Source organism: Euleptes europaea, chromosome 1, assembly GCF_029931775.1.
Source record: "Euleptes europaea isolate rEulEur1 chromosome 1, rEulEur1.hap1, whole genome shotgun sequence".
In the NCBI taxonomy this organism is placed as follows: domain Eukaryota; kingdom Metazoa; phylum Chordata; class Lepidosauria; order Squamata; family Sphaerodactylidae; genus Euleptes; species Euleptes europaea.
The window spans coordinates 147,689,903-147,834,081 of NC_079312.1; the positions used below are offsets into that span (position 1 = coordinate 147,689,903).

Consider the following 144,179-nt stretch of genomic DNA (forward strand, 5'->3'; position numbering starts at 1 on the left):
AAGACCCCTAGTAATCCCGCCTGCCACTCTGCGATGGTGCGGGTCAGCTCCAGCATCGTTGACAGATGGCCCTGGAGGCGATGACCTTGCTGGTCATTGTCTCCATCCACTGATCAGCCCAGTCAGTTGTCTCCCACCACTAGTGTTGGGTCTCCAGGTGCTCCCTCTTGATGGCAGCCCACATAGAGGAGAAGGTGGGGTATAGGCTGTGTGGGCCGGGGGCCACGAGCCCAACACCTGGGGGTGGCAGTGCCTCCCCCTCCTCCCCGGGGGGCTTGGGGCCCATCCTTCAGGGCTCCAGAGGTGGCTCAGGGCGAGTGGGTGGCCGCCCTCGCCAGCCGCCACCGCCGACCTCCTCCTCTGATGAGCTCCTAGAGGTCACAGGTGTCACCTGGCAGCCACCATCCACCCCAGGAGACCCCGGGATGGCCAGAGACTCGAGCACGGGTCATCCGGCCTCAGCTTGCTGCTCCTCGGGGGCCAGGTCACAGAGACGCTGGATGACGGGCAGCAAGGGTCATGGGCACCACTGCCACCGCACCTGCGGAGGCCACCCATCACCACCACTCCCTTCTTGGCACCGCACTCCCCTCTTGACCCCCAGCCCCTGGGCCCCACCTGAGCACCTCGTCCCAGTCCGGCATCTCTTGAAGGGAAGGGAGAGGTCTGGGGAAATCTCCATCAGCTCCTCCTGGGCGGTGGCCAGCCCCTCCGGGGGCCACAGTCTGGAATCCCACCCATTCTGGGCGGCTCCTTGCAGGAACAGGATCCTTGCCAGGATCCTGACCACTAGTCCACACTTCCTTAGTGGCCGGGCCCTGGCTAGCATGGCTGGCCTGGGAGTCAGTGCTGGCCAGGCTTCCAGGCGATGGGGGGTGGTGGCCCTCACATCATCCTGGAATTCATGCACTGCAAGGGAGGCATTGAGAGGGATGCGGGGGAGGCAGGCTGGGGTGGCCCCGCACCCCTCACTCACCATGCAGAACCTTGACACCTCTCCCCTCCACCACTGTAGCCAGGATCAGAGGGCACAAGTCGCTCTTGGGCCCCTCCAGCCCTGTGGCCAGGGCATGCTTGAAGGTGTGCCCCTGTGTCACCAGACTCTGCACCCGTTTGTTGGCTGTGCCAAGTGAGTCATTCCACCGCTTCAGACACTAGGGGCCAGTCCTGGTCGCCTGACCCAGGGTGGAAACCCTCTTGGCCGCCTTGTCCCAGAACTTGTGCCATTGCGCCTGTGTCACCATGCACCTATCCAGAGGGATGATGAGCAAGACAATTTCCGTCATGATCCCAAACAGGAGAACCTTCTCAGCATTGATCCAGTTGGGCTGCTGGGAGGGGGTGCGTCCAGCCTTGCTGGCCTCTGCCATGTTCTGTGGATGCCTTGGGATCAGTGAGGGAGTCCGGTCTGGGAGAGCGGGAGATAAGGGCTGCTAAGCAGCCTGCGTGACCTTGGTGCCTTTCAGCTGTGGAGCGCAGGGGAGATGGCTGGGGCCCAACTCCATTGTCTGGGCCTGCATTCCAGGGCGCCACATCTTGGCAGGAGAGCCTGCCCACGGCAGAGTGCTCGGAGGCAGTGTCCATGGGGCCAGGTGGAAGCCGCCAGGAGCCCCCTTCCAGACCCGCCCATGTCTCCTCTTCCCTGCCCCGACCCTGGCCTGCCCATGAGTGGTCCACCTGCTGTCAGTTCTGTACTTGTGGGTGGCTCTCTGGCAGTGTGACCATCATCGGGGCTGCAGGTACAGGGAGCACATCAGCACCCTCCGGCTCTCAGACAGCAACTGCCTGGACTGCTTCGGCCAGGACAGGGCAGCCATCAAGATGATCTGAAGGAGGTGGCCCCCACTCTCCAGGGGCCTCTTCACGGGCCACAGGCCATCCATGTCCTGCAGAAAGTGCGGCTGTCCCTGTGATTCCTGGCCACCAGCAATTTCCAGGGGGTGCTCGACGACATCCTGGAGGTATCCCCCTCCTCATCATGCCACTGACTCCATGCTTTCCTGGACATCATGGTCGCCAGCATTGGTCACCACGTCTAGTTCCCCACCATGGAGGCATGACTGGCCCCCATTCAAGTGGGCTTCCAGACCCTCACCAGCTTCCCCAATGTCATCGACGCAGCTGACTGCACCCACATTGCCCTCCTGACCCCCCACGAGGACCCCCACCTCTACTAGAGCTGCCAGTGCCTCTACAGCATCCATGTCAAGGCTGCCTGCAACCACCAAGGGCTCTTCACCGACTTGGTGGTCAAGTTCCCGGCATGCATGATGGCCAAATCTTTGATGCCTCTGGCCTGTGCTTCCTCCTGGAGAACTGGCTGGAGGGCAAAGGCTGGCTTCTCAGTGAGTGAGACCGAGGGATAGCCACCCTGGTCCCCCTCACCCCAGATGCTGGACCTCATCTCTCCTCCTCCTTCTCTTGCAGGCAACCGTGGATACCCACTGAGGCCCTACCTACTGACACCCTACCTGGAGGATGAGCCAGCCGATCAAGCCCTCTACAACCGCACACACTACAAGATGTACATGATCATCGAGCGGGCCTTCAGGCAGCTGAAGAGCCGATTCTGCTGCCTCCACCACATGGGGGGCCGTCAGGTGATGCAGCCAGAGTGGGTGGCCAAGCTGTTTGCCGTGTGCGCCATGCTCCACAACATTGCCATCCGGCAGGGGCTCCTTCTTCTTCCACCTGACCCTGCAGAGGGGCCCTGGCAGCCAGGGGCCCCCGCAGCCTAGGAAGAGGGGGCCAACTGGGCTGAGACCCCACTGCCCTCTTCTCAAAGAAATGAGCAGGCGACCCATGTGAATCACTCCTTTAGTAGACTCTGCCAGGTTAAGCAGGAGGTGAGAGGTAATGGGCAGGATGGGAAGTCGGGGGGGAGCAGAGAGTCTGGCCAGTGCCTGGAATTGCTGCATTGTGCCTCCTGGCCAGACTTGGCAGATGGCTGCCTGACGGGGTGACCCTCACTTGGTCAGGGCAGCTGCTGTCAGCCGGGGGCAACACGCGGAGGCAAGTGGGAACAAGCTCCACATACAGCTGCCTTCCAGTTAGCGGTGCAGTCGGAGGGTGCGGGTCTATGGCTGCCTCCCTGAGACATCAGACTCTTTGGCAGCATTGGGGGGGCGGGAGCGCCAACCCGGCCCATGGAGATCTCTGCAATGACAAAAGAGGGTGTGCCCCCCCCCGGCCACCACTGGCCACTTCTGCGCCTCTCGGACACTGGCGCGACCCTTGCACGGGCACCCCTGTGCCTTCCCCCTCCGCCACCTGCCGCTGCCTACCAAACTCCACTTTCACTGGCGTCCAGGCCTCTTGTACCAGTGGTAGGCCCTGCGGGCCTCTTAACCACTTTCGGCTCCCAACCTCAGGAATGTGCTGTTAATCTTTAATGTTGTTATTACTTGGCTAGTTCTTAAAATTCACTAACCATTATTTAATCAATACTAAGCTAAGGGCAGCTTTATGTTTGCCCATGTGCTAGAGTTGCTGATTTGGATGGTTTGGGGGAAAGGAGGGAGGTCAGCAGAGATGTGAGGCCATAGACTCTACCTTTCAAAGCTGCCTTTTCCCCCAGGGAAAATGATCTCTGTAATGATCAGCTGCAATTCTGAGAGAACTCCAGGCCCCACCTTGAGTTTAATAACCCTACCATGTGCAAATAAATTAGCACATACAAACAGGAAATTGCTTCACTCTCACATATAGCCTAGGACTAGGATTGCCAGGTCCCCCCTCCCAATCGGCAGGAGGTTTTAGGGGGCAGGGCTGGGGCAGCCTGCCCGCACGCATGTGATGATGATCATGAGAGGGAGGGCATTTTGGCCATCTTCTGGGCATGGAGTAGGGGCTGCTGGGGGTGTGCGGGGGAGGTAGTTGTGAATTTCCTGAACTGTGCAGGGGGTTGGACTAGATGACCCTGGCGGTCCCTTCCAACTCTATGATTCTATGATGTCACTTCCTGTTTTACTTTTGGAAGCACCGCATCACCCCTAATTTGGGGTTTGTGTCAGAGGCTGCCTGACAACAGATTCAGAATCTGACGAAGACCAGATCCAGGGGAAGAGTCCTCCTTTCCCACCCACACTGACAGAGAAAACAGCTGATGGTGATGTATTGCCAAGACAAACCTTGAAGTCACTGGCTAAAGAGCAGCCTAAGGAAAACCAGACTCAGGCAGACCCGGGAACATCGAGGAAGCTGCCAAGGGAGCCGGGAGACCATGAGGAACAGATGACTCCTGGGACTCGTCGGAGGAAAATGGGCCGGGTCCTGGCAGAACAACGCCAGCGTTTGGCCAGGCTGGAGCAACAAAGAAGGAACCGGGACAGCAATGAAGATAGTGATTGAGTCTTTACAGAAGCTGCCTCCCCCAGACAGCTGCAAGTATTTAGGATGGCTGAGTCAGCAGAAGCTGTGGAAGCAACGCATTGCTAACCCGCGACACTCCACACTGGCTGACTGTGTTTTGACTCCGACTGTTTCTCAACCTTGAATGCTTCTGGACTCCCTGCCTGACCTTGGACCGGCTCGACCTCGCCTCTGCCTCTTGCTCTGATGGATTGCCTTTCACCCTGACTGAACTTTGGACTGTTACTGGACTGTGTCTACTACACCCATTCCCAATTAGTACAGCTGCCAGCTGTAGAAGCCTTGGCTTCAGAAACCCCAGCCTGTTGCCCCGCTGCAGGCCTCTTCATAGCACCGTGCTGCTACAGCAGCGCCCCGCCCTGATGGGCCAGCACAGTTTGAGTGTTAAATCAGCTGCGGCAATGCAGTGCTTCCAGAAGTAAAACTGGAAGTAACGTCATTGCATGCACGCACATGTGGCCGCCACTCTGGAGCAGCTGGGTGGATTGGCAAGCAATTGCCCGCCAAAACCACCCACCTTGCCTCCCTACCTAAGACAGCTGGCCTCCTTGCATGGATCAGATAAATTTCACAGCCCATTGACATTTGGATTGTCTTGGATTTTCACAGACCTGTTTGTTCAGACCAGCACTGCAGAATTACAACCAGAAGGCAGAATTCTCGGAATCCCTTTCTTCTAATAAATGGTATTGGCATTTCAATTCCATGCCTGCATTGATCGTGCACAACAGGAGATACTTGAACAGTCCGTGTGTGTTTAAGATGGTTGCCCCCCCCCTGTAGTGCTATCTTTACAAATTGCAGGGCTCCCTTGGGCTGTTAAACAAAGACTGGTGTCTCTTTTTAAAGGTCTTCTTTGTCACTAGATGCAATGCAATCTCTGTCATGTGTCATTACGAAGCAGTTGTCACAGAGAGTGTGTGAGAGAAACAGCAAGATCATTTCTTGCAGCTATGAAGGAAGAAAGTTTCACAATTCCTCCCCCACAAGAGTTTTCCCTTCCCATCCCCACTTTACATAAGACTTGCTCATCGTTTACAGAAGTGGCAAGATAATTATGACCAGGCCTCTTGAGAAAAGCATTGGGCCAAGTTCAGAGACAGTCTTTTCTGCACAAATAATAAACTAAACTGCAATGCTACTTTTTGTCTAGCTATAAGGCAATGTCCCCTGAATAAATAGCTAATTCAAAACGTAGATGTTGATGATGTTATTTTTAACATACCTTCCAACATTTCAATATAGTGTATGGTTTAATGCAGCACTAGCAATACACATGTTGTTTTAAAGAGTGAGGCAGTAAAAGAAGAATTGTCTTAAGCTTATAAAAAGAGCTCTGCTGGATCAGACCAGTGGTCCTTCTATTCCAGCCAGCATCCTGTTTCCCATAGTGTACTACCAGATATCTTGGTAGGCCTACAGGCAGGACATGGAGGCGAAAACCTCTCCTACTATTGGCCTGAATGCCAGCAATTGGTATTTAGAAGTTCACTGCTTCTGAACATGGAGGTTTTACTCTATTATGAACATTATGTGGCCACATGGTAATTGCAGGGGGTTTGTGGCAAGGAAGGGACAATAACAATTGGGAGATAAGGAAGCCAGAAGGATAGCCTGTGCAGGATGGGATAACCTCTGACTGGCCTCCTCTGAACATCACTGTGGCAGGAGACTGTCAGAGCAGAGCTGAGCTTCTTCCACTTTATAGCTGATCCTTGCTGCAGGGGTTCAGCATTGATGATAATGCTCAGCTCTGATCACCTCCAAAGCAGTTTAGGGACATCTAATCTGGTGTTATATAAGCAGGAAGGATAAAACTGTTTGGCAGCCTGTGAGGGTTGCCAATAGGTCTGGAGAAACACATCTTGTCCCTTTAACAGAGTCCTAATGTGTGGCAGTGGACAGCTGAAGCTCTTCATGGCATGGAAGTAGATAACATGAATACCATCCCATTAAGCCTCTATTAAAGGGGTACAACATTTTTATCTTCAGTCAGCAACCCAAAGCACAACATAGGCCTCCCTCAAGAATCCCTGTGGTTAATTTTATTTCCTTCACTCCCTAAAGGCCAAATGAGACACTGCAAAAGCATCTAACCCCATGGATCTCCCATATTACTAAGATGGGCAGGGGGAAACTTCCACATGATCAGGGCTGCCAACTCCAGCTTGGGAAATTTCTGTAGATTTGGGGGCAGTGCCTGGGAAGGGCAGAGTTTTTGGACAGGGGAGCTCAGTGGGGATGTCATCAGTCCACCCTCCACAGAATTCATCTGTCTAGTCTGGAGTTCAGTCAAAATTCCAGATCTCCAGCCTCAGTAATGAGACTGGTAACACTACCAAATATGAGTGAATGCTGTCAGGGGTCCCCACCCACTCACATGCTAACGACCCCTCCTAGCATTTTTTAATCCCCCCCCCGGAGGACCTTTAAAAGCAGCTCCATCGTGGAAAACAGCCTGAAGGGGGGAGATTTTCAAGTGAGAATCAATGACGCATGAGAGCAGTTATGCACCCCATTACCCATACTCCTCAGCAAGGCAGTGATGCAATCCAAAGCAGACTTTGGGGCAAAAGTGGAGGGCACCAACCATCCTGGTTCAGCAGGGGTGGGGAGTGCAGGCTGTTGTTAGAGATGAATAAGTTCCACCCAGATTTATTCTTCCACTTCCCCAGTTAATTCTGGAAATTGTAGTTCCCAGAATGCCTCACATCAATAAAAAAGCCCCACCCCCCGCCAGACCATTAAGTTTGGACCATTAAGACCTAACTGTACTACTCCACCTATAAAGGTTTTTTAAAAAGGTAAAAGTCCCCTGTGCAAGCACCGTCCTGGTCATTCCTGACCCATGGGGTGGCGTCACATCCAGACGTTTACTAGGCAGACTTTGTATATGGGGTGGTTTGCCAGTGCCTTCCCCGGTCATCTTCCCTTTACCCCCAGCAAGCTGGGCACTCATTTCACTGACCTCGGAAGGATGGAAGGCTGAGTCAACCTTGAGCCGGCTACCTGAAACTGACTTCCGTTGTGATCGAACTCAGGTTGTGAGCAGAGCTTGGACTGCAGTACTGCAGCTTAACACTCTGCACCACGGGGCTCCCTGCAGTCTAAAATAATTCAATTCAGAATTCTACCATCTCAATCTAAGAATTTTCTAACAGTTACAGCAGTTCCTCAGTGGAACAGGCTTCCTCGGGAGGTGGTAAGTGCTACTTCCCTGGAGGTTTTTACGAAGAGGTTAGATGGCCATCTGTCAGCAATGCTGATACTATGACCTTAAGCAGATGATGAGAAGGAACGCATCTTGGTCATCTTCTGGGCATGTAGTGGGGGTCACTGGGGGTGTGGGGGAAAGGCAGTTGTAAATTTCCTGCATTGTGCAGGGTGTTGGACTAGATGACCCTGGTGGTCCCTTCCAACTCTATGATTCTGTGATTCTACCATCTTATTCTGCATAATGTGTCTTGCCAGTAAATATCTGAAATTTGCTGGGTCAGATCTTGGGGGGATCTGGTGGGGGCAAGCACCCCAGATGCAAGGAGGGGTCGCCAGCTTGGGCATGGAGAAGAGGAGTGCTGCTGCCACCACACTATGGCACGGGCACAGCTTCCCGCCTGCAGCCTGGCTGATGCGCGCACCCCTACACACCATGTAGCCGCCCGCCCTTCCTCATTGCCCACGCCATGCCTACAGCAACTGTGCATGAGACCAGGGGGTGGCTGAGCACATAGTGGTGTTGCAGCGACCACTCCCTGGGGCTACCAGTGTCTGGCACGTGTATGTGGCACACCCCATCCCTCCCTTTCCCCCTGGCCTGAGCGCTCCTACCCCCAGCTCCGTGCCTGGAAATTTGTCTCAAAGAAATGCTAGCCTGTTTCACTTTTGGGTGTGATTTTCCTTGGTAACTGATTCTCACTAAAGTTGTGGATCAGTTTTACTTTGAACAGGGCAGGGCGGAGCTCTATGTTTGGGTTAAGTCTTAGTGTGATATTTAAGTGTTCGTGGTTTGTGTATTTAATCTTTACATTTTACAAAGTGATTATTCTAAACATCTTTCTGTGACATGTATCTGCTTATGGACTTATATTGGGGGTGGGCATTTATATCTCAGCATTGGGTGAATTGCAGAAGTTATGTAAAAAAGAGTGTTTTGTATGACATTTTCACTGGGATCTACAAGAAATCGTGCCTGCTACTGCCAACAGCTGTCTTTTTTTCTTTCTGGGATTGTGTCCAACTCATATATCCTGCTCCCAACTCTTAAGTTTAATTTCCTAAACCAATTTATCCCCTCCCTCGCTCAAGCACATACAAAAAAAGAAAACAGTTGCAAAAGCAAGAAGTTGTGGTACCTGAATGCAGCAGTTGTTGAAAGGTTAATTAGATTAAACAGATACTATTTAATTATATTTATTTACCAAACTAGGACTTTGTGAAATGGTGTGAATTTGCATTAAATAGTGAGAAAGGATTTAACACTGTATGGAATTAAGTCTGAACACTGCAGCCTTTTGAACTAATAGACTATCATAATTATGTCTCACAGCCTTCTTCCAGTGAAGGGGTTTTCTTCCTAATCATTAGCATTTTAAACATTCGTTAAGCCATTTCAAGTATTCCGTTAGGTGCAAAACCAAAGTATGGCTTCAATATGTGGTTCAAGGTCAAAAATAAGATAAATGCATGAGTGCCTTTACGCTTCAAAACAATAAATATGGTTTTCAAGAACTGCTATTGATGGTTGCTTGGAATGTTATCTAGTAGCAATCCTTTGAATGCCAACCACATTCACAACAAAGTTCCTATCACTTGCCATTCAAGCAAAATACACCATACAGTACATTGCCCCCAAAATATGAACAGTACTGTGACAGGAGAATACTACCATACATTTATAGTTATGCATAATTAGCCAACAGAGAGCAATGAGAAAACCAGCATTTACAACGCTGTTTCCTATCAGTGCTCCTATAAAGGAATACAGATGCCTTACACCATAAAAATATCTAGGTTTCTCAAGCATCTAGGGCTTGGCTTAGGGAGAAAGACTGACAGGCAACAGCTAAGAGTATCCTGTATTGATCCTGTAACATCCAGGCGTTCCAGGGAGCATGGCATTGAAGGAAGCTTTCAGGTGACACAAATGAACACCAAGCCCCTACAACACCAAGCATTAAAGTTGCCACACATTCCTAATTTTATAAGGAAGCTAAATATTTTTCCTTTTATGTTTTGGTGGTCAAAACTCCACAGATATCTGCACATTTACTTATTTCAAGCCACATTTTATAAACACTTCCCCATACCCACCACCATTGCTATGGAGCTGTACTGTCAGAAATACAACTCCACACTTCAGAAGCCTGAATCAAGCACTAGAAAAGAGTTAGAAGAGATGTTATGAGTAAAAGCAATGGGAATTCCCTCCCTTCCATCCCATGAGTTACTCAAAACCATAAGCCTTTCTGACCCCTCTCCTATGTAATCCCCCCCAAAGGCCACACACACACACTAAAACTTTACAATCAAGAAACCCCCCGTCCAACATGAAATACTTACCCAGAGACTCAAGGTTATCACATGGCTATCCCTATGGGACTACATGCAAGGTCGCTATTCAGATATATAAGCTTGTGTGTGAGAATGACTTTGTGCAAACGTAGAAATGGGGCAAATGCACAAGATGCTTTTTTGTACAAGAGAGAAACCAGAAGAGAAGAATTAAAAAACACCCACCAGAGATATTGTCGAAGGCTTTCACGGTCAGAGTTCATTGGTTCTCGTAGGTTATCACAGCCCGGATAACCTAAGAGAACCAACCCACCAGAGAGTTTGTACGTGGAGGTGACTGGGAAGCACATGAGAACTGGTGCGTGTCCGAGTGTTTTTCGTGGAGAATGATTGCTCGCTTGTACATGAGAGTGGTAGGGTGGGCAAGAATAGCAGGGTGTGACTGGAGCGGCAGTTTGTGCACCCAGAAATTGGAAGGGGGCAAAGGAGGGTGGGAGGCAGTCATAAGGGATTATAGGTACACATTTGAAAAATGGCTTTTGCTTGCAACACTTGGCTTTTTTTCAGTCATTCCAAGAAAGGACTTTTGTTTTATTTTTCTTGTGTTTGAACAAGGGCTTCTGCACTGCCGCAGCTGAGATCTGTCCAGGTGGCTGGACTCTTCTCCAGTGGTCATATGTGAGCCAATAAACACAGGGGCAGGTAGCAGCTTCATTCATCTCTCGGGGACAGGAACCTCCTCAGACGTATCTGCAGGCCAGACCCCAAAGTGGCCAGCACGCCTGGTACTCCCTGGCTGCGCTGGGCTCCCGGGAGCTCTTCTCTCTGCCCTGTCTCAGCAGGGCAGACCCCAAAGTGGCCGGCATGCCCCATCCTCCCTGGCTGCGCTCTTCTCTCCGCCCTGCCTCTGCACAGGCAGGACACAGACATCCTGGCTGGACAGGCTGCTAGTGTGCCTTTCCTTGCTCCTGAGTGGGCCCTTGGGAGTCAGGCCGTCTCCTGCTTGCACTCCTTAGAGACTCAGACTCTGGCATGCATAGGGCTGCCAACCTCTGGGTACTAGCTGGAGATCTCCTGCTATTACAACTGATCTCCAGCTGACAGAGATCAGTTCACCTGGAGAAAATGGCAGCGTTGGCAATTGGACTCTATGGCATTGAAGTCCCTCCCCTCTCCAAACCCTGCCTTCCTCAGGCTCCGCCCCCAAAACCTCCTGCCAGTGGTGAAGAGGGACCTCGCAACCCTAGGCACGCAGCTTGTACCAAGAACTTTTTCTGATCACAATCCAGTTACATTTGAATGGAACAATAAACAAGCATTTAGATGGCGATTAAATGATAAACTTTTAAAGGACAATAAGATTCAAAAAGAACTACAGGACTTAATTAAAGATTTTTTTGAAATTAATCTTAATGGGGAAACTTCGCTAAATACAGTTTGGGATGCATTCAAAGCTGTTCTAAGAGGATTCATGATACAGAAACATACGGCGTGGAAGAAAACCCAACTACAACTTACCAATAATATACTCTGGGATTTACAAAATCTGGAGCAAAAACTTGTTATGGCTCTATATGAATAAGAGAAAAATGACATACAAATGAAGATTTCTGTATCTAAACACCAACTAAACTTGATAATAATGGAGGAAATGAACAAAAACTTAAAATTTGCTAAACAAAAATACTTTGAACATGCTAACAAACCTGGAAAGTTTTTAGCAACCCAACTGAAAGATTCATTTCAAAAGAAGATTATAACGAAAATCCAATCCGCTAAAGGACCAGTTTATACAACTACGGATATACAAAAAGAATTTGTTTCATTCTATACTAAGTTATATCAGAAAGAAAATATTTCAAAAAAGAAAATAGACAAGTTTTTAAATTCAATATAGATGAATGTCCTTTCAACAACCCAACAAGAATGGATAGATGCTCCAGTTACAAAGGAGGACCTACAAGAAGCAATAATGAAACAAAAAATGGATAAGACACCTGGACCAGATGGAATTACTGCACTATTTTATAAAACATTCAGTGACAAATTAGTGAACTTTTTTGTATTACTTTGTAATACAATTTTGGATAAGGGAGTATCCCCAGAGACTTGGTCACATGCATTTATATCGTTGATACCTAAGGAAGGGATCCAGAAAAAACATCAAACTATAGACCTATTTCGCTGTTAAATGTGGACTATAAGATCTATGCTTCGGTCTTATCGAATAGGATGAAGCATTTTATTGAGGACCTTATACATGAAGACCAAGCAGGTTTTGTTTCAGGAAGGCAAATTAAAGATAATATAAGAGTTTTATTAGATTCATTGGAATATTATGATTAGAATATTCAACAAACGGTGGCATTTGTATTTCTGGACGCAGAGAAAGCTTTCGATATGGTCTCCTGGGATTTTATGAAAAAGATATTGGAAAAATTAAATTTTGGAGACCGCTTCTTGAGAGGCATATCGGCCATATACACATCCCAACAGGCAAAAATTTTGGTGAATGAATCGATGTCTGATAATTGTTCAATCAAGAAAGGAACCAGACAAGGATGTCCCCTGTCTCCATTATTATTTTGTTGGTGTTGGAATCACTATGTTTTAAGCTAAGGAGTATGGAGGACATTCGCAGATTAAAAATTAAAAAAACATGAATTCAAATTGAGAGCATTCGCGGATGACCTTCTGTTAATTTTGGAGAACCCAACACAATCAATGAAGATATTGCTGGAAACTTTGGACGATTTTGGAAGTATATCGGGGTTTAAAGTTAATCAAGAAAAAACAAAGACAATATTTAAGAATCTACTAGAAACAGAACATCAGGAATTTATATCATATACAGGTTGGGAGAAGGCTAATAAGGTCAAATATTTGGGAATCTGGATCTCTGCAAAGAACAAAGAATCGATAACTAATAACTATCTTAAATTATGGGACAAAATAAAAACGGACATGATCATTTGGTCAAATAAAAAGCTGTCACTTTTGGGACGTATATCAACAGTCCAAATGAATATTTTACCAAGGATGCTTTTCTTATTCCAAAATTTGCCTATAATATCACATGTTAAATATTTTGATACTTGGAGGAAAGATATATTAAATTTCATCTGGCAAGGGGAAAAGCCAAGGATTGCTTACAAACATTTGGTGGACTCTAAAGTTAGAGGAGGTTTAGCATTACCTAATTTTCAACTTTATGCTGAAGCGGCCGCTTTAGTATGGCTAAAGGACTGGATGAACTTATCTAACTCGCGTTTGTTAGATCTTGAAGGTTTTAACAATATAAGTGGATGGCATGGATATTTGTGGTATGGTAAAATCAAGATACAAGCATCATTTCGTAACCATATAATCAGGTCCTCCTTATTTCATATATGGATGAGATATAAACATATTCTTGAACCAGTAACACCGATGTGGATATCACCTCAAGAAATGTTGACATTACACCCACTTAAGACTGGAAAAATTTATTACCTACCAAGAGTTAATTAACTGGGAAGGGGAAAAAAAGCTCACTAAAAGACTTTCAGTTACTTAAAGACGATTTACAATGGCTTCAATATCATCAAATTAAATCAGTATTTACACAAGATATGAAGAATGGATTTTCTAAAGAAAAATCGCCTTTTCACAGGATGTTATTAGATAATAACACTCAACTGATCTCTAAAATGTATAATCTTCTTTTAACAATATATTGTGAGCAGGAAATAATTAAACCAACAATGATTAACTGGGCTCAAACTGTGGGACATGATATTGCCTTAAACAAATGGGAAAGATTATGGTCGAAAGACCTGAAAGGAATAAATGCGCAGTCAATTCGAGAAAATATATATAAAATGATGTATAGATGGCATTTAACACCTAAGAAGATTGCAAGGATTTATAAAGTGACATCCCCTAAATGTTGGAAATGTAATAAAGAAATTGGTTCTTTTTATCATATGTGGTGGACCTGTGATAAAGCTAAGGAGTTTTGGGATATGATTTATAATGAAGTAAGACTGATAGTACAAAAAAATATACCCAAGACACCAGAAATGATGCTACTAAGCATGATACCTGATGACTTGTTAACACAAAGGACTTTTCTGATTTATGCTACAACAGCGGCAAGACTGCTCTTCGCAGCGAAATGGAAAGGGGCAGAAATCCCAGGGGAAAAAGACTGGATTTTGAAAATGTTTGAACTGGTGGAAATGGCAAAACTTACAGCCATTCTAAATCAAAAAGACATTGCACGATTTACGGGGGAATGGGAGGCTTGGATGAAATATTGTGACTATGAATTAGGACTGGGGAAAATGGAAGACTACCTTTTAATCTGATCTAAATGATACTATTAATATCAAGAACTATAATTAATTATATTATTAGACTATGTTATATGAAATTTAACTGAGTTATAAGAATAATTAAGATCAGACCAATCACGACGGGTTAGAATACTTTATTAAGAGGCGGACGGAGGTGATGGGGAAGTCGAAGAATTTTCCGTTATTTGGTAGTTTATAACGTTTATAAGAAATTACAACAACATCTAGTTAGGATTTAGAATTACATGTTACTATTATTGTTGTTTGTTAATATGGAAAATTTGTATTATAAAATCCAATAAAAAATTTTTTTAAAAAAAAGCAACCCTAGGCACGCAGCTGCTGCATATTCCTGGCCTACCTGCAGAGCAGCTTTCCCTGCAGCACGATGGGCCAAGCGAGGAGCAGCTGCAGGTCCAGACCTTGCAAGGGAAGAACTGCTTAGCCAATAGCGGCGACCCAGTAGCAAAGACAAGTGAGATGATGGCCACCCTAGTCTGTGTGCCGCCCAGGGCAACCGCTTCTCCCCACCCCCCACTAGAACTGGCCCTGAAAAGCACATCACATCTGCAAAGTAACAAGAACCAATGTTTATCCCAGCGGCCCAATGATTACATCACAGTGCCTCCTTAGGAGGATATTATGGCCATTATGAGATATGTAATGTTACTTGATTTTGTTTTGTAATTAATGTTGATATACCTGTTTATTACTGGTAGATTTTAATATTGTGGCAATTTAGAAACATAAAGAGTTGGACGGGACCTCCAGGATCATCTTGTCCAACCCCCTGCACAATGTAGGAATTTCACAACTGCCTCCCCCCTCCCCCAGTGACCCCTGCTCTATGCCCAGAGGATTTAGATTTTTATCCATATTGTTTAATTTTTTAATTATAAGCAGCCCCCCCCCCAAAAAAAACAAGTAATGATCGGGAATACAGGATGAATGAATGGATAGTTTACTAGAAGGATAAAAATGTTGAAACAACTTGAGAATTGCTCATTGTAAATGCTTCTGGTTACAGAAGAGGAACTAATGGAAGCTGATTTCTATCCCCAACATTTTTGGGGGGGGGGGTTAGCAATCAAGAGAAGAGAGTAGAATCAGTTCATTTTCTTCCTCTAATGACACGTTCCCCCTTCCCACTTCATCTTGTCAAAACAGTATCTACCTCCTCCCCAGAAATACACACCCATTGTTCTGACGCATCTAGAACATTTTCTGCTATTATTAAAGGTTCTTCCAAAAATATCCTGATCTCCTAACATAACAATATGACCAGAAGTACACAGCGTAAAAGATTTTCACATAATTTATTCGACAAAGCAACTTTCAGTTTACTGCTCATAGAAAACTTTGCTGCAAAGCCACATTAAGGACAATGCCAGCGTGGGCTTAGCCACAGATGCTAGTTCAGGAAGGTGCAAGCACCACCATACATAACACAGTTTCACACATAACACAGTGGGAAATGCTTGTTACTGATTCACGTGCATATGGAAGAGAACCACAATCTCTCTGGCATATATACCTTCTCCCTAGTCAGGGAACACGTTTGCCATCTCGGGACTTTGCCTGACCCTCCCCCCCCCCCCCCGAGAATGCATAGCCGCATGCTCTCCCGGATAGCCAGAGGAGAGCCACGCCCCCACCAAGCCTCCACAGCCCGGCAGATTGACCCCGAATTTACCCAAAGGGTTGGGGAGGAAAGACGCTGCCATCGGAACAGGGCCCCCAGCAGCAGGCAAAGTCACATGGGAGTGGCCAGCGGAAAGGCTGAAGACCAATAGAGCTTCTGGGTGTTGCTTGGCCAACACCAGCCCAATTTGCCGATCTAGAGCCTCAGAGGGCAGCAGACCCAATGCGCAGCAAAATCCGAGGCATCAGGAGGCAACCCCGCCCCAGAACAGCCCAACATTGCCTGAGCAATGCGGGGGAAAGTCCTACCCACGTGCGGAGTAGGGCCAACCACTGGGGGCCCTATATGCCTTTTTGGGAGAGGGCGAAGCTAGAGAATCATGGGCCAAGTGAGGGTTGGAGCAACCCCTATAAAAGCAGAGCAAGGCAGAGGCCAAGGAGGACAAGGTAGAGGGTGCAAGTGTAAGCTCTAGCCCTGCGGCAAACCCATAAACAGATTTCAGCAGACGGCAAATCCACGGAAGCAGATTTATTGGTTAGAATCGACAGGTTTCAGAAGCCATATTCAAAAGGACACTAGTAAGGGGCAAAGGCAAGGTACATAGCATATATGGAAGAGCAAAAGGAGATAACTGGTAACCCAGGCAACCCCCCTCCCAGAGGCAGGAAGGAGTACTTGGCGATTTCCACAGTATGGGAATATATGAAGACTAAACACGGGGCATAGACTGGCCTTGGACAGAATAGCACAACAGCACCTGGAAGCAGCACAATCGCACTACCGCATACCATCCTCATGGCCTGCTCCTGACAGCAAGTGACATAGTCTGTAGCACCCAAATGCTAGGAGCGGTGGGAGACCCTGTCGCTTCTCACTCTCCATTTCTGTAAGCGGCCTTGTAAGCGGACTCTTGCTGGAGGGGTGTGAAGGCACAGACCCGCTGTTAGTAGGGATCGCCATTAGGGTTGCCAGGTCCCTCTTTGCCACCGGAGGGAGGTTTTTGGGGCAGAGCCTGAGAAGGGTAGAGTTTGAGGAGGGGAGGGACTTCAATGCCATAGAGTCCAATTGCCAAAGTGGCCATTTTCTCCAGGTGAACTGATCTCTATCGGGTGAAGATCAGTTGTAATAGCAGGAGATCTCTAGCTAGTACCTGGAGGTTGGCAACCCTAGACGACATGGCGGAACCTCACACACCTATATAATCTAGCTGGTGGAAACATGCATTTTGTCTCATGTGCACGTGGGTTTGGGTTCAAACCATGGGCAATAAATGTTAGTCTATAAAATTTGCAAGGGAATAAAAGAATCATGTACATATAAACCTCTTTCCACTTTTGGAGGGGGGAAATATATAATTGTAGGGGTTTTCATTTCCCAACAGATTACTTGTGCTACAATAGTGGTGACCACCTGTTTTGGGGAGGACTAGTTAGGACTCCTGCTGTTGACACAGGGGTAACAAAATTCTGTATTCTTGAGGGCCACTCTATACTCCAGGTGCTGGCATGTATTTGCCACATCTATTGATTATCCACATAATTTTAACAAAGTTGCCATCATTTATCAACCTGTTATAGAACACAGGTATGTTTACATTTTACCAAACTTTATATACCAAGAATTGCCAGTGTAGTGGTTAAAATTGGAGGACTCATCTGGTGAACCGGGTTCGATTCCCCACTCCTCCACATGCAGGCTGCTGGGTGACCTTGGGCCAGTCACAGTTCTCTCAGGACTCTCTCAGCCCACATGGCGCGAGGCAATGGCAAACCACCTCCAATCATCTCTTGCCTTGAAAACCCTAAGGGGTTGCCTTAAGTCAGCTGTGAGTTGATGGCACGCACACACACACATACTGTACAATATTTCTATTTCTTACAATTTAAACAAAATTATTTTCATTATGAGGCTGTGGGCAAACTTTATGCCATTCAGATTTGTGGGGCTTGGCAGGAGAAGTGATAAAGCTGCCCCTGGCTGACTCTAGCCCATGAGCTGCCAGTTGGCCCTTCCTGCTCTGACAAATGAACATGCTGATAGCATTGCCCCTCTGAGTAATCCAGTCAAGAGAAAGAGAAGTGAGCCACTATTACCCTCCAGAGGCCTCTACACTCCCAGGGCCTACGCAGCCGGAGGCATAAGCAAACTGGCCATTAAAGTTACCAGGAAATTCCTGTGAAGCAGCAGTCCAGGAGGGCTGCGTATCCTTGAGCTGCCCTCCCCAGCTCCATTCCCCCTTCATCTATGGGGCACTTGGTGGCAGCTCTCACTATGCCACCTGTTGCTACCACACCCCTGAAACTGTCACATCTCTTGTGTCTCCATGTGATGTCCCCCACACATAGGCCAAAATGAATGACTGGTGCTTGTTGGACAATAACTTTATATTCCATTCCTACCTAGAGCATCCCTTACAATGCAGACCTGCCCAGTAAATTAATCAACTCCTTAATCAACAGATTAATTTAATCTCTATCCTAAAAATCTGTTTCCCACCACTGGCAGAAAAGGTGTGAATTTTAAGTATATAAGGACTTGCCACCCTGAATTTTAGGCTCAGTCTCATCCCAGGACCAGCCCTTCACCATTGTGATGCAAGACAAGATTCAGTTCACCTTCCCTCAGGACTGTTCTTGACCATGTTCTAATCTAGGCAATGTATGGACCCCTCTCTCTTCTGTGCTGCATTTGCTCTCAGCCCAGCTCTCCCGTATTCTCTTGCTCGTTCAATGAGCTCATTTGGAGCCCCACTGTAGTGATCGCTCCTCTCTCTGCTGGCTATTTACTCTGGCTCCCTTTCTCCTTTTGCGCCGGGGCTTTGCAGCTTCTCTCAACCTCCTTTTCCTGCTAGCCTCACTTGGCTAACATTTGAAATACTATTTTTATTTCATTTATTTTTTATTCTTCATATTTCTAACCCGCTCTCCCTGACCACAGGGAGGTATAGCCTCTTCTTTCATTTTCATCTTAAACATGATCTCTCTCTCTCTCTCTCTCTCTCTCTCTCTCTCTCTCTCAGGTGTGCCAACCCTTTGCCTCATCCTGTCTCATCATCTGCTTCTCTTGGAAACACCCCACACATGCCCACAGGTGGGCTCCACTCGGGCTAGTGATGGGTAGACATACCTAGCTAAAAAGAGACCACTCACCACTAGGAATTGTTAAATTGACATACACTGGATTATTTAATTGTTTTTTTCACAGCATTTCTCCTAACTATTTATTGCATTGCATTTTGAAACTGGTTTCCTTTTCCTTGTCAGTCTATTCTTGCATTCATAAAGATCAAATTCAGTTCAATTAAAAGTTGCCTCTCTCCCACTCACCCTTTCCCAAAATAACACCCCAAGATTGCTCCTGTGTATACAGAGACTCAGGATCCCATACCAAGGTTAGGAGTTGCATGTGTGATGGCCTAAAATCCCTTGAATCAGTGTATTTTCTTACACTTTTCCCTACTCCTAATCAGCCAGAGTGCCTTCTCCTACTCCAAACCAATCTGTGGTGTGACAGCTGATGGGACACATGGAAGGGGTTACCAGGACTGACTCAGGTTTGCTGGCAGCATTGCCTGGAATGGCAATATATTTCTTGGCTTTTTTATTACTGAATTGGCAACCAGCCCAGATACTGACAAACTGGCCAGTTGGCAACTCTAGCTCCATGTGTTGGGTGTAACCATGGATCATGTTGAGCAGGAACCAGATGGGAATTTTGGACTGTAGAATTTTACAAGGGAGCAAAAAGGCCATCAATTCACACTGTGCCTATCCATTGAGAAAGCCAAGCATTGCAAAATTGTGACTTGGTAGCTGTAATGTGAATGCCATCCACGTTGCCCCTACCCAGTTCATTGCCCTATCTGTAAACTCTTTTGCATGGCACATGGACCTGTAGAGGTTGGGCTGTGATTTACACTGTTCAGAACTCCAGAACCTGCAGTTACTGGTTCCACCCTGGGAGGAGTTCCAGGAAACAAAGGCCAAGACTGAAGAGGATGGGTTGTGTGTGTCTCTCTTTATGAGGATAGAGCCCTGAATCTCAGTTCTGATGCAGAGTAAGGCCTGTCCAGCTTTTTCCAGCAAACCAAAAAAGGAAAAAAAGATGCCAGGTAACAAGTGACAGCTTTATTGTCTTCTACAAGCCCCTACACGTTTCACTATGTAAGCTTCATCAGAGGGATCAAAGTTCCTTTGTGCTGACCCTCTCCACAGCAACTGAGTTGTATACTCACTGTAGGTGTAGCTAAACCTCTGGGAAGGGGTCACCATGCTAGTCTTGACACCTGGGACTTACAGTTTGGTGAAGATGCTGAGACATCTGTTTATGTACAGAAGAAGAGCCTTGCTGGATCAAACCTGTAGTCCATCTAGTCCAGCAACCTGTTTCACACTGCAGCCAATCACTTGCCCTGAAGGGCTAACAAATGGCATAGTGGCTAAGACCTTCCCCTGATATTGCCTTTTTGCACTGGGTTTCAGAGGTTTACTGCTTCTGAATATGGAGGCTCCCTTTAGTCACCATGGCAAGTAGCCATGGATGAACCCTCCATGATGAACCTGTCTAATCTTTCAGATAGCCCATAACCCTTTTTATGAAACTACCGTTCCCTTGGTTCTATGGGGAGAAGAAATTAATATTAAACCTGTTTTAAGGCTGCAATTTAGGAATGTTTTGCCTCTTCCTTCTAAATATTATTGAATGTTCCATCCTGTTGATTGTACTGACTCACTCTACGTAATCTGCCTTGGGTCCCAGTGAGAAAGGTGGACTATAAATAATGTAAATAAACAAACATGGCTTGCTGTAATCTGGAGAACCAGGTTCAGTTCCCTGCTCCTCCACATAAAGCCTGCTGGGTGACCTTGGGCCAATCACTGTTCTCTCAGCCCATGGCAATGGCAAACCACTGTAATGCCTGTAATCATTATTATTATTTGAATAATAATAATGTGTTCAGTCTGCCTAATTGCTCTTATGGAAATGCTAGGCCTAAAGTATAAGAGCTGGTTTGAAACACTATGTATTCATGTGGACACACATGAGGGCTTTGGGAAGGTGGCACCCGGGAGTCATGAGTCAGTAAATCAGGCTCTCTGTGTCTGGTACAGCCTTCCACCAATACACGGCCCAGAATTACCTACTGCTTAAGGAATGTTAAGTTTCGGTTCCCCGTCCCAGATCATGTAGCCACCTAAATCCCCGCCTCAACTTCCACCGATAGGCCTATGCTAATCCAAAGGTGTCCATCATTGGGTCTTTGTGTGTCTATGGTCTGTATTACGTATATTGTAACACCCCGGACCAGAGGTTATAAAAGTTGCTGTAATCCTTTGTTCTGGTGTGCGAATTGCCCTACTTGTTTTGGGGCAATCACATCCGACTGCATTATTTTGGCCACAATAAACAGATCGTTAATCTTCCAACCTCCGACTGTGTTATTTATCATTGGCTACTAAATAATACAGCAGCACTTCACCACCTCCGAATATCTCTTGCCTTGAAAACCCTAGAGTCGCCATCAGTCATCTGTGACTTGACCAGCACACATACCCCACCCCAGCAGGATGGGGTGAATCCATAAGGTGAATATTCTCCTAGCCCATACACCCAGCAGCCTCTGAAGAGCATTACTACATACCTAGTTTCCCCTCCTCCTCTCCCCTCTTAATCCTCTTCCATGATCATTCCTCCTTGCATGTTTTGAGAGCAGGAGTAATAGATCAGATCAATGTGGGCCCCTCTGGGTGAATTTCCTGATCACTCACAAGTGAAAATCACTCACAAAAGCCTGATTGCTGCCTTTTGATGCTTATTTGCCTCCTGTGATTTTATACATTAGGCCTTATGTTCAAACTTAGTAATGTTCCTAATAACATTTGCATAGCTAAAGATCTCCAGGCACTAACTATGGTAGCCGGACTGGCCTTTCTCTCCTACCCCTTTCTAGCTTCCCTGTTTCTTGTTGGTTGCTCCCGTTTATCATTGGATTTCTTTTCTTGATGCGGGCTTTGGGGGGAAATGCCTCCATTGCTGCAGACTTCTTCGTTTGCTTCAGGTAAACAAGAGAAATCAGTTCCCTTTTGTGTCCTGAGAGGACTGGTGGTGCAAGGCTCTTAATAAATAGTCTGCCCAAACACTCTGCCCTCTGCCTCCTCAACACAAGTCTCCATTATCACAATTTTTCTTTTCATCTTGTTTTCCACTCTCTCTGACCTTGCAGTTTCTCACTATTACTGCTGATTTGAGGCCAAGAGCATTAAATAAGATATATTTCAGCAATAACAGATTCCATATAAAAAACAAAAATCCTGGCAAGAAGATACTGAAAAGATAAGGGCAAAGAGAGAACGTTTCTGTCTCGGCAATAATAACCTTGTCAATCTTTTTGTTTGAAGCTCAACAGATGGCAAAAATCCCTTCTGGTCAGAGCTCTAATAGCAAGATTTTATTAAAGTCATATCTGCAAGAACTTTCTGTATGTATATATGTGAGTGTATATGTTTGCAGCTTTTTTTTAAAAAAAAATAGGGACTTGTGAATGCCAGATTGGAGTAGAAGCAAAGGGTTTATTACAGATGGCTTGAATTTGGTGGTGCATATCCTACTTTTGTCCCCAGACCTCATTCCACTGATGGATGAGCTGCAGAGATTAAAAAGATATTGTTGAGGCAATTATAAGGGGGGGGGGAAAGCTGTGCTATCAAAAGGAAAGCCCCCAGGCTTGTGGGATTCCAGGGTTTAATTTGTCAGGATTCAGCAGGGTTTGTAGCACGTGTCATGGATCAGTCCTGGGAAATATGATGCAGTACTAAAGAAGGAAGTGCCTCTCTGAGTATGTGCAGAGTAATCTTCATTCTACAAGAAAGAGGAGTCTTCAGATCCTCAGCTCAGAACGCTATCAGTGGAGGCTTGGGGCACAATGCTCACTGGAGCCAGTGTGGTGTACTAGCTAGAATATTAGACTAGGATCTGAGTGACTCAGGTTCGAATCCCCACACTGCTATAGAAGCTCACTGGGTGACCTTGAACCATTCATTCTTTCAGCCTGCCGCACAGGGTTGTTGTAAGGATAGAAACAGAATGAAGGGAGAATGAAATTGTAAGTCATGTTGGGTCCCCATTGAGGAGAAAAATGGGATAGAAGTATCTAAATAAATAAAATAAGTCCTATGTTCAAATTCCCTGGAGCCAGGGAAGATGTTAGAAGACGAGCTGTAGTTCTGTGGTAGAACATGACCTCTGCATCCCTGGCATCTCAGAGGCTGTAGGCCTTACCTACAGGGTCATCCCTGACAAACTGCACTTAGAGGAGAAAGCATCCCTCCTTTAAAACACACTGAAATCTTACCTTGCAGAGCAGGCACAGAGTAGGCTTGGATATGAATACTTTCTGTCTCTATCCTTTTGAGCCATTGAGGTGGATATAGCTGGGGCCCTATTTTAAACAGAAGCAGCAAGGGGCACTAGATCCTGCACAAACACACACAAACTGGCTTCATGTCAGCATGTGTCTTCCAGTCCAGATTTAACAATTTACTTTGTGCTTTCTATCAAAGAGCCAGCTTGGAGAAAATTAAATACTTCATACTGTGAGATAAACTGGGGGAGGGTGCAGTCCTTAAATGTCTTCATATGCATGCATGCTCGGTTTTTATAAAAAAATATATACCCATCCCCAACTGATATGTGTAGTGGTGGAATGGTACAAAATTGGGTCCCCCTCCCTATGGCTTTTCTGATGACAGAGATCTGATCAGTCATGATTCAGCCTGCTGAGGCCTCCTCGGAAGAGAAGGGCCTTGAAACGGAGGCCTCCTCAGAAGAAGGGGACTGTGAAGCAGCAGACAGCATAAGAGAGGAACCCCAGCTGGCAGAGCAGGCACAGACCGTTGAATGTTCCCCATGCCTACAATCAACCAGGACAGGGGACTCACCTGTGTCAAACAGCAGTCCTCCACAACCACTGGAGCAGCGGTGCTTAAAATGCAGAATATTCCTACTTGAGTGTAGGAGTGTTGGTTACAAGCACCACTAAGATCACTGCCAGCTGGCAGGATAATGAGCTCACTCCAGCAAAAAGTGGAGTCAGGCTGATGAGGGGACTTGTGTGATCTCCTCATGCTAACTGCAACTATACCTGTTTCTGAGCTCTGTGTGCCTATGACCCTGACTATTCTCTTGGACTACATTTACTACTTGAAACCAAACTCTACAGGTAGCCTGGCTTTGAATTTGGATCACTCTTGACCCTGCTTCAGGCCTTGACATGATCTTTCTTTTGCTATTAGACTATGTTAAATGATGCACTCATTTATTATTTAGTGCATTTTTATCCTACTTTTCCTCCAATGAGCTTGAGGGGCATACAGGGTTCTCCCCCTCCCTTCATTTTATTCCTGACAACCTTGGGAGGTAGTTTATGCTTAGAGTCAGTTACTAGCCCAAGGTCATAAGAACATAAGAAAGGCCCTGCTGGATCAGACCAAGGCCCATCAAGTCCAGCAGTCTGTTCACACAGTGGCCGACCAGGTGCCTCCAGGAAGCCACAAACAAGACGACTGCAGCAGCACCATCCTGCCTGTGTTCCACCGCACCCAAAATAACAGGCATGCTCCTCTGATACTAGAGAGAATAGGTGTGCAGCATGACTAGTATCCATTCTAACTAATGGCCATGAATATCCCTCTCCTCCATGAATATGTCCACTCCCCTCTTAAAGCCCTCCAAGCTGGCAGCCATCACCACACCCTGGGGCAGGGAGTTCCACAGTCAAACTATGCATTGTGTGAAAAAATACTTCCTTTTATCTGTTTTGAATCTCTCACCCTCCAGCTTTAGCAGATGACCTGTGTTCTAGTATTATGGGAGAGGGAGAAAAACTTCTTCCTGTCCACTCTCTCCAAACCATGCATAATTTTATAGACCTCTATCATGTCTCCCCTCAGCCGCCTTCTTTCCAAGCTAAACAGCCCGAAGCGTCTTAACTTATAGGTTAGCTAGTTAAGTTCTACAGCACGTGGTGCTTTTAAACTGCATCTTCCTGGTCGTGCTTCAACACTATCTGCCACATCACACTGTTTCATGCACCATAAAGTAGTAGGTAAAAGGTAAAGGTAGCACTGGGTCATTACTGACCCATGGGGAGATGTCACATGATGTTTACAAGGCAGACTTTGATTACGGGGTGGTTTGCCATTACCTTCCCCAGTCATCTACACTTTACCCCCAACCAGTAGTACTATGCCCAATAAAAATACTACACAAAGATTAAACAAAGAAAGCACCACTCCAGAGACCATCCCTAACCCTTTATAAGTGACTGATAGTTCCACACAAAATCAGTTTGAAACAATCACGTTTTCCACCCATTGCGGCATCTGGTGCCTGATTGGTTACTCTGTGGAGACAACCTCAGTGATTGGTTAGGGTGAGTTCAGAGAGTACTGCATTCAAGCGGGGTCTCTTTGTGTCAGGAATGATGTTGAAGCTCCTGCTCTTGCTTGAAGTCTCTGGATTTATGTCATGTACTGGGGTTTGCAGACTGCAGCATACACACAGAGAAGTTCTGCGATCAGGCCGGTTAGGGAGAGATGGGGTAGGATTGTCTCTCATCAGAAGTAACTGGTGAGTCCAATTTCAAGCTGAGATAGGAAAATTTCATACAGTATGGCTATTCAGAGTTGCAGGAGAATTGTGGGGCTAATGAACCCTTAAGCTGAGGCTTCCACTTCACTGCCAGCCTCTCACTTTTATAGGATGTGATATCGATAGATCCACCTCTATCGAATGTCCTAGATGTCAATCATCAAGTCTCCTCTGGGTATGTTTAAGGAATTAAGCTGCACATTTTGCAGAGTAGAAATAATATAGGAGTCCACCAGCACCTTACAATTTCTGGTTTTTTGCTGCAATTCAGTAACATGGCTACCCCCCTGAAATTACTTTCAGGCATGGTCCAGCTCCTAACCCGGCATCAGGTCTGTGGCTGCGATAGAATGTAACTTTGGTTACATTACATCAAATTTTTCTGTATACCTATCATAGAATCAGAATTGGAAGGGACCATCAGGGTAATCTAGTCCAACCCCCTGCACAATGCAGGAAATTCACAACTACCTCCCCCACACATCCCAGTGACCCCTATTCCATGCCCAGAAGGTGGCCAATATGCCCTCCCTCTCATGAACTGCTGTCCTCAGTCGTCTGCCCGCCCTCAGCCCAGCCCAGGACTTCTCAACTCATCAACACCTACCTCCTTGCAGTAGCCGGCCCGCTAAGCAACCCCAGCTGGGGAGCTGGGGAAAGACGCCGGCGTGGGAGGCTGCTGGGCGCACCTCTGGAATGCGTCCCGAGCAATGCCTGCCGCAACCACAGGCCTGAGCCCCGGCAAGGCTGGGGAGGCCCACAAGGGCTTCAGGGGCAGCGGCAGCAGTGGCAAGAGGTGGATGGAAGGCCTGGCCATGGTGGGCTCCCGGCCAGTTGTAAGGGCCGGCGTGGGGGCGGAGAAGTTGGCCAAAGCAGGTGCGGGGGCAGAGCAGCCAGTCGGAGTAGCATCCGGGCGGCACAGCGCCTGCCTTGCCGACCCTGCCCAGACTGCAGCACAGCTGACAGGTGGCAGAGCAAGGGTGGGGCTGCGGCGTGCGCTCCGGCTAAGAAACAGAAGGTTGGTCAAAGTGAGGTAGGAGCTGGAGGGCTCAGATGCCCTATATAACTTGGGGGATAAGCCAGGGAAGCGGGGTGAGCCAATTGGAGGGCAGGAGTGGGATGGTCGCTGGGGGGGATAAAAGGCTGGGCTGAGCAGAGGTCAAGGAGGAGAGGTGTTAGCAGATGCTGGCTCTGCAGTGTGGCAAGATAGGAGTATGATGTATTGTGGTCCAAACTTTATTTTGGGGCATACAGGTTTTAAATTGTCCTCAATATTTGAGGTTGGATTCAGGAACAAGGAAATGCAAATAAGGAACTGAGAACTAGGGACCAACTGGGAACCAACTTCAGCCTCCTGGCAAAGATCCACGTGGAAGCAGCCTGATGGGTTTACTCAGAAACCCACTGTGTGCAATGAGGCTTACTTCCAAGTAAGTTTGCATAGGATTTCACCTTTAAGAAATCACATGGCTTGAGGCATATTAATATTTGCATATTTGCATCTAGGCTAGGGAGAACTATAGCTTTGAAAGAACACTTTATTGCTGGTGCTGATTACTTACTGCAACTGGGCAGGAAAGATTACCAGCTGGTATTGTTTTTGATCAGAAAATGGGTTTCAGACAGCCCCTATCCCCAGGCACATTTCCTGGTTACTGAAGGATGACTAATCTATGGCATATTTTCAATGCACCCTTGCATTCAAGCTGAAAGGATCTTCTCTATCAACAGTGTACAGCAAAGACAATACCAGTAACCCATAGAGGATTTTAGGTAACTGACCAATGAATCCTAATCACACATTCAACTGGGAAATCTCATTCAACATTTAGAAACAACTCATTTAATAAGCCTACTACCTTGTTTTGTATTTCCCAGAGGAACTTCATCTAGAGTGACCTACCTGAGCGAGAATGTGCGCCTGGACTCTTCCTAGCAGTTGTATCAGTGCTCCCTGGATTCCACTTTTAGAGAAAGCATCCCTGGAGCAATGGGGCAAAGAGGCAGATATCCAGTACTGCTTGCAGAAGACTCTTAGGCTCTGGCTAGGGCTGTCGATTCGGTTCCATCCGAACTGAAAAACAGCTGAATTTCCCCCATCTGGCGGGTTTTAGTTCGGATGGAACCGAACTCAAAAAAAGGCGGGAAAATGACACGCCGAATTTGGCAAGGTCTGGCAATGTTCGGATAAATTCGGCAGGTTCGGGAAGGAGATGGGGAGGGATCCAAAGGGGCCCAGGAGCAACGGCGTAAACCTCCCCTTACCGGCAGGGTTTTCCTTCTCGGCAGGCTCGGCAGCAGGGAAGGAGGAGGCAGCCCTCAAAGAAGCCCAGTCCAGCAGGCAGAACCCAGATGATGCCGGAGGGTGGGGCCAACGGCAGGAAGAGAGTCCAGGAGAAGCCGAGGCCGGAACACAGCCAAGCGGCAGGGAGTGGAGCGATTGCGGCGTCGCAATCAGCCTTAAAGGCAACCTCCCCGCCGCCCAGCTGACAAGCGGGCGGGCGCGTCCAGGACGGGGGCGTGACGGCGCCCCGGCCCATTGCCCCGGCAACAGTCCCGCCGCCCAGCTGGCAGGGAGTCCCGGGAAGGGAGGGTCTTTAAACTGCTCCATGCAGTTTAAATTTTTTTTGGAATTTATGGGTATGGGAGTTGGTTTTAAGACAGCTATTGAAAGTGTATATTCTCATCAAACAGTTAGATTGTTAATTAATGGTATATTGTCACCGCAGATAGAAATTCAGAAGGGAACCAGGCAAGGATGCCCGCTTTCACCTTTATTGTTTATTTTAGTTTTAGAAGTTTTACTTAAGAAGATAAGACAGAATGATAATTTAGTAGGTGTTAGATTTTGGAGAAATCATTATAAGATTAAAGCGTATGCAGATGATTTGGTATGTTTTTTGACTAACCCTAATAGTCAAATGGAAAACTGGAATAGTATTGTGAAGGTATATGGAAAGCTTGCAGGATTTAAAACAAATAAAAATAAAACTAAAATATGGTTAAAAATATGACTCTCACAGCAACATGAATTATCAAAAAAACCAGGTTTCACTATTGAATCTAAAATAAAATATTTAGGAATTTGGTTAACTTCAAATAATCTTAACTTATTTCAAAATAACTACACTAAAATCTGGCAACAAATCGTTACGGATTATAAGAATTGGGAAAGATTACCGTTATCATTATGGGGAAGAATTTCAGTAGTAAAAATGATGGTATTACCTAAGATGCTTTATTTATTTCAAAATCTACCAATTCTAAAAGGAGCAAAAAATTTTAAAACTTGGAAAAGAAATTTTGAATTTTTTATGGGGGAAAGATAGTCTAGGATAGCATATAATAATTTAATAGAATTAGCAGAAACAGGGGGCCTGGGTCTGCCAGATTTGAGAATGTACTATGAAGCATCCTGTTTTGTATGGTTAAAAAACTGGATTCTATTAGAGAATCCCAGATTACTTGAATTTAATTTACGATTTGGTTGGCATGCATATTTATGGTATGAAAAACATAAAGTAAATAAAAACTTTAATTATTATATTGTTAGAGCTAGTTTATTTCAAGTCTGGAAAAGATATAAGAAATCTTTGGAAGTTAGAACTCCTGGATGGATAAATTCAGTAGAAGCATTTATGAAGAGAGGTAAACAGCTTAATTTAGATATAGGTAATTATAGACAGATTACAGAGTGCAGTGAAGGGGAGTGGTCCCTTAAACTTAGAGAAGAGCTTAACATTAATGATTGGTTTATGTATTATAAATTAAAGGATATATTTAACAAAGATAAATTAGTGGGATTTAACAGAAATAAATCTAAGTTGGAATTAGTATTAAATAAAGGAAATAAAGGTATGATAGCGAGGATATATAAACTGTTAATAGAAATAAATTTAGAACAAGAAAGGATAAAACCAGTGATGGTAAAGTGGATGAGGGACTTAGGTTACAATATCAATTTGGAGGTATGGGAGAGGCTTTGGAAAAAAGAATTTAAATTTACAATCACTAATGAAATAAGAGAGAATTTATACAAGATGTTTTATAGATGGTATATTACACCAGTGATGATAAGTAAAATGAAATCAGGAATGACGGATTTATGTTGGAAATGTGAAATGGAAAAAGGAACATTTATGCATGCCTGGTGGGTATGTAAAAAGATTAAACAATTTTGGAGAAAAGTATTGAAAGAGACTTGTAATTTGATTAACACTAAAGTAAAAATGCAACCTGGTTTTTGTTTATTGGGAATTCCAAAGGAAAATATGAATAAAAGTGATAGAGTCATATGTCAATATAGTTTTGCTGCAGCAAGAATGACGATAGCTAAATTTAAAGACTGGAGAGAGAAACTATGGATATATATGCGGATGGCCAAACTAACAGATTCCCTTCATGGGAAGGATTTGGAAGAATTTAAAACAACATGGTCAAAGGCCTTTGCATATTGGGATAAAATGGCGAAAATGAATTTTACTAATATAGTGAATGAGTTATAGATATAATTTAGAAAAATAAACTGTTGAAAATATGTTTAATTTTAAACTGCTTAGACACTTCTCCGGAAGTCAACCACAATGGTGATGGGACACATGTTAGGTGGGTGGTGGGTTTTTATGATACCTTGATTATTCTATTATATAATGAAGTCTTATTATGTATATTGATGGTATCAGTTTGTATTTTTCTTTTTTGTTTTGTTTTATGTTATTAAAAAAAGGTCTAACATCCGGGCACTCCCAGCCTTAAAACTGAAAAGCTCCGAGTCCCATCTGCAACATTCGATTGCCAGTAAAGCCTCTCCCCCACAATGCTTGCTTGCTTTCCCCTCCAGTCAGCTCTGCACAAGTCTTCTCAACCCCGACCTCCTCGACGCCTCACCAGCCGTTCGCCCACGGTCAGTAATTAAACTTGGGTCTAATTTCTGCGCACCACGTTTGAGGTGCTCACTGATTACTCACGGCTTCTGTTTTCTGCTGAGTCAACTCCACCAGTAGAGTTTCTTAAAAATTGTAGAAGTTTGGTATTGCTATTTGCGTGCTCGGCTTTTAAAAAAAATTATAAAGGGAAAACAAAAGAGCAGGAAGGGGGGAAATGGCAGTGTCCTGGCCAGCTTGGTAGGAAATCCCGACCTTCCCTCAGCTTCACCTGGCACCCGTCAGCAGCCTGCAGGAGCCCAGGACTCAAGGACCCCCCCAATTATGATGGGGGGGGGTACTCAGAAAATAATTCTGAGTCCCTGGGACCCTGCCAGACGGCTCGGGACCCTCCAACAGAAGGAAGGCTGCGAGCAGCTAGAATCACCCGGGCAGCCCGTTGGCCATTGCTCAGCCTCCATCCCTTCCTTATTCTTTCTTTTGCACTAATATTAGTTTGTTTTGTTCTATGCTGTCAATGCTTTTTATTTTCTCCTTTTTTCTCAGCTATCTCACTTCATCGCTATACTGATCATTTGCAAATATTATTTACTAGTCTTTTATTAAAACATTATTAATTCCAATTGATAGTAGACTGGCTAATCAACTAATGTAACTAATCTCATTAACTTATTAAATAAATCTTGTTTACCCAATACATTATACTTTCTGGTTTTTATACTGTTTTAAAATATACATAAACTATACATTTACTGTCGAAAGCTTTCACGGTCAGAGTTCATCGGTTCTTGCAGGTTATCCCGGTTGTGTGACCGTGGTCTTGGTATTTTCTTTCCTGATGTTTCGTCCACAGCTGTGGCAGGCATCTTCAGAGGAGTAACACTGAAGGACACTGTCCTTCAGTGTTACTCCTCTGAAGATGCCTGCCACAGCTGTGGGCGAAATGTCAGGAAAGAAGATACCAAGACCACAGTCACACAACCCAGATAACCTGCAAGAACCGATATACATTTACTGTTTTAGTATTTCTAATGTTCTAAAGTTATACATATAGTACATTTAGTCCTATTATTAACTGTAATAATTTGATGCTGACTTTAAGATGAAAAAGTATCTTAACCTATCTAAAGGCAATTGCCAAGAATTATTTTAATGACAATTGGTTCAGTGGACTCACCCCAAGCAACCACAGAGAAAGTTCCAGAACTGACTGAATCTGATTCTAAGACCCATCCACAACTGTCTGCAAATCCTAAGACTACAAAAAAGCAAAAGCTAGCTGCAGAAAAACAAACATCTGAGTCAGATTTACAAATGGAAGAATTAAAATAATTTATCAAGAAATCCGAAGACAGAATTCAGGCAAGCCTTTTGAGAATTGAAAAAAAGATAGACAAAAATACTAAAGACATTAAAGACTTACAACAGAAACACAAGGCCATTGAAAACAAACTGGCCGAACAAAGAGAAACTCTTATGGTGCATGATCGTAAATACAAGGAGTCCAAAGAATGTTTTGATCTCCAAGCCATTATAAATTGAGAAAATAATCTAAAATTTAGAGGTCTACAAGAACCATTCGGGAGCCCTGATTTAGAGGGTGAACTGCAAGCAAGCCCTTCTTCAAAGCCACTACAAGTTTCAATAAGATCTACTACAGATAGAGAAGATTTATAGAATAAACTCATCTTATGTAAGAAGAAAAGTTCCTAGAGACGTATTAGTGAAATTTACCCAGCAAAAAACTAGAGATGAAATATTAGAAAGAGACAACCCACTCATCTACAAAGAGTCTGCGATTCAAGTTTTCTCTAATTTGCCAGCAAGTGTAATTCAAAAAAGAAATCAGTTTGATGAATTAAGAGCACTCCTTCATACGAAACAAATCTGGATTGCTCCATATGCGTTAAAATCTCTTTACCCTTAGGAAAAAGAATCGTCAGAGATAAAGAAGAGGCTGACAAACTGATTGAAGAACTTCTCACCCAGTCACCTCCACCTTCATCCAGAAAACCTGCAGATACAAGGCACACAACTGAGGAGCACCAACAGCTTCATGAATAATTTCAATTGAGTAAACTACAGAAAAGACAAAGATTATGTGAGTCAGTTCAACAACTTACACAACTGGAACCTTCAACTCCCAGACAGGAACAATAAGAAATAAAAAATCTAATAGGCACAATCAAGCAAGTACTTTCTCTAGTTTCTCCAGAAGATCGATCAAGATCACAAACAACACCAGACCCAACCTTTAGCAATAGATCTCCAAGAACAAGAAGACAAAGACTTCAAATTGGACAAAGCTATGACATTAGAATAAGATGGAGCAACTCAAGATAACCTTGATTAATATTAACGGTTTGAATTCCCCGGTCAAAAGGGGAAAAAACTTTTCATAAACTTGCAACACTAGCATCAGATGTGATTTGTCTACAAGAAACTCACATTAAACAAAATTTTGAAACACTACTAAATTGTAAAAAGTTGGGCTCATTTTATTCGTCAACTTCAAAAAAGAGGAGTTGCCACTTATGTCAAAGGCAACAAACTAGCGGTTTTAGACTCTTTAAAAGACAAAAAGGGAAGGTTTTTAATTCTCTTAACACAAGGAACAGATGGCACTAAACTAATGATTGTGAACATATATGCCTCCAACAATGCGAAGGAAAAGTTCTATAAAAACCATTTTTGATATTTTACAAGATTTTCACCAAGGAGAGATTGTTATCTTGGGTGATATGAACAGAGTAATGGATGTTAAACAGGACAAATCCAAAACTTCAAATGGAGGCAAAGTCCCTAAGATTGTCTTCCAATTCCTTGATGACTGGAACTTAATTGATGTTTGGAGTTATAAGCACCCCAAAGAAAAAGACTTTACCTTCTACTCTATCAGACACAATTCTTACTCAAGGATTGACAGGTGCTGGATCTCTAAATCGCTTATCAATAAAGTAGAATACGCAAATATTATTCCTGGCTCTTTTGCAGATCATAAACCATTACAGATTGGATTATATTCTGGAAAAAGGGGGTTTAGAAGATGGCGACTTAACGATAATCTATTATAGCATAAAGAAATTTTATCTCAATGTCAACAAGAACTAAAAGAATTTTTTGAGCTAAACACTACCCTGGGAATGCCAGCAGACACAATTTGGGAGGCCAGCAAAGCTTATATATGTGGAAGATTTATTGCTATATCTTCAAAAATAAAGGACAGAGAGACTCTAACTATATGAAGATCTTCATACTTTGGAGGAACAGCACAAGAATACACATGATAAGAAGATACTACTGAAAATTCAAGAGTTAAGACATCAAATTGATGCCCTGGAAACAGGAAATGCAGAAGAAATTAAAATTTGTTACAAGTATTTTGAGTACACTAATAAACCAGGAAGACTATTAGCAAATATCTTAAAAAAGGAATCGATGAAGGAACAATATTGGCTGTCCACAAAAAGAACCAACTTTCTAATAAAGAAAAAGATATACAGGAAGTTTTTTCAACTTTTTATTTTTTATTATATAAAAAATAATGACACACCTCAAACCAATATAGACTCATTTACAGACCAAGCAAAAATACCTAACTTTATAGAGGAAGACCGGAAAATTTTGAACCAGAGAATAACTATTCAAGAATTGACACCATTAAGAAATTAAAATTGGACAAAGCCCCCGGTCCTGATTGACTAACCACCAAATACCACAGAAGCTTTGAGCAACAGTTGGTACCCCACTTTCAACAAGTTCTGAATGACTTTGTAATGGATGGCAAAATCCTGAGATCCTGGGAAGAGGTTCATATAACTTTGATACTGAAGGACAATCATTTAGACCAATTTCATTATTAAATGTGGACTACAAGATTCTAGTATCTATTTTAACAGAAAGACTAAAGAGATGCATACCTAAACTAATCCATCCAGATTAAACTGGCCTTCTGCCAAAGAGACACATGAAAGATAATGTTAGTGTGAGAGATCCCCTCTCTCTGAGTTTACTTCTCCAAATCAAATGTTCAGACGTTGATAAAGAAACAAAGGATTTATTGAAGACATCAGGAGATGAGACAGGCACAGGTAGCAAGTTGCAAGTGAGGGGCTAACCGGGTTTACAGAATATATTGACTCCAGGGCACTGGGGCACTGGGGTTCACACTTATTGTTATGGGAAGTTACAAGCTTGGCATAATACAAAACATCAGACGAGTCCCAGGAAGTCTGGTGAAGCTATCACACTTCCAAGGCCGCATCGGCCTGAGGGAGTACTGACAGGAAGAACAGCGGGGGGGAAGATACTTGGGGCAATCAGGCCTGGCGCCTGAGACCAGAAGGTGTGAACTGCTTTTACGAGTTCACTGATAGCAGGTGATGGGAAGCAGAGACACATAAACAGAGACCCTCACATTCTGCCCCCCTTAAGGCCCCCCTCCGGGGTCCTCGAGAGGGCGAGGCTTATCGGGATAAGCGAGGTGGAATTCTCGGACCAAGCGAGGGGCCGCCATGTGGGGTGCGGCCACCCACTCGTCGTGAGCGGACCCAAGGTTTTTCCAACGAACAAAGTAAAACAGTTTCCCCTTCTTCCATTTGGAATCTAAGACCTTGGATATTTCCAGATGGGTATCCCCTCCTACCACAGTAGGAATCTCACGATCGGGAGGGGGGTGGAACTGGGGAGCTGCCACATAAGGTTTGAGGAGACTAATATGAAATACAGGATGGACTCCCTTGAGGGTCTTTGGGAGTTTCAGTTCCACGGTAACCTCATTGATCACTCTGGTAATGGGGAAAGGTCCCACATAACGGTCGCTCAGTTTTTTGCAGGGACGAAGAGAGCGGAGGTTTTTGGTGGACAGATACACTTGCTCCCCCACCTTTAGCTCCCATCCCGGAGACTGGTGTTTGTCTGCCTGTTCCTTGTACTTGCTTTTTGCCTTCTCAAGATTTTTGAGCAGCCATGGCCAGGTAGATTTAACTGCCTGAATCCACTCCTGAAGATCAGGGGTGGTTTGGAGCTCTGGCGTGACGGGGGCGGAACCGAAAGGACCGAATTCCGTCCCGTATATTACTTGGAAGGGACTAAAGCCGGTAGAGGAATGAGGCGCATTGTTGTACGCATATTCGGCGAATGGCAGCAGGTCGACCCAGTCATCCTGGTGGAAATTTACATAGCAACGCAAATAACATTCTACCACCGCGTTTACTCGTTCCGTTTGACCATCCGTTTGGGGGTGATAGGCGGAAGACAAACCCTGTTCCTCCACCCCCATGAGCTTTAGGAATGCTCGCCAGAATTTGGCAACAAACTGGACCCCCCGGTCGGAGAGGACCTTCCTCGGTACCGAGTGTAGCCTGAGGACATGCGTAACAAATAGTTTAGCCAAACCCTGGGCTGAAGGAAGACCTGCACATGGAACAAAATGGACCTGTTTGGAAAAAAGGTCCGTGATTACCCAGAGAACCGTTTTTCCCCGACTAGGAGGTAGGTCGGTGATAAAATCCATGGCTATGACTTCCCAGGGGCGGGAGGGGTTCTCCAGCGGTTTGAGAAGCCCTGGGGGTTTTCCCATCCGTTTCTTAGCTGTGGCGCAAGTGGGGCAGCTGCGCACATACAGCTCCACATCGGCTCTCATACCGGGCCACCAGAACTGCCTCCGTACCAGGTGAAGTGTTTTAATGAAACCAAAATGACCCGCCAATCTGGCACCATGTACAAGTCCCAATACCTCTTTGCGAAGAGAGGATGGGACATACAGTTTTCCCCCTTGCATCCACCAAGTGTTGGTTCGTTCCAGGCCAGTAGGGAGGAGATGGTGCTCCTCCTCCTGTAAGGAAGCGTCCCGGAGCCGCTGTTGGAAGGCTTCCGGGATACCTTTGAGCGTAGGGGGGGTCTCTGGTCGATGGGCTTGGGACCGGGTAGTGACGGCTAAGCTGGGGACCTCCCCACGCTGCTCGGGAGTGAACAGGGAGTCGACAGGGCGATCGAAATCGTTGCGATACTGGGGAAGTCGTGACAGAGCGTCGGCTAGGGCATTTTCCTTGCCCGGGACATGTTTGAGAGTGAACCGGAATTTGGCGAAAAATTGGGCCCACCGAATTTGTTTGGCGTTGAGCTTTCTAGCTCCCTTGAGAGCCTCGAGATTCTTGTGATCGGTACACACTTCAAACGGCAGTTCGGCACCTTCTAAGAAGTGTCTCCATATGGTGAGGGCATGTTTGACCGCCGCCGCCTCCTTCTCCCAAATAGCCCAGTTGATTTCGGACTGGGAAAACTTTTTGGAGAAGTAGGCGCATGGTCTCAACCGCCCCCCTTCATCCCTCTGCAATAGGGCCCCACCCATGGCCACATCCGAGGCATCCACCTGCACCACGAAAGGCTTGGTGCAATCCGGGTGAGCCAAAACGGGTTCGGATGAAAAAAGTAGCTTTAAACATTCAAAAGCCTGCTGGCACTGGGGGGACCATTGCAAACGGGCTGAGGGAAGCGCGGCGCTAGCCCCCTTGTCCTTGGTACGCAACAGGGCAGTGAGAGGAAGCGCAACTTGGGCAAAGTTGGGAATGAAGTTTCGGTAAAAGTTAGCGAATCCCAAAAACTGCTGAAGCTGGCGGCGGGTAGTGGGGGGTTCCCAATCTCGCACCGCCTGGACCTTTGCGGGGTCCATTTCTAAACCTTGGTGGGAAATCACGTACCCAAGAAATGTAATGGAAGGTTGGTGGAACTCACATTTGGATACCTTAGCATACAGTTTGTGCTCCCGCAGCCGCTGGAGCACTTCTCGCACTAGGCGCACATGATCTTCCATGGTTTCAGAGTAAATAAGGATGTCATCGAGAAATACCACCACCCCCCGAAACAGCAAATCATGTAAAACCTCATTAATCAATTGCATAAACACACTGGGAGCCCCCGAAAGTCCGAACGGCATGACTAGGTATTCAAACATTCCAAAACAGCTGGAAAAGGCCGTTTTGGGTTCGTCTCCTGCTTTAATGCGAATGCGGTGGTATGCTTCCACCAAGTCCAGTTTGGTGAAGATTCGGCCCTCCTTTAATTGTGCTAGAAGGTCGGGAATAAGAGGGAGAGGGTAAGCGTTAGACTGGGTGACCGCGTTTAGCCTACGAAAGTCAATACACAGTCTGAGATCTCCCGTTTTTTTCTTCACAAAGAAGGCTGGGGCCGAATAAGGAGCTTTGGAAGGGCGTATGAAACCCCTCGCCAAGTTGGCATCCAGATAGTCCCGTAACACCGCCTTCTCACTAGGGCTCATGGGATAGACCTTCCCTTTAGACAGCTTGCCTTCCCCCACAATTTCGATGGCACAGTCCGTCTCTCTGTGGGGAGGTAGTTCGTCACATTCTCTAACATCAAAGACATCTGCAAACTGCGAGTATTCTGTGGGCAGTTGAGGAGGAACGGAGGTTGGGGTGGGGGACCCTACCAATGCGGCGGCCGGAGTCCTGAGTACCCGTTCCTTGTCATGCAACCCACAGGGGCTTTCGGGAAACGAGAGCACCCGTTTAACCCAGTCGATGGAGGGGTTGTGTCCCCGTAGCCAGTTCATCCCTAACACCACTGGGGTTACAATAGGGGCGATGGTAAAATACAAGCGTTCCCAATGTTCTCCCACAGACATAATCACGGCTGCAGTTCGGTGGGTCACTGGGCCCCGTTTAAAATCGCTCCCGTCCATTTGGGAAAAGCGGAGGGGTCCCGGAAGCCGCTTGCGCCGGACTCCCAGTTTCTTGGCGGCTTCCTCACTAATCATAGTGCGGGCACACCCCGAGTCAACCAAAGCGGGGAATTCTAAACTGGGACCCCCTTTGGGTAGGGACAGGTGAACACGCACATACACATTGTCCTCTTGGGCGCTTACCATCGGTGGAGCTCCTTGCACAACGACAGGGGCGGTCTGCTGCGGAGCCCCCTCTACAGCAGACCGACGGCGTTTTTTGCCGGCTGTTCCCACTCTTCCTCCTCGCTGGAAGAGGGGGACGGAGTGGTGGCGTTCGGGGATCCGTCCGAATCAAAAGTAGTATTTGTAATCCGGGACCCCGTTGGGCCTGTAGAGGTGGAGATCACATCCTGGGGGCGCGCATGGAGAGCGGAGGGTGCGCCGGAACGCCGGCCCGGTGGTCCGCTCCTGCGGCGGGGCTGGTCCTCAGCGGCCGCCTTCTGCGGTTCGGTCGGGGCTTGGCGAGGGGGGTTGGGACGACCCGAACGAGAGGGGCATTGCGACGCAAAGTGTCCCTTTCCCCCGCAGGTCAGGCAGACACCGGTCTCAAAACGCTTGCGGCGTTCAGCGGCCGAGGGACCCCCGCTCCCTCCCGGTCGGAAGTCTCGGCCCCGGTCACTCCGGGGTCTCGGGTCTCGTCCAACGCGTTGTTTGGACAAGGTCAGGAGTTGTTTGCGATTCTCGATGTCGGCAGCGTGGCGAACCCAACCTTCCACATCCGGGGGGTTCCCTTGCATAAAAGCCCAATGTTGGAGGTCCGGGTTGAGGCCCTCCTTGAAACACTGTACTAAAGTGGCCTCACTCCAGTCCAGGATTCGGCTGGCCAGTGACTGGAACTCGCTTGCATACTGCGCCACCGACTTGGTCCCTTGGCGCAGTTGCATCAGGGAGGCTTTAGCCCGCTCACCCAGAGTCGGGTCCTCAAAGCGGTTTCGGAGTGCTACCATAAACTCGTCCAGGGTTCGCAGCACCGGCGAGCGGAGTTCATACTGCAACACCATCCAGGCGGCCGCCTCCCCTTGCAGTAAGGAAGCCACGTACTGCACCCGGGACTCCTCGGAAGTGAAGGTTCGGCCTTGTTCTCGCATAAAAATGTCCACTTGGACCATGAAAAAGGTCAACTGGTCTCCTGAACCGTCATACGTGACTTTCAGGTCCCGACGGGACGGGAGGCTAGGAGGCGCGGGAGGGGCTGCCGGTGTTCCGTCCGGGGGGTTGCCGGCAGGCGGTTGCACTTTCAGCGCGTCCAGGGCCGCTGCCATCTCACCCATCACAAGCCGCATGGACTCCATCTGCTCCTGCATGGCTTGGCGATCCTCCAGCCACTGCCTGCGTTCCTCTTCCATCAGGGCCTCCTTGCGCGCCGGGTCCCCCTCAAGTCCCGTGCTGGGGAAGGCCAAACGGCGATCCTTCGCCGCGGTTCGGGAGAGAGACCAACCCTTGGGGGAGTCCAGCCAATTGTTAAAAAGTCCTCGGGGACGTCCGTCCCGGCCTTGGTCGGGGATGGGATCCCTAGGCTTCTTTGGCTTGGCACCCTCCTCCTTGGGGTCCGGTTTCTCCGGTACCACCGGTCCGTCCGGTGCGTCAGGGGTAGTAGGGGTGTTTTCCTCGTCGCCTGACATTCTGTCCCAAAAGGTACAGCAGCAGTTCGAGAGGCAAAGACTTGCAACTTAATGTGAGAGATCCCCTCTCTCTGAGTTTACTTCTCCAAATCAAATGTTCAGACGTTGATAAAGAAACAAAGGATTTATTGAAGACATCAGGAGATGAGACAGGCACAGGTAGCAAGTTGCAAGTGAGGGGCTAACCGGGTTTACAGAATATATTGACTCCAGGGCACTGGGGCACTGGGGTTCACACTTATTGTTATGGGAAGTTACAAGCTTGGCATAATACAAAACATCAGACGAGTCCCAGGAAGTCTGGTGAAGCTATCACACTTCCAAGGCCGCATCGGCCTGAGGGAGTACTGACAGGAAGAACAGCGGGGGGGAAGATACTTGGGGCAATCAGGCCTGGCGCCTGAGACCAGAAGGTGTGAACTGCTTTTACGAGTTCACTGATAGCAGGTGATGGGAAGCAGAGACACATAAACAGAGACCCTCACAGTTAGACTGATATTAAACACTATTAACTATATTAAAACAACACAAAAGCAAGTGGCCCTTTTGTTTTTAGATGCTGAGAAGGCATTTGACAATCTTTCTTGGAATTTTCTCCTGAAAACATTAGAAAAAAACCAACTGTGGCCAAAAGTTTATTACAGTAATTGAAGGAATTTATTTGAGGCAAAATGCAAGACTATTAATCAATAGAAGCCTCACTGACAGCTTTTAAATTGAGAAAGGCACAAGACAAATATGTTCCTTATCCCCACTGCTATTTAATCTTGCTATGGAGGTAGTAGCTAATAAGATCAGATCAGATCTTTCTATTGTTGGCTTGAAGTATGAGGACCAAGAATACAAGATTCAGAGCTACGCGGATGACGTGGTTTTAATATGTTAACATCCACGGAATTCTCTACAAAGTATCAAGTCGCAAATTGAGTGTTTCAGTTATTATTCTGGTTACAAGCTTAACAAACAAAAAACCAAACTAATGTTGTACAATGTGCAAAATGAAGAGAAGGAAGAACTTGTGGCCACTCTACAATGCTCCCTTGCTAAAAGAAATGTGAAATATCTTGGAATTTACATACCAACTGAACTACTATATGACATGAACTATAAACCCTTACGGGATAGAATTGAAAAGGACTTGGACAGATGGAACAGACTTCAGATTTTGTGGCTGGGCAGGATTGCAACTATTAAAATGAACAAACTACCTAAGATTAAAAAAAAATATTTCAGACACTTCCTATACATCTTAAAGACTCCACTATTAAACAATGGCAACGACTAATTAACAAATTTGTATGGATAGGTAAAAAACCAAGAATTAGATTCAAAGTTTTACAAGATGAGAAAAAAAGGTGGACTGGGTCTACCAAATCTGAAATTGTATTACCAAGCTGCTTCTTTAGTATGGATTTTAGACTGGATTGTCCAACCTGAAGACAGAAAGATCCACTTAGAAAAAGCTTTCATTGTCATCTATGGAAAAAAGAGATAAAGACAACAGAAACCACCGCTGTTCACGATTTTAATATGTTTAATCATTTTCTTAAAGTCTGGGGCTCACTAAAATCAAATCTCAGTCCTTACCCACCAACCCACCAACAATAATGTCACCAACAGAAGCATGCATGGACTTTTCTACCAGAAAAAAATGATTATATAACTTACCGAGATCTGATACTACAAAACAGAAAAGTGAAGACACTTCAGGAGTTACAAAATGAAAACAAAAACGTCTCTTGGTTTCTGCACCAGCAAATTGTGCACAGAATGAAGAATAATTGTTTTGTTGGAGGAAATCCACGAGAACCAACAGAATTTGAACTGATAATAACTAAACCACAAGACCACTGGCTGACAAAATTCTACCACCTTCTTTTGGCATATGATACGGAGATGGAACAAGTTAAAATATGTATGATTAAATTGATGCAAAACTTTGGAGAAATGATACCGATGAAACAATGTGAACTGCTATGGACTAAAGAAATAAAATTTACATCTTCCCAATCCATTAGAGAAAAGTGGTAATAGATGTTTTACAGATGGTATCTATCTCCAAAAGATCTTCAAAAAATGTATAAAGCAAATCAAGCTAACAGTTGGAAATGTTCAGATACAGCAGGAGCTTTTTTCCATCAACAGTAGACCTGAACAAAAAGCCAAAAAAGTATTGGCGGAAAATTCACAGAGAAATGCAGACAATATTGCAAGTCAATTTCGAATTAGAACCCAAATATATGTTATTGGGCATAACCCCCCCCCCCAAGTGAATTCTACTAATATAGAACTTTATCAATATGGAACTTCGGCTGCCAGAATCGTCTACGCAAGATATTGGAAATCCAATATAATACCAGCTGCTACAGAATGGAGCAGTAAACTCTTTGATTTTGCATTAATGGTTAGACTAACCCACTTATTAAAAATGAACCCAATAGATGAATTTATGACAAAATGACAACCTCTATACGACTATTACTCACATGCCATGAATATTTATTAAAAATAAGTTTAGAGAATTAACTTACTAATCACTTAGCGAGTAGGGAGGTCGTTTGGAATTTCCTCCGTTGTGCACGGGGTTGGACTAGATGACCCTGGTGGTCCCTTCCAACTCTATGATTCTATGAGTGTCTATAACAATGGTTATATGCTTAAGACGATTGATGCTAGATTTGATGATAGTTTAGACTGTAATGCTTGGAAGCAGAATTAGATTTGATTTTTTCCCTTCCTTCCCCTTATTTCCCTTCTTATTTTCTGTATTCCCTTATAAAAATAATAAAAAATTTTTTTTAAAAAAAACGGAGATCACAGCCAGCAAGTTCATCTTTTTTGAAGAAGCAAATGTGAATATAACCCGCTGAAGCGGGGTCAGTAACAGATCACACCAGCTCTGGCAGAAGCATTTTGCCTGGGTCCAACTTTAGTATTCCCTTTTGTAAAGTCAAACTTGTAAATCCTCCAGCTTTGATAAAGCTATATTCTTTGCAATTAGAGTTGCTCCATTGGCTCTGAATGCCATGTTAGGTGTTGCTCTGTGCCCTTGAAATCTGTGTTGTGACAGGCATCCTCTTGGAGAGAGATTCTGCTGCATTTGTAGTATTTAAGGACTGCAAAATGCAAGTCAAGATTTGTTACTTACTCATCCAACCCTGGTAAATTAGGTCAAGCTGAGTTTTTGTGCAAATTCCTCTATGTAAAGCAGTACAAATTAAAGCTGAAAAGAAATACCTTCTGTGCTATTTAGCAAGTGTGATAGGAGACAAAGAAAAGAGCAAGAGTCCAGTAGCACCTTAAAGACTAACAAAAATATAGGAGACAAAAGAAACAATGTGGATCTTCCTAATGGCTAAACCTTACCTTTGCATAAAATATGCTCCTGAACTTGCAAGGATAATGCATATACTGCTCACAAGGTGGTGCTAGAAAACAGTTTCTGCTTCCTCAAAAAATTGTCTTGCTTGATGACATCATTTTTTATTCTAGTAAGCCACTTTGGAGGGTGGCCTTGTGGTACTCACAATCTTTGGCATAAAGGAGCTAGGCAGCCCCCTGCTTGCCTTCACCATCTGTTAGTGTTTGCCCTCAGATCATGAAGATTGCTTTTAGTCAAGTTTTCTTACAGCCAATCATTAATTTTTTAATATAATTTTTCATGAATTTTTCTATGTAACAAGTAAGCTATTGCCTGTCATTATATTTTGTGGCAATGAATTCCAAGTAAATTATATGTGATGTGAAATAGCACTACCACAGTTTATCCTGAACCCACTGCTGTTTACCCAGTGGCAGATAACAGTGTTGCTTACCTGTAAGTGTTGTTCGAGTGGTCCTCTTTTCAGGCACACATGGGAACTATGCATGGACAGGCCAGCCATGGAGACATTTAGAAAGCTTCGCTTTTAGCCCAGCAACAAGGATTGCTCCCCCTCCCCTCTGGCAACGGTCCTTCCCGCCCTTTCAGACACATGATGGAGGGGCAGGGAGCATCATTCCCTCAGTTCTCCCTCTGCCGCCGCGGTACCCAGACCCACCAGGCAGTGAGTCAGCCCACAACGGGGAAGGAGGGAGGGATGTGTGCCAGCAAAGAGGCCCACTCAATGAACAACAGTTACAAAAGCAATACTGTTTTCATCTTCGTGGCCTCTTTGGAGTCCCACATGGGAGATTAGCACGCTCACTTACTGTGAAGGTGGGTGTGGAAGCTCAACACCGCTTTCCCCACAGCAGCATCCGCTCCAGCACTGACGTCCAAGAGGTAGTGCTGGATGAACGTTGAAGGCGTGGACCACGTTGCAGCACAGCAGATGTCCTGCAGATCCACATGGGAGGCAAAGGCAGCCAAAGAGGCATGAGCCCTGGTTGAGTGCGCATGGATTGGAAGCGGACACGGCTTTCCCACTTCAGGATAGGCCCCCTTAATGGCTGAAACCACCCACCGGGACAATGTCTGATTGGAGACACTCTTACCCTTTTTGGGCCCCGCAAAACGCACAAATAAAGACACATCCTGCTAAACTGACGTGTGCAATCTAAATAAAACAATAGCGCCCTCCTGACATCCAGCATATGTAGGGACCTATCTACCTGAGATTGCGGGTCAGGATAAAACACAGGCAAAACAATATCCTGGGACATATGAAAATTGGACACAATTTTGGGCAAGTGATCTAAGCCGGGCCTCAGGACCACTTTGTCTTTGTGAAATTTAGTAAAAGGGACATCATGGCATAGAGCCCTCAAATCCCCACCCCTACGGCCGAGGTAATGGCCACGAGGAAGGCAGTCTTATAGGATAGAAGGTCCAAGGGACAGGAAGCCATTGACTCAAATTGGGCCAGAACCAAGGATAGATGTCATTGAGCCACAGAGGGCTTCACCAGAGGATACATATTATTCAAACCCTTAAGGAATCTTGCATTGCGCGTGTGAGAATAGAGAACCCAAGTCAAGGCCCACATGGAACGCTGAGATGGCCACCAGGTGGACCTTAATGGATGTATTAGAAAGGCCCTCATCCTTGAGGGACAAAAGGTAATCAAAAACCCTGGCCAATTGTAAGCCAGTGGTTGCCAATTCCAGGACTGCATTACCTGGAGACACGTGTCCCCGCCACTCTAGACGGAAGTCAAGCCCAGACGCCATGGACAGACTCCCGTACTAGCGAGAAGGAAGAACCAGAGGGAATCCATTTTCTCTGACCCAGTCTCCGACAAGCTGTCATTTTGCAAGAGATGACCTGACACGTACGCAGTCATTCCCCTCCCACCCCTCCATCTGCATGATTAACGAACCGTCGGAAGCCTCCCTGATATCAGCAGCGATCAAATCGCCCCTCTGGCATTGCGAAAGGATGCTCCCAGACACAGTTGTTCTCTCCTTTTGTCTCCTGTCAAATAAACCCATCAACAATCGTCTCCTGACCCTCCCGGAATTACGCAAGCCATAGGTTTTAGCTTACCTGTCTCAATTGCCCCCCTGACACACCTTAGCAGCCAACCATTAAGGTTTCATTCACCTTTTGTGAATGAATGGGAACCACGAGGGGATAATCCCATTCTCCCCACCCCAAAAAGAGTATAACTGAGGTTGCTCTCAGCCATAAGCAGCTTCTCCCCCCCACCACTTGCTGCCACTCTGCCGGTTTGAGTGGAGCAATGCTCTGCCACGCTTTCCCTCCCGCCTTGCTGGTCAAGCCCCGGGAGCCGCCATCCCCATTTTTCTCTTACTTTTAGCTGCATGGAACCTCGGATGTCCCCTCTACAGGATCAGGTGAAGTCACCCCCCTTCAAAGGGAAAACTGCCACATTGGCGAATGTCTCTACTCTACCACCTTTTATTCTCTAGGCTCTGTGTGTTTTGTAAGAATCTGCTTTGTTCGTGTGTGAACATATAATCAAGTAAACACCTTTTTAACCAAATCCACTGCCTCTGCCTTATTTTTGAGGGTCACGCTACGGACAGTGGTAGACACAGGCTTAGATCCTACAGTTATGCCCATTGCCGGTTATTGATTTGCTAATTCCCCCATATAAGTATTCATAATCGAGCATTTTGGAACAGGTATCAAGGGCGATGCCATTAGCAGTCGCCCATTGAGAAAAAACAAGTCCACTTGGCATTCTAAGGCCTCTAGTGGAGGGTTTCCTAGAGGACAACAGGACCTCAGACTGCTGTAGGATGAGCCAGGCAATCAGGTGTAGGGAGGGCACATCGTGATGACGAACGCTGCCCATCGACAGAAGGTCCTTGTGCCGAGGGAAGTGTAGGAACCGACCCTTCTTCCACAGAAGTGGGAACCATGGGCATTTTGGCCAACAGAATGATGACAGCCTGCTCCTGGTGTATCTTTGCTACTGTCCTTCCCAGCAGGGGGAATAAAGGAAAAGTGTACATGAGACCGTTCCCCAAATGGATCTGGAATGCGTCCCCTATGGACCCTGGATCTCCTGCTGCCCTGGAACAGAAGGTGGGGCATTTGTTGTTGAGGGACGTGGTGAATAGATCTATGCTTGGAGTGCCCCATTGGGCAAAGACGGGCGAGATACATGTGCTGTATCGACCACTCGTGGTGCGGGGCAGCACCCTGACTGAGGACATCTGCATCTACATTGGAGACTCCCGCAATGTGCATGGCAGAAAGGGACACATAGTGGGCAATGGCCCATTTCCATACTGCACAGACTTTTTGCAAAGGGCCGTGGAGCCAGTGTCCCCCTGCTTGCACAGGTAATACTTTATGGCAGTGTTGTCAGTGGCCACCATGATGCTGGAGCCAGCAAGAAGTTTTGAAAAAGGAGCAATAGCGGATCTCACTGCTTTGTGCTCCAATACATTAATATGCATCTTTGATTCTGCTGTAGACCATCTCCCTTTTACAGATAGTTCTTGGCAGTGTGCCCCCCAACCCCCAAAGGAGGCATCAGCAAACAGTTGAAAATCATGCGATGAAACCCCAAAGTGCATGCCCTTTAAAAGGTTGGCAAAGTCCAGCCACCAGTGTAGGGACTTGGTGACTCTCCGGGGAATGGACAACTTGCGCCATTGTGGATCCACATTGATCTTGAAATTGTGAATAAGCCAATTTTGCAAGGTTCTCATGAAGAGTCTGCCCAAAGGCACCACAGCTGTAGTGGAGGCCATAAGTCCTAGGAGCTTTTGCACCTTCACCACAGGTTGGTACCTGGAACTGATCAATTGAGAAACCAGGCAAACAATGGAATTAACTCTAGATTGGAGCAAGAAGGCCTTGCTCACCTTAGAATCCAAAATAGAACCTATAAACTCAATAGATGGAGAGGACACCAAGCTGGACTTAGCAAGGCCTAGCTTTTGTAGAGTGTTAAGCACCAAGGCAACTTGGGTGGTCAATGCCTGGCAGGAATCTATTAAGAGCCAATCATCTAGATAAGGGTAGATAGTACACCCCTGCAAGGTCAGATAGGCCACAATCTCTGATACCACTTTAGAGAAGACCCATGGTGCTGTGGAAAGGCCAAGGGGCAACACTGTGTATTGATAGTGTTCCCTGTTACAGAAGAACCTGAGATATTTCCTACAATGAGGGGGTATGGAAATATGAAAATAAGTATCCTTGAGTTCAAGGACTGCGAATCACAGGTTTGGCTGAAGGAGAAGAAGGATCTCTGGTATGGACAGCATCCGAAAGGAGTGGGCCCTTATAAAGTTGTTCAGAACCCTTAGATCCATGATGGTCTCTTTCCTCCATCCTTCTTGTCCACCAAGAAGTAACAGGAATAAAATCCCTGGTGGACCTCATCAGGAGGTAATCGAATGATGGCCCCCTTCTCAAGGAGGGAGCGTACTCCATCACACAACTGAGGGGGGTCAAGTCCTCGAGGGAGGAGAACCACACGGAGGAACAGTGTAAAACTCCAAGAAATAACCGTTTTTAATGATAGAAAGAACCCAACCGTCAACAGAAATGCAACAGCAATCAGCAAAGAACAACTTTAACCTCTCAAAAAAGGTCACATTGGCAGGCACAGCAAGTTAATCAGAGGATTTTTTGGAATAGGAGGAATAGTCAAGGGATCTGCTGCCCTTCTTGCCGCCTCTTCTTGGGCTGGTAATGCTTGGACTGTTGTTGAGGATAATAGGGCTTGGATGAGCTCTGTTGAGAGTAACCATAAGGCTGAAACCTGTAAGGCCTAGCTTGGTAACTTTGCTGCCTATAAGGGAGCCTCTGTTTGAAGGAGGTGGGAGGATTGGGCTAAGTAATGCCAATGGTCTTAGCAGTAATTCTGTCTTTCTTGATGGTGTCAAGCCACTGGTCTGTATTTTTATTGAAAAAGGCTTTGCCATCAAAAGGCATATCCTCTACTGATTCCTTAGCATCACCAGAGAGGTTCGATGAGTGCAGCCATGGATGCCGGCGAAGGACAATACTGGCAGCCACTGTTCTACTGGCTAGAAAAAACACAAGACCTATGCTGACAAGAACTGAGTAGATAAGAACAGCACGTGGCTCAATCACAATAAATACAACTAGAAAAATGTATGGTACAAAAACATTTGTTCATGTTCATATAATAACCAAAAAAATAGTAAACATCAAACCAAATACACCAAAGCAATATTTCAAAAGGAATTCAAGTTCATTCCCAGTTCATAGGAGAGTCCAATGTAAAGTTCATAAACCAAAAAGAGTCAAACCCGACTTCCATGAAGAAAAACTCCTATGAAACCCAACTTTCCCACGATGGCCGTGCTTCAGACCGACCGTCTCTCCGGGGAGAATGCAAGGAAGGCTCCAATAATAAATCAAAAGACGACACTTCTAGATAAGTGGTCGTTTCGCCTGATTGGCTTCTTCAGTTGTACTTAATATCCATAAATTCTTCAGTTATACTTAATGTCCATAAATCATATTTTTTCACGGGGCATGTAGCCTCTAAGGATACATTAAAAGATGCATTTGTTATGAAATTACATTATTAGTGAAACTTAATAAATGTACACATTTACATATAACAATCTTACCCCATATGGGGTAAGAAAATATTTTTTTGAAGGATTGTTATATGTAAATGTGTACATTTATTAAGTTTCACTAATAATGTAATTTCATAACAAATGCATCTTTTAATGTATCCTTAGAGGCTACATGCCCCGTGAAAAAATATGATTTATGGACATTAAGTATAACTGAAGAATTTATGGATATTAAGTACAACTGAAGAAGCCAATCAGGCGAAACGACCACTTATCTAGAAGTGTCGTCTTTTGATTTATTATTGGAGCCTTCCTTGCATTCTCCCCGGAGAGACGGTCGGTCTGAAGCACGGCCATCGTGGGAAAGTTGGGTTTCATAGGAGTTTTTCTTCATGGAAGTCGGGTTTGACTCTTTTTGGTTTATGAACTTTACATTGGACTCTCCTATGAACTGGGAATGAACTTGAATTCCTTTTGAAATATTGCTTTGGTGTATTTGGTTTGATGTTTACTATTTTTTTGGTTATTACATGAACATGAACAAATGTTTTTGTACCATACATTTTTCTAGTTGTATTTATTGTGATTGAGCCACGTGCTGTTGTTCTTATCTACTGTTCTACTGGCAGCATCAGCAATGTGTAGTGCCAACAAGATCTGGTATTTGCCCAGTCTAGAACCCTCCGTCAAGAGGAACTTCCCCTCCTGAGATTTGTCAGGGGGCAAAAAGGACAGTAGGTTAGCCACCCTGTCCCATAAGAACATCTGGTACCTCCCCATTAGGGAAGAGAAATTAGAGACGCTTAGGCCTAGGGCCCCCGCTCACTAGCATGGCAAACCAAACCCTCCTGGCCCAATAAGGGGCTATAAGGATGCAATGTGGACAGTCCACCTTTATTTTCACTAGGACCCTGCTCAACAGGGGGAATGGGGGAAACATGTATAGAAACATCCCTCTCTAACTGATCTGGAATGTGTAGCCCAGGGAGTGCCTCCCAATGGCTGCCCTGGAGCAATACCAAGGACATTAGGCATTGTATTGAGTGGTGAATACATCGATGCCCGGTGTGCCCCAGACCTTGAAAACACTTGCAAGATAGATGTGAGTGATAGACCATTCATGTTTGGTTTCAAACTGTCTGCTAAGTGTATCCACTATTATATTGTCTTGCCCTGCCATATGGATGGCAGTCAAATCCATGCCGTGTAATATCGCCCACTGCCCTATCTTTGTGGCCTCTACACAGAGAGCAATGGACCCCGTGCGTCCTTGTTTTGTTATGTGGAACTTGGCAGCCATATTATCCGTAGCCACTTGCACTGACTTCCCCTTGACCAGAGCTGCGAAAGAAACAAGAGCATATCTGACTGCTCTGAGTTCTAATAAATTGACATGCTTTTTTGCCTCAAGGGGAGTTCATAAGTCCTGCACATGTAAACCCTCACAATGTGCCCCCCACCCAGTGAGAGAGGCATCAGTACCCAAGGAAACCTGGGGAAGCAGAATTTGAAATGGGATTCTTTTTGAGAGATCTGCCTCAGAAGCCCACCAGTCCAATAACCTGACCACTGATCTGGGGACAGACAGCACATGTTCTGGGAGTCCACATTCAAAGTACATTTGTGTAAAAACCAATTTTGCAGTGGTCTCGTGAATAATCTTGCCCAGCTAATCACTGCTGTTGTGGATGACATCAACCCCAGAAGTTTCTGGATGGAACAGGATGATTGGAACCTATTATGGTAGAATTTAGAGACCATGTTTTGGATAGAACGGATACGTTGAAGGGGTACATATGCCCTGGCATCCACTGCATTCAAAACTGCCCCAATGAATTTGATATTTTGAGTAGGTTCTAACTTAGACTTTTCATAGTTGATAACAAAGCCTAGTGACTTCAGTGTCTGGATGGCATGATCGACCTGGCTATGTAGTGTGTGGGCAGAGTAACTTACAAATAACCATTCATCCAAGTACAGCCTATCAATGTCAGGTGGGCAACTGCTGCTGCCACACATTTCGAAAACACACAAGGTACCATGGCCAACCCAAAAGGGACATTAAATTGGTAATGATGTTCCCTACAAACCTCAAGAACTTCTTATGTTCCCTGCGAATGGTGATGTGGAAATATGCGTCTTTAAAATCAACAACTGCAAACTACATCCAGAAGGGGAATGACCTCATTCAGCGAGAGCATTCGAAACTTCCTGATATTAAGGTATTTATTAAGACCATAATAGGCTGTGTGCCTCCCTTTCTTATTTATAAGAAAATAGCGGGAGTAGTACCTGTTGTTTATATCCTCAGGGGGAACCTGGGCAATAGCACCCTTGTCCAGTAGTTTTTGTACTTCATCTCTAAAAAGACTTGGTGGGGCAGAGACCATTCTGGGAGGAAGGGATGGAGGCACAGATCGAAGTTGCAACACATAACCAGATTTTATTATATTGAGAACCCACAAATGCATTGTTACCTCCTCCCAACCTGACAAGAAAAAGGACAAACAGTCCTTGAACATTGGTTGCACAGCCAGTCATGCCATCTTCCCTTTAGACCTCAGGGGCGAGTTTGCTCCCTTACGAGCTCTTGCCCTTGGCTGGAATTTCTGCTCTTGTGCTGGGAAACACAGGCGGTAGTTTGGCTGTTGATATTGGCCCCCGTGTTACCTATATGGTCTACGGTACTGTGATGCTTGCCTAGGAAAATACCTTTGCTTATAAGCCGTCTGCGTCTGAGGGGTAATGCGACTTGGCATTTGATTAATTCTTCCGAAGCCTGTCTAAGTAAGGGTCCGTCTGATCACTCAATAACGTCAGGCCATCAAACAGCATGTCCTCCACTCGAGCCCAAGTGTTGTAAGGGAGGGCAGAAGCCCTCAACCAGGAATGACAGAGCAGGACTACAGAGGAGGCTAACACCTTACTGCAGCTATCAGCAACGTGTCTGGAGGCACTGATCTGCTGCTTGCCCAACTTCATCCCTTCTGTTTGCAGGACCTTGGCTAGTATTTTCTTGTCCTCTGACAATAAAGCTATACATTGGGATATCCTGTCCCACAAGAAATACTGGTACCTGCCCATAATCATAAGGAAGTTGGAGATTCTAAGCCCTAGAGCACTGGATGTGTACATCTTCCCATCAGATCCAATTTGCGCCCCTCCTTATCCTGGGGGGATGAATGGGAGCCCCCTTTAAAAAGACTTGGGAGGGCTTCCACTAGCAAAGAAGCTAAACAAAAACTCACACCCTTCCTTTTTTAAATTTTCCACCTGTTTGGCAGAAGAGGTCATAGAAACTGGTTTAGCCCAGTTGGTATGGAGCACATCAAATACTCCCTTGACCAATGGCATGGCCATGGGCTCTTGACCAGCTTTGTAAAGCACATTCAGAATAGGATCCACAGGGGCTTCCTCCAGGGTCCTGTACTTTAAATTAAGGGCCTTAGCCATTCTAATTAATTGCTCCAAATACAGTCAGATATCATCAGAATGAGCAAAAGGAGCAGAGTCCCCAAAAAGATCTTCTGGAGGCTGGGACATCACAACAGACTCTTTGTCCGAATCACGGTGCAGTTCATAGTCCTGCTCCGAGTGCAGAGGCTCATCCATCCAAGGGCCCTGGTGACCAGAGGTGGAAGGTTGGTAAAGTTGGGATGTTGAGGTGTCATCCTTATAATACCTCCCTTTAGCCTGAGGTGAACCATCTCTATAATAACAATGAGACAGATGCACGGTGAGCAGAGGAAGAAAAAGAGCAGCATCAGCATCTGGAGCTCCTTTCACAATCTGGTGTGGGGGGGGGGGGAGAAAAAGCTCTCTTGCCTCTTCGGGTTGGGACGTCCACCACTTCATCCTATGATGAGCAGCCGGCCCCCAGGATGGTGACGGCGTCCTAGGCCTGGCCTGAAGGTCTCTGGCTGGGACTGCTCCGGTGCTGATGATCTGCGCGGCTTTCCAGTGGGGAGGTGCTCTGGTGTCAATCGCGCCTGACTCACCCGTCTCTCGGCGAACTCTGTCGTGATGCCTCCCTCTCCAAAGGGGAAAGCTCCCGGTGCATTGATGGTCTTGGAGCTGAAGGGGAGTGCTCCCGATGACGAGAAGAGTCGCGCTGAAGGGACGGAAATGGCTCATGCGACCGACATCGATCACACAGCTCCAAAGGCGACTCTAGGCTGTGTCAAGGGGATCAACCCCTAGGTGATGCTGAAAGGCTCTGCCTTGGCGACATGCTCGGCGGTGACGGAGTCCCACGGGACCTCGGAGAGACAGTTCTCCGGCCCTGTTCCTGCTCAGCCAATGGATGGATTGGCGAGATTGCAGGTGAACAATGAAGCAACACCTCCTGCGCCGGAGCAGGTAAAGCCTTCTTTTTAGCCTTGAGGCCTGATTTTGAAGTACCCTCTTTAGCCCGCTTCTTCACCTTCTTAGTGGGTGGCTCGGAGAAGGCACAGTTAGGCCCCATGCCCCCCTCCACAGATGTTGTTGGGGCTAGGGTAGACACCACTGAGGGTGATTTTTCTGCCCGGGGGGTCGCCTCAGGGGTAGTAGGAATCCCCAATGATCTTTCCCATAGAGAGGCTTTAAGGCAGGCCACATGTTCTAGCCGTGTCTTTGGTGTTAGCAGGGCACATGCCTTACACTTCGAGGGGACATGGCTTTCTCACAAACAGTGAAGAGATTCTGTGTAAGAGTCATTCTTAGCCATTTTGCCATCGCATTTCTTACATTTTTAAAAAAGTGCCCCTCTTTTTGCTGAATCTTCCATCACCTCAGAAATTGTAGAACAAACAGACAACATTGGTTCTTGTAGGTTATCCGGGCTGTGTGACCGTGGTCTTGGTATTTTCTTTCCTGATGTTTCGCCAGCAGCTGTGGCAGGCTGCCACTTCAATGTTACTCCTCTGAAGATGCCTGCCACAGCTGCTGGCGAAACGTCAAGAAAGAAAATACCAAGACCACAGTCACACAGCCTGGATAACCTACAAGAACCAATGAACTCTGACCGTGAAAGGCTTCGACAATATTTTAAACAGACAACACTTCTTCTCTCCGTGGCGGCAGGAGAAGAACTGAGGGAAAGAGCGGCCCCCCTCAGTCACGTGATGGTTTATGCAGGAAGGCTGTTGCTACCCGAGGGGAGGGGGAGCGCTCTCGGCTGAGCCGACAATACTAGAAACCTATAAAAAAATCTCCATGGCTGGCCTGTGCACATGCAGTCTCATGTGGGACTGCACAGAAGTCACACAGATGAACTGTGATAGGCCCAAGGTCACCCTGCAGATTTCATGTGTAGGAGTGGGGACCAAACCCAGTTCTCCAGATTAGAGTCCCCCACTCTTAACCACTACACCATACTGGCTCTTGTGATTGTTAATTTAATTAACTAAAAATATAAAATTATGCACGGTTTGGAGAGAATGGACAGGGAGAAGCTTTTCTCCCTCTCTCATAATACTAGAACGCAGGGTCATCTGCTGAAGCTGGAGGGTGAGAGATTAAAAACTGATAAAAGGAAATATTTCTTTAAACAACGTGTAAATTGAGGAACTCCATGCCCCAGGATGTGGTGATGGCTGCTAATTTGGAAGGCTTTAAGAGGGGAGTGGACATGTTCATGGAAGAGAGGAGTATTCATGGCTACTAGTAAAAATGGATACTAGTCATGATACATACCTATTCTCTCCAGCCAGCTATATTAGGTGCTGTGAAACACAGGCAGGATGGTGCTGCTGCTGTTGTCTTGTTTGTGGGCTTCCTAGAGGCACCTGGTTGGCCACTGTGTGAGCAGACTGCTGGACTTGATGGGCCTTGGTCTGATCCAGCATGTTCTTAAGAGTGTCTGTACTCAAACAGGCCTCAGAAAGTCACACTTCACCTTTCTGACTCTAGTTCTCTGCACTTGAAAGTCAGGCTACATGCTAAATTAGTCCTTGGGTTTGGCACAATCAGGGTTGTACTAGGATCTGGGTTCAAATCTACAAATTATAAAGAAGCTCAATGGGTAGCTGGGGGCCAGTCAGAATCTTGACCTAGCCTTCTTGAATAAGATATAGAGGAATTACCATATATACAGCTCTAAGCTCCTTGGAGGGAGGATAGTACAAAATATACTAGATTTAGATGTTCATAGGGATCGGTTGTATTATAAATTAAGCCCCAGTGGTACTGTTAGTGACTTGGGGGCTAGCAATACCACGGGGCCTGGTCACTTGGGCAACAAATCAGCTCTCCATACTGAGCAAAATGATCTTGCATGCCACAATATTAAAATAGTTCACAGGGCCATGGTCCCAACTCAAAGCAGCCCTGGGGGATGCTATTTGCCCCATTGAGGGGCTACTCATATCATTTGTCAGAACAAATTCAGCTCCACCATGGGAATTATTTGGCTCAGGAGAACAGCATGTGGTGGTGGTGGGGAAAGGCTGAAGCCCCTTCTCCCACCTGTTCTGTGGTCCCAATCCAAATTAGGGACCTTGTGCACTTGGGAAATGATTCTAAGCAGTACGATATATGGCTGATGGTACAACAGGCAAGTCATGGGAACCTAGTCTTGATTCTCAAAAAAAATCTCATCCAGTCTGTACCTAAGCTTCAAGTATTCTCTGTTAACTGCTCCAAAGAGAGCAGCACAGGTGGCTAAAGCTGCCACATTAAAAGATTAGGGCAGGATCAAGTCATACAGTTATTAACCTATATATTACAATACATAGGAAACATTTTAACACAACATAAACCAACATGGGGGTCATGTTAAGATTTACTCGTCCAGCAAGCTTTACCATAAGCTCAATGGAGGAATTTCCCCAAACTTTACAAACCAGAATTGCAAAATATTGGCAAGAGGGAACTTTATAGGAAGAACCAGGCTGGTTGAGTATTTTTAAAATGTAGTACATTCACCTTTACCCATGGAGAGTCCTTGTTAAAGACACAAAGATTATAAATACAAAAAAAGTGGTATGATCAGATTGCAATGGATACATTAAGAGCACCTCTACCACTGAACACATTTGTACCAGAATCTAGTTAAGTTAAAATCAACCCAAGCTAGGTTTCCAAAAGCTGTAGGTGATGGCCATACAATTAAAACACTGTTTGGTATCATATTTATTCAGTGCCCTCCTGTGCTGTATAAATCAGAACCTCAGATGTACAGCAGTGTGTGTCCACACTATGGAACACTGGATTTCAATTTTTCAAATGACTGAGTTCTGAGTATACTCACTTTAAAAAGAGATACATCATTGGTTTCACTAAAAATAGACTAACCAAAGGAGTACAAGTTTAGTTTCAACACGCACCATTTCCTTGTACCATGGATTGGCACTCGTTTCCCCCAGGATTACAGCTATTGTTTGAAATGAGATTACTGCTGGTGCAAAATGCATCCTATCCTTTCCAACCACAACCCACAAATGAAACAATAATGGGGTGCTTTGAACAGATGGTGGCAGCTTTCTAGCTACAGAAAACAATTTCCAAAACAACAATTTCTTGCAGTTTTCCTACAAACATGCTGAATGGGTTCTGCCAATTAGTCCCCTACAATAAATGTGATATGGCATTACTTTATAGTGCACAGTAAAATTCAAATAAAAACAGTTCTACTTAAAACAGAAGTATACAGTTGATCTCAGTACACAATGCAGCTGGGATAGTGAATGAGCAACTAAGCATTTTATTGTAGCTTTGCTTAACTGGACTGTAAGTAGACTCAGAACGAAATTTCATTTCAGCATTGGAGAGGCAAAAAAGTTGCCCTGTCGTCCTAGGCTGGTTACAGACTTGCTTTTGCTTGAAAATCTGAAGAGGAAAAAAAGAGGAAAGATTCAGTAGGATATCCGTAGAACATGTCCTAGCATTTACTTTGTAAAAGAAAACAGAGTTGCACTTACCTGTAACTGCTGTTCATTGATGTCTTCGGTGCAGACACACATGTGGGACTGCACCTGCGCGCAGGCCTACCGCCGGAAAAAAACTTATTAGCCTTAAGCCTCAGACTGGGGATGCCCCTCCCACCTCAGGCGGGGCTGGTCTTCGCGCCGGAATCACCCGCATGCTGCTGGGCGGGGCATCCCCCTCCCTCCTCAGTTCCTTGCCCGCCGCCGACCAAAGCCAAAGCAGGTAAGTAAGGTGAACATGTACTAACATCTATTATCTTTTTCTTTTCTTATTTTTAGGTCAACAGCGGGGTCGGGAGGGATGTGTGTCTGCACTGAAGACATCAATGAACAGCAGTTACAGGTAAGTGCAACTCTGTTTTCATCTTCTGTCTTCGGTGCAGCCCCACATGTGGGATTTTGAGTAGCTTACCCATGAGGAGGTGGGGTCGACTGAGAATAACGACTGAAGAACTGCTCTGCCCACTGCTGCATCCTTTCTGGCCTGCAGGTCGAGTGCGTAGTGCTTCACAAATGTATCCTCGCTCGCCCACGTGGCTGCTTTACAGATCTCACCAATCGGGATCCTTCTGTGGAGAGCGGCAGACGAACCCTGTGTCCTAGTGGAATGAGCCCTGATCTCTAGGGGACATGGGAGTTGTGCTTGAAGGTAGGCAATCTTGATAGCAGAGACCACCCATCGTGCTATGGATTGGGCAGATGCTGGGGAGCCCTTTTTGGGGCCTTGATAACAGACAAACAGTGCTTTGGACTTTCTAAAATGTTTAGTTCTGTCAATATAATAAAGAATGGCTCTTTTCAAATCCAATGTGTGAAGTGTCTTTTCTGCCCGGGAAGTTGGGGAGGGAAAAAAGACTGGTAGGATTAAATCCTGAGCTAAATGGAAAGCAGAAATGACTTTAGGTTTGAACCTGATACTGGGGTGAAGGACGACTTTGTCCATATAGACTCTGAGGAAAGGGTCATCCACACGTAATGCCGCTAACTCTCCCACTCTTCTAGTTGAGGTGACCGCAATCAGGAAGGCTACCTTGGCCGATAGGAATGAGAAATGAACCTGGCCTATGGGTTCAAAGGGGCTCAACATAAGATTCGCTAATACCAAAGACAAAGACCATTGGGGGGTTAACTTGGGAGTTGGGGGGAACAAGTTAGTAAGGCCCTTTAAAAACCGCTTGGACAAGGGGTGAGAGAAGGTAGTATAGCCCTCTACCCTGTCGTGGAAGGCTGAAATGGCTGCGAGATGGACCCGCACCGAGGAGACCGAGAGGCCTCTCGTGGTCAACTCTAAAAGGTAGTCGAGGACCTTGGGGAGTGGGCACAGAAAGGGTGAATAACCCTTGGACTCTGACCATGACCGAAATCTTTCCCATTTTATATCGTAACAGTAGCGAGTCGAGGGTCTCCGAGCCTGCAAAATGACCTCTTGAACAGATTGGGAAAGGCCTACATGCGAGCGGTAAAGACCCTCCATGCTGTAAGATGGAGTATCTCCACGTCGTGGTGAGCCAGGTTGCCCCAGCGAAGGAGGTTCGGATGGCAAGGCAGGGTCCTGCAATTTCCCTTGGCTAGATGTGTCAGCTGGGTAAACCAGATCTGTCGCAGCCACCGAGGGGCTATTAAGATGCAGTCGGTGTTGTCCACTATCAATTTCCCTAAGACTCTCGCTAGAAGAGGGAAAGAGGGAAGGCATAGAACAGGGAGTTGGTCCAGGTGATTTGGAAGGCATCTCCCAAGGAATCCGGATCTCTCCCTGCCAGAGAGCAAAACCTCTCCGCCTTCTTGTTGTCTCTGGTGGCAAAAAGGTCGATTTGAGGGAAACCCCAAGACTGAAAAATGGGCTGCAGGAAAACATCCTGTAGTTCCCACTCGTGATTGGTAAGAAATTCCCTGCTGAGGGAGTCTGCCCACGTGTTGTGTACTCCAGCTATGTGGATGGCTCTTAAGTGTATGTTGTTTGCTAGGGCTAACCCCCAGACCCTCTGGGCTTCTCTGCAAAGGGGGATGGAGCCTGTCCCCCCTTGTTTGTTGATATAGAACACCGTACAGGAATTGTCTGACTGCAGGAGTGTTCTGGAGCCACAGAGGATATCTGTAAAGGAGGTAAGTACATAACGTACAGCTCTTAGTTCCAGCATGTTAATATGTAGAGAGGCTTCTCTATCGCTCCATCTTCCCTGGATGGAATGGCATCCACAGTGCCCCCCCAACCCTCCAAGGAGGCATCAGTCGTGAGGGTAAACTCGGGAGTCCAATAGACCAGGGGTACGCCCCTCAATAGGTTAGGTTCAGAGAGCCACCACTCTAGCGACCTAAGAATCGTTCTCGGGACAGAAAGTCTGTGCCACTTAGAGTGACGGGAGAAGTCATATGCCCTTATAAACCAATTTTGCAAATCCCTCATGTGTAGACGAGCGAAGGGGGTGACCGCTGTGGTTGACGCCATGAGTCCCAACAATCTCTGGATAGAGACTATCGGTTGATGTCTGCACCGCATGAAGTGATGAGCCAAATTCTTGATGGCCAGCACCCTCTCCTGGGGGAGGAAAGCTCTACCTGCAGGGGAGTCTAATACTGCTCCAATGAACTGGGCTTTTGGGGAGGGATCCAACCTAGACTTTTTTAGGTTGACCTTAAGGCTCAGCTTGTCACAAGTGGTCAGGACCAACTGTAGATTGGTGGAGAGGGCATCTGGGTCAGCGGCTGTGAGGAGCCAGTCATCGAGGTAAGGGTAGATAGTACAACCCTGGTTCCTAAAATAAGACATGACCACTGCAGTGCATTTTGTGAAGACCCTGGGGGCTGTTGCAAGACCAAAGGGGAGGACTGTGTATTGGAAAAATTCTGAACCATAGCGGAACATGAGGAATTTTCTATGTTCAGGGTGAATGGACACGTGAAAGTATGCGTCCTTAAGGTCTAAGACCGCAAACCAGGTGCTGGGTGTGATAAGCTCCATAACAGAGGGTAAGGAGACCATCCTGAACTTTGAAATCCTTAAACATTTATTTAACAATCTGAGGTCAATGATGGGTCTGGATCCCCCATCTTTCTTCTCGACCATGAAGATTCGTGAGAAGAAATCAGAACATGGTGGAATAACTCTTTGAACTGCACCTTTTTGGAGGAGTTCCTCTAGTTGGGGTGCAAACTCAGGAAACGGGTTATCACCTGCTAACAAGGCAGGGGAACAAACTGGGGTAAACTTGAACTCCAGGCGATAGCCCTCAGAGATAACTTTTAGAACCCAGAAGTCTGAGCATATGGTACTCCAGGCCTCCTGGAACTTAGCCAGCCTGTCCAGGAAAGGAAGTTCCTCTGGGCAGGTCTGGGGAGATAGTCAGAATTTTTGGCCAGATTGTCTCTGGTCCTTGTGCTGGACATTGGGGCTGTGCCGTGGTTTGAAGGACTGTTTGCGCTGGCTTTGCTGACTGGACTGATGAAATTTTCCCTGTGTAGGATACGGCTGGAACCGTTGGTAACGTTGGCATCTGGGAAAGGAGGATGAGCTGAAGGTCTTCTGACGGAACTGAGCCCTGTCCCGTTGTTGGAATTGGAAGGGTTGAGCTACTCCCAAGGATCTAGCAGTCTGGCGATCTTTCTTCAGGTTGGTGAGGAACTCATTGGTGGAGGACGCGAAGAGTGTGTCGCCTTCAAAAGGGAGGTCCTCAATGATGGATCTTGTGTCCATTGGGAGAGCTGTGGAGCGGAGCCATGCATGTCGCCTCAGAGTAACGGCCGAAGCCATGGTTCTGGCTGCCACATCTGCAGCGTGCTTGCCCACATTTATCTCGTCTTGATAGGCGAGTAGCCTCAGATTGGATAAGGTGCAAGGCATTTCTGGATTCTTCTGGGAGAAGCTCGATGTGAGGGGCTGCCTTTTCCCATAGGAAGAGTTGGTACCCCACCATAATGGTTTGGTAATTAGCGATGCGGAAGCTTAGGGCTGAAGAGGTGTAGGTTCTCCTTCCTAGTTGATCTAAACGCTTGCTCTTTTTGTCCGCAGGTGTGGAGTGCAGGCCCTGTCTTTGCTTGGATTGCATTTTGCTCGCTACTATGGAGGAAGGAGGGGGGTGAACCAAAAGAAACTCAGCTGCTTCCGGCTTAATCCTGTAAAGATTTTCAATCTTCTTTGAAGACGAGGGTGATGAAGCTGGCTTCTTCCATATTGAGCTAGCAATCTCAGAGAGGCCCTCCAGGACTGGGAAGGCAGCAATCCCTGGAGAGTCGGGGTACAAGCGGCTGAGGATCTTGTCCTTCGGCTTGTTGTCAGCAGTGGAGATGTTAATATCAAGGGCCTCGGCCATCCTAATCATTTGCTCAGTCCTGAGCTTCAAGTCCTCTGATGGAGATATGGCCTCTGTATCGCCTACCAGTTCATCAGGGGATGGTTCGTAGACCTCCTCAGAGCTCCCAGGGGAGCCTCTGGTTTCTGAGTCGCCTCGTTCAGATCCAGGTCTGGGGGATCTCTGAGATAGTGGAGTAAGAGGAGGGGGCAGTTGAGATGTTCTCAGGACAACTGGTTCCCCATGTGCAGCCATCTGTCTGAACCTGCAGAATTCTATCCAGTCTTTAACTAGATCTGGAGAGAGGGAGGGGGTGGAGGCCAAAGGTGGAGGTTGAAGGATTTGCTGTGGTACCGATGGACTCGGTACCACGATCGTCGGATCCGGGAGCGTAGGATCCGAGATCAGGAGGGGGTCCTCCGCGGGATCCAGTTCCAGGTCGGAGAAACACTGAAGAGGAGAGCCGGAGTGGAAGGATGGTGTCCTTGTCTGGAGACTCGGATCCGGGGTCTTCTGGACGGGCGCGGACCTCTTAGGCGCCGAGCGGCTGGAACCGGAGGGCTTGTCGTGGTGTTTGGTCTTATATTTGTGCTTCTCGGGCACGTGGGTTGGATCCGTCGACTTTGGTGCCGAGCTGGGACCGGGTGTCGGTGCCGAGCGTACGGAGTGCGCGCCTCCCGGGGTTCTGGAGCCCGCGGATGGGGAGGGGGCGGAAAGAGCCTTCTTCCAAAGTTCGGCGTTCAGCCGGTCCGCGCGAGCATTGCGGGAGCGGGTGGAGAAGCCTTGACAAATTGCACATTTTGAGACGTTGTGCCCCTCGCCCAAGCAGCTTAGGCAAAGCTGATGCTGGTCGGAATGTGGCATCTTTGCAGAGCATTTCATGCAAAGTTTAAAAGGGGTCTTGGGGGCCATCGCGGCTCTCGGTGCACAGACGAGAGGACCGGGATAGAGAAGGGCTCCCCGTATATTTATAGATTGTTCCTTTTACATCCTTTAGTTTCAATATTTTTTATTTTATTTTATTTATTTTTTTGCGAATAGCGGGAAGGAGGAAGCCGGCCAGGAGGGCCCAGACGGCAACCAAAGACTTACGAACTTGTAGAAATAGTAAAGCTGAGGTAAGGCGAAAAGCTCCTAACTTGGCGGCGGCAAAAAAGGGAGGGGGATGCCCCGCCCAGCAGCATGCAGGCGATTCCGGCGCGAAGACCGGCCCCGCCTCAGGTGGGAGGGGCATCCCCAGTCTGAAGCTTAAGGCTAATAAGTTTTTTTCCGGCGGTAGGCCTTCGCGCAAGCGCAGTCCCACATGTGGGGCTGCACCGAAGACAGAAGATGAACAGCCTCCTTTTTGCATATTTACCAACGTTTGTCAAGTCCTCCCCCAACATTTTTTCTTTTGTTGACCATCCCACCTGCTTTGCAATTCAACTGCTCACACTGTCCAAAGTAAACACAGTAGAAGACATTGAGGAGAGTGTGAATAAGCTCATGACCTTCACACAGACACCTGACTGAGCCCTTCCCTTCTCCCCACCCCTCACAACCAAGGCTACTTTAATACCCAAGTGTGCAGCAAGTTCCAGTAGATCCACATGCTCCCAGACTGATGTTTTGGTGAGCTGCAATATATAGGATGGTGCTCAGCAGTTGTATAGCAATTGTGCTACCTCACCTTTTCCCAGCCATAACAAAATTGGCCAGAAGTCAATCCATGTTACTCTGCATCCCATCAAGACCTACATCCAAACTGATACTGCAGCCTCTTTATGAGCAGGAAATCTTTAGGACTCGGTTATAACAGGAAGCACTGCAATCATCTGTGCTAAAGCAAAGTGGTGATTTTCACTATCACCACCCTTATCCTTTGGAATGTTTACTGTCTGAATATGATGACTATTTGTTTTATAGTACACTCACCTTGAAGCAAGTCACTGAACACCTCTGTAGAAAGGAAGTAACTATCACCACCTAAGCTAATGTGATTTGTTGCAGTGAGTGATAACATTCTGGAATCCTTGGTCAAAGAGTTTCAGTGGATGAAGAGGAGAAAAAATATTCACTGGCCAAGGAACTTACTTGGGCGTGGTCTTGCTAAATGTAGAGCGGACCTTCTGAGACAGAGAGCTGCTTGAAGGAGTCTTTGCCATTTGCTGTTCCGGAGTGGTGACTGGTCCCAACATGCTCACTTTGCAACAAGACAACAAAGATATGGCATTGCCATTAGTATTTTTAGCCCACTATATCAATTTTAGTAAACAATTTGTTCCTTGTGAACATGTTTCAGGCAACCAAACAGAAGATTATATACGTGGACACCACCAAATGGCTAATATAGAAATCAGATAGATAACATAATCAGAAGCAGAAGACAGAGAAGATGCATTCTCTCTCCTAAAACAAGACCAGGAACTGATTGTGGAACAGAGCATGAACTGTTAATATGAAAAATTAGAATAAAGCTGAAGAAATACACTAAAACATTCTTAGTGCCAAAATACAATCTAAACATTTTTGAAGAGTTTAAAGACTATGTAAAGGACAGTTCTGTATTACTAAATTCAAGTGAACGTGAACCAGAACAACTATGGGTTGAAACCAGAGAAATTATCAAGGAAGAATGTGCAAAAACTAATCCTGTATCCAAACAAATGAAAAGCCTTGATGGATGTCTGATAAAACTCTTAAAATTGCTAAATTGAGAAGCAAAAGTAAAATGTGACAGAAATAGAATCAGCAGCCTGAATGCAGTGTTTCAGCAAGGGGATTAACGCATGGGCAGAATGTTCTTGGTTCGCTCCTCCCTTTCCGAGACAGGATAGTCAAACGCATGACGCTAGTCCATCCCACTATAAGTCTGAAGCAAGTAGCTGCTGGAGGCTCCCAGTGCGTTTGAGCCACCCATATAATGTGGGATAGTAGTGGAGTGACCGCCGTGTCATTGCCCAAGGATTGGCTGAGGGGTTATCCAATCAAAGGCTGATTCTCCCTTTTTTTTCTTGGGACACCAGCGTTCCAGTATACCATCGTGACAGTGTGAAGCACCCCCCCTACAGGGCTGGTCGGGGGGGGGGGGTGTCTGTCTGGCCTGGAGAGGGTTGGGGCTTGAAGCGCCTCTTCAGCCTCAGACCAGTCCGAGGGAGAGTCTGAGCTTTCCTCTCCGTTGGAGGCTACCCGGGTGGTTCTATGCTCAGCCTGCCTGGGTCACAGCCTGCTCCCTCCCTGGCTACAGCTCTCCTCTGGCCTTTTATACTCTTCAGGCCAGAGAAGCTCCGCCCCTTCCACCCTCTGCCCTCCCCCTGGAAGTCCATAAAAGGAGCTCTCCTACCCCGTCGCGTCACTTCCCTTCCTAGCCAGGAGCGCGGCTCGCACCTGCCCCACCCTTGCTCACCCACAGCTCAGCTGTTTGTCGGGGCTGGGAGCTTGAACAAAAGGAGGTTAGTAGCAGGCTAGTCATGTGATTACACGCACGCCGGCGTTCTGGTAATGCAGCGAAATTAAAAAAAAGTAGCGGCTTAGCACCAAAAAGATTGCTAGAAACCAGGGATTGCTTAACCCGGTTTTTTTTTTTTGCTTAAATCACGCCTAAGGTGGGTCCGATGTGCTGCCCTCGGACGGTCATGCGTTTAGACCACGGGAATTCGCTACTTTTAAGGCACAAAGGCGAGACAAATTGGCCATGTGTTAAACCCCCAAATTGCTGGTAGAGACAAAGAGAACATTATAATAAACAGAACAAAGAAATAGAAGAGAACAAAGAAGGAAGAACAAGAGATCTGTTCCACAAGAGCCAAGAAATCAAAGGGAAATTTAATCTTCACAATAATATGCAAACAAATGTAGAAAACAAAACAATGGCCCACAGACTGGAAATGCTGAATCTACATTCCAATTCTGAAAAAAGGAGACGTCAAAGACGGCAGAAACTATTGGACCATTGCATTAATTTTTCATGTAAGTAAAGTGATACTCAAAATCTTACAACAAAAACTGTTACTATATATGGAAAAAGACATGCCAGGTGTTCAAACTGGATTCAGAAAAGGAATATTCACTAGAGATGGTACTGCAAATTTACGTTGGTTACTGGAGCATAGGAGAGAATTTCAGAAGAAAATCAGCTTGTGTTTCATAGATTATAGCAAAGCCTTTGACTCTGTGGATCATGAAAAACTATGGTTGGTTTTAAAAGAAACGGTATGCCACATCTGATTGTTTTGATGTGCAAACTGTACTCTGGACAAGAGGCTACTGTTAGGACAGAATATGGAGAAACAGAATGGTTTCCAATTAGCAAAGGTGGTAGACAAGGATGTATTTTATCTCCCTATCTCTTCAATCTATATGTAGAACATACCATAAGGAAAACTGGATTAGATTTAGATGAATGTGGAGTGAAAATTGGTGAAAGGAACATCAACAATTTGAGATATGCAGATGAGACCATGTTATTGGCAGAAAATAGTGAAGACCTGAAACGCCTGATGAAGGTTAAAGGAGAAAGTGCCAAAGCAGGATTACAGCTAGAAATCAAGAAGACTAAAGTAATGACTACCAGGGAATTATGCAACTTTAAGGATGACCATGAAGAAATTGAAATTGTTCAAGATTTTCTGTTCCTTGGATCCATCATCAACCAAAAGGGAGACTGCAATCAAGAAATTAGAAGGGGATAGAGACTAGGAGGGGCAGCCATGAAGGAGCTAGAAAAGGTCCTTAAGTGTAAAGATGTGTTGCTGGTGACCAATATAATTAATGCCACAGTATTTCCTATTACTATGTATGGGTCTGAAGAACACTGACAGGAAGAAAGTTGATTCATTTGAAATGTGGTGTTGAAGAAAGGTTTTATGGATACCAACAGATCAAATCAAGCATGAACTCTCCCTGAAAGCTGAAATGACCAGCCTGAACTCTCCCTGGAAGATGAAATGACCCAACTGAAGTTATCATACTTTGGTCACATAATGAGAAGACAAGAGTTTCTGGAAAACACAATAATGCTAGGAAAAGTTGAACGGGCAGGAAAAGATGAAAACTCAACATGACATGTATTGACTCAATCAAGGAAATCATGGCCCTCAGTTTGCAAGACCAGAGTAAAGTTCTTAACGATAGGTCATTTTGGAGGTTATTAATTAATATGGTCACCATAAGTTGGAAGCAACTTGACAGCGCTTAAACCATACATCAATTATTTCCAACACTAGAAGCATAATTATGAAGTGGCTCAAGGAGCATGAAAGAATTTAGTGTCAATATATATGATACGGAATACCACATAGTGACATTTGCCATACTTAGTACACATAGTTAAAATTAATGTATTGATAGAACATCTTCCTTTGGGTTAAGCTGATGAAGACCTAGCACACACATCCTACTTAGGAGTGTGTATTCGCTAAAGCCAAACCGGAAAAAAAAAACCCAAATACTTTTTTGATATATTTTGGGTTTTATTTTTTACCGGAAACAAAAAATGGCAGCAATTAAATGGAACCGAAAAGCAGATCCCCGACTAATGCCATTTTTTTCGGCATTATTCAGGGCCGCTTTGGCCCTGCCACCATTTTTTTAACCTTCTCCCTTTCTTCCTCACTTACTTGGTGGCTGCATCTACCTCTGCCTCCAAAGTCCATGTGGACTTCAGAGGAGATGGCTTAGAACTGAACGCTGGGGAGCCCAGCGTTCAGTTCTAAGCTGCCGCCTCCAGAGTCCAGGTGGCGCAAACCCAGCGTTCAGCTGAGCCCAGTGGTCTATTCGCGCTGCATGTTTTTTGGGTTCAGGTTTAATAAACCTGAAACATTTTGAACTTTTGAGAAAAGACGATACTGACATTGGCTTTTCCCAAAATTTCTGGGTCTATTAAACTCAACACCCCCCCAAATACCGAAAAAATGGTTCACAGTGCTAATCATACTGTCCACACTTGACACTTAGAAATGTGCTTCTAGTACCCACCTTTCCCCAACCAAACCAAGTATGCAAGTAGTCTGCCAAAAATTTCAAATCCAGTAACAAAGAAAGCTGATTTATGTGAACTTGTAGCAATAACACTGTTCTCCTAATTGACAAACACAGGGCTGATGCCAGGAATGGCAGCTTCACATCAAATCCTCCTTCCTCAGAACTTAACATGTAGTAAAGCAAGTGCGTAATGCCTCACCATCGCATCTGCATTTTGGCAGAAAAGATCACTGGCTTCCACTTGGCAAGGAAACATGCAACATGGTGACATGCATTTCTATTGTTTAGTTTAGTGTATTGAATTTATATCCTGCCCTTTCCTGACTAGTCAAGCTCAGGGCGGCTAACAACCAAAATTGATACAATCAGTTAAAAATACATACTATAGTATAAATTAAAACCATATTAATTTAAAAGTCTGGTTGACACCCTTAATATTAATTACAATGATGGGGACAACCAGACAGAGAGAGGAAGGAGAAAAAGGAAAGGGAAAACAAAACCAAGATACCAAGAACTTTGAAGAAATGCCTTAACCATAGACCTATTATAGTGTAAATCAAGTTCCAAAATCTAAGTTGCAAGTTCTGCTGTTACTACCCTCCTGGACGAACCTAAGGAGGAAAAAACTCAGTTCCCAACCTCCAGTCCTGGCCTGGAGAAAAAATTCTGTTGCCATCCTCCAGGAATGTCCTGGAGAAAAGTGTGTTTGTCAATCTCAAGGGCTTCTCTGGACTGAAATTCTGTAGTTGCCAACCTCCAGGGCTTGTATTCTAACAAAAACAATCTATTATAATCTTTACCAGGTTTTCATATCAAGGTTGCACATTTAATGATGATATTTCTGCGCTATGTACTCTTACTACAACTATAATGCTAAACATAATGTGATACATGCAAAGTCTCCCACATATATACAATACAAATAACATATAATAGATCAGTCATCATACAAAATCTCGAGGTCAGAGGGTACAGTCTCCATATGTGACAAGTGAAGTCCATGAACCATATCACTATTACTTCTCAAGGTAAGTGTTCATATCTACTGTTGTTTTTTCCAGACATGTCCATGTGTAAAGTTCATTTCTTTTCTTTACAGGTTACCGATTGGTTGTTCCTGTTTTGAAGATTTCTTCCTCAGAAGATGCACATGGATTCTTAATGTAAGCTCAAGTTTTACTCTCAGTTTGCCCAGAGCTTTTCTCTTACTTACTGGTGAAACGTGTCTGCCCCAACTTAGATTTTGCAACTTGATTTACACTATAATAGGTTGTTTTTGCTAGTACACTATCATTCTAACAACCTAGGTTCTTCTTTTTGAGGTGTTAGCCATAGACCCGGCAGAACATCTCAGTCTTGCAGGCCCTGCAGAATTGAAGTGGGTCCTGCAGAGCCCAGGTCTCATTTGATAGAGTTCCACCAGACTGGGGCCAGAGCTGAAAAGGCTCTGGTTTTAGACAGCCGGATACTTCTTGGGCCAGAGACCATCAGTAAGTTATTGCTAGCTGAGTGTAATGCTCTCTGGGAGGTGTACTGGGAGAGGCGGTCCCATAGGATTTATATCATTGTAAGGGAAAACTTCCAGCAGCACAGATGCAGTTATATATTGCTACATGAGCCCATGTTCTAATATCACCTTGTGGCTTTTTTGTTCCTAGAATATGCATGTGAGATAGTGCAAGAAGTTACTAGGTCAGAACTAAATGGATAAACATGATGATATATAGCGCAACTATCTCAATTATTAGTGGAACTAGCAGTTGACGTTTGTTGGAAGGAGTAAATTTCAGTTGGTACTGTTGTTGGATTATAGCCAGCAATTCAACATGGCTTGATTACCTTTAATATCTGGGGTGCAAGGTGTTGAGTAGGCATTGGAGTTTTCAATGATATGTTCTGGATCAATATTTTCTTGTTCCACCATCATAAACTGGTTCCAATATTCAACAGGCAGACAAATCAGCCGCTCCACAACCTACAAAAAGACATGTGATTAGTCATTCCTTCTTATAAAAGGAAGCAGAACAGGCAAAGTAAAGAAAAATGCATATGTTATACCACATTTGGATGTGTCCATATTTCACATTCTGCCCCAAATTTATCCATATAACTGACCTACCTTGGGTTGTCTTTTTGTGTCTTGAAGTAGTGTCATGGGATCAGGATCTGGCACAGCGTGCCCAACTATTGTTGGACCAAAGACTTTGGCCAAGTTGCCAACATCCATTTTGGTGTCTGGACTTTGAGCCACTCTAGGCAAGAGAAAAGAATTTTTAAGCAGAGCACACCTGTAATGAGAAACTCTGAAAAAGGCACAGTGGCAAGTCAGCCACCCTCCAAATGCATATTATAGTCTGGAGGGGGTGGAATTGCAGCATTCCCTCTATATTTGCTTTTTCAGGACAGCCCAACTGAACTCACCTCTGGAGATGTATTATAAGGAAAGCCAGCGTGTCTCTGTTTGCCTGAGGGAGCTCCCCAACTGTTTGGTACATTGCTGCCACACTGTTATCCTCATCCATGATTTCTTTGAACAAAACAAAAACCCAACATTTTTCAGACTGTTTTTGAGATATCAATAAAACTTCATTAGTGATGGGGCAGTGGCTTGTCTCATATCCCATGTATTAGTGTGTCTGTTGGGCTCAGAAGTCTATGTTTGAGTCTAGCAACAGAATTACCGTTAATATTCTAGTATAAAACTTTCACCCACTTTAAATATTTTAATCTCAGTGATAGATCTAGTGATGTTACATCCCATGTAGACTAACTACATGGTAAAAAAGAAAGAAAACAGCACAGTAGCCACAACAGTCTGAACAATCCATGTGGCCACATCAGAATCTAACCCAATGGGCAAACGTATAAAATGATCGAATGAGCTGCAATCTAAATTGAAAGAGGAGGTATATTCATACTGTACAGCCTTTTTAAATCCAGCCCCAGATCAAAACCCATTAATACTCTAGAGGGATTTTATTCAGAGATTAAGACCCTTGCTTTTTAGCTCATGTCAGCAACGAAAGAGGCCGATAATTAAATCCAAGCCCTGGTTTGACAAAGACTGCCTTGAAGCAAAAACAGCCCTTAAACAAGCCTATACTAAGTTCATCAAAGCTCAGGGTAGCCAAATCAAGGCAGCCCAACAATCCCTTCTCCTGCACAAAAAGATGTACAAACTCTTAATCTCTCAAAAGAAAAAGGAACATAAGGAAGGCCCTGCTGGATCAGACCAAGGCCCATCAAGTCCAGCAGTCTGTTCACACAGTGGCCAACCAGGTGCCTCTAACAAGGAAGCCACTAACAAGACGAGTGCAGCAGCACCATCCTGCCTGTGTTCCACCGCACCCAAAATAATAGGCATGCTCCTCTGATACTAGAGGCAGATGATACTTAGGCAGATGATGAGAGGGAGGGCATCTTGGCCATCTTCTGGTCACTAGGTGTGGGAAGGGGGGAGGTAGTTGTGAATTTCATGCATTGTGCAGGGGGTTGGACTTGATGGCCCTGGTGGTCCCTTCCAACTCTATGATTCTATGATTCTATAGAGAACAGGCATGCAGCATGACTAGTATCCATTCTAACTAACAGCCATGAATACCCCTCTCCTCCATTAATATGTCCACTCCCCTCTTAAAGCCCTCCAAGCTGGCAGCCATCACCACATCCTGGGGCAGGGAGTTGCACAATTTAACTATGCGTTGTGTGAAAAAATACTTCCTTTTTTCTGTTTTGAATCTCTCACCCTCCAGCTTTAGCAGATGACCCCGTGTTCTAGTATTATGGGAGAGGGAGAAAAACGTCTCCCTGTCCACTCTCTCCAAACCATGCATAATTTTATAGACCTCTATCATGTCTCCCCTCAGCCGCCTTCTTTCCAAGCTAAACAGCTCTAAGTGTCTTAACCGCTCCCCATAGGACAGTTGCTCTAGTCCCCTAATCATTTTGGTTGCTCTTTTCTGCACCTTCTCAAGCTCTGTAATATCCTTTTTTAGGTGTGGTGACCAGAACTGTACACAGTATTCCAACTGTGGTCTCACCATAGAGTTGTACAAGGGCAGTATGATATCAGCAGTTTTATTCTCTATTCCTCGTCTAATTATGGCCAGCATGGAATTTGCTTTTTACAGCAGCCGCACACTGGGTTGGCATCTTTATTGAGCTATCCACTACCACCCCAAGATCCCTTTCTTGGTCTGTTGCTGCCAGCACAGATCCCATCAGTGTATACTGTATGTGAAGTTGGGATTTTTTGTCCCAATATGCATCACTTTACACTTGCTCACATTGAATCCCATTTGCCATTTTAATGCCCATTCTTCCAGTACACAGAGATCCTTCTGGAGCTCTTCACAGTCCGATTTTGTTTTAACCACCCTAAATAATTTGGTGTCATCTGCAAACTTGGCTACTTCACTGTTTAACCCCAACTCCAGGTCATTGATGAACAGGTTGAAAAGCACCGGTCCCTGAGGCACCCCACTGCTCACATCCCGCCATTGGGAGAACTGACCATTGGTTCCTACTCTCTGCTTCCTATTTTTCAGCCAGCTCTCAATCCATACGAGGACTTGTCCTCTTATCCCATAACTATGAAGTTTGGTTAGCAGTCTTTGGTGGGGGACTTTGTGAAAAGCTTTTTGGAAATCCAAATACACAATATCCACAGGCTCATTCCTGTCCACATGCTTATTGATGTTTTCAAAAAACTCTAATAGGTTAGTGAGACAGGACCTACCCTTACAGAAGCCATGTTGGGTTTTGCCCAGCAGACCTTGCCCTTCTATATGCTTGACAATTCTATCTTTAATAATGCTTTCCACTAATTTACCCGGAACAGACGTTAAGCTAACTGGCCTGTAATTTCCTGGGTCCCCCCTGGAACCTTTTTTATAAATGGGTGTTACATTGGCCATTCTCCAGTCCTCTGGTACAGAGGTGGATCGAAGGGACATATTACATATCTTTGTTAGAAGTTCAGCAATTTCCCATGTGAGTTCTTGAAAAACTCTAGGATGAATACCGTCTGGTCCCTGTGACTTGTTAGTTGGCAGTTTGTCTAGACGTTCTAGGACTTCCTGCCTTGTTACCACTATTTGCCTCAGTTCCTCATTTTCCCCTCTCCAAAATCTCTGTTCAGGAGAAGGAATCTGCCCTGTATCTTCAACAGTGAAGACAGATGAGAAGAATTCATTTAGTTTTTCAGCAATCGCTTTATCCTCCCTTAGAGTTCCTTTACTCCCATTGCCATCCAATGGTCCAACCGCTTCCCTAGCTGGTTTCCTACTCCTAATATACTTAAATAATTTCTTATTGTTTGTTTTGAGGTGTTTAGCAATATGCCCCTCAAAATCTTTTTTTGCATCTCTAATTATCTGCTTGCATTTCCTTTGTGCAAGTTTGTGTTTGCTTCTGTTCGCCTCGTTTGGGCAAACATTCCAGTCTCTGAAGGAAGACTTTTTTTTCTCTAATTGCTTCCTTCACCTTACCTGTCAGCCATGGTGGTGACCTCTTGGACTTATTACTACCTTTCCTGACCTGCGGTATACAAGCTAGCCGAGCCTCTAGTAATGTGTACTTGAGTAACCCCCAAGCCTTTTCAAGAGATTTAACCCTCTTAACTGATCCTTTCAACTTCCTCTTTACCAGTTTTCTCATTTTAGAGAAGTTCCCTCTTTTAAAGTCAAAGGTAATTGTGTGAGATTTCCCAGTCACTTTCCCACTTGCATATAAATTAAATTTGATGCCATTGTGATCACTATTGCCAACTGGCTCAACTACGTCCACATCCCGCACTAAGTCACCGGCAGCACCACAGAGTATTAAATCCAGGATTGCTTCCCCTCTGGTTGGGTCTATGACCAACTGTTCGAGGGCACAGTCATTTAGGATATCTAAAATTTTTATCTCTTTGGCTTGACTGGAGCACACATTTATCCAATCAATATGAGGGAAGTTGAAGTCTCCCATTATTACTACTTCGTTACCTTTACATGCTTCCCTAATTTCATTCTCCATCTCAAGATCACCCTGAGCCATTTGGTCAGGGGGCCGGTAGAACGTCCCTAGTACTAAATCTCCTTTGGGGCCCGGAATCGTCACCCATAAGGATACTGTGGACGAGTCTGCCCTTTTTATGGTCCCTAGCTTATTAGACACTATGCCTTCCTTGATATACATAGCAACACCCCCTCCAATACGCCCTTCCCTGTCATTTCTATACAGTTTGTAACCAGGGATGACTGTATCCCACTGGTTCTCTCCCCTCCACCAGGTTTCTGTAATGCTCACTATATCTATGTTTTCTCTTAAAACTATGCACTCTAATTCCCCCATTTTTGCTTGGAGGCTTCTAGCATTAGCATAGAAACACCTCCACACTGTTTCTCTCTTTCGACTTGCCTGGCATGTGCCTTTGGGCATCTTTAAGTGGCTATCCATCATTTTTTTCCCATTCCCTTTCATGTCCAAGTAATTCCCATGTGGGCAATCTGAAGCCCGAACCGGATGCTTCTCAGCTCCTGTCGGCTTTCCCCCCCAGGTTCAGTTTAAAAGCTGCTCTGCCACCTTTTTTATATTACGCGCCAGCAGTCTGGTTCCATCCTGGTTCAAGTGGAGCCCATCCCTTTTGTATAGGCCCGGCTTGTCCCAAAAAGTTGCCCAGTTCCTTACAAATCTAAAGCCCTCTTCCCTGCACCACTGTCTCATCCACACATTGAGACTCACCAACTGTGCCTGCCTAGCTGGTCCTGCACGTGGAACAGGTAGCATTTCTGAGAAAGCTACCTTGGAGGTCCTGGCTTTTAGTCTCTTGCCTAGCAACCTAAATTTGGATTCCAAGACCTCCGGACTACATTTCCCCACGCCGTTAATGCCAACATGCACCACAACCACTGGCTCCTCCCCAGGACTACCTACCAGACTACCTATATGACGGGTAATGTTGCAACCTTCGCACCAGGGGGATGTGGTACCTTAGAAGGGACCTCTTCCTTGGTTGCCATCACCCTGGGACTGGGATGTGACTATTTCATCCCCGGAGTCCTTAGTCACCTCTCTCTCTGCCTGCCTCAGCTCCTCCAGTTGAGCTACCTTGGCCTCGAGGAAGTGAGCTCACTTCCTGAGAGCCAGGAGCTCCCTGCACCGAGCACACACCCACGACTTCTGTCCAGCAGGCAGATAATCATACATGTGACACTCCATGCAGCACACTGGATAGCCTCCCGACCCCTTAAGCACCTTAAGGAGTCTTGGAGATTACTGATTAAAGCGGCCAAGGCTAAAAATTCATCTGTATTCTGGAGGCTACTTACTGGTAGCAATTGCAAGGAGAACTCACCTTTAGACTCACATGTGGCCGCGGATAGGTGGGTCATATTCTTTCAGAGCCTTTATGGTGACGTGCATCCTTTGGCTCCCTACAGTCCTAACCCATCAAATATTCCCTCCTGGCCACCTGTCTCGTTAAATGAGGTCAAATCCCATATTAACCAACTAAGACGGGGTAAAGCTCCTGGATATGATGGTATTCCCCCAGTTTATCAAGGAGAACATAGATTGTTGGACTCCCTTTCTATCCACACTGTTTACCTACAAAGATTCCACTGGACGAATCCCTAAAGACTGGGGCCTGGCAATAGTCGTCCCCTTTTATAAAAAGGGAAGTAGAAAGGACCCTTCCAACTATAGGCCAATTAGTCTCACAAGTGTCATCAGCAAATTATACGCAAGGCACTTGCTAGATAAATTAACGCTTTGGTTCAATCAAGAGGATATTTTGGCAATAGAGCAGGCAGACTTTAGGGAAGGGAGATTAACGATAGAGCACTGCCTTGTCCTGCAACATCTAGCAGAGAAATATTCTAATAAGGGACAACCCTCTTTATATGCAGCATTCATTGATTTTAGGGCAGCATTTGATTCGATTTCCAGACCTTTACTCTGGGAAAGCTCGAAGCTTTACTCTGGGAAAGCTTTAATTTCAACCCCAAGGGTCTTTTTCCCACTGATTCTTTGTGATACCTTTAGGTCAAAGTGGATAATAGCCATTGAAGACAAACTAAACCTGGGTTTTACCCCCCTAGCACTACTTCAGTTAGGGTGCGATCAAGCTAAGTCAACTATAAATCAAAGGGTTAAAGATATCAAGCGACAAGTAGATCTAGCAAGAGTGCCCCTATTTATGGCTCCCCCCCACTCCAAATTTATCCTTGCACCGGCAGCCTATCTCCGTTACTTAGAGACAAACAAATATAGGAGGGCTTTAGGGCTAGGTGCGCAGCCTTACCCTCTGCTATGTTAGAGGGGAAATTCAAGATGATACCCAGGGCAGAGAGACTATGCCCCTGCAAATCCAGGGATTTAGAAACCACCGAACATGTTCTCCTCAACTGTAACTTTTACACTATACCCCGTTCTAAGTTTATTGAGCCCCTCAAACTGAGAATGGGACCCGACAGGGAAAGAGAAAAGATAGAAAAGCTCCTACAAGGAGATAATCCCTCAATCACCTCTCAGGTAGTAAAAGTTTGTACAGCTGCAATGAAAATTCGTTGCCACAGAGTGGTCTCTTAGTCCAAATGGCAGATGTAACTTGGATGTTATTTATTTTTATTTTTTTAAGTTACTTAAGACTCAGACTGTAAACCTTTGTCGGTAAGACCATTTTAGCCCATGTATCTTAGTTTATTTGCGGCCCTTGGCCAGATAAAACATCTATCTATCAATCCATGTATACACTACCTTACCTTATTGTGTGATAAGATAGTGTATACATGGATTGTTTAGACTGTTGTGGCTACTGTGCTGTTTCCTTCTTTTTTGTGTTGTATAATTAACAGCACAAGGTGTTTTTTTCTTAGAAGACTAACTACATGGTAACATTCCATGTAGACCAACTCAATTTACCCATTATGGTGTTACATGAGCAAACCTTAGGCTCACACACTTCCTCTTCCCTTCATGTGCTGCAATTTCCTTCCTTTTGTAGTGAGGCATAGTTGCCTTTACATCCAAACTGGCACATGTCCCCCACATCAGCCCTAGAAGCCACAGTTCCATTGTGGTATCCATTTCTGGTTTGAAGGACACGTATAAACCATATCTTATGGGTCAGAGGTAACAGCAATTACAGCTAGTTGCGAAAGAAAACACACAAGAGATCAAAAGGACCATGTGATCCCAGGTACAGGATGAAGTTAGAATTGAACTATAAATGAGAAGACCTACAAAGTAAGACACAGGAGGGAGTAAAGCAAGATGGTAAGAGACACGGAGTGCTTATATAGTTTTTAGTCATTGTGCTAGGGTCCATGTTAAGAGAGTTTAAACTCTTTCACATGGCACTTTTTAGTAGGCTTTGAGTTTGCTGAGCAAACATTGAAGCGATCCACTGTTTTTGCAGGCTTGCTGTGTTCACTGGGGTTCTTGCTGTGGGTCTTTAGTAGCTTGCACCAGGTCAGGGATAAAAATACTGCCATCTTAGTCTTCATTCTCAATTGACTACTACAGTAACAGAGGCTTAAGTAGTAGTTTTCCTTGTCATAGGGGAAGGCTGCATATGATACATGATTAAAAAACCACTGCTCTATAGTTTGCCCAATGCAGAAAAAGCCCAGGTTTACAAATGATATGCTCAAGACGGGGGGAGGTCACTTTTTACATTATTTTTACCTGCTGCCTCCATGAAAGCCTTGTTCAGACGGAAGGTGAGAAGGGGCTCCTTAAGGTTGCGAAGGAAATCTTTAAGGAGGCCACATATGGCATGGATATCGTCCACTTTGCTAAGTAGGGGCACAGTTTTCCCTCGAAGGAATTTCTCCTTCAGCTCTTTTACTGTCCGGTCACAGCCAGAAATTCGGTACAGGCCTGTCTGTTGAAACAACAATGCTTACAGCATTATCCCAGCAAATCCTACAAAACTTTACTGCACAAGTTCCTTTGATAGAAGCTGAATTAGTTTTTTGTTCATTCCAATTATTTCATAAATGAGGTCCAAATCTTTCAAGCTCATTCTTACCTCATGCAGTCCACGCTGTTCAATCTCATTTACACAATGAACTACAATAGAGGGGATCATTGGAGAAGTCAGAGATACAAAATCTGCAAGAGTTCCCTAAAATGAAGAATACAATGATTTTTCATCAGTACTGATCTTATACTACTTCCACAGAAGACACTTTTGAGAAATACAAGTACAGGTTGCAGTGGTTGCCACAACAATAACACTACCTAACCAGAATTCTTGATGCAAACCACCACGTAACTTCAGTCTAAGAGAACAGGGAGCAAAGAATAGCCTTTAACTGAATTTTGTAGCCAAATCCTAAAGCTCCACAGTCAGATTCCCAGGTAGGGAAATATCGTTAAACTCCATGTGGCTAAGAACCCTACCACTACAACCACACATTTAGAGAGAAAACTACGGGCCGCACAAATTCATTCTATTTTTTTATATTAACAATTCATGGTCTGTACCACAATCAGTTCCTGGTCTTGTTTTAGCAGAAAGAACAGGTCTTCTACATCTTCTGCTTCCAATTACGTCATCTATTTGATTTCTGTTTTGGCCATCCACTGATGCTCAAATATACAATTATCTCTTCAGTTGCCTGAAACATGTGTTCACAGTGAACAAATTGTTGTCTTCACAAAATTCTATAACTTGCTCTCGTGTTTCATTTCATGCTCCTAGCCTAAATCTTCCAACAATATTTGATTCTGCTTTGTTTCCTACTTTTGCATTCTAGTCACCTACGATTATCACCACATCTTATTTAGGTGCATGGTCAATTTGTTCCTGGACACTTGTATAAAAGCTTTCAATTTCTTCCTCTTCAGCATCTGTAATTGGGGTGGAAACTTGTATGATGCTAATAGGCTTTCCATGAGGTCTGATTGATATTATTTGGTCAGACTTTGCATTATGGCCCCTGATTAAAAGATAAAAGTCCCCTGTGCAAGCACCGGGTCATTTCTGACCCATGGGGTGATGTCACATCCCAACGTTTACTAGGCAGACTGTGTACGGGGTGGTTTGCCAGTGCTTTCCCCAGTCATCTTCCCTTTACCCCCAGCAAGCTGAGTACTCATTTAACCGACCTCAGAAGGATGGAAGGCTGAGTCAACCTTGAGCCGGCTACCTGAAACCGACTTCTATCGGGATCGAACTCAGATCGTGAGCAGAGCTTTTGACTGTAGTACTGCAGCTTACCACTCTGTGCCAAGTAAAACATTTTGTTTTTTGGCCTGGATCCAACAGCATCCCCAAACCACAGATCTGTTCAAGAGGAATGCACCCCATCTAGAAAGAGCCTTGGCTACTTACCGTGAAGGCTTCTTCTGCTCAGAGGGACGAAGGGCATCTTCATTATGGGTGTTTCCTTTTCCTCTTATCTCAGGAGGCAGGAACCAAATATTTAAATTTTTCTGACCTCTGAGGGTAAACGCCCCCTTGTGATCAGTTAAAGACTTTCCGAGCCTTATATATTTAAGATAGACTGAAGAAACATGTTAGTTATAATTCTATACAAGAAATAAGTTCCTAATAAACATTAATGATGAACCTTTAGGATAACTATAAGTCATGAACCAACAAACAGCGTTTAACTTGAATTGAATGTCAACTGGAAGTTAGATGTAACCATGATTACCTGTAATTTTATTTTATTTGTTTTATTTATATTTTACTGACGTCTGGGCGGGCAAGATGCCCTTCGTCCCTCTGAGCAGAAGAAGCCTTCACGGTAAGTAGCCAAGGCTCTTTCTCGCTCAGAGGGAGAAGGGCATCTTCATTATGGGACATACAAGAGCTGTCCCCCGCCCTTGGGAGGGTTAGACGTCCTGAAGTATACTTTGCAGTACTCGTCTGCCTAAGGCGGCATCTGCTGACAAGTATAGATCTAATTTGTAGTGTCTCACAAATGTGGACACCGAGGACCAAGTTGCGGCCTTACATATCTCTTCCATAAAGCACGGCAGTCGAAGGCTGCTGAAGTAGCCGCACTTCTTCCCAAGTGGGCAGTAACGCCCGCAGGAGCAGGTAGGTTACTTATTCTATAAGCCTGTGTTATGTATAAGGTGATGGTCCTACTAATGGATACCTTGGACATATGCTTGCCCTTGTCAGGTGGTGAGATATGAACGAATAAGGAGTCAGAGTTCCTAATAATTTTAGTAAGATAAATGTAAACAGGTAGTGCCCTTCTTAGGTCTAGCTAGTGCCAGGCCTTCTCCTTAGGATTCTTGGGGTTAGTGCAGAAGATGCAGAAGCTGCTCCCTGTGAAACTTGCAGCTACATTTTGTCCTATCTCAGTGATTGGTTCGAATGGTAGTTGTGTGAGTGCTGTCAAAGCTGTGTGCAGGCTCTAGTTGTGAACCTGTGTCTAACAGGAGGAGCTAAATAACTGACGCCCCTTAAAAAGGCTTTTATGTGATGGTGTTTGGTTAAGCGGTATCCAGATACCTTGGGTACTATGGTAGCTATAGATGCCAGTTGCCTTTGTAGAGTGCAGGTAGCTAGCCCTAAGCTCTGTCCCTCCTGATGGCTTCCTTGTTGTCAATATGGTAGTGACGGCCACCGGGCTATAACCTAGGGCTATAAGTCATCTCCTTTCAGTGCCCATGTGGTCAGTTTGTACCACCCTGGATTGGGATGGCATATTGGGTCTTGTAGAGGGAGATCTTGTCTGTCTGGAAGTCTCCAATGGTTCTGTATGGACATCTGAATTATAGATGGGAACCACAGTCGTCGCAGCCAATATGGAGCTATGAATCTGACTGATGCTTTTTGAAGTCGTACCTTTCTCAATACCCTTGGAGGGAGGGGGGAAACCCGTACAGTAGGTTGTGTGGCCCTGGTGACATTAAGAGGTCCATTTGTTCCGCCCCCTGTTGACGGTACATGGAACGGTACACCACCTTGGCAGCTGGTGGATGATGCTGGATGCAAACAGATGAATCTGTGGCGTGCCGAATCTCTGAGTAATAAGTTGAAAGACCTCTGGATGTAGAGACCATTCTGCCTCGCTGATGTCCTGTCTGCTGAGCCAGTCTGCTTGTATGTTGACTGTGCCCTGAATATGTTCCGCTGATTTTGATGAGAGGTTGGACTCGGCCCAAGGAAAAATGTAGTTGCTTCTGAGGATCGTCCTGATTTCTAGGGCACTGATGTGAAGATTCTGTTCTTTTTTTTTTTTTTTAATAAATTTCATTGATTTTTTTAAAACTATAAATTCTCCATAATTTTGACAACAATGTAAAAATAATATCACAATCACAATTATATTGATTTGTGTTTAATGGTAATTAAGACAACAAAGTATAACGACTTCCCCATCACCTCCATCTACCTCTTAATAAAGTATTATTATCCTTCGTGCATGTACTGATCCTAGCATTAATTTCATTCTAAAGTTGCATATTTTATAAAGTTTTACATTCTGGATCAGAATAAAAAGTAACCTTCTATTATTCCCAGATCTTGTACATTATCACAATGATTCCTTCAATTCTCCCCTTTTCCCTAGTTTCTCCAACTCCACCAGTTCTAACATAAAAATAATTTAATCCCTTTATTCTGAAACCTTTGTCCCTTTCCATTTGGCTGCATCAAATTGCAGCCATTATAACATAAATTTAATCATACTAAACAACATTCTTTCCAGTATTTTGGGGATATTTCCTGTATAATCAATCTTATTTCAGTGTAAATCATATCCCAGATCCATATCAAAAGTCTACCCATTCCAGTATACCTTTATATCAATTGATAATCTATATTAGGAGGACTTATTTATATAATCCAAAAGTGATGTCTTAATCTTAATTCCACTACTTCATTAATAGCCATGCCACCCATCCACACTGTCAAAACCTTCCAATCCAGCAATCATATTTGAGTCAATCCTTTAACCATGGTCTAATACTTCCTTCTGTAACTGAAATAAGCCAGTCAGGTATGGGAACAGGATTTTTTTGTTCTCTCTCATTTCCTCAGACAAGGTGCGTATCCAAAAATAATTCTTTCTGGGCTTCATCTTCATCATGGCTTCAATCTGTATTCCTTGACCTGCTCTCTTCTTCCTTATATCCACACGTCCTTCCATGACTTTTTTAGATAAAAAGTCCATTTCATGTATGTCTGATCTCTTTGTCGCCGGCTGGTTACTTTCTTGAACTTCTGTCTTCTTCTTTATATCCTTGTGTTCTTCCGTAACTTTTTGGGCAGAAGGATCCATTGCTTGTATGTCTGTATTTGTAGTCATCATTTGAATTTTCAAGGCTTTTATGTCTTCTGTAACCAGATTCAACTTCTGATTACATACCTGTGATGATTGGTCAAGAATCATCATCATTGAAATCAATTGAGCCATCTGTGTTGAAATCTGTTGTAATTGTTTAATTGTCGCCTCAGAATGTTTAGCAAGCATATCCTGTACTTTTTTTTCCATGGTTGAATTCTGTAAAATTCCCTTTGATTTCATAAGAGCAGGGCTATATATTTAGCCAGATCAGGGAGAGGTTCCAGAATATATAGCTTAATTAAATTTGATGTTCATCTGGCAGGAGACCACTCCAGGTGATAAGTAATAGTGGGTAGTTCAATGATCAGCTTAATAATTTTTTCGGATTGAAAAGAGCCAAATTTGGCTTTAAAAAAGCTTAATAAAGTTTTGAAATACAGCGAGTTTTACTGGACGCTCTAGGTCGGATCTACCAGGAAGTATTCCGGAAGTTGAGTTTGCCGTGGACCTTCTACAGCCTCATCTCGATGGTTGTTTCCTTCAGGGATTGTTTCTGTGTTACTCAAGTGCGACGTGTATTCGGTCCTACGACTTGCTTCCTGTTGTTGTGACTCAGATGATAGAGAGGGTGGTATAGAGGGACTTCCGGTCTGATGAATCCCTTGCTGCTAACGTGGCAGGAAATTCTTTTTCACCAGAGAATCAGGAAGAAATTCACCCTCCCCTTCCCTCAAAGTTGCTTCTCATTGGTGGAAATTTTAGTCCATCATCTAAGCGTCCTTCCAACTCTTTGTTTTGGTTTAAGCTGATCTATTTGATAAGACTCCTGCTGCTAATCCTGATGGAATTTACGAATCAAACTTTCCCGATTGAGATAAGGGAGGAGCAGAGGTACTGGGAATATCTTCATCTACCCCCCGGTTATTTGGTAATGCCAGTAAAAGACGAAGGGTTCTTTGTACTCACTTGGGCATCGAGAGGTGAGGTTCTTTTCTTAAAATAGTCCTTATGTTGGTGTTAAGATGGTGGAGGGTAGAGCCTTATGCCAAAGTTGCGTTTTGGCGGTTCCTTTCCCTAATTGCCCTCGCAGGACCGGCGTCCAAAGCTCTGGGGGACTTATAAAAAGCTCCCTCAGAGTCTTTGGGAGGTTAAACTGCGTTTGCGGGCTGCAGGGAATACCTGCTGTCCGACCCACTTGCAAGGGTCGGACTGGGGTGCATATATCACCCCTAAATTAACGCAAACTTGGATTTCCCCCAGGACAGCCTGAGGGAACGTCGTACTCGTCCCAGCACACCACCGGAAGATTCTGTTCTTGATGGTCCATGTTGCTTGAGCCATTGTCCCTTGAGTGTGGCTTCCCAACCTGATAGACACGCGTCCGTGAAGATTTGAATTGGTGTTGGACGGAGATACCAACTTCCTTTCGTCAAATTCTGAGACTGAAACCATCATACTAGTCTTGATCTGACTTCCTCGGTCAGGATGAGATTTCTGTCACTTCTTCCTTGGTATGTCTCTTTGGTACGGCCTTAAGAACCATTGAAGAGGTCTTGCTCGTAAGCGTGCCCCTTGAACTGCGGGAATGCATGCAGACATGTGACCCTTCAGTTTGGTCAGGGACATTAGAGAAGGCGACCAGGAATTAATCGCTTTCTTTGCTAGAGATGAAATGTTGTGGATTTTCGTCCACTGGAAGGTATAAGGAGTTTGTCAGTGTGTCTATGTCCATCCCCCATCTCTCTCAATCGTTGGGATGGAACTAAGTGGGTCTTTCTGAAGTTGATTATGACCCGTGTTCTGTTAACCTCTTCAGAACTCTCTCTGAATGATCTATGCTCTGCTAGTTTGAGCTTGCGCAAATCAGAATGTCGTCTGAGAAGGGTGCATTCTCACGCCCTCCTTGCGCAGAGATGTGACTGGTGTGTCCAGAACTTTGGTGAATACTCGAGGAGGGGCGATGATAACCCGAATCGTAAGGCCCTGAATTGGAAGAGGTGTCCCTTGTACGGGAACCGAAGGAAACAACAATGTGCCGGGTGTATTAGAATGTAAGAAAATGCTTTTCCCTGAGGACCTGTGTGACTGACTTTAGTGTCTCCATCCTGAAGCGCTTTAATGGGATAATCTGTTCAGAAACTTGAGGTCTAGGATGGCTTTCCATCCGCCGCCTTTGTTGGGAACAGTAAAGAATACTGAATAGACTCCCAATGTATGCTCTAATGGTGAGACTGGCTCCATCGCCTTGATGTCTAAGAGGCCTCTGAAGTTCTATGGATTTTTTTTGGGGGGGGGGAATGTTGGAGATATTACTAGTCGATGTGAAGGCGTGTAAGAAAAACTCTATCTGATAGCCTTGCGAGATAATGTTTGTGACCCAGAGGCCTGGTTGGGAGGTGACCACTGACGGTGTAATAGGCTGAGCCTGCCTTCCACTGACTGGTGGCTGGTGTCACTGTTTGGTTGGGCGGTTGGGTTTATCCCCTTTATTGCCCTGGAAGGTGGAGGATTTTGAAGATTTATTGAATCGTCCTCCTTTACTAAAGGAGCTGCGATTCTGGTTCCGGTGGTTTCTAGGTTGATCAGGTCTGTATCTTTGACGTATGTGGTATGCACGAAAGGACATAGAGGGAGTGATCCCTTGGATTCCTTGCGTAGAAACTTGTCTTTGGTCTCCACTGATATGGGGACCAAATTGTCTCCAAGCAAGGTCTTCCCCTGATACAGGAAGCCCATAATAACCAATTTTGATCTATATACTCCGCTTGCCAGGGGCGTACCCAGAGCCTTTCTGGCAGCTGAGGCTGTGGCTAGTGTTCTAGCTGCATATGACATGTTATCTAAGGAGGAATCAGCTAGAAAGAATACCACTCTCGAAAACATGGATGACATGGTATCTAAGGTAGAATCAGCTGGAAGGATACCACTCTCAAAAAAAAAAAATGGATGCCCTTCTGGCATCTGATGCTGCGGCTAGTGTCCTAGCTGCATATGGCATGGTATCGAAGTTCGAATCAGTTAGAAAGAATACCACTCTCAAAAAACATGGGTACTCCTGTAAAGGCGTTTCTTTCTTCCTGTGGAAAAAGTTGATATAACTTCCTAGTCCAAATTATTGCCGCTCTGTATACTAGGGCAGATGTGATAGAAGCGCTTAATAGTGAGTGCCAAGGCCTCTGAGCATTTATGCCTGCTAACTCTGCCTTCCTATCTGTAGGGTCCCTAATCATGGCAAGGCCATGTAACAAGGTTGAAGGAGTGAAGGCAGTGACAGGTGATTCTACTGAAGGCACTTTTAGAATTTTAGAAGCACCGATAAACCAAATATAAAGGCTTCCTAGAGGCTGTGGAGCATTGTATGGGTGCCATTGGTTTCTCCCGCTCTGCTTTCAACAGAGTTAGAAATAATCAAGCGCTGGCACAAACCTATCTGGAGTCTTTTCTCCCACTCTGAGTCCTCTGAGAGATCAAGAGTAGCTAGGTTTTTATGCCAATGCAGAAGGAAATCTTCTGCGTTAAATACTATAGACAGTCTGGGTACCAATTGGCAATTTTGGGACCGTGAATTAGCCTTTCAGCGCTGCTTAGGCTGGCCAGCACGTACTCTCTTGGTACTACTTGGACTGGTGATCGGCTCACCAGGATCTCAGGCAGAGGTCTTCCACATCACCTACTACCAGAATTGGCCCTCTGCATGCCAAGCCGACGCTCTGCCACTGAGCCACAGCCGTTTCCCTGCTTTGGCTGATATTCTGCCCTTTTAGCAATCAGATTACTGTTTGTGGTGCTGGAGGGTGTGATCCCTACGATCCCTGTATGGATGGGGCAGGATAAGGAGGTTGTACTGCCCTTAAGCCATCTGAGAAGGCGTTTTTAATCAGGGCGGAGAGCTCTGCTCTTACAGGAGTAAAACAGGCTGCATCTATGGGGGGGGCGAAGTCACCTTACCGGCAGTCGATGTCTCCGTTGATGCTTCCCGTCCTTGAATAATAATAGGCGAGCCGCCTGAGGACGGAGCATTGCGAGGCAAAAAGGCGAGCCGCCAGCCTCCTTCATTTTCCCCGTTTGTGCAGTGTGGGAGAAGTGGCTATAGCCGCTGTGTTCTCCTGGCTGCTTCCCGCTGCTTCCCGTCCTTGAATAACAATAGGCGAGCCGCCTAAGGACGGAGCACGGCGGGCGAGGCAAAAAGGCGAGCCGCCAGCCTCCTTCATTTCCCCCGTTCATGCTGTGTGGGAGGAGCGGCTACCGCCGCTGTTTTCTCCCGGCCGCTTTCTGTTGCGATCTGGCAGTCGCGTCTTTCAGGCGCGGCAGAGCAGCGTGCGTTTTGCAGCAGGCATTTGGCGCGCTTGTTAGCGGTCGAGCCAAGCCGTTTGTACTTGCCTGCGCCGTTCTTGCCGCTTTTGCCTTTCCCTTTTGAGTTTTGGTCCTCAGGTCACCAGAGTGACTGTCCGAGGGTTCATCTAATTGTAGTGGTAAGGCCACTAGCAGGCTAGGGTCTAAATTGGCAGGCGCTATATAGCTGTCCTGATGCCGATCCGCCATTTTTTTTTATTTTTTTTTTGGCGGGAAAAGACCCTTCTGAGGAGAATAGGCAGAAAATTAAGACAGTAAATAGAATTGAGTAGTAGATTAGTTAGGTTAAGTTTAGGTTTGTTAAAATAAGAATATTTTTAGGTCTAATAAGTAAGGTTAAGGTTTCTCTATTATTTCTGTAGCAGAGAGCTGCTAGAAGGCTGCTCTCCCGTTCAAGGCAGGAAATAGAACTGATCACAAGGGGGCGTTTACCCTCAGAGGTCAGAAAAATTTAAATATTTGGTTCCTGCCTCCCGAGATAAGAGGAAAAGGAAACACCCATAATGAAGATGCCCTTCTCCCTCTGAGCGAGAATAGGTGATACCTTAAGTCCCAAGACAGACTTTCCACTCACCTGGAGCAGTTCCGTCTTGTCAAGATTAAGTTTAAGAATGGAAATTTGAACCCAGTCCTAGCCCAATACTCTAACCACTACACCATACAGAGATCGTCTCAGACTTTTGCTTCTAGCATAGTGAATCTCACGGGTATTTTCACAGACATGTCTCACACTTCACCCACCAGTTGTTTCCTTACCAGACCCAACACAGGATTATGCAACTATAGACCGCATAAGGAATTACTTGTACAGGAACGTACCTCTCCAATTCTTACAGGGGTTCCTGCCAAGGTAGGGATGCAGGGCAGGGGGCAGCGGTCTCGACATTCTGGATGAGTCACTACTCGACAGTCTCTGCACTTCAGGGACAGTTTTCCAAACTTTATGCGTTTGCCACATGGAACGCATGACTCTGGTTTGATAACCTGGGGAGAGGGGGAAAGAAAAGACAACAAGCACACATGTAAGGCACAGGCCTGATATGGAACAAAGTACTGGAAAACTCAGTCTAAATTATTTCCTGATGAGACCTATTTATTCCAAGATTTGTATCCTATCAGCCAAAGATGGTCTGTTGTTTCAAGAGCCTCAAGTGTAAGTACATATAAGATGACTTTCTGCTGTGTTTTGGTTTTCTCCTTCCCAAACTATAAGCAACATTAAACAGCCAAATAGCTTCCTGCACAGTAAGTAAACCAACTTCCTAAACCAACTCAGCAAGTCTGCCATACAGGTGTCTAGGTAGAAAATTACCATTTGCATTAAAATTTTGTTTTCTTTTCCTTATTTAAGGGTTAAGCATTACATGTAAATGCCTGCTACAGGTTTGCAAACTATGGCTAAGTATCTGCACCAAGAAAGCCACAGTTTACTTTAATGCCTTGCAATGCATTAAGCAGGACATGCTGGAGTCTCCTTAAACATAGATCTTTGTTGGATTCAGTTGTCAGTCAAAACAATGATTTCACGCATGTTTAGGAAAACAGAGCTGCACTTACCTGTCACTGTTGTTCATAGTGCAGACACACATCAGGACTGCGTCTGTGCACAAGCCTATTACTGGAAAAAACTTCTAGCCTAAAGACTATTGAAGGGGCGCCCCTCCCTTTGGAATGCATTGGAGGCTTCGCACCCAAACCATCATGTGATTCAGGGAGGACCCTTCCCTCAGTTCCTGAACGCTGCCGAAAGCTCGAACAATACAAACAGAAAACAGTGAGAGAGCCTACAGCGGGGCAGGAGGGAGGGAATGTGTGTCTGCATGAAGACCTCAATGAACAACTGTTACAGGTAAGTGCAATTCTGTTTTCATCTTTTGTCTCCGTGCAGCCCCACATTGGGATCTTAGCAAGCCATGTACCGTAAAGGAGGAGGGAGGCAATCTCACCAGAAAAAGGAATAAAGACCGGACTTTCCCACATCCGTGTCATTTCTGGTTTGCAGGTCCTGGGAGTAATGTCATGTGAAGGTGTCCTCCAACAACCAATGACCCTGGTGGTCCCTTCCAACTCTATGATTCTATGACCAGGTGGCAGCCTTGCAGATGTCTACAAGAGAGACCCACAGGTGGAAAGCTGCTGAAGAACCTCGAGCGCATAGGGATTGTGCCTTGACCTCCTGAGAACATTGTTTACCTGCAGACTTGTAAGAAGAAAGCACAGCGGAGACAACCTACCTACAGACTTGTAACAAGAAAGCACAGTGGAAACAACCCACCTAGAGATGGTTTAGGAAGAAGAGGCTTCATCTTTGTTGGGGCCAGAGTAACAAATAAAGATATTCTTGTCGATCCTGAATAGTTTTGTCCTATCAATATAATGTAGCAGAGCCCTTCTAACATCCAGGTTATGTAATGGTATTTCTGACTAAGAAGTAAGTTGAGGGGAAAACACAGGTAGAACAATCTCTTGTGCTGTCGGGAAAGCCGACAGGAGCTGAGAAGCATCCGGTTCGGGCAAACTCAGTGCACACGGACAAAGGGAAAATTGCTTCAGATTGCCCACATGGGAATTACTTGGACATGAAAGGGAATGGGAAAAAAATGATGGATAGCCACTTAAAGATGCCCAAAGGCACATGCCAGGCAAGTCGAAAGAGAGAAACAGTGTGGAGGTGTTTCTATGCTAATGCTAGAAGCCTCCAAGCAAAAATGGGGGAATTAAAGTGCATGGTTTTAAGAGAAAACATAGATATAGTGAGCATTACAGAAACCTGGTGGAGGGGAGAGAACCAGTGGGATACAGTCATCCCTGGTTACAAACTGTATAGAAATGACAGGGAAGGGCGTATTGGAGGGGGTGTTGCTATGTATATCAAGGAAGGCATAGTGTCTAATAAGCTAGGGACCATAAAAAGGGCAGACTCGTCCACAGAATCCTTATGGGTGACGATTCCGGGCCCCAAAGGAGATTTAGTACTAGGGACGTTCTACCGGCCCCCTGACCAAATGGCTCAGGGTGATCTTGAGATGGAGAATGAAATTAGGGAAGCATGTAAAGGTAACGAAGTAGTAATAATGGGAGACTTCAACTTCCCCAGGGGTCAGCAAACTCATTAGTCAAAAGAGCCAAATATCAACAGTACAACGATTGAGATTTCTTTTGAGAGCCAAATTTCTTAAACTTAAACTATATAGGTAGGTACACAGTTTATTAACTTAATAAACTTTAATTAAAGTTTTTAGTCTTAATTAAACTATAGGTACACTGAATAAAACTTGATATCATACTTAATAGTGATCTTATTTATTGATAAAAATTAAATTGTAAGTCCTTGCCATTTCCCCCTCCCTGTCCGGAGGCCTCGTCTGGAGGCCTGGTCTACCGCCATAAAAGCCTATTGGTAGGCCTAGCCTCCGGCTTGAGTCCCAGTGGCCAGGTCTACCCATTGGCTTTCTAGGCAGTAGACCTGGCCTCCGGAGGCCCATAGAAGCCAATTGGTAAACCTAGCCTCTGAAGGGGGACTTTTCCCCCTCCTCGGAGTGCAGGTCTCCAAGAAAGCCAGTGGGTAGACATGGCCTCCCAATGGGACTCAGCCGAAGGCCAGGTCTATCAAAGGAAGCCCACCCTGCCCAACAGATGATAGGCGGGGGGGGGGAGGAACCGCCGAGCCGCCTGCCCTGCAATCGCGCGGCTGGAGGGGAGGCTTTAGCCTCCCAACTATTGAGGGCAAGGGCAAGGGGGACCCGGCCATTCTCCACGGCGGGGGGGGGGGGGGGAGAGAGAGACAGCGCGCCTGCTCGCCTGCTCTCTCGCGCTCGCTTGCTCTCTCTCTCAGGTGCGCCGGCTCTGCAGCCCAAGTTCGGAGAGCCGCACTCAATGGGCCAAACAGCCTCATGCGGCTCTGGAGCCGCAGTTTTGAGACCCCTGGATTAGATAAATGTATGCTCCAGTCAAGCCAAAGAGATAAAAATTTTAGATATCCTAAATGACTGTGCCCTCGAACAGTTGGTCATAGACCCAACCAGAGGGGAAGCAATCCTGGATTTAATACTCTGTGGTGCTGCCGGTGACTTAGTGCGGGATGTGGACGTAGTTGAGCCAGTTGGCAATAGTGATCACAATGGCATCAAATTTAATTTATATGCAAGTGGGAAAGTGACTGGGAAATCTCACACAATTACCTTTGACTTTAAAAGAGGGAACTTCTCTAAAATGAGAAAACTGGTAAAGAGGAAGTTGAAAGGATCAGTTAAGAGGGTTAAATCTCTTGAAAAGGCTTGGGGGTTACTCAAGTACACATTACTAGAGGCTCAGCTAGCTTGCATACCGCAGGTCAGGAAAGGTAGTAATAAGTCCAAGAGGTCACCACCATGGCTAACAGGTAAGGTGAAGAAAGCAATTAGAGGAAAAAAAGTCTTCCTTCAGAGACTGGAATGTTTGCCCAAACGAGGCGAACAGAAGCAAACACAAACTTGCACAAAGGAAATGCAAGCAGATAATTAGAGATGCAAAAAAAGATTTTGAGGGGCATATTGCTAAACACATCAAAACAAACAATAAGAAATTATTTAAGTATATTAGGAGTAGGAAACCAGCTAGGGAAGCGGTTGGACCATTGGATGACAATGGGAGTAAAGGAACTCTAAGGGAGGATAAAGCGATTGCTGAAAAACTAAATGAATTCTTCTCATCTGTCTTCACTGTTGAAGATACAGGGCAGATTCCTTCTCCTGAACAGAGATTTTGGAGAGGGGAAAATGAGGAACTGAGGCAAATAGTGGTAACAAGGCAGGAAGTCCTAGAACGTCTAGACAAACTGCCAACTAACAAGTCACAGGGACCAGACGGTATTCATCCTAGAGTTCTTCAAGAACTCACATGGGAAATTGCTGAACTTCTAACAAAGATATGTAATATGTCCCTTCGATCCGCCTCTGTACCAGAGGACTGGAGAATGGCCAATGTAACACCCATTTATAAAAAGGTTCCAGGGGGACCCAGGAAATTACAGGCCAGTTAGCTTAACGTCTGTTCCGGGTAAATTAGTGGAAAGCATTATTAAAGATAGAATTGTCAAGCATATAGAAGGGCAAGGTCTGCTGGGCAAAACCCAACATGGCTTCTGTAAGGGTAGGTCCTGTCTCACTAACCTATTAGAGTTTTTTGAAAACGTCAATAAGCATGTGGACAGGAATGAGCCTGTGGATATTGTGTATTTGGATTTCCAAAAAGCTTTTCACAAAGTCCCCCACCAAAGACTGCTAACCAAACTTCATAGTTACGGGATAAGAGGACAAGTCCTCGTATGGATTGAGAGCTGGCTGAAAAATAGGAAGCAGAGAGTAGGAATCAATGGTCAGTTCTCCCAATGGCGGGATGTGAGCAGTGGGGTGCCTCAGGGACCGGTGCTTTTCAACCTGTTCATCAATGACCTGGAGTTGGGGTTAAACAGTGAAGTAGCCAAGTTTGCAGATGACACCAAATTATTTAGGGTGGTTAAAACAAAATCGGACTGTGAAGAGCTCCAGAAGGATCTCTGTATACTGGAAGAATGGGCATTAAAATGGCAAATGGGATTCAATGTGAGCAAGTGTAAAGTGATGCATATTGGGACAAAAAATCCCAACTTCACATACAGTATACACTGATGGGATCTGTGCTGGCAGCAACAGACCAAGAAAGGGATCTTGGGGTGGTAGTGGATAGCTCAATGAAGATGTCAACCCAGTGTGTGGCTGCTGTAAAAAAGGCAAATTCCATGCTGGCCATAATTAGACGAGGAATAGAGAATAAAACTGCTGATATCATACTGCCCTTGTACAAATCTATGGTGAGACCACACTTGGAATACTGTGTACAGTTCTGGTCACCACACCTAAAAAAGATATTACAGAGCTTGAGAAGGTGCAGAAAAGAGCAACCAAAATGATTAGGAGACTAGAGCAACTGTCCTATGGGGAGTGGTTAGGACGCTTAGGGCTGTTTAGCTTGGAAAGAAGGCTGCTAAGGGGAGACATGATAGAGGTCTATAAAATTATGCATGGTTTGGAGAGAGTGGACAGGGAGACGTTTTTCTCCCTCTCCCATAATACTAGAACACGGGGTCATCTGCTAAAGCTGGAGGGTGAGAGATTCAAAACAGATAAAAGGAAATTTTTTTTCTCACAACGCATAGTTAAATTGTGGAACTCCCTGCCCCAGGATGTGGTGATGGCTGCCAGCTTGGAGGGCTTTAAGAGGGGAGTAGACATATTCATGGAGGAGAGGGGTATTCATGGCTATTAGTTAGAATGGATACTGGTCATACTGCATACCTATTCTCTCTAGTATCAGAGGAGCATGCCTATTATTTTGGGTGAGGTGGAACACAGGCAGGATGGTGCTGCTGCAGTCGTCTTGTTTGTGGCTTCCTAAAGGCACCTCATTGGCCACTGTGTGAACAGACTGCTGGACTTGATGGGCCTTGGTCTGATCCAGCAGGGCCTTTCTTATGTAGATGGAAGTTCGAGACAACCTTGGGTAAGAATTCTAATTTGGAATGCAAAACTACTCTTTCATTATAAACCTTAAAGAAGGGGGAATCTAGTCTAATCTACCAGTTGTGGCCTAGGAGCGAAACATGTTCACTAAACCCTTTAGGAAATGCTTTGAGAGTGCATTTGAGAAAACGGTGGAACCTTCTACAATATCATGATATGCAGAAATAGCTGCCATATGGACCGTGATTGACGAGATTGAAAGGCCCTCGTCTGTCAGTGCTAACAAGTAGTCCAAAACTACAGGGAGAGGGAAACAAAAAGGGGGAGAAACCTCCAGACAAGACCCAGTCTTCAAAATGGCTCCATTTCCTTCCATAAGAATAAAATGTAGAGGGTTTTCTGGCCTGAAGGAGAAGCCTTCTGAGATAAACCTAGGGCCTTGGATGTGGCCACCATACCATTAAATGCAAGCGGGTGACATTGTGGTGCAACAGCCCATCCCATGTCAGAAAACGTATAAACTCATGGTTGGCTAAACTCATGAGTTCCTAAACCCAGATCTGGTGGGGCCAAAAGGGACCTACCACTATACAATTGGTTAAGTCGGCCTGCAGTTTCGCTATGACTCTGGACAGGAGCAGGATGGGAAAGAGTGCATAAAACAGGTACTCTGTCCAACGGATTTGGAAGGCGTCACCTATGGGGCAAAATTCCCAGCCTGCCAGTGAGCAGAACTGGGAGGCCTTCCTGTTGGCTTCTTTTTTTATTATTAATTTTCCCCCTAATATATTATAAAACATACAACAACATACAACAAAAAGCATACAAGTCACAAGACATAACTATTCTGCCTGTCAATACATCTCTAGGACAAGTTACTGTTTGTGAATAACTGGAATGGGTTTATAATCCTTCTAACCTGAACTGATATAAAACTATTAAATGCATACACAATGTAATATTGGTTGCTTAAAACTACATTGACCTGCTATATATTTATCTATATATATATTTACATAACTAAAACATTATACTTTCATGTCAGTGAATAGTTAAAAGAATTAAACTCAATTTGCTGATATCAAAAGTTAGCTTATATGGAATTTAAAAAGCAGTTTTTTAAAAAAAAAATTAAAGATGATGAAATGCTTTCATATATCATAACCTTATTTAGTTGTCTCGTTAGTATGCCCTCAATGACATTTTGTGTTGAACTGCCATCTCCCAAAGAAGAAGAGCCTCCCTGCACAAGGGTCTGGAGCCTGTACCTCCCTGTTTGTTTATATAATAAACTGCAGAAGTGTTGTCTGACTGAATCAAGATGTTGGATTCTTGTAAGATATTTGAAAAGGAGGTAAGGGCAAATCTAACTGCATGCAGTTCTAGGACACTGATATGAGAAACCACATGGTCAAATCCCCTTACGCATTGTATCAAAAAGCCACAGCAATGTGCACCCCAGCCCAGGAAGGAAGCAACAGTGGTAACAGTGTGGTCAGGAACCAAAGGGAAGACCAGCTGTAAGATTGTAGTTGGACCTCCACCAATCCAGAGCCCTGAGGACCTGGCATGGAATGAAGAAGTGGTGATGTGGAGTATGGGTGAAAGAATCATACTTGCTAAGTAACCAGGTTTGAAGTGATCTCATATTCAAACGGGCATTAGGGGTCACCACTGTAGTAGATGCCATGAGGCCTAGCAGGCGCTGAATGGGTCTAAGGGATTGCCAGCGCATCAGGTGAGCTAACTTAATGACCAATTGCTAGGATCAGTTCTTTTCCTGGGACAGGAAGGCCCGTGGAGATCACTAATGTGATCTGAGATTCAAGGGCCTCTCTTGAGTAAGCTGTGATCAGCCAATCGTCAAGGTAGGAAAAAACTGCACAACTTTTTGTGCGTAGGTAGACCACCACTATGGCCATGCATTTGGTAAAGATCCTAGGGCAGTGATGGCAAACCTTTTACAGACCGAGTGCCCAAACTGCAACCCAAACCCACTTATTTATCGCCAAGTGCCAATACAGCAATTTAACCTGAATACTGAGGTTTTAGTTTAGAAAAAACAACTCATACATTCGCATATTTTGCATTAAAAGAAAAACACAATAACAGAGCTTTTAATGATACAAACAACTTTTTATTGAAAGGTAAAAGTTTGCATTTGGCATGCATCTCTCCAGGACTCGTCCTTTGCTCAGCCACCGGACATTATTGTACATAAGTAAACAATTATACTGTGCCTGAACCTCCTCAAGAAGTACTTGAAACTGTCCACAATTCAGAGCATGAGCCATGATATAATTCACCATTTTTGTGACATCTTTGAGGACATCACCAACTTTTTTGAACAATTAATGTGATTTTTGCTGTTGTGTGCAAGCTGATAATTTGTCTACCCTTGGCTCATACTTTGTAAGTTTGAGAGCAACACATGCAGCACTCAGGTCATCTGTTAGCCTGTTTCTGGTGTCAGATTTGATATAATTCAAAGCTGAAACCAGCTGCTCACAAGTATAAGGTGATCCAAACAAAGTAAGGAAAGCAATCCCAAGTGCTTTCATTGACTTAAAATTATTTGGCAGAGAATTCCACACTTTAAGGATTTCATTTTGAGAACTAACTGTGCTGCCCTTTGGCATCCCTTCTATCTTCTCAAGTGTTTCACGCAGGTCATAGGATTTATTTTTCCAGATAGAGCTTTCTTGAAATTCTATTAGCTCCATTTCCAGATTTTCTAAATCTAACCAGTGTAGGCAGGAAAGATCAAGTTCTTCAAATTTGGCTTTATCTGGAGAAGTAAGAAAACACAGGGTTGTCTCCATTTTATGGAACTGTAAAAATCTGTTACTGAAATTCACCTTTGCAGCTGCTACAATGCTAGAAAATTCCTTGTAGATTTCCTGATGGCTTGTAGGATTGTCTGCAAATGTTGTAGAATTTTCTAAATGCTTTTTTAGATAGGCGGGGCCCCAGACAAACTGAAGACGGGCGGGGGGCCCGCAGCTCAGCTGAGGGGGGGGCATGGCAAGGTGCTCCACCACAACCTCCCGGTCCAAATTGAAGACAGGCAAACAGAGGGTGCCAGCCCAGAGAGAGGGAGGGTGCCAGCCCAGTCTTGGGGAGCATGGGCTTGGGGAGAAGGAGCACAGCCCTAGGCAGACGCAACGGGTCCGCGCATGCCCACAGAGAGGGCTCGATGTGCCGGCTGTGGCACACGTGCCATAGGTTCGCCAACACGGTCTAGTGACTGTAGCCAGGCCAAAGGGAAGGGCAGTGTACTGGTAGAGGTGCTGGCCCTGTAAGAAGTAAAGGGAGCATCTATGAGCAGGATGGACGGAAATATGAAAATATGTGTACTTTAGGTCTAGGACTGCAAAACATGCATTAAGACCAAGGAGCTCCATAATAGCAGGAAGGGAAATCATCCTGAGCTTTGAAACCAATAGACCTCCATCTTTTTTGTCTACAACAAATACTCTGAAGAAAAAAGACCAACTGGGTGAGTCATCAGGAACTTGCTGAACTGCCCCTTTTTGAAGGAGCTCGGATGAGAGCTCGGGTAAGAGATTGTCCCATGCCAAACAGGGGGAAGAACAGGGAGGCAAGCTTTTAAACTTCAGGCGGTAGCCTTCTTTATCAATTTTTAGAATCCATGCATCAGTGCAAATCAAAACCCACTGGGAATAGAAACAAGACAATCTGTCTAAAAAAGGAAATGCACCCAAAGGTGCAAACTTTTAGTCAGAAACATTGTGCCTGTTGCTGATCTTTAGCAGACAGGGGACCTGGGGCCTAGAAGGGCCTCACACTTGTACCTGGACTGATGATATTGGAACTGACACTGAGGATATGTCTGGTGTTGCTTGTGGGATGCTGGTTCCTGAAAAAGCGTGTAGTGAATCCCTGCTGGTGTTGCAGGCACCTTTCTCTTGGTTACTGATTATAAGAAACCACACCAAGGAATTTAGCAGTTTGTCTCTTTTTTGCTGTTAATAAGAAATTCTGTTGTGTTAGCTACGAAGAGTGTAGATCCTTCAAAAGGAAGATTTTCCACTTGGGAATGAATCTCAAGGCATTGTCCCAAGTTAGGAATGGCATCTTATGGTCACAGCCCTTGCCAATGCCCTGGCAGAGACCTCTGCAGCATGCTTGCCTGCAGCTATCTCCTGCTTGGAGACTTTCACTGCTTCGGACTAAAGGAGCTGCACCATTGATGTTGCTTCCTCTGGGAATGCATCCAGGTTGGCGGGGGGGCAGAAAAAGTTGATGGCCTCCCATAATGCCTTGGTAATTCACTATTCTATAATTAAGGGAGGCAAAAGAATAAACTTTCCTCCCAAGGAAGTCCAGTCTCCTACTTTCCCTGTTTGCTGGGGTGGAGTGTTGGCCAGGACGGTGGCAGGATTGTAGTTCACCTGGCACTATTGATGGAGGGGTTCACAGAAAGGTACTCCACAGAGTCCTGCTTGATTCTGTACAGGTTCTCCAATTTCTTAGAAGCTGGAGCAGTAATAGGTTCCTTCCACATGGTAATGCCAGATCTGAGAGTCCCTCCAAGCAGAGAAAGGCTACAAAACCAGGATAATGTGGGTAGATCCTGCTTAGGATTTTGTATTGTGGTTTGTTTTCCAATGTAGACACATCAGGCTCCAAGCCTTGAGCCATCTAAAGCATTTGCTCCCTATATAATTTTAGATCTTTGCTGGGGGAAATAGCACCAGGGTCGCCCACCTGTTCATCTGGAGAAGCTTCACAATGGCTCTCGGAACTGTCAACAGAAATCTCAGGTTCATCTTCATACTGTTCAGAACCAAGATAGGTTGTAGGTTGGGTAAACTCTGGGACAGGGCCAACGAGGGTTGGAATGGAAGACGATTCCAGGGGCCTGCTTGCGACATCAAGTTGTTTCAGTAAACAGAACTTGATCCAGTCTTGGATCTAGTCAGGTGATAGGAGAGATCCAGTCGAGGCACGACCATGAGACCAGGCGGGCTTCTCTGTTGGTTTCAGTAGATCAGCATTCATGCCAAAGTCATCAAAGATTCTGGGCTCAAAAGTATCTGAGAAGGTGGGAACTGGTGATACAGAATGAATGGATGGTGTCGTGGGAGGGCTAGGTAGTTTGTCTGGTTCCGGGGTTGGAACGGGAGCGTCATTGGCCTTATTAGGATCCATAGAGCTTTGCTTGTTCTTTGATTTTAGTTCTGTTTCACTTGCTCCAAGTAATGGCACTCGGGCTCAGGAACAGACGGGACCTTAGAGGCCGTAGCTGCTGTAGAAACCCTTTCTGAGGTGGTCAAAGGCGGAACCGAGTGGCTCAAAACAGTATCCATCGCAACCTTGGAGGATGTTGGAACCGACTTGGGACGAAGATGGTGTGTTAAGGGTGTCAGAACCCAGCTTTAGTAAGGTGGCTGACAGAGTCTTTTGCCACAAGGCAGTTTGAGTCTGGCAGTTTTGTCAGGCCTGGCCTTGTGGGTGAATTTTTGACACATCCTACAGGCAGTAACATTATGAGCCTCTCCCATGCACAGGAAGGAGGCTTTGTGCTCGTCAGTATGAGTCATTTAGAGCATTTCTTGAAAAGGGGCTTGGAAGCCATGGCAAGCACTAAGGGTTGAAAGTACACCTGATGGCCACTGGGCTAAGGTTAGGGTCGAAAAAGAGTCCAAAACTCACTAAACCACGCAGGAGGTACTCAAGCAAAACTAATCCAACGATGAAGGAAACAACAAAGCTAGAGAAGAGTTAGAATGTGTCCAATCTCGGGTGTGGCAAAAAAGGAACTGAGGGAAGGGGGCGCTCCTCCCTGAAGAACGTGATGATTTGGGCGTGAAGCCTGTGACACGCTCCAAAGAGAAGGTGCCCCCTCAATAGTCTTCAGGCTAAAAGTTCTCCCTTGCGGCAGGCCTGCGTGCAGACGCAGCCCTGATGTGGGGCTGCACAGAGAACAACAATGAACTTTAATTGTTTATTGTGGCCTTAACCTTTTGAAGCATCACTCTGCATTTGGCCAGGCGGCACCATAACAGAAGATGTCATGCTCCTCATGGCCTTACCTCCAAAAATTTGGTAGTACCGAGAGCTGAGCTTCACCTAACAGTCAGAGTCTGGGGGCAGTAAATTCACAGATATCATGGACTCAAAACATTTAGGGGGCTTTTAGAAGAGAAAAATCAGAGCTGGGAATTCATCCTGGAAACAAGTAATTTTCTTAGCACTAGAAAACCTGTCAAAAGTATTAAAAAACATAGTTAGAGTGTCAATCTATTGCCTGTCCGCTCACCGTTTTTGATACAAATTCATGTAGTCTTATCCCAGTGCTCCCAGGAGTGCTAGATCCATCTGTTTCAGATCTGGTTTCCAGTTTCCTGCTTCCCAGGCTTGAGTCACTGCTCCAGGGCTGTAGAATAGCTGAGATGAAGACAAGAAAAAAGAGCCATTTCCCACATTCCATCTTTGACATAGGACTAAAACTGGTGGAAGTGATCTTCAATTTAAACAATGGAGCATGCCATTTCTCAGCAAGTAAAATGTAGCTGCTCTTTGCAATAGCTGGCTAATGTAGCCAGAAAGGGGAGTTCCAAGAACAACCAATTGTGTGTCCTTCATTTCCTATATTTAGTATTAAAATAATTAGGGCATCATTTTCCCCCTCAAAGAAAAATAGTTTAGAGCCTTTTTTCCAGCAGAGGCTCAGGCTTGGGAGGGAAGGATATTTAGTAGTCTGCTTTTAGTGCACCTCTTTAATCCCTATTAGAGCAGATATACAATAAACATATGGGATAGATTTAAGGAGAACAAGAAAATATATCAGAGCATGTTTGTCCCCTATTGTATAGTACAAAATAAAGTGATATTTTAAAACGAAACTAAGCTACACAATATAAGTATGCCACAGAAAATCTGCTTTTGGTATACTCATAACAAATTTGAAGCAAACTTAAATATGAGCTTGTCTACTGTGTTTAATCTCAGTAGCAATATTGATCTGGATGGCCCAGGATAGCCTGATCTTGTTAGATCTTGGAAGATAAGCAGGGTAGGCCCTGATTAGTAATTGGATGGGAGACCATCAACGAAGTCTAAGGTTGCTATGCAGAGGAAGGCAATGGGAAACCACCTCTGAACATCTTTTGTCTTAAAAACCCTACGGTGTCGCCATAAGTCAGCTGCAACTTGATGGCACTTTCCACCACCAGCAACACTGAAGTATCTGATCACAGAAAATCATTATCATTTGTATCTACACCTTTATAGCAAGAGACAAAACATGGATTAAAAACTGAGGTTACAAGGAAGTCAACTATCTCAGACTAATTCTCAATTTGGACTCTCCCTATTGACCAAAATATCTATGTAAATATCTATGTAACTAAGGGATATGGTAGATGTTTCTACAAACTTAGGAGAATCCCCAGGTTTGCTGAAAAATCCAAAAACAAAAAGGTGCAGGGGGAGGGAATCCTGAAGTACTAAAACATAACATCTGTACATGTGAAAACAATAATGAGATAGAAACAACTGATATTTTGGGTTACTGTGAAGGGTCCAGTAGAGGAATGGGAGGGAATGCAGTGGCTGGGGAAGAAGAGGAGAAAGGGAGTAAAAAATAGAAAAGTTAAGTGGGAGGGAAGAAAGGAAACAGGGAAAAGAAGGGCAAGCAGAGAGTAGGGGAGAATGGGGAAGGCTGGAGCAAACAAGGAAGAAAAAACAGTGGCAAGTAGACACACGACGGGGAAGGTGGGCAGCACAGTAGGGACAGGAGAGATGGGACAATCTGAAAACAGATACTAACCTGCTTTCCTACGATTTCCAGCACAGTAAGGTATAGTCTCAATAGTGGAGATTGCTTCAATTGGGCCTCCATTATTAGGTACCGTGAGGGTTGTTTTTGCCACTATTGATTCGTTTCCCTGAAATGAGACATCTGAGAGATTAACTGTAGCAAGATGCAGTCAAGGAAGATATATAAAAGGCTCTCTCTTCCTGAGCATATGAAACCCGTAATCCATTCTAAGTTAGTGCAGCCTCAGGCACTTATTTGACATATTGCACAGGACAAACTCTAGCTTCAAAAATGAGAGCTTCCGTAGTGAAACCGAGGAGACAGCAAGAGATATAGAAGGACTGTGACATGGATTCCATAATCCATTTTCACCAACGGAAGGGTACTTCTGACAGTGGATGGGGGGGATTTCCACCATTTCCCCCCTTCAACTGCAGAGTCTGACTTTGTCCCCTATGAGAATCCTTAACTTCCAGGAAAATAATGGGGGGGGGGGCACTCAAGGGGCTGTAGCATGAGAAAGAAATGTGAAAGTCTCACTCAGTGAGCTCTGCTTACAGATCTCATAGGAGCCACACATATATATTAATGGCCTAAGTTTCAATAATGAGGGAATACAGGCAAGAGATGGGCTGCCCCTTATGAAGACTGGAAAATGTGCTTGGCAGAAGCCTGATGAACCTGATCAAGAGGTCTGTGGAGAACGGAGATAAAAGGCCCAAAGGCAAGAATTAAAGACAGGGTCTCAGGTGCTACAGGAGTAACTGGAGTACCAAAAAAAGGTAACAATAAGGTATCTCTACTGCTATTAGAGCATAATTACTATGGTTCTCAATACCTAATCATTAAACCTCAAAGTATGGGAAATAAATTGAGGACCTTGAACTACTAGTACAGGAAGGTAAATATGTCTTAATAGGAACTTGACTCCTGTGATTAGAATGTAGCAGTTGAAATGGTTCAAAAAGAACAGATACAAAAGAAAGTGTACACTTGTCCACTTTTTTTTTACACAATTGGCAGCCATCTATTGTATACTGAAGTAAGAGGAAAGCACAGGAAATTAGGAAATATCACCATGAATCTTTCAAGAACAAATCCTATCAGTTTGAACATCTTTTTTTTATTGAGCTATGAGCGTAGTGGATCATTGGAATGCTGTGGATGTAATGCATCTTAATTTCAGCAAAGCTTTTGAGAAAGCTTCCCATGACATTTTGGTAAGCATATTGGTTACCAAATTGGTGTGCTAGATAATACCATCCTTTGGATCCACAGCTGGCTGGAGAACAGACAGTTCATCAGTCTGATTCACAGTAAATTCTCTTTCTTAAATTATCCTTTCTGGGTTGGGGTATGCAACAAGCACCTCATTTAATAGACATCTGCCAAAATGTCCTAAGAGTATTAAGTCCTTGAATCTTCCCTAGTATGAGGGAGTTCCAATGGCCCAATAAAAAGTCCCATTGTACTTCTCTTGTAGAATTCCAACAAGGTCAAGGCAGTCCTAAGATCTTCTGGGAGATCATTCCAAAGGGCTGGGGGCAACCATGAAAAAGCACATGAACAGGCCCTCAGAGGGAGCTGTGTGCGAGCTAAAGAATAAATACTGCTTTGCTGAACAAAGGGCCACATAGACTCATACTGAAATGACAGACTTTCAAGTACATGGGCCATAAGTCATGCATATCTCCCCATATAGCAAAACTGACAAGGTTGCTACAAATGGGAAGGAATCCTAAGCTCCTTGGAGGAAGGGCAGCATAAAAAGTATAGTGATTTTTTTAAACTAAGTAGCAGCCATGTCATAAAGAAACCAAAATAACCTTTGCAAAACCACATACCTGGTCCACTGTAGAACCAATGGAACGAGTTTTCTTTAAAGGACCAGGTGGGCCTTCTATAAACTGCCTGGATGAGCGCTATAAAAAGATATTTGTAACAGAGTTAAGATCAAATAATTCCTGAGAAAAATGAAATTAAGTTTTATTAGGGTACTCAAATACTAAATTTGTTCACATCTTTGAACTTCCAAGAGATCTAATCCTCTTGCAGTATTCTAAAGAAAATGTTCATTGTAAATTTTGCTTGAATTGACTTCTCTAGGCTGGGGTATGCATAAATTACCTACTAAATGAGTAAAAGTGAGAAATAGTAAGTGGGAAGAGAGGGAGAAAGGAAGGTCTCTAGGTTGGGGATGTTCTTTTAAATATATGAGGAACAGAATTAAACTTTTCAGTTGTATTAAGCTGCAAGACAAAATTGTGGAAGTTTTACCTACAATCTTAGATTCCATGAAACTGAATTGTTAAAATTGTCCAAGAAATCTGAACCAAATTTCAGTCTGAAATAAGCAAACTGAGTACACCTGTACGTCTAGCACAAACCAAATTTAAGTGGCACAGTAGACATGCAAGTTTGGCACAATATGTGTTCTATTGACAGAATGGGAACACATGTATCTAGTGAGATGTAAGCACTCGTCCCATCGAAAACCAAAAGCCACACCAGGAGACTTAGTAGTCCAAAAGTGTTGGTTTAATGGTATCACAGGCAAGCAGAACTTAGAAATCCAAAGGCAGGAATGGGGGGGGGGGGAATGTCATGCACTTGATAATATAAGAACACTAGAAAAGCGGCAGCAATACAGTCTCATGAGATAACCTCAAACAGTCTAGAGTCACCATGGCTCCCACGGGCATCTGCTAGCTTCAAAGGGAATAGGAATGCAGTTTTAGGGAAACAGTCCTTGAACGAAAGTCTGTGAGAAAACGAAACTATTTGAGACACAGTGAGCAGGCCTGACACTGGAAGCCTATCCCACAATGGCAGGGGGAGGGAGAACAGAACTGTTCCAAGAAGGACATCGCTGTACACTTTGAAGGAGAAGCTCAAGAAGTGTGAGAGATTCATCAGTTTGACCTAAGTGATGAACTAGTGTAGAAATTCAATAGCGTGAGAAACCAGTTCATATCAGATCACAGAAGCCAATAAAGGGGAAAGGAAGTACACACCCTTTTCTCTCTTTTTTTCAATCTGACAGTCTTTACCAATGTGGAATCCCAGTCCTGGAGATAAGAAAAGAATCTGGTTAGCATTCTGTAGCTTGCAACTAGATGCATGCTCTTTGTTCAATTAGATTATCTATCAATTAAAAACAACTAATCCTATGACCTGTCAGATCAGGGAGTGCAGAACTGATATTACATGTGCAACACACAGTGGTACTTGGAAGCAAAAAGTTAAATAATGAAGATAAGGGAAACACACATGGACAGGACAAAACTAATTACTTAGAATTATATGTTCATAACACCATTTTAAGACAAAACCACGTAAGAACTGTAAATGGAGAACTGTCGGTGGAATGGATCGTTCCTGCCTCTTCCCTCCCACTGTAGCCCTCCACATGCCACACACACAAAAAAAACTCTTGCTGGTCTCAGTGTGCAGCGCAACAGGTGAGTCTGCAGTGGAAAGGCTGAAATTGGCAATAACCCCTCCCCTACTCTTCACCCACACTCACAGAAGGGTCTTTCTGCTCACATAGGATAGACTTTGGATTTAAACCATTTTGAAAAAGCAAACCAAGTGAAGAGAGATCAGTTATTACCAGTGATTCATCAGTCTTGTCAAAGCTGATGTCAGACAGAATTGAACCAGATTCGTCTATTGTTGACAGTCTACAAAATGAAAACATACATATATTACACACAGAGAACACTCTTGTTTGATTACTAACCCAACTGCTCAGCCTTTTGAACACAGCTGGTAATGAATGCCAAACCGTAAGCAGAACTATATACATTATGTGCACCTGCAATTTGGCTGCACAAGAACAGAATTGGATGTCTGCAACAGAAGTTGGAATACTGAGATTAGCAGCTTTCCTTTTTAAAAAAAATAAAAGACCAAAGAGGATCCTGAAAATAAATAATTCAAAGAGATGTGATAATTTGTGTATTTTCTTGTCAGGATTTATGTGCTTTGGGTGTAGAACACACATACCCTCCAGGATATATGCAAGGTTATGTGCAATGCTATTTTTAAAGAGACCTGGAGAAGCAAGGAGAATGAGCTCTTCAACCGGGCTGTCACTTGGCCAGGCTGGAGAGTGATGGCTTCAACAATGAAAAATTACCACAGAAAGACCTTTCAAAACATGCTGGATTTGTTTACCAAGGATTCAGAAATTAAACTGGACCTTCAGGATGAACTTGCAATATGCTGCACAGCTGCCAGTCACCAGGTTTACTGGGGCCCTGGTCTCTTTTGCCCTGCCACACCCTCTCCGACATTCATCTTTCTTTTTTACCTCTGTCACTCCAATATTTAATCAAGAGACCAAGTCATTTAAAAGCCTGGATATTGGAGGCATAATAAATGCTGATTACATAATCTACTCTTGTCACATGCTCAAGGTTTGTAGGATGCAGAAAGAGGGGAGAGAGGTAGGGTTTTATTCAAAGGAGGCACACAACACAGGATATAATTATATGCATTTCCCCCAACCTCTGCATGAAACAGGCCAGCACAAATGAACCTTGGATTACTTACCATGAAGGTTGCTTGTGCTCTGAGAAAAGGACGGAATCTTGAAACTGTTGAAACCTGAGTGAGTCCCACTGGATGCTCAGGGAGGCAGGAAGCAATCTTCAACTGCATGCCTCCTGGGAGGGAATCACTCACTCCTCAGTTTGAGGACTTTCCAAGCTATAATGAGACAGGAAGGAACCAGAAGGCACATAGAACTACAGTAGAAGAAAAGAACAGGTGCCAAAGAGTTAAATGGAACAGAGTGAAGACAACAGAGGATCACTAAATCTTCCTAAGGTGTCCTTCACATTTTTGTTTATTTTTATAATCTGAGTGCTGAACTTGTCTGTTAAAGGTACTGAGTAAGCTTCCGCAGCTAGATCACCATTTTTCTGGCTTCTTTGTCATTGATCTACTCCATCTGGGGTGGGCAAGATGCCCTCCTTACCTCAGAGCAGAAGGAACCTTCACGGTAAGTAATCCAAGGTTTGTTCTTGCTCTGAGGAGGAGGGCATCTTACAACTTGGGACCTCCAAAAGCTGTGTCCCATTACGGGGTGGGTACTAGTCTTCTTCCACCACTTGTTGCAGAACTCTTTTGACTGCAATGTCTGATGAAGACAGATATGGAAGACCACATCACTGCCTTGCATATCTTCTCCGCCGAGGCTTGGCGATCAAATGCTGGTTATGTAGCTACACTTCTAAGTGTGCAGTAATGCCAGGGGGTATAGTGACATCACTTTCCTTGTAAGTACATTAGATGCATTGCCTAACGCTATGACTGATGGAAGCTCATGACATCCCACTCCCCTTGTTTGGGGTGGTCAGAGAGATGAACAGAGTATCAAGACCTTCTAATTGATCTGATGCATCTGGTATAAATATGAGCACATCTCGAGTCAAGCGCGTGCCACTCCTTCTTCTTGTCATGCTTGGATGTGGACAGAATGAAGGAAGATGAATTTACCTTAGGTATGAAGGTAGGATCAGGGCACAGTATTAATATGTTATGAAATACACATAGACCCTTCATGGTGGATGGGGTTCCTTGTTAAGACACCCTGTGATCGGATGCGACTGCTGGCAGGAACAAGATTTACGTACAGGGCCAATTAAGCGTGATTTCCCTCAGTGCTTCAAAATGATTCTTGGTGAGTGCCCAAAGGATGACGTGCAGTCCCCGGTTTGGGAACCTGTATAGCATAGGTGGACTGGTCTGTGTAGTACCCTTTATAAAGGATTTGATGAGCGGAGTCTTGACAACGAAGGTTCCTGCTATATGAGGGACTATTGTGGCAATGGTTTCCACTTGTCTGCGCAATGTAGAGGCCTTGAGATTCTGGTGTACACCATCCTGCAAGGATGCTGATAACTGACAATCTTTGGCTGGACAAAGAGGAGGACAAAGGCTGAGAGGAGAGAGAAGAAGAAGATTTTTATATGCCGACTTTGGTTTTTATATGCTGACCTTCTCTACCACTTAAGGGAGACTCAAACCGGCTTACAATCACCTTCCCTTCCCCACAACAGACACCCTGTGAGGTAGATGGGGCTGAGAGAGCTCTTGATAGAACTGTAACTTGCCCAAGGTCACACAGCTAGCTTTGTCTGTAGGAGTGGGGAAACAAATCCAGTTAACCAGATTAGCCTCCACCGCTCATGTGGAGGAGTGGGGAATCAAACCTGGTTCTCCAGATCAGAGTCTATCACTCCAAACCTCCGCTCTTAACCACTACACCACGCTCAGTAGACAAGATTAGAGACAAGTGTAAGAAATCTAGAAGGAACAGAACAAAGGCAGGTTTGCTAAAGTAAAAGAGAAAGTAGTTGCAGCATCGCTGCTGCTCTCCCTTTGCTAGGCAGGAAACAAACCGAGGAGGAGTGGGCGATTCCCTCCCAGGAGACAGGAAGTTGAAGATTGGTTCCTGCCTCCCCAAGCAACCAGTGGAAATCACTCAAGTTTCAACAGTTTCAAGATGCCCGCCTCCTCAGAGCGTGAGCTTAGCACATGCTACAAAGTTCTGGATGATTTTTTTCTTATCCCTTTGAATGCAATTTTATTTTTAATAATGGGCAAGAAGTGCAAAATTTTGAATTTCACCTTTCCAGAGTAACAAAAATGTTTACAAGATGCAGCATTCCCTCACAATCCCTTTGCTAACCTTCTATTTAAATCTGAGCATCAATCCTAGGTCCAGCTCAAAGAAGCATTCCCAGAGCAACCATATAACTTTATATTCTATTTAATGTACCATATGCATGTTCATATACTTATAATAGTATTTATAACATCTTAAGTGTCTTCTTCAGTCACTCATTGTAACTCCCAAGAGTTACATTCTTTGACATCTTGTGCACAGAGCAGAACCCCATGCTTAACTATAAAAGGAGCCCTCGTACTATACACTGATGTTAGATCCAGATCAAATAACCTCTCACCTAACAAAAAAAATGACTGCTGTTCGTAACTACATCAGTTGCTCCAAAAAGTATTACTGAGCTGGTGTTCCCATCTCTAGGCTTATTACTGTACTAGAGGCGGAGTTATTGACATGCAGGTTAGCACTTCTACATTAAAGGAAAATATTTTTTACAGAGATTGGGTTATAAACCTAACAAAACTGGATTCTGCACCACAAGAGTGTTTCAACAATGCTGCACAGGACTCGCAACATAATTATGCAATTCTGCATGCCCCAGTGTTAGGTAAAACTGGTTTCCAACACAAAACGTGTACTGGAATTCTGTGAACCAAGAAACTTGGAAGTTTAACGTAAGTCATACAAAGCTATGAACAAGTTCCATTGTTATGCTGACTGTAGCACACAAAGTTATTATCTGTGCAGCCTATTGCAAAAATATCCTATATCAAGGTGATACCTGACTAGCCTACCTTTTGTTCCCACCGGTGGAAGTTTGAGGTCTGTTTAAGAAGGCCAGTGCCGACTTCTGTTCTTCACTCAGCTGAATACTGCCTGATGAATCACACATGAGCAGCTCTCTGATCAGCTGGATCTGCCGCTCCTACAAGTTAGAAAACATCAAAAGTAGTTTTGCTTTACATTTATGAGACAGACAACCCATAATACTCATAGCTTTCTAAAGAAAGTTGTTACACGAACTGCATATAAATACCTGTAAAGAGATATGCACCTGTCTCTCAAGTGATAGCATCAACTTAGTTTAAAGCAGCAGCAAAGAAATTTTGCTGGATCAAATTGCTACCTAGTGTAAAAAGATAAGGTACTCAAAATATATTTCGTTGAGCCATGAAGCAATTTACCGTATCTTACAGACTCCATTTGCAAATCACCATCGTTTCCACCATATTAGCATTTTTGAATTCAACAAGAAGGGGGAAAAGGAGGATCTGAGTAACTACTGTCCCATCAGCTTGACTTCTATACCGGGAAAAGCTTTTGAACAAATCATCAAACAGTCAGGCCATGAGCATTTAGAAAGGATGGATCTGATTACTAAAAGCCAGCATGGGTTAAGTTGTGGCAATCATTTTGTGGGTGGCTCTGCCTCCTGTGGCAGCCATTTTGTTGCTGTGCCCACCATGCCTTGTCTGAATTCCAAATGTGCCCACAGGCTCAATAAAGTTGGGGACCCCTGCCTTGGTAGGTGGAGTTAAGAGCTTGGGATACTCTTGGGTCCAGCCTTGTCAATGGATAATCAGGTCAGAAGTGTTACTATATTTTTGTTTAAAACACTTCTATGCTGCCTTTTTACCCATTTCAGGGTCCCTAAGGTGATGAATGTTAAAACAAAATATTAAAGCATTTGAGACATTAACAAGCATTTAAAATACAAATATATATATAAAATATATAAGACAATTAAAAAAAACCAACATAAAAATAATCACACAGACAGGGAGGAGGGCTATAATATAAGAGTTATTGAAGGAATGCCAAACAAAACAAACAAGTCTTGTTTGGCATTCCCTGGTGGCACATAACAATAGAGGAAGACAGATTAATCTCCCTAGGAGGGTGTTCCAAAGTTTTAGCTCAACAACCAAGAAGGCGCTTTCTTGGGTTGCCACCCCCTAGTCTCAGCTGGCAGGAACACCAGAAGCAAGGTCTCAGAAAAAGACTGGCGTGGTTGGGTAGGTTCATATAGGAGTAGGCAGTTATGGCGACCCCACTCCTTCCTATTATCTCCCAGCTCCCACTAATCAGTATTTGGTGCTGAGGGAGAGAGAGAGGGATCACCTTACTTCTTGTTATTTTGCCAGAGGGTGTTATGTGGAGATTTAGCTTAGATGTTATACATGATGTCTTTAGCTTAGATGTTTGCAGGTTAAGTTTCTTCAGTTCTTAGGTTACAAGCTTAGTTCTGTTCCTCAGAATTCACACAGCTTCAGTTTCACAGACTCTGTCCCCAGTCTTGCTATCAGGAAGAAGGAGACTTTCAATCTCTATTCCCAGAGAACAGCAGAAGTATGGGGATTTACCAAAATCCCTCTTCCAGTTCTCACTGAACTACCCCATACCAGTGGCAGTAATCGTCCACACCACCCTGCAACCGGAATAGCTCTGTCCCCTTTGGGACCTGTGAAAGGGCCCTTTTCCACCCAATCTCAATCCTGTCACTCCACAGGTTGAGGGTTCCACTAGCTTTGGCTACACCGAACCCTTAGGGTTCACAGAGTTGTTCACAGCTTCATCGCTCACCAGTTACCACGCTCTGAAAGCTTTCTCTCATTCCAGTTACCAAGCTCTGAAAGCTTCTCTGTCTCTCAGAGCTCAGAGTGTCAGCTTTTTTTTGGCTGCGCCCACTTTTGGTTTCTCAGCTTCTGCTGAAGATTAACCCCTTGTTCGATTCAGCAGTCCTTCAGGTATGCTGCCCCCAAGCCATATAGGGCTTTAAAGGTACATGCCAGCACCTGAATTTGGCCTTTGAATTGAATTTCAGTTCTCATACAGTTCTATCTGCACACTGATTACTTGGCCACAATAGAGCCAGTGGAGTGGTGTTGGAATAGAATCTGGGAGACCCAAGTTAAAAACCCCACTCTGACACAGACATTTGCTGGGTGACCATGGACCAGTCACACACTCTTCATCCTAACCTACTTCACAAGGTTGCTGTGAAGATAAAATGGAGGTGAGATCTTTGAGTCCCCACTGGGGACAAAGGCAAGGTATAAATTAAGTAACATGGCATGATCTTAGGGGACTTGTTATCACTGATGACAAGTGACACAAGAATACTGCCTGTAGCATTCAACCAGTCATAGCACTTTATTGCAATGTCAGTGAAAGAAGCATTATTTCAATGACAAAATGCAGTATATCAAAAAGAAGCAGAATTTCCAGACTTCCTTATAATAAGAAGCCTAGGTACCACAGAGGTGAATAAATGGGCATTTGTTATTCTTTACACAAAGTCTGGAAAGACACTTTTTTTCAGGAAACCAAGCCTCCATGTTTAGAGGCAGTAAACTGTGTCATACAATACAGAAGCGCTGTCAGCTCTGCTTTTAATTTCACTAAGTATACTTGGTTGACCAGTGTTGGAAACAAGATACTGACAGATCCATGAGGCTCTTCTTATGCCAAGTCTGCCACATTAGATATAATGAAATGAGAAGACATTTACATTTCCATGTTAACATGTTCTGTAAGATGGAAAACTTGTCTGACCCACAGCCACTATCAAGGAAAAATCAATTACTAAACAACGTAGTACATACCAACTTTTCACAGTCGGCCTCAGCTCGCTGCCTTCTCTTGATCTCCACATCCACCTGATTTCGGGCATGTTTCAGTTTCACATCCAAGGCACTACGTTCAGTTTCTGTTTTCATCAGAAGATCTTTGTACATGGAAACCTCATGATCCTTTTTTTGCCACCTTTTCCTGAACTCCTCAAAATTCCTAGCCAGTTGGATAAACTCTGGAAAGAGCACACATTGTAATCCATTTACAATCGATTGTTTCCTTACTATCCCTCTGCTCCCACTTTTCCTCCTTATCTCCCTCTCACTAAAAGTTTCCATAATGTGAAAACTTTGCAAAGGTTGTGGCGATCTTAATGGGAACATGGGAACAACAAGAACCTGAAATTAGTGCAAGGACACTATATCGTGAACCAATCTTATTCTTCTCATCATCAATATACATTATTTCTACTGAGCTATTCAGTCTGATTCACTGTTAAGGATGACCAAGAGCATAATATGTTTGAAGTAAGGCCTGTGACTAAGGCAACTTATATAAAAATACAAACTATTTGCCAATTGTCATACTAGAAGATGGAACTGTGGCTATAATTAACTTGAGAACAGATTTTATGGTTACAGATTACCACACCAGAAAGACGTTTAACAGCAACATTTAAATGTAACTTTTGTAACACGCTTCAGCAGATACCGATTAGTATTCTAGATGTCTGGGCCAGCAACTCTATTCAGCTAGACAATTATACAAATATTGATTTGAAAGGAAAAAGCCAATTTCCTTTAGCTGCTTAAAGCTGCCCTAAAGGGAATATAAACATTCCACCCAGCAAACCTACATCTACAGAAGATTGCACAAACCTGCCTCTAGCCAATGTCTCCCCCCACCACATTATTTACGAATGTCGTTACAGTGACTTCCCTCAAGCTCTCAGATCTGCAATGGTATATGGCAATGTAACATTACATCCCTGAGGCTACAGATAGAGTGAGGTACCTACAGGAACCATAATGTTTTAACCACATACTCCACACTGTTGCCTAGAAACCTCATTGCACAAACGCAAATATGCAGATCAGTTTTCTACAGAAGGAAGGCATATATCCCACTCCCATCAGGCTGCCAAAGTTGAAACACATTACCGGCTTGATCTAAAAGATTTGGAAAACTTTATCCCCCCCCCCCACAAGCTATTTAAGGTATATTTTAAAGCACAGAGTAGGAAGGGGCTTTCAAATACAGTACTGATTTTTGCATCCCTAACATTAGTTGTGTGCATAGTACCCCCATTGAGAAGAAGGTGACTTACGATACTCATTGCCTTCATTTAGAATTTCTGCCTGGCGCATAAGTTGGTCAAACAGATTTTGTATATTCAGCATCGCTGTCTCCATCTTCATGCCAAGAAACTGAAAAGATTCAAAATTAGTCCGTTTTCCATTTTTCCTGCCAGATACAGCAATTCTTGCCAGCAAGATTGAGTCTGAAACTCAAACACACACTACATTATAAAGGTTGCCATTTGCAGGCGAACAAGACAAGAAATATATAAATCGATGTAATGGCTGTGGTATTCATATTTTAGACAGACCAGACTTCCAAGCTTTCCACATACATAAAGTGATTAAGAAAGCCTAGCACAAAATCAGTATCGCATCCCGTCTGCCATCCAACATTTTTGACAATTGAAACATTCCAATATGTACATGGCACCATCAGTTTACATAGTGCAGAATTCTTAAGCAAAAAGTAGACAGCTCCCTGCTACCAAGGAACTTACAATATAAAACAATGGAAAAGAGAAGGTAACAAGCTTCTCTTTATGTCAGCAAATGCCATCACCCATAATGAGTAAAGCCAAAGCCCTCAACCAAAGAGTTTAGAGAAGGGATTTAAGGAACAAAAGTGAAACAATTTAGAATAGACAAAGTTTGGTCATAAGTGACAGGTTTTTGATATGGGCAGCCCACTCCGGGTGGGGGAGGGTGGATCTGCAGTGACCAGGAGCTGTGCAGCCACACCACCTCCTCAGAGGCTTCCCAGCCGCTACGGAAAATTAAAAAGCCTTTTTTAAAATAAAAAAGGCGAAAATGAGGGAAATGCCCCCATTGAGAACAGCGGGGCTGCAACACCAAAAGTGTCGTAGCCCCACTGCACCAGCGAAGGGCGTTCCTGGGCTGGAAGGGGTTAGAAAGCTGACTAAAGTCATCTCTGCCCCTGGGACCACCTCCCCCCATGCCAGCACCACCGTTCTCTTCTGGGATTTAGTTCCCGGAGAGGCTGAGCCGGTGGGGAGCCCCATGCAGCTCCTAAGTACCCAGGCGCCAACAGGAAAGCCCCCTGAGCCAACATAAGTGCCCCTTATCCCGTGATATGTGGGCACTTATGCTAGTGTGAGGTCACACCACCCACAATCAATTTTCATCCTCCCCTCAGGAATGCGCTCACAAATTGGATTGTTAATATTTAAAAGAGAATTTTTTAAAATGTCAATTATATATCATGTGTTCCAGCATAAAATACCCCTTGCATATGAAAATATTAACATTCTAGTTCATAATCTCTCAAAACTGATTCACTGACCCTCTGTCAAATAAATGAACCTACTTTTCTATGTAAAAGAATAAACTATGGGAAAGATATTAAAAAAACTATATATTACATTTATTATAGAAAATTGTGGGTATTTAAGCAGCCCCTGCTTTGGGGGCACTAAGACTGCATTACAGAAAGGTTTTCACAATATGCTAACCCCACATATTTTTACTTTTCTTGTTTTGAATAGCGAACTCCCAGCACATAATGAGCTGCTTTGAAACTCTTCTCTGTATTAACAGCAATTTGCCATGCAATGCAGGGAACTGCTATTTGAGATAAAATGAACCTAAGGCTTCCTTTTGTTCCATGAGCCTGTTTCATGGTTTTTTCGATCCCAGCCTTATTTCTCAAGTGAGGAGTTTGCAGAGTATCCTTGTATACAGAGGGAGCCAAGCAGAAATCCATTAATTCCACAAATGTTCCCCTCCTCTCTGAGTAGAAATTCTGTCAAGAGGCACACGGGATACATGGCCAATGTTTTAGATTATGCTCTCAAGTAGTATTTAAAAAGGCTTTATCCAGTTGACACCAATATGATTCACTGTTCCAGCAATCAGGTAGCAAGCTTTCTTCTTCAGGAAGTGTGCAGGGAGGGAGAGAGCCTGATTTCTCTTGCAGATTTAAATTGCTGCATTCACCAAGGCCTGAAGTACAAATCAGGATTCCTTTTCAAATTTTCTGAAGGACTAAAAAAAGTTTCCTATCAAGTCTAAAATTATCATAACTCTTCAACACAAAATGAGCATAAGAAAGCCAAAAGGTATATTTAGGGGAAAGCTCAAGAGAAGTTTAAATTTTATTTTTTTAAGTTACTGTTCCTATCACAAATGGCTTTTAAAATCTATGTCATGGTCAGCATATTCTCCAAGCAGTAGAGCCAGTGACATCTCAGGAGTGATTAAGAAAAACTGCTAAATCAGCAGTGTGGAAATTGCTTCTTGCAACCAAGTAGCTGCTCAAAATGTGTATAGGAATGATGGCTAATAAATTAATATCAAGTAGTGGGGGATGCTTACATCGTACCATATTTTTGGCATCTATGCTAGACAATACACCACCTTCACAGCTATAAGGGCATAGAATTTTTTTTAAGTGAATGATATAAAAAGCACTCTGACCAAGAATGCTTTCATAGATATTGAGCACAGAACACTTCAAAGGGACCTAAGGAACAAGGTTTCCACTAAAGTTCCACAGGCCATTTTTCATCTCCCATCTTCAATCCCACACATTAATTATGAGCTATTCTTGTAAAGAAAAGAAGCATCCATTTGGCTTGCCCTTCATACTGTAGTCTCCTCACGAACAGCAGCAGAACAAGATGTGATTTCTGACACTGAACCCAGAAGCTGTATTTTCAAGAATTTTATATCTAGATATTGAAGAGGAGTTTCTTCTCCCTGCCAACCACAGAGATGTCTTTCTACCAGATTGCTAAAACTGTTTTTCAGAAAATTTAAATGTTAAATGTAATCATACATGTATATTTTCCATAACAAAAATGTTTGTGTGGCCATCTTTTTTGTAATCATTAGAATCACAAAAGAGTACAGGTGTGAAATGTCTAGAACTCTTAAGTCATTGATGGTGGTGTCCAGTGGAGTGCTGATTTCGGAACAAAACAAATTTTGAAAAAAATTAAAATGTGCAATACTGACTTTCCTATCAAACTTAAACTTATTTTGCTGCTTAACAACATAAAATGCATCATTTATAACTTAGAGCGCATTCTGGGGGGGGGGAGCTCCATAGGAGCTGGAATGACTCCACGGCAGCATAAGAGCCTGTTTAACCCAGGATAACAGGTGCACATGCCAATGCCTGGATGCCTTGGAGCGGCACGGGCCTCCGCTGCTGCACCAGGACCTAAATCCCAGAAGAGGCAAGCCACACCAGCGGGGGGGGGGGGGGGGGTTCCAAGGGGCGGAGCTGACATTAGTCAGCTTCCTAAACCCTTTCACCCCAAGAATACCCCCTTTGTTGACATGAGTCAACAAAGAAGCTGAGGCACCTGGGCTGAGAGTCTAGGATCCTGGAACCTATTGCTGAGCAACAGAGGATGAGTCCTGATTGCCCCCTAAAGAGTGCTTCAAGCATTCTGTCCATGAACTCTTTACCTTCCTTTATAAAATAGAGTGTGGACAAGCGTGCCTCCAGCAGGGTTATCAACTTACACTTGCTGCAAGTGTAATTATTGTTACCCTCAGGTAAGAATACAAACATACCACAGACTTTGCATGTTACTGCCTCAGCTTCCTCACTAGCCACACTTCTGTGATTCATTGCTGAAGTTGTTCAGTTTCTTTCTTGTGCTACTCTGACAAACTGCCCTCTCAAGTTCCCCTGACAAACTGCCTCTCAAGGCTCCCTCTTTAGAAACTCTGGGTCCTGATTAGCATCTTGATACTTTTAATAGTGGCAACTACACTGGCATGTTTTGTTCCTGCAGTGGTAGAGACTAGCCTTTTTCTTTTCACCACCCAAAGGCCAACTAATTCCTACTATATCCACCTGTCATCTTCTCCCCCAGTCCCTCCCCCAGACAACCTGCCAGTTTTAATGCCTCTCAAAATCCAGAGGCTAACCCGGCCAAATGCTTGTTACATCATTTGGAGTCCACGTTGGGTGTGTGTGTGCTAAAACAATCCAGTTTTCCCCTCCCAGTTGTAGAATTGGACTAATGAGAGTATCTGCCTAACTGATCACAGTTTCCCATAGCACAGGAAGACCAAGCTGTTCTCAGTACAATATGATTTCTATTGTATGTGTTAAATATTCAATGCTTTTTATGGCTTACAGCCAAGTATGTTCCTTTAGTGAGCACTGATGACTTTCAATGCTTAACACATGCTACCTTATCTGGGACCAGAGAAAAAAACAGCAGCAGACGGAATATAGACACAAGTCTGACTTAATTATTCCAACTGGCTGTCAAGGAGTCACCTTGGGAAGCCCTAAAAGCACACTGTTGTTTTTTGAGGGAAATGGGTGCTGTTTTAATATCCACCACTGTCCAAGTGTTTACATCTTCCTCTGTGCTCAGCTTATGTGTTTGTAGAAAAGCAGATATTACCAAAATAAAACGAGCCTCAGTAAAAAGAGCCTGCCCCTTTTCCAATCACAGAACTCAAAATAGTGCACATCCATAAAAAAATTCCCACCCAGATCGAAATCTGCTGCTTCCACAAGGTAGCCACATCAAGTGCCTTCAGACCACACTTCTCTCATGCTCTCTCCTCACAAGGCAGTCATCCCTGTAAAAGACCTACCTCTGGAACTTTACACCATTCAGGGAAGTGGGAAGTGCAAGACACCTCTATTGTTTCTTGTCCCCAAATACTGTTAGCAGTTTCTATTATGGGTTAGAACTTTTAAAGCTATTATTAGAACAGTGGTAACATTTTAAATCCATGCCATTATTCCAAACCCCCACAGTGAATACTGATGTCTCACATTCTCTAAATATATTTCATTTAGAATTTTTAAAGTTAGCATTAACAATTAAGGAAAAATTCTGATTTGTTTTACACACTGCAAGTAAAAACAACTGAAGAATAACTTTACAGATAAATTGGAATGCAAAGTCATTTTTAGAAGCCAGTATGTGTGCTCCACAGACAAGGTTACTTAACAGAACATCTTACTTCTGAAAACATGGCATTTACAAGGCTTTCATGGCTTTACAGAATGAAACCTTATGAGAACAAAAGGTCACAGGATAAGACACTTGAGAAAGTACAATAGATCAAAGGTAATCCTTCTTAGTAAGAGTCAGAGCTACCTCCCTTACACAGGCTTATTTATATAATTTTCACAATTACACAGGATTCCAAAGACTTTAACCTTTACACTGGTTGATTGCCTCTTTGTTTCAACTGTTTCCAAATTATGATCATCTTTAAGAATGCTTGAATTTAGAAATTCTACAACTCTATGAGGTCATAAACTCAGGGTTGGTTTGAACATGACTCTGGGTCATGGTTTTTTAAATATATAAATCATAAATTAATGAAGTTGTGCACAAAATCAGTTATGCTGTCATGTTATGGTTGAATTTGTAGCAACGGATAGCCCAGTTTAAACAAACGTATGAAATATTACATGGGTGATTTTTCTTAAATGCCCAGCATCATATGAATGCCAAGCCTCAGAAACGGATCTTGTAATCTTGTGAGAGAAAGGGGAAAGCTTCATGTACAGCTACAAGGTCCTCAGATTCAACAACAGACTTACATATAGGAAGAAATCCCAACACTGTCCTGTACAGAGGATCCTTCTGGAAATAAGGTCCCTCCATTTACCAGCTCATTCAATAACAGGCCCAAGGAAATACTTCTATTTCCAAGGCACCAGCATTAAGTTCCAGCTTCACTTGTTTATTCATCCGCCTTGTACAGAGATGAAAAAATTCCAAGCTTGTTGGCACCTGCACCAAATTTTAGACCCCTGTACTAGCAACCCTATTAAAGAAGTTTTCACATGCAGAAGACTTCCAATAAGCCACTGTTACATCCAAATATGCAAAAGGATGCACCCTGAGGTTATCTGCTGAGTAAGAACAAGATTCTGCCCAGTCAAAAGAACTGCAACAAGAAACCAATTTCAGAGGCAAAGAGTACCTTATTGCCTTGAATTTAGTTTAACTTTTAATTTTCTGTTTGTAAGGACAAAGAGTTCAAGACACTTCCAAAGACTAGAATTATCTCTGAGGTATTGCCAGAGGTCCCTTGCAAAAGCATGTTACCAGTGACAGGCAATTCAAAAGTTTTCATCCCAGACAGAATGAACTCAAGCTGACACTTTTCATACTTTCTCAAAACACTAACACTCTTTCGATCACCTTATGTCTAACATTATCATGTCCAGTTCTTTTGCAATATTATGAAAAGCATCTATTTAGAGGCAACATGATCTCCTGCTCCGAGTCCTGCAAGCTCAGACACCAACATGATAAAGACTTGAAGAATGAATCTCCCACAGGCAGCTATCCTCAGGGCAAGGACATCAGCATAATGGAGAAATAATGACAAATCATTGTGTACAGCAGGGAAGGGGACCAGCCCACCCCATAAGAGTTGACTACCTTACTTTTTTGGTCCAATACCTCCACATACCCATGCTATTTAATCCTATCCACTCACAATCTCGCATTGCCACCTCTCCCATTATTATCCTTCCACTCTGGCACAAAATTAGCCTATCAGTTTGTTCTGGCTTTTTTACTTATAGCATTCAAACACCCCACATTCTAAAGAACCATTTATCAATATAGTTTGTCTACCCACCTACATTCCAGTTTCCTTTCTACCCTTTGCCTTCCAGCTCTTGGAATATGCCTTAAACTTCCAGTTTTCATCTTCACTCCAACTCCTTTCCAGACCCTCTACAATCTCATTTCTGCCAGGGCTCCTCCACTGAAATGAGCCTTTAATGCCATTAATATTCCATATCGCCATAGTGAATACTGACAACTCACATTCTCCAAATGTATTTCATTTAGAATGTTTAATTTTTTGCTGTAAAGTCACAGGTGATGTATGGTGACCCCCTTAGGGTTTTCAAGGAAAGAGATGCTCAGAGTTGGTTTGTCATTGCCTGCCTCTGCATCATGACCCTGGTATTCCTTGGAGATCTTCCATCCAAATACTAGCCAAGGCCGACCCTACTTCGCTTTCGAGATCTGACGAGCTCAGGCTAGCCTGGGCTATCCAGTTAAGGGCATGCACAGTGATAGAATATTAATAATAAGAGACAAAATTCTTGTCACCTTATAAATGGCACATGAGCCTACACACCCACCGTCTAAGAGAAACAGGAATGATATGGAAATGTTAACACCCCATCTCATGTCCCTCTAGTTAATCATCCAGAAAGGAATGGTGTGAAGGGAAGACAACAGAGAGGGAAATCGTTCTTCAAACCCTTCCTTCCACAAATATTTTTTCCTCAGCCGTATTAAGGAAATGTTTTATCATGAACACACCCGAAATGTGGAAGAAGCCACAAATATAAAATCGTATATTAAAGAAATCCTACCTCATAGTGGGAACCCCTCCCGCCCCATAACTCTCTATTTGTAACTCCACAACAGTGAATCGTTTACTGCTCACACCCATCCTTCACCCCCACCCGCCGCAGAAATCGAGGTCATCTTCAAAAGCCCACAGCAGTCTTGGGACACTTTTTATTGTGGCGTAAGCTTTTGTGGACTCAAGCCCACGTCATCAAAGTACACGGCGATTCTCAGAGAAGGGGACAAAGCTTATGCCACAATCGTTTATTTTTATTTGTTTTTAAAAAACAGTCTTTGCGGGGTCCAGAGTACTGTTTCCTTTAGCTGTTGAATTTTCTAAATCCCCCCCCCCGTCTAGAAGATGTCCGTTAGTACCCAAATTAGAATGCTTCTCCCTGCCGCCGCCGCTCCCCCCGCCCGGGTATCGTCACCTACCGGGACCCGTGTGAGGGGAAAAGCTTTTATCCCCCTCCTGGGAGCGGCGCGCGGTACTTCTCCGGTACAAACGGCTTCATACATCCACTCAGAACCGCCTTCCAGTTTGAATCGCCAACGCCTAACACCCCCTCTAATTCTAATTGGCTAAGAGGTGCTGACGTATTGAAGCTGAGCATGACGACACAGCCTTCACACCGCCCCATCTCTCTTTTAGTAAAAGGTGTCATTCTATTCCGCTTCAAAGAGGGACGCTCCTAGCGCCTTTTTTCTCGAGGGCAAAGCTGCCCTTACTTCAGCATTCTCACGCCTGCCATCGTTAGCGGTGTGAGCTTGAAAGCTGTTGTACTTCAGGGTAAGTACAACAAAGCAAAGGAGACGAATTGGTGTAGAGTGCTAAAAACGAAAGAGAAACCATAAAGGATCCCTTTTCGAGTGGAAGGAATCTCAGCGTTTAGGATTACGTGCGTGGCACTCCCTTTCTTTGCCTCTAGTGAGCATTTTTTAAAAGCTGGGCTTTACAAATTGTTCTCTTTTTTTTTTTTTTTTAATGTACATCTATAAAAGGACACACATAAGACACGCGTGTTTGTGTTTCTTGAGGGTTTCCAACTGGGAAACTCCAACCTCACCTTCGAAATTATACTTTTGGAAGCTTGGGAAGGGACAGGGTAAAAGCCAGAACAGGCAGGAACCAGTATTAAACAAATAATAGTTCTGCAAAGCACAGTGGCATGCGTTGCAGATATTCCAGAACAATATTTTAGAAATCAAAACGCAGAAAGAGTGCACATTTATTAACCCTTTCCATGCCAAAATGCCTCTGGAATGGCCCAGAATGGCCCGCAACGAGCATTAAACAATTAATAGTTCCACAAAAAACAGTGGCATGTGTTGCAGATACTCCAGAACAATATTTTAGAAATCAAAACATGAAGACGGCATGCATTTATTAACCCTTTCCAGGCCAAAAATGCCTTCAGAACACCCCAGAACCGCCCGGAACAAGCATTAAACAAATTATAGTTCTGCAAAAAATAGTGGCATGCATTGCAGATACTCCAGAACAATGTTTTAGAAATCAAAACACGGAGAGAGTGCACATTTGTTGACCCTTTCCAGGTCAAAATACCTCCGGAACGGATATTAAACAAATAACAGGACCTCCTATTTTAAATGCCCAGGCTATCCCCATGCTTCTTTATGCAGATGATGCAGTACTTTTATCCCGCACTAGAGTAGGCCTAAATCACCTTCTGCAGGCTTTTGCGGTTTTTTGTGATGAAAACTCCTTAATTATTAACTTTGACAAATCTAAAATTATGGTGTTCTCTAAGTCTCGTAAGACCAGGTCTTGGGTGCTGAACGGAAATAATATTAAGCAAGTTAAAGTGTTCGAGTACCTTGGTGTCAATTTCCAGAGTAATTTAAAATGGAATAGCCAGGTGAACCAGGCTGCTAATGCAATGAGACAGCGATCCGGTGCAGTCACAATTTTTTTTTAATTTTAGGGGTGGTCAATATGTGCCAGCTGCTCTTAGAATCTATAAAGTGAAGCTGCTCCCCTTGTTATTCTACGGAATTCCTATTTGGGGGGTAACTCACAACCAGAAGTTAGAGTCAGCCCAGTCTATTTTTCTGCGGCAAATATTGGGAATTCCCAGCTGTGCCCCTTACCCCACTCATTGTCTAGAGACAGGGCTAGGTCTACTGGAAACTAGGGCCTGGTTACTTATTTTTAAGTTCTGGTGGAGGCTTCATTTTAGAGCCACCCCTTTGAGTTTGACATGGCATATGCTATCTGATCACTTGTTTCACCCTGGAGCAAGAATATCAGTGAGAAAATCAAATCCATGGGGGTATCTCTCAAGGCGCTACTCCCCCTAAATGAGGCACAAGCCTTTAGAACCCTAGAACTAAGGATTACTGATAATGAAAAACAAACGTTCCTTGCTAGAGCTACTAATTCTTGCTCACCCTTAGCTCTTGGTATCTACCCGGCCCCGGGCTCGCTACCCAGCTACTTTTGCACTCTGACCTCCCCTTTTTTGAGACGTCTCTTTATGCAAGCTCATCTAAATTTTTTCCCCACAGCCTGGACCACGGGCAGATATGCCAGAGTCCCCTATGAGAAAAGGCTACGTTCTTGTGCCTCCAGGTTGAAACCGTGGCCCATGTACTACTACATTACAAGCATGGCTCACTTTTACGGGAACAGGTTATCAAACCCCTACTGACAGATTGCCTTGGTGGCACTGATAAGGAGCTAGTTCGATTTCTTTTAAGTGATATTTATCCCTAGGTTACTTCAGGGGTTGCTAGCTTCCTGGGATTTATATTAAAGTTTTAACTTTTAATGTTGTAAGGAAGATCGTCAAAAGTTTATAAATCTCCTTTTAACCTCAATATGTACTTTTTTATGCCAAATAAAGGTGTGATTTGATTTGATTTGAACAGGACCACAAAAAACTCGGATGTGTTAAAAGCCCTCCAGAACAATATTTGGAAACTAATACACAGAAATAGTGTGCATTTATTAACCCTTTCCGGGCCAAAATGCCTCCAGAATGTTCATCTTTCATTTTTAAAATAGCAGTTGAATATATCATTATGACATAACAGTGTGTCTCTCCGGTTCTCCAAATTCCCAGTTTTCTTTTTTTTAAAAAGTGTCTAGCTACCTTTGTTGCAAATATGTTTCCCCCTTATATCTCTGCAATGAAAACAGCTAGAGACTTACTTGTTGAAAACAAAACCTGGAAATTCAGAGAATCTGCAAGATACTTGTTATAACGTAAGACTGATATAACAATGTTCATGTGCTGATAAAAAGAGTCATGGTGCCAGAGGGGAGTGAACTACTGCATCGGCAGACAGGGGAAGGTAAGATGGCTGTTGTGTAGGTTGGCCTGGCAAAATCCTACTCACATTACAGTCATCCAGGGTTTGCTGAGATCTTTCTCACAAATTTGCAGCCAAGCAGATGTGGGAAAAATTAGAGACAAGCAGGGGAAACCCCAGGAGATGCACAAATGCACAAAAATACAGTGGGGAAGCAGGAAAAATAACACTTCCCAACAGCACCAAGTGTGGGCCAAATACTGTGTGTGAACGTGTCTGGGAGAAATGCTAAGCAGATCTACTCAGAAGTTCCATTTTATTCAATGAGGCTTACTCCCAGGAATGTGTTCTCAGGCTTGTGACCTCCTTCATCACTGATGTGCTCCGACATCATTGAAGTTCTTGAGCCGGCATGGTGTAGTAGTTAAGAGTGGCAGGCTCTAATCTGGAGATCCAGGTTTAATTCCCCATTCCCTCACATGAAGCCTGCTGGGTGACCTTGAGCTAGTCACAGTTCTCTTAGAACTCTCTCAGCCACACCTACCTCACAAGATGTCTGTGGTGGGGAGGGGAAGGGATTGTGATTGTAAACTGCTTTGAGACTCCTCCAGGTAGAGAAAAGGTGGGTATAAAAAACCAACTCTTCTTATCTTCATGCATGCTTGGATCCTCTCTCTGGGCACCTGCTGTCCCTTTTGTCAAACCCCTCTTCAAATACCAAAGCTTTATGCAGCTTTCTAACCAACTCAAAGCCATCAGTTGCATTACTGTTTTCATTCACTTCCATCCTCTGTACATAAAGCACATCCTCCCCCCCTTCCCTTTATTATTGTACTCACTTTCATTTTCACCCACTGCCTGAATTAAGATGGTATATTCTAGGTCCGGGTTGGTGAACCTATGGCACGCGTGCCAACTCCGGCACGTGGAGCCCTCTCTGTGGGCACGCGCGGGCTCGCTGCGATTGCGTCGGTAGCAGCCAGCTTGCCCTCTGTCACCGCACAGGGTTTAGGGTTGCCGCTGCCGGAACTCTCCGCCTCCGCTTCTCCCGCCTTTTTATCCTTCCCCCTCTTCCCCTGTCTCCGCCTCCCAAGCCCATAAAGGGCCCTCGGGGCTCACTCCACCCTCTCCTTCCCCCTCCGCTGAGGCTGTGGGCCACGCCCCGTCCCGTCCTCGCTTGCCCGCCGGTCAGCTGGGCGGCGCCGGGCCCCTCAGCAGTGACGGAGCTCTGGCCTGGGGCCTCTGTCTCAACGGCGCGGGGTGTCCCGGCCTCGCCGTCTCGCCCTCCCCCCAACCAGCTGTTCCGAGCTGCCGCCATCCCGCCCCTCAGTGCCCCGGGCGGGGACGGTGCCCCCAGTAGCGGGCAGCTTCCTGCGGCCCCCTCCCGGCCCAGGGCTTCCGCGGCTCCACCAGGACCTTCTGGGAGCGTCCCTCCTCCCGCAGCGCCCTCTCCTGAGGGGGGGTCGCGAGGGTGAGCCATGCCTCTTGGGTCGACGGTGTCCTTCTCCCCTCGACCCTGCTCCCCGTTGCCGCGCCCTGGCATCCCAAGGGTCGGCCGCCAGGTAGGTGTGGCTGGAACGGGGGGAACGCCAACCGACGACCCAGGACAAGGGGAATGGACATATTCATGGAGGAGAGGGGTATTCATGGCTGTTAGTTAGAATGGATATTAGTCATGCTGCATACCTATTCTCTCTAGTATCAGAGGAGCATGCCTATTATTTTGGGTGCGGTGGAACACAGGCAGGATGGTGCTGCTGCACTCGTCTTGTTAGTGGCTTCCTGGAGGCACTTGGTTGGCCACTGTGTGAGCAGACTGCTGGACTTGATGGGCCTTGGTCTGATCCAGCAGGGCCTTTCTTATGTTCTTATGTTCTTAAAATGCAGGGAAGGGAAGGTGTCTGGCTCCTCCCTTCCTGGCCGTGACGCCAAGTCTTCTATGGCCTGTGTGTGTGCTATATGAGAGGACTGAAAACCAACATGGCACTCATTGTACAGGGATTGTCAGGGGGGACATCATCTTATTTATGCAAATTCCCCAAGAAGGGAATATCCATTTCTTTAGTGTTAACTAATAAGTGTTTGCTATTTTTGGTATAGGGATAGATTTGTATTGGGTGCTTCATTTGTTTAATTTTTTTTTTGTCTTTTTGTAGACTCCAAGTCTTGAACACCCAAAAATGAGTACAGCAAAAAAAGCTCTGTTATTGTGTTTTTCTTTTAAGGCAAAAGATGTGAATGTGTGAGTTGTTTTTTCTAAACTAAAACCTCAGTATTCAGGTTAAATTGCTGTGCTGGCACTTTGCAATAAATAAGTGGGTTTTGGGTTGCAGTTTGGGCACTCAGTCTCTAAAAGGTTCGCCATCACTGTTCTAGGTGGCCCTACAGAAGGGGCTACAATCTCCTGGTTCAAGATACAACAGAAGGTTCAACCTTTGGCATGTCCAGTTAAAGAAGAATTGCTGCAAGCCGGATTAAAGAATATCTGTGTTAGAAAACCTGGGACAACCACTGCCAGTCTAAGTAGAGGAAGGGCCGTAGCTCAGTGGTAGAGCATCTGCTTGGCATGCAGAAGTATCCCAGGTTCAATCCCCAGCATCTCCAGTTAAAGGGACTAGGCAAATAGGTGATGTGAAAGACCTCTGCCTGAAACCCTGGAGATCCCCTGCCGGTCTGAGTAGACAATACTGACTTTGATGGATCAAGGGTCTGATTCAGTATAAGGCAGCTTCATGTGTTCATGTGTTCAAGACTGGCTATCGGGAGCAATGCTTAAAGTAGTTTCAGTTGTTCAGTTGTTTATATACATTATTATGACATATCTTTTTTATTGTTAGCTGGTTAAATACTGCACCTGGTCTTGTAGAACTTCAACAAATTGACAGATGTGCAAGTGGGGGACCTGCAAAAACCCTTGGGGAGGGGGAATTCCCATTCGCCCCTTCCACAGGACCCCTGGTTCTGCGCTGTGTAGCCTCCAGCCAGTTGACCCCCATTAGGTTGAGGCCATGCCTTAACCCCCAAGCTACCACTGGACAGTTGCGGGGGGCGGGGGCTTGGCACTGAAAGCATGCCCAGAGGCACTTTCAGTCCTGACCCACCACAGAAGACCCTCTTGCCTGCCACTCCCACCCAATCCTGTATTGTTCTCTCCTCCTGTAATCTGCCCAACCATCCTTTCCACAGCCCTCTCTTAGGTCATCCCTACCTTTTCATGGGGATCTTCAGGTGCTAGGCAGCCCAACATTTCAGACAGTTTTTGTGTGATTTTTGAGCATGTGAAAACGTTGATGGCTAATTTGGATGGATTGTAACCCCCATTTTCAGGAGGGAAGATGACATTTGATCTCATTAAATCTCAGAAGCTAAAGAGGGTTGGTACTTGGATGAGAGACCACCAAGAAAGTCTTTGCAGAGGAAGGCAATGGCAAACCACCTCTGTTTCTCACTTGCTTTGAGCTCCTTGCTGGGATCCCCATAAATTGGCTGTGACTTGACAGCACTTTACACTCACATGCACAACCCCCATTTTAAATCCCACTGTTCAGATTTTTCTGCAAACAGGGGTATTCCTAAAATTTGTAGAAACATATCTGCTGGGGATTTAATTTAACTCCATGCCATGAAAAGCTTCAACTGCCTATTTCCTTTATTAAAGGGACAAGACATTTTTTTCCAGACCTGTTGGTAACCCTTGTTCCAGGCCACTTTATCAGATACATTAAGTGAACTTCCAGACAGCAGGATCGTATGCACAGCATGTTTAAAGAATAGTTACCTGAGTAATCCTTTGCCTTTCAAATGTTTGCATGTTACCAAAAATCCACATATGTGGCATATTAGTAGAGAGAAGTATGAATGTACAATTTAACGCACAAACACTTCTCTTCATTCTTAGAAAGAAAAGATTATCTTTAATATTTTGTATTACAATTGCATAGCAAAATCAAAAGAGTTAACAGAGAGAACTGAGGGATGGCAGCTTCCCCCGCCCCTCTGTCACGTGACCATCTTGGCGGGAAGAGCTGTTGGCAGAGGGGAGGGAAGCTTTCCATCTGGAAGTCCCTTTAGAAGCTTTCCATCTAGAAGTTTATTTGTGTCTGTCGTGCGCATGTGGAGTTCCCATGTGGGACTGCACAGAGGCCATGACAATGAACATCAGCAATTTGAGATGTGCAGATGACACCACATTACTGGCAGAAAATAGTGAAGACTTGAAATGACTAATGAAGGTTAAATCAGAAAGTGCCAAAGCAGGATTACAGCTGAACATTAAAAAGATAAAAGTAATGACTACTGAGGAATTATACAACTTCAGGGTTGATGATGAAGAGATTGAAATTGTTAAATATTTTCTATTCCTTGGATCAATCATTGACTCAATAAAGGAAGCCACAGTCCTCATTTTGCAAGACCTGAGCAAGGCTGGTAACGCTAGAACGTTTTGAAGGTAATTAATTCATAGGGTTGCCATAAATTGATGGTACCCAACTGTCAGGCCTGCTCGCTGTGTCTGAGATAGTTTCGTTTTCTCACAGACTCCCGTTCAAGGATTGTTTCCCTATTGCTCGCATTCCTGTTCCCTTTGAAGCTAGCAGGTGCCCGTGGGAGCCTTGGTGTTTCTAGACTGTTTGGGATTATCTCATGAGACTGTATTGCTGCTGCTTTTCTGGTGTTCTCATATAATCAAGTGCATGCCATTTCCCCCCCCCCCCATTCCTGCCTTTCGATTTCTAAGCTCTGCTTGCCTATGTTACCAATAAACCTACTCTTTTGGACTACTAAGTCTCCTGGTGTGGCTTTTGGATTTCTATGGAACAAATGCTTACACCAACACAAACACAATGCAGTGCAGGTGATTCTTGTTTTCAACTCTCTCCCCACGTTTTCCTAGATGTCAAAAACTAATATTAAAGGTGTGGTGGCTTGTTACACTATCTCAGACATCAGGTGTGTTTCTAAGTATTGTTCAAATTAAACTAAGATGTATAGTTTTACATTTCATAAATATAACAGAGTACAATTGAATGGTATGGGTTAAGTTACACATAATTAATTTTATGTTCTTAAAGTGGTAAAGTAAGTTTAGATCTGTAAGATGTTTCCATTTGCTCTCAAATTTCCTCTCTTGTTTTCCCCCTTCTAGGGTTTCAAAATTTCTTGAAATGTTACAACTCTGTTTGTAATCCAGCTCTGTTTTAGGTCTTCCCATCTAGCCATGTATCCGTGATAAAAAGACAGAAGTTTCTTTTCACCAGAAGAGTTTTACCGCCATTCCCTACTGCTTCCACTAATGAACTAATCATAGTTCTACTGCTCAGTAATGTTAACATCTGTAAAACTGCCTACTTTAATTTTACTTTTTGTTCTTCCCATCTGCTTCCATTCATTTCTTAATCCAAATCAATTTTTAAACTGTCCGGGCAGTTGCTGCTGCTGTGCACGGCATCTCTTTGTTTCCTACATTCCCACAGCATAGTCTGAAATTATCCAAGTTTCTGTGTATTTGTGTACTTATAGCCCCCCCCCCCCCCCGGGCACATAAAAATATAGGACCACTGATGCTTTGAAATATGATGATGGCTGGTGTTTAAGAGAGAACAGGAAGGAGAAAAAGCTCTGCAATAATCACAACTAGGTAAGGAACGTGATGGGGACTGCAGGCCTATCTATATATCTAATTCTGAAGTGTGCTCCCTGCCTGCGGATATCTAAATCTGCAGATATGGGGCACACGCCCCCCCCCCCCCCAGCAGATGTTTGTGCAGACATGGCAGACCCACAAGGTCTGCAGAAAAATCTGAATTAAAAAAAAGTATTGGGGGGTTTAAATCCACCCTGATTTTAAAAACAGTGTTGTCTGTGCATGCAGAAACAACTCTTTTACCTTTTGACCTTCTGGTGGCAGAGATCCTCTCCAGGCCTGGCTGCCATGTTGGAGGATGCCAAGAGCCACCATCAGCCCTTGGGGGGGGGGCTGGAAGCCATGGTGGTCCCTGCAGCATCACCCTTCAGGTGGGGGGGGGGCTGTAAACCGAGGTAGTCCCAGCAGCATCACCCTTTTTGTGGGGTGGGGGCTGGGGAGTCCAGGACCATGGTGGCGAAGCCTGGAAGCTGGCAGCAGCCCCCCCCCCCCACTGTAAGGTAAATGATAGGAAGGAGAGGGGACTTGGGATTTCCCCCACCCCTGCAAGTTTCATGGGGCTGGCAAAAGAGCCGGGTTGGGGATGGGAGGGGGCCTCGCTGCGCCCAACCAGAGCAGCTCCAGGTGAGCCAGTTAGAGTGGGATTGAGGGGGGAGGCCTGGGGCCACAATGGGAGAGGGAGATGAGACACACACACACACACACTCCATGAGTGGGAGATGGAATCCCCCCCACAAGTTTCGTGGGGCCTCACTTGTACACACACGCATGAGGCATCCCCTCCTTCCCTGCCACAGGTGAGCCTTCTTCCAGCTTTGTGCCTGCAGGCCCCATTTGTAACAATGGCCCTATAATGTCACCCATGGCCTGAACGGACATACAAACAACACAGCATCTTCCTTAATGGCGATCCCGTGGGATGAAGTATTGGACTGAGATCTAGGAGACTTGAATTCAGTCTCCACTCTGTCATGAAGGCTTACTGGCTGATCGTGGTCCAGTCACACGCTCTCAGCCTGGCTTGCCTCACAGGCTTATAGTATAAGCTGCTTTGGAACCCATTGGGGAGAAAGGTGTGGTATAAATTAAAGAAGAAGAAGACTGCATCACACAGTGCTTAGAGCACAGTGGAATGACATCCCATTTCCTGTCAAATGACCTAAAGCCACCTCATTTCTTTTTCAAAGGAAGAAAACAAGGCTAGGATGTGTTGCCTCTGAGATCAGAAAGATATTGAAGGTCCCAGCTTTAAACCTGGAAAAGGGTAATCAAAACCTGGACCAGTAAAAATAATGTGTTTGGTGGGGGAAGTTGGAGGGCAGTGATGTGGTTTTATTGGTTGTGTATTTGCAAGAATTATTTTGTTTCTTTAATTATGTTCCTTGATTGTATTCCATGTTTTGTGCTATTGATAAGGTCTGTCATTGACAGCTCACACTTAGTTGCAATGCCTGCTGTCATCCCTCTCATGACCCTAATAGAGTCCCTGGAAAGGAAATGATCCTTCATTCCTTTCCTAAACACCAGACTAACTGGTATCCTGACCTTGCATGCACCTCTTTCATCCTTGGAAGAACCCAAGGGTCAACAGAAAAAGAGAGGAATTATGTGATTGAGTAACCACGTTCAGACACAGGCTACACGCATACCTATAGAAGCAGCTCCCCAATGGCCCCTCTTTTGGTGCCTCTTGCATAGCAACCAAACATGCTCACAGGTTCCATTGTCTGCTATCGGAAGGCTCCGGTAGCCTTCAACCCCCACTCTCTCTCTGTAGCTTCAAGCAAGCAGGCACACACACACACACACTCCCACCTACCCCTCCCCTCTTTAAGTTTCGTTTCTCCTAGCCAGAAAACAATAGAGGTCTATTCATGTAATGTAGCCATGCTCACACAGATGAGGTATAAGCTAATGACGTGGCAGTGACAAGCAGCATCGGATGGTATTTGGAATGTCAATTCTCTATATAACCTCTTGTATTGACCCACCCTCGGGGTGACTGGAGTGCAGACCTGTTCGTCTGTCATTCTGGATCACCCGGCTGGCCTATTGATCAATAAATCAGTTGTAAGCTCAATCAACCTCCTTCCTTTATTGCCTAATTGAATATTCAGGTAATTAGGGAGTCCACATCAGATGGAACATGGTCAGACCACTATTGCAAATAGTTACTAGGAAATTTTTTCATGCTTATACCTGTTTGGGCAAGGCCAACTGAGATAGGCTCTACTGAGTTTGTTGGAGAAAGACCGGGAATAGACAGATACTGTAAGTGCAGTCACTTGGAGGGAGAAACAGACAGCTACTTCTGCCTCCTAGAACTGAAGCCCCTGAAAGCTGACTTTTCAAATGCTTGCCTACCTCTCCCAGTTCCAGAACCAGCTCTGGCTTGGGCAAGGCAAAAAGATGGAAATGAGCTTGCTGAAATTAGCACTGGAAAAACGACATAACCATGCTGATTTTTGCCCTGTGTCTAAAATGAAGTGCACATAATTACACAGGAGAACTCTGAAAACTTTTTTAAAGGTATGCCATGCCTTAACTTGAAGTCAAATCTTTTGACTTCAGTTATAATAACTTTATGTTTGGTAATGTCTGATAACCAGCTGTAATGATTTCAGAGTGTGAATACTTCATTCATGGTTTACTTGGCAGTTGTGGTGAATGGACTGCATGCCACTCTGGACTAATTTCAAATTAAACCACTTCTCCCACCCACATTCAAGCACTGATGCAACATACACAAATAATGTCAAATTATCTATATTTTATTTTTAGTCTAGACTTTTTTTAGTTTAAATATAAAAATCAGACACATTTTGAGAGTGTTAGATGAAAATATAGAAATCAGTTTGCTAGGAGGCTTACAGTACAATTCTAAGCCCAGTCTGTAAACTGCTGAGGGCAACAACATGAACATACCATTGTGTTGTAGCTGTTCCAGTATCTCTGTTCCCCTTGCCTTGCAACAAGCTACTTCTACAGCTTTCCATGGAGGGGTTTTGTTCTGCCAATGAGCTATCAGAGTGATATGGTAGACCTATCTATGCTTCCTTTCCTGGGTGCCCACCTGTCAAATGGGAATGTGTTTACAAGAGGGAAGTCAGGAGGACTCCATATGCAGAAGCTCCAGGAGTGTGGTTATTAAGGAACACCACAGTCCACTATACAACAGTGGTGGTAGGGAAAGTTGTGTTACTGTTAAGTCCGCTTGGGAAGGATTCACGAGATCAGAGACGGAGTTCAACAACACAGCTTTATTTGATTTCAGCACAGAACTACACACAGAACGTGCCCTGCTTATATGCCCCCCTGGCCACCTGCGGCCACTCCCCCCCCCAATTCATGATAGGGGGGAATACCCTCTCGGTGACCAATGGGACATGCTGGCTTAGGACCAATAGGATCCGTTTGTTTGACCAATGGGGTGAGCAGGGTTTAGGATCCTTTGTACAGAACTCAAGCTCCTGAGTCCCCCTTGATTACTCCCCAACTATATACATAAACAACACCCCTCCCCCCTTAGTCCGAGCGACCCTCACTGTTGCACTAGGAGCACACAAAGTCCTGGAGGTAGCTTGGCAGCGATCGATCCCGCTGGGAACGGTGCGGCGCTGGGATGGGGGATGTTGGGCGATCCGTCATTTCCTGATCAGTCTTACCCTCGGTGGCTGGGTTGTCATCTGCCGGGCTGCTGGGTAAGTTCGGCGCTGGCAGCGGCAACGGTTGTTCCGGTTGCTCCTGTTGTTCCGGCTCCCAGGTGACAGGAATTGGCAGCGGCGCTGGCACCGTGGCTGCTTCCGGCAAGTCGGCGGGGTGGCGGCGTAGCTGATCGATGTGGCGCCACAGGACGCGCCCCTCTAGGGTGGTGACCCAATAGGATAGCGGGCCGGTGGCATCCTGGACCGTGGCTGGGATCCAGGTGGGGCCCGCTCCGTAGTTTCGGGTGAACACGGGGTCGTCCAGCTCCACGACCCTTGGGGAGGTGGTTGAGTCTTTGCGACCCAGGTACTCAGGCGCCAGGTCGGGGTGCAGCCGGTCAAGCAGGGTTTTCGGCCGGCGACCCATGAGGAGTTCCGCAGGGCTCTTCCCGGTCACGGAGTTAGGTGTGGTGTGCTGAGCTAGGAGGAAATCCACCAGCCCCCTGTCCCAGTCACAACGGTCGATGCACCGCATCGTATACACAACAGTTACCTTTGTTCCTTCCTTTATTCTTTTACATGTGTGAATGCGGGCAGGGTGAGGCCAGGGTATAAGACCAATAAATAATAATAACAATAAACAAAGCATCATAAGTGGTAAAAAATACCAAATTTACATAGTAGGCGCCTACTTACAACAACAGGTAATACAAACCATGCCCAGTAGTATAGTCAACAATCCCTAACCCTTTATCCAGGTATCTTCCTGAGCCATTTTGTGACAGTACACCCCTATTACCTGTGTAAAACAAGCCCTCTTGAATAGTTCAGTTTTGCACAGTTTTAGAAAGCCAGGAGAGTGGGAGCCTTCCTGACCTCCTCAAGCAGGCCATTCCACAAGGTGGGGGGGAAACCGATTATGGTTAATTTGTGAAACCAGGGTATGGCTTCTGGACTATCAATTAAGTCTTAATTTGCCTTGACTAAATGGTGGTTTCATCTCCATTGCTTTCCTTGTCTCCTCCACAGAGAGCTGGCTCGTATCCCAGCCTCTGTCATGGAAAAAGCTATACCTGGGAACAAACTAGGATTAAAAGTAGGGTTGCCAGCTCCAGGTAGGGAAATTCTTGGAGATTTGGGAATGGAGGCTAAGGAGGGTGGGATTTGGGGAGGGACCTCAGCGGGAGGTCATAGAGTTCACCCTCCAAAACAGCCTGTTCCTTCTGAGGAACTGATCTCTGTAGTTTGGAGACCAGTTGTAATTCCAGATCTCCAGGCCTCACCTGGAAGTTGGCAACCCCAGGATTAAGCCAGGATGTCTGGCTTGATATACCACAACAATCATAGATATGACTAACCATGGTTAATAAACCAATCTTAAATCACAGTTTCATATCCTGGTTTGACAGGTCCTAGCTAACCATCCCCCCTTTTGGATGCATACCTGAATGTGGTGAGGGGGTTTGTGTGTGTCAGGGAAGCTGAGAGCAATACTGTAAGGGGTCTAGACTCTATCAAGAGACTAAACTCCTAGCAGAGTCACTCAAGATGGAATGGTCACAGCTGAGACACCATACGAAGATGCATCCACCCCCTTAAGGAATCAATGGCCCCATCCACAGAAGAGACAGGCAGTTCCAGTAGTGATGGGGGCAGAGGAATCCTTGAAGGTTAGCTACTGGGCAGCAGCAGTAGTGGAAGGTGACACTGGCGGAGGATCTTTCGTAGACAACGGCAGTGGCTCTACAGCTAACCCTGGTTAGTACTGCGCAGAAGAAGGCACTGGTAAACCACTTCTGACCAACCTTTACCTTGAAAAGCCTATGATGAGACAATCCAAAATAGAAAAATATATAGTGCTGGAAGATGGGACCCCCAGGTCAGATGGCACTCAATCAGCTACTGGGGAAGAGCAGAGGACAAGTACGAGTAGCGCTGTTCTTAATGATGTGATTGGACTAAAGCCAAAAGGACATTCAGTGATTGACGTGAATGGATGCAAAGGGAAACTCCAAAGCTGTTTAACGCATATAATAAGAACATGAAATGTGAGAAGCATGAATCAAGGTAAGCTTGAATTTGTAAAACAAGAAATAGAAGGTTTAAACATTTCAATCCTGTAAATCAGGGGTAGGGAACCTTTTTTCAGCCAAGGGTCATTTGGATATTTATAATCTCATTTGCGGGCCATACAAAATTATCAACTTAAAAATTAGCCGACCAAGCCCCAAGCAGGCAGCTGCTCCAGATGACCCCCCCGGCATGGGCAAGCAGGCAGGAGTCCAACCGGTGGTACACTCGCCCACCTGGTGGCACAGGATGGTCTGTTGCACCGTCCAGCCGCACACCGGAGTTGCTCCTGCTCTGCATGGTTGGGGCCAGTTTCTACAGGACACACTGGCTAAAAACTCACCCCATTCTGGCCCTGCCTCCTTTAACCCCTCCATTGTCACCAATTCCGCCCCCAGCCCTCTTGTAATACAGAGGGAATAAGTTTCTACATGGCCCAGGTGAGACGGGTTAGCACAGTTTCTTGGGTGGTCCTAGCAGCTCCATAGCGAACGACTCTTCTGCAAGGGGGGAAAAAGGTTCCTTTTCTCAGCAAAACAGACTCACATCTGCCTTGAATAGAGCCTATTCCTGTCAGTGGGAGGGGGCAGATCACCAGTCTTAGATCCTTCTGAGCTAGAGATCTGCCAGGACCCACGAAGGGCCAGACCAAATGATTTCGTGGGCCTTATATGGCCCCCGGGCCTGACGTTCCCCACCCCTGCTGTAAGTGAACTACAGTGGACTGGATTAGGACATTTTCAATCAAAAAATCACAAAGTGTTTTACTCAGGAAATGACAAAAACCAGAAACAGAGTAGCTTTAATAGTGATGCAAGATATAGCAAAGGCAGTCAGGAGCTATAATGCAAAGTCTGACAAAATAATATCAATCAGACTTCAGGGAAAGCCTATCAACATAACCATCATTCAAGTTTATGCCCCAACTACAGATGCAGATGAAGAAAAAACTGAAAGTTTTTATGCAAGTGTTCAGGAAGAAATAAGGAAGTGTTCAGGAAGGAATAAACAAGATATGCTGATAATCATAGGTGACTGGAATGCAAAAGTAGGAAACAAAGCAGAATCAAATGTTGTTGGCAGATTTGGGCTAGTAACACGGAATGAAGCAAGAGAACGACTCATAGAATTCTGTGAAGACAACAATTTGTTCACTGCAAACACATGTTTCAGGCAACCAACTAGACGATTGTATACATGGACATCACCAGACGGCCAGTATAGAAATCAAATAGATTACATAATTGAAAGCAGAAGATGGAGAAGCTCTATTCTCTCTGCTAAAACAAGACCAAGAGCCAACTGTGGTACAGGTCACAAATTGTTAATATCGAAAATCAAGATAAAGCTTAAGAAAAACACCAGAACATTCATAGCACCAAAATACAATCTAAGCAATATTCCTGAAGAGTTTAAAGACCATATAAAGAACAGATTTGCATTACTAAGTTGTGTACCTGTGTACCAGAAGAACTATGGATGAAAACTAGAGATATTATCAAGGAAGAATGTGCAAAGACTATTCATGTAGCCAAAAGAAATGAAAAGCCTCGATGGATGTCTGAGGAAACTCTTAAAATTGCCAAAGATAGAAGAGAAGCAAAAGTAGAAGGTGACAGAAACAGAATCAAAAGTCTAAGTACAACGTTCCAGTGACTCGCACATAGAGACTAAGAGAACTATTAAAATAACCAGTGTAAAGAAATAGAAGAGAACAACAAAAAAGGAAGAACAAGAGATCTGTTCCACAAGATCCAAGAAGTCAAAGGGAAATTTAAAGCACTGTTAGGCATGTTGAATGATCAGCATGGAAATACATTAACTGAACAGGACAAAATAAAGAAAAGGGAACAATACACTGAAGAACTATACAGAAGAGATGAAAGGATGACAGATTCCTTCCAAGAAGAATCTTTTAAAGAATAACCTACAGTTTTAGAAAGTGAAGTGAAAGCTGCACTGAGAGCAATTGGGAGAAACAAATCACCAGGAGCAGATGGGATATCAATAGAGCTATTCCAAGCCACAGAAAGGGAGTCCATCAAAATCTTGGCAAGAATATGCCAACAGATATGGAAAACAAAACAATGGCCCACAGACTGGAAGCGATCTTTTACATTACAATCCCCAAGAAAGGAGATGTCAAAGATTGCAGCAACTACCATTGCATTAATTTCGCACTCAAGTAAAGTGATGCTCAAAATCTTACAGCAAAGGCTGTTACCATATATAGAACAAGAAATGCATGATGTTCAAGCAGGATTCAGAAAAGGAAGAGGCACTGGAGATCATATTGCAAATTTACTATGGTTACTGGAGCATACAAGAGAATTTCAGAAGACAATCAGCTTGTGTTTCATAGATTACGACAAAGCTTTTGACTGTGTGGATCATGAAAAGCTATGGCTGGTTTTAAAGGAAATGGGTGTGCCACTACATATGATCGTTTTGATGTGCAACCTGTACTCTGGACAAGAGGCCACAGTTAGAACAGAATATGGAGAAACGAAATGGTTTCCAATTGGCAAAGGTGTTAGACAAGGATGTATTTTATCTCCCTATCTCTTCAATCTATATGCAGAACATATAATTAGGAAAGCCAGATGAAGGTGGAGTGAAAATTGGAGGGAGGAACATTAACAATTTGAGATATGCCGATGATACTACATTACTGGCAGAAAATAGTGAAGACTTGAAATGACTACTGCTGAAAGTTAAAAGGGAAAGTGCGAAAGCAGGACTACAGCTGAACATCAAGAAGACAAAAGTAATGACTACAGGAGAACTACACATCTTTAAGGTTGACAACGAGGAAATTGAAATTGTTGAAGACTTGCTATTCCTTGGCTCCATCATCAACCAAAAGGGAGACTGCAGCCAAGAAATCAGAAGGAAATTGAGACTGGGAAGGGCAGCCATGAAGGAGCTAGAAAAGATTCTGAAGTGTAAGGATGTGTCACTTGCCACCAAGATTAAGTTAATTCATGCCTTCGTATTCCCTATTACTATGTATGGGTGTGAAAGCTGGACAATGAAGAAAGCTGACAGGAAGAAAGTAGACTCCTTTGAAATGTGGTGTTGAAGGAGAGTGTTAGGGATACCGTGGACTGCCCAAAAAACAAATCAGTAGGTTATAGATCAAATCAAGCCTGAACTGACCCTAGAAGCTAAAATGACTAAACTGAAGCTATTGTATTTTGGTCACATTATGAGAAGACAAGAATCACTAGAAAAGACAAGTCATGCTAGGAAACGTTGAGGGCAGCAGGAAAAGAGGAAGACCCAACAAGAGATGGATTGACTCACTAAAGGAAGCCACAGCCCTCAATTTGCAAGATCTGAGCAAGGCTGTCAAAGATAGGACATTTTGGAGGACACTGATTCATACGGTCGCCATGAGTCAGAAGCGACTTGACGGTACTTAACACACACACAGCTAACCATAAGGGCTTGACTTACATTTGGGTGATCACACCATAGCTTAATTACGCTACTGTTTTGAGTGTTGTCTGAACTGACCCCACTGTCAGGCTGCTATCTCGGTTTCGTTATTGCCTCTGTCTCTGCGTTGTATTGTCTGCCCCCCAAGGTCGCATACCTAGGCCTGGGAACCCAGCTCCTGGGAAACTGTATTCAGCCTGTACGTGTAATCACCCGCCTTTCCTGCCTTATAATATCTCCCAGCTAGTGAGCCTCTCATAGCTGTCATTTTATTCGTTTGCACTGTATGCCTAATTGACCAGTAAAAGCCATCTGTTTGGACTCTATATGACTTTGTGGTGATTTCTGGTTCTGTGGGCCAAGGGCTGACATTATGACAGCTATCTCTCTTCACCATTCTACTAGCCAGGCTGGAGCCCAGGGGGGTTCGCCTGCCACTTGGATGGGAGCTATGCAGCTCTCCAGGTGATCTACACCCTGGAGCCCTTCTCTGAGGATCCTACTCTGTTACAAGACTTAATCGCTGAACTTTTCCGGACGACCCGAGAGGTTTGCCGCTTGAGGGGACTGGTACAGAAACAGTGGCAATCTCTTAAAGGACGTCTCTGGATGTTAACGTCGGAGGATACTGATGCTCATCTAGATCTTCAGGACTTGGATCAATTACTGGACGATGCCCGATTGGCGACTGAGGATTTACAAATATTAACTGGACTTTTGGATAATCTTATTTCTCGAGAAACTCTTTCTACCATGGCGGGAGCCCCACCGGAGGGTTTTTCCCTGATCCCGGATGCAGCCAGCTGTCAGGCTGAGGCCAAGCGAGTCGCTATTAGCACCGCTCTTCTCCTTGTGGAATGTACAAAGGACACCCCGGTAGCCACCTTGGCTCAAGTTTTGACCTCGACCTTCGGAGCCGAGGCACCCGCACTGGCGGTTCGAGTACAACCTCTGCTGGGCGGGGAACCCGACCCCATACTCTCACTCCTGGAGACAGAACTTTTGCCGCGCATTACGGCAGAGACTGCCCTGAGACTTGAGAACGCCAAAGTTCTTGCGGATCAGCAAGCCGCCGAAGCGGCTAAGGTCGCAAGAGAGAGAGAGGCTGCGGAAGCAGCCAGGGCGGCTGCAGCAAGGATTAGGAATCAGGCGAACGTGGACACGCGCCCTAAGGGCAATGTACTAGGGCTATCAGGTCTGTCCTTTTCCCCGGCGTTTGTCCCGCCGCGCGCGACTCAACGCGCACGCCGTTTGGCTGACCGACGTCGAGACTCAGAAGAGTCTGAAGACGAGGATTTATATGGGGATAGCTCTCAATGGGCCACAAGCTTCCGGACCAGTAAGCCTCATCTTACTGGTGGCCCAAGTGAGGAGGCTCATTTCTTAAGAGCCCAGAATCGGGAGCTCTCCGACCGTGTTGATCAACTCCAAGAAGTAATGGAACGTATGCTTCAGGAGAACAGGCAATTACAACAAACCCTGATAGCTCTGAGACAGCCCGTTCCGATACCGGGTCAGGGGGTACCCGTACAGCCACCCGCTAATGTGCCTGCTCCACCCTTGCCTCCTGGAGCTCCTGTTGCCCCTCCGCCCGGACCACCCGTGCAACCACCCGCTAATGTGCCTGCTCCACCCTTGCCTCCTGGAGCTCCTGTTGTCCCTCCGCCCGGACCACCCGTGCAACCGGGTCAACCTGCGCCCGGCCCTTGGAAGCAACTCAAATTGAGGACTACGTATGACGGATCTCTCGAGACTTTGCCTTGTTTCTTGCATCAAGTGGACAGTTATATGCGAGAACAAGGACAACTTTTCCCCACGGAAGACAGCCGGGTGCGTTACGTAGCTTCCCTTCTGACAGGTAAAGCGGCTGACTGGATGGTCCTCCAGTTTGACACCCGCTCTCGTGCTATTCGTTCCCTCAACAACTTCATGACTGCCCTGAGAAGGAGGTTTGAGGACCCCTTCCTGGGGGAAAGAGCCAAAACGGAACTCTTACAATTAAAACAAGGCTCTGCTACAGTTCGAGAATTTGCCGATGAATTTCAACGACTGGCAAGTAAAATTGTAGGTTGGCCCGAGACCACCCTGATCCATCATTTCAGGGAAGCCTTGCATCCTGACATTCTGAACTGGTCTTACATGCGAGGCGATCCCGATACCCTCGAAGACTGGATCCTATTAGCCGAGGAAGTGGAAAGCCACCGACGCTTCATTTCTCTCGTCCGTCAAAAGCACAAGGAAAAAGGCACCCAAAAGCCTCAATCCAAGGCACCACTGCTCGTCCCACAAAATCCCCCACGTCCGCCCCAGGAACGTGAAGCCCGATTTCAGAGGGGTGCCTGTCTTACTTGCGGAGAAATGGGCCACTTTGCAGCCGTTTGCCCACGCCGCCAGGAAATATTTCGTCCCAGCACGACAACCCGCGCCCGAGGTCGTCCACCACGCAGAGGCACCGCGGCCACCCGCAGCGCAGCTCCGGGAAGACCCACACCCTCTGCACTCCATGCCGGGGACCCAGCCTCCCTGCCTACTACCAACGACCCCGCCGGGTCTCGGATTACAAGTGCCCCATTGGGGGACGATTTTCCCTCTTCGGATGAGGAAAATCCTTGGATTTCTCCAGCCTTAAACCTGGAATCTCCCCTCGACTTGTCAAAAAACGGCTCCGGTCTGTGGTGAATGGAGCGTCTCCACAGACCTCTCAGGATCTTCCTATCAAACCGAATGCTCCTACCAAAATTAAAGACGTGGACTCCACCGTCTACGTGGATGCAGTTTTACAGCAACTTAACGGTGGCCCACAAATCCCCGTCAAAGCACTAATTGACTCCGGTTGCTGTCGCACTCTCATAAGCGAAACCACTTTTGCTGCACTCAGAGCCGACTCTGAGGCTTTACCCGCCCCCGTCCAATTTGCCCAAATGGATGGAAGCCATTTCCAGGGGGGTCCAGTTGATCACCGCACCATAGGGGTGGCAATGGGAATTGGTTCCCACTGGGAACAAATAGACTTCACTATAGCCCCTATCCGATTTGAAGTGGTCTTGGGAATTAACTGGATTAAAGGACATAGTCCCAGTATTGATTGGGAAACAAACACTATCTCCTTCGCTAGTCCCACCTGCGGCCAGCATCGGCAAAACTTTGCTCTGCTATATCCGCCCGTTCCAGCATTAACCTCTACTGCCCCAGCACCACCGGCTCTACCCGCTGTGTACCGGGACTTTGAAGATGTCTTCGACCTTAAGGAATGTGATACCTTACCCCCCCACCGGGCCTCAGACTGTGCGATTGAAGTGGTAAAGGACTGCACATTAACCAAGAGTAAGATTTACCCTATGAGCGCTTCCGAGCGCACTGTCCTCCGGGACTTTTTGGACAAAAACCTCGCCAGAGGGTTCATTCGCCCTTCGAATGCCCCAAACTCGGCCCCCGCGTTTTTCGTCCGGAAAAAAGAGGGCGACCTTCGCCTGTGCATTGACTTCAGAAAGCTCAATGCGGTTACCCAGACCAATGCCTATCCTATCCCATTAATATCCGATATTTTGGGACAATTACAGGAAGGCCGTGTGTTCTCTAAATTAGACTTGGTGGAAGCTTACTACCGAGTCCGTATCCGCGAAGGGGATGAGCACCTCACTGCCTTCTCTAGCTGTTTCGGAATGTATGAATTCCTTGTGATGCCGTTCGGATTAAAAGGGGCCCCGGGGGTCTTCATGCAACTCATCAATGAAATCTACATGACCTTCTATATCGTGGGGTGGTGGTCTACTTAGATGACATTCTCATTTATTCGAAAACTATGGACGAGCATGTGGCTCTGGTCCGGGAAGTTCTGCAACGGCTGCGTGACCATCAACTTTTCGCAAAACTTGCTAAGTGCGAATTTCACCAAAGCAAACTCACGTTTTTGGGATACATCATCTCCCACCAAGGTCTTCGCATGGACCCCGCCAAAGTCCAAGCCGTCCTCGATTGGACTCCCCCCACCAACCGGAAGCAAGTACAGCAATTTCTGGGATTTGCAAACTTCTATCGAGGATTCATCCCTAACTTCGCCCAGGTGGCTCTACCCATTACGGACCTACTGAAAACTAAGGGAAAAGTAAGCTCGGCTGCCTTGCCCTCCGCGAAAATCCTATGGACTGAGCAATGCCAAGCCGCCTTTCTGGCCCTCAAACGCCTCTTCACTTCGGAGCCGGTGCTACAGCACCCAGACCCAAATCAAATGTTCATTGTGCAAGTCGATGCTTCCGATGTAGCCATGGGAGGGGCTCTCCTCCAGCAAGGACCGGATGGTCTTCTTCACCCTTGCGCTTACTTTTCAAAAAAATTTGCGCACGCTCAATTAAACTGGCCCATCTGGGAGAAAGAGGCCTCCGCAGTTCATCATGCTCTGACTCTATGGCGACAATTCTTGGAAGGGTCTAAAGTCCCCTTTGAGGTTTGGACCGATCACAAAAATCTAGCTGCCCTCACGGGGTCCCATAAGCTATCAGCGAAACAACAACGGTGGGCGGAGTTCTTTGCGCAGTTCCGTTTCACCCTGAAGCACGTCCCTGGGAAACAGAACGTTCTTGCGGATGCCCTCTCCCGTTTACCACAATATCCGGTAAAACTCGAAAGACCCACCAACTCTCTGTTCACCCCTATGCAACGTGGGGCTCTACCTATGCTGGCTGTACAAACTCGATCCCAGCATCAGCACACCTTACCCAACGTACAACTTCCGCCAGCTCAACCGGCTGCCCAGCCGTCACCGCAACAAACCGGAGTTCCCGCCCTTCCTACCCCTCCGACCGCCCAGCCGCCTGCAGTCTGCGCGCCGCCGCACGTAAGCACTAGCCCCGTAACTGTTTCTAAGATCTCCATGGCCGACGGGGGGGCCCCCTCCAAAATCCCCATCTCCGAGTCCTTTTTAACTGTCCTTCGGGACCAGTGCCTTTTAGAACGTTCCGCTCATACCCTACCCCCTGGTGTTTTGGAACAAGGAGGATCCTGGTACAAGGACTCGAAATTGTATGTCCCCAAGGCTCTCCGAAAGGACGTTTTACATTTAGCCCATGGAGCCAAAACAGCTGGGCACTTTGGGTTTCTGAAAACCCTTCACTTATTGCGCAGACAGTTCTGGTGGGGGGGAATGCGTTCCGACATTGACTCCTTCATCCGCAGCTGTCCCGTTTGTGCCGCTGCGAAACGATCGCAGGGCAAACCCCCGGGACTGCTACAACCTCTTGAAACGCCCAGCAAACCTTGGGAAGTGATTGCTATGGACTTCATGACTGATCTCCCTCTCAGTGGGGGTAAAACTGTGTTGTGGGTTGTTACTGATTTGTTTTCTAAGCAAATACATTTGATTCCATGCGCAGGGATTCCCTCTGCTCAGAAACTGGCCCGCCTCTTCGTGACGCATATCTTTCGTTTACATTCGTTTCCGCGTAAGATAATTTGTGACCGCGGCAGTGGTTTCGTTTCTAAGTTTTGGAAAGCTTTCCTCAAGTTGGTGGGAGTGGAACAAGGGTTGTCTAGTGCATACCATCCTCAAACTGATGGTCAAACTGAACGTGTCAATGCTGTACTTGAATGTTATTTACGCTGTTATGTTAACTACCACCAGGATAACTGGGTAGAACTGTTACCTTTAGCAGAATATGCCTACAATAATGCCATGCATCAATCCACAGGTTTTAGCCCATTTTTTGCTGTGTATGGACAAGATTTCAGTCCCATCGCTCCTACAGATGATATAGAGGGGGAGGGGAACCCCGACATTGCCTCCTGGGCACACGCCCTCCGTACCACTTGGCCCTGGCTCGTTAGCAACCTCGACCGAGCCAAACGTAAATACAAAGCACAAGCTGACAAACATCGCTCCCCCGGGGGTGATCTGCAAGTGGGTACTTTGGTTTACCTTTCCACCAAAAATCTCCGTTCCACCCAACCGTGCCATAAGCTCAGTGCTAAATACATTGGCCCTTTCCCCATCACCCGGGTCATAAACCCTGTCACGGTGGAACTGGCTCTCCCCAAATCCTTGAGGCGTGTGCATCCTGTTTTCCACATTAGCCTCCTCAAACCCCATGTCGCTTCTCCACAGTGGCATCCGGACCCACCTCCTGCGCAACCCATCATGGTGGGGGGGGAGGAACACTTCGAAGTCTCCAAGATCCTTGACTCCCGTGTTCACCATGGCAACCTGCAATACTTGGTCCGTTGGAAACATTTCCCCCCTGCCTATGACGAATGGGTACGCGCACGGGATGTCTCCGCCCCCGACCTCGTCGACGCCTTTCACATTGCTTACCCAGATCGGCCAGCCCCCTTGCGAACTGGGAGGGGGCCTTGAGGGGAGCAGAATGTCAGGCTGCTATCTCGGTTTCGTTATTGCCTCTGTCTCTGCGTTGTATTGTCTGCCCCCCAAGGTCGCATACCTAGGCCTGGGAACCCAGCTCCTGGGAAACTGTATTCAGCCTGTACGTGTAATCACCCGCCTTTCCTGCCTTATAATATCTCCCAGCTAGTGAGCCTCTCATAGCTGTCATTTTATTCGTTTGCACTGTATGCCTAATTGACCAGTAAAAGCCATCTGTTTGGACTCTATATGACTTTGTGGTGATTTCTGGTTCTGTGGGCCAAGGGCTGACACCCACATATTTACTTATTTATTTGCTTCATTTAGACCCCACCTGTGTTCTATTCTCACAACAGCCCTGTGAAGTAGTGTCGAAGGCTTTCACAGTCAGAGTTCATTGGTTCTTGTAGGTTATCCGGGCTGTGTGACGGTGGTCTTGGTATTTTCTTTCCTGACGTTTCGCCAGCAGCTGTGGCAGGCATCTTCGGAGGAGTATCACTGAAGGACAGTGTCTCTCAGTGTCAAGTGTGTAGGAAGAGTAATATATAGTCAGAAAGGGGTTGAGTTTGAGCTGAATCATTGTCCTGCAAAAAGTATCAAAGGTAATGTGCTAATCATTGTCCTGTAAGTATCAAGATAATGTGCTAATGAGGGTGTGGTATGTTAATATGGAACTATTGTATCCTGAAGTGATCTGTTAATGTGTGAAATCCAAAGCTAATCCGCATGGCTATTGTGGACTGTAGTCTTTGTTAGTCTGGAGGTTTTCAGGATAGGAAGCCAAGCCTTATTCATTCTTAAACTCTCTTATTTTCTGTTAAAGTTGTGCTGATGTTTATGAATTTCAATGGCTTCTTTGTGCAATCTGACAAAATAGTTGGTAGAATTGTCCAGTCTTTCAGTGTCTTGGAATAAGACCCTGTGTCCTGTTTGTGTCAGTCCATATTCAGCCACTGCTGATTTCTCAGGTTGGCCAAGTCTGCAGTATCTTCATCCATATTAACATACCACACCCTCATTAGCACATTATCTTGATACTTACAGGACAATGATTAGCACATTACCTTTGATACTTTTTTCAGGACAATGATTCAGCTCAAACCGAACCCCTTTCTGACTATATATTACTCTTCCTACACACTTGACACTGAGAGACACTGTCCTTCAGTGTTA

General features: G+C 45.1%; 1 protein-coding gene across 1 annotated transcript; it reads right to left on the reverse strand.

Moving 5' to 3' along the window:
• Positions 1 to 56,440: 56,440 nt before the first annotated feature.
• Positions 56,441 to 111,368, reverse strand: RACGAP1 (Rac GTPase activating protein 1). The gene is made up of 16 exons (XM_056855790.1): positions 111,278 to 111,368; positions 109,983 to 110,185; positions 107,172 to 107,302; positions 103,354 to 103,423; positions 102,755 to 102,808; positions 101,585 to 101,662; positions 99,750 to 99,867; positions 98,238 to 98,365; positions 86,292 to 86,456; positions 76,895 to 76,990; positions 76,549 to 76,747; positions 69,298 to 69,403; positions 68,996 to 69,128; positions 68,716 to 68,851; positions 62,986 to 63,094; positions 56,441 to 56,528 (listed from the first exon to the last, which is right to left on the reverse strand). Exons 1-16 carry the CDS (start codon positions 111,366 to 111,368, stop codon positions 56,453 to 56,455), a joined length of 1,893 nt encoding a protein of 630 aa, XP_056711768.1. The 3' UTR covers positions 56,441 to 56,452.
• Between the last annotated feature and the right edge of the window lie 32,811 nt (positions 111,369 to 144,179).

What these genes read in the sequence shown, in the direction of transcription:
- RACGAP1 (XM_056855790.1), bottom strand. Translation starts at nt 111,368, where the DNA reads ATGAAGATGGAGACAGCGATGCTGAATATACAAAATCTGTTTGACCAA. An exon ending in TCCACCGGTGGGAACAAAAG is followed by an intron (nt 103,424 to 107,171) that starts GTAGGCTAGTCA and finishes TTCATTTTGTAG; the next exon opens with ACTGTCAACAATAGACGAAT. An exon ending in TTTAGCAAGACCACGCCCAA is followed by an intron (nt 56,529 to 62,985) that starts GTAAGTTCCTTG and finishes TTTCCTCTTCAG; the next exon opens with ATTTTCAAGCAAAAGCAAGT.